We start from the raw sequence: 141,603 nt of genomic DNA, 5'->3' as shown, positions 1-141,603 counted from the left end.
CCCCCCCCCCCCCCCCCCCCCCCCCCCCCCCCCCCCCCCCCCCCCCCCCCCCCCCCCCCCCCCCCCCCCCCCCCCCCCCCCCCCCCCCCCCCCCCCCCCCCCCCCCCCCCCCCCCCCCCCCCCCCCCCCCCCCCCCCCCCCCCCCCCCCCCCCCCCCCCCCCCCCCCCCCCCCCCCCCCCCCCCCCCCCCCCCCCCCCCCCCCCCCCCCCCCCCCCCCCCCCCCCCCCCCCCCCCCCCCCCCCCCCCCCCCCCCCCCCCCCCCCCCCCCCCCCCCCCCCCCCCCCCCCCCCCCCCCCCCCCCCCCCCCCCCCCCCCCCCCCCCCCCCCCCCCCCCCCCCCCCCCCCCCCCCCCCCCCCCCCCCCCCCCCCCCCCCCCCCCCCCCCCCCCCCCCCCCCCCCCCCCCCCCCCCCCCCCCCCCCCCCCCCCCCCCCCCCCCCCCCCCCCCCCCCCCCCCCCCCCCCCCCCCCCCCCCCCCCCCCCCCCCCCCCCCCCCCCCCCCCCCCCCCCCCCCCCCCCCCCCCCCCCCCCCCCCCCCCCCCCCCCCCCCCCCCCCCCCCCCCCCCCCCCCCCCCCCCCCCCCCCCCCCCCCCCCCCCCCCCCCCCCCCCCCCCCCCCCCCCCCCCCCCCCCCCCCCCCCCCCCCCCCCCCCCCCCCCCCCCCCCCCCCCCCCCCCCCCCCCCCCCCCCCCCCCCCCCCCCCCCCCCCCCCCCCCCCCCCCCCCCCCCCCCCCCCCCCCCCCCCCCCCCCCCCCCCCCCCCCCCCCCCCCCCCCCCCCCCCCCCCCCCCCCCCCCCCCCCCCCCCCCCCCCCCCCCCCCCCCCCCCCCCCCCCCCCCCCCCCCCCCCCCCCCCCCCCCCCCCCCCCCCCCCCCCCCCCCCCCCCCCCCCCCCCCCCCCCCCCCCCCCCCCCCCCCCCCCCCCCCCCCCCCCCCCCCCCCCCCCCCCCCCCCCCCCCCCCCCCCCCCCCCCCCCCCCCCCCCCCCCCCCCCCCCCCCCCCCCCCCCCCCCCCCCCCCCCCCCCCCCCCCCCCCCCCCCCCCCCCCCCCCCCCCCCCCCCCCCCCCCCCCCCCCCCCCCCCCCCCCCCCCCCCCCCCCCCCCCCCCCCCCCCCCCCCCCCCCCCCCCCCCCCCCCCCCCCCCCCCCCCCCCCCCCCCCCCCCCCCCCCCCCCCCCCCCCCCCCCCCCCCCCCCCCCCCCCCCCCCCCCCCCCCCCCCCCCCCCCCCCCCCCCCCCCCCCCCCCCCCCCCCCCCCCCCCCCCCCCCCCCCCCCCCCCCCCCCCCCCCCCCCCCCCCCCCCCCCCCCCCCCCCCCCCCCCCCCCCCCCCCCCCCCCCCCCCCCCCCCCCCCCCCCCCCCCCCCCCCCCCCCCCCCCCCCCCCCCCCCCCCCCCCCCCCCCCCCCCCCCCCCCCCCCCCCCCCCCCCCCCCCCCCCCCCCCCCCCCCCCCCCCCCCCCCCCCCCCCCCCCCCCCCCCCCCCCCCCCCCCCCCCCCCCCCCCCCCCCCCCCCCCCCCCCCCCCCCCCCCCCCCCCCCCCCCCCCCCCCCCCCCCCCCCCCCCCCCCCCCCCCCCCCCCCCCCCCCCCCCCCCCCCCCCCCCCCTTATTTTATTCATTTTTTTAGAATAATTCAAGCGAAAACCGTCCAAATATATCATCTTTGTGTGTATTTATTCACCAACCTCTGATTTTTGTATCCAGTAATAATGCTAAAAGATTGCAAAGCTTCGTTGTCGGTTCTATAGCTAGAAAATCGCTGAAAACATGTATTCACATCTTTCCTATTAACATAATGTATTTCCAGTTTTGGACAAAACCATAGTTAATAAACTGAATCTATATATATATATATCTGAAAATGTCGAATAATCTCCGTATAAGATGCAAACATTAAATCAACTATACAGTATCAAAGTAATTACCTTTCCTAGACAAATATTAAAACTTCAAACAGTAATAACATAAGTAAATGATGGAACAACGCCAATCAAATTTTCTGTTTTCTTGTGTTAACAGTGAAGGTTAATTTTGCTGTTTTGCCATCAGGTGCAGTGATAGTCAACTAACGCGTGGTGATTAGGACGACGGCGGGAATCATTAGACAACCCGCGTTATGAAAATTCACATTTGATTTATTTCAACTAATATTGTTCAGAAGGTGATGATATGTGCAGTATTAACGATAAGCTATTAAACTTTTGTGACTCATTTTCCATTGCCATTTTAAAAATTGAAAGTCGTTTGGGAAAGGAAGTGGGCCTTTAGCACTTTCCTTTTCATATTCGTATAAATATACATTTTATATTCAATGATGCAGTACTAATGTATTAAATATTGAATATATATTCTTTTAGAATATGACAACTCGAGCTGAAGTTAATCGGACGATTGGCCATCCAGTGGATTCAGTTGACGAGTTCTGGCTGTAAGCATGTCGGATACCTATCAAGGATATGTACAGTTTAGCTATAAATACCGCTATACATCATGTTTATACAGGCATCTCAGTCTAATAAACATTTCAAAGTGAACAAACGTTAAAGAAATGGATGTCTATATATATTGATTTGAATTGGAACAACACTATATCCGGACCTTGTCCATGTATACATGTTTATCCGGACCTTGTCCATGTATACATGTTTATCCGGACCTTGTCCATGTATACATGTTTATCCGGACCTTGTCCATGTATACATGTTTATCCGGACCTTGTCCATGTATACATGTTTATCCGGACCTTGTCCATGTATACATGTTTATCCAGACCTTGTCCATGTATACATGTTTATCCAGACCTTGTCCATGTATACATGTTTATCCAGACCTTGTCCATGTATATATGTTTATCCAGACCTTGTCCATGTATACATGTTTATCCGGACCTTGTCCATGTATACATGTTTATCCAGACCTTGTCCATGTATACATGTTTATCCGGACCTTGTCCATGTATACATGTTTATCCGGACCTTGTCCATGTATACATGTTTATCCGGACCTTGTCCATGTATACATGTTTATCCGGACCTTGTCCATGTATACATGTTTATCCAGACCTTGTCCATGTATATATGTTTATCCAGACCTTGTCCATGTATATATGTTTATCCAGACCTTGTCCATGTATATATGTTTATCCAGACCTTGTCCATGTATATATGTTTATCCAGACCTTGTCCATGTATACATGTTTATCCAGACCTTGTCCATGTATATATGTTTATCCGACCTTGTCCATGTGTCCATGTATACATGTTTATCCGGACCTTGTCCATGTATACATGTTTATCCGGACCTTGTCCATGTATATATGTTTATCCGACCTTGTCCATGTATACATGTTTATCGGACCTTGTCCATGTATACATGTTTATCCAGACCTTGTCCATGTATACATGTTTATCCAGACCTTGTCCATGTATATATGTTTATCCAGGACCTTGTCCATGTATATATGTTTATCCGGACCTTGTCCATGTATATATGTTTATCCGGACCTTGTCCATGTATACATGTTTATCCGGACCTTGTCCATGTATACATGTTTATCCGGACCTTGTCCATGTATACATGTTTATCGATCCTTATAATGTTTACCTTGTCCATGTATACATGTTTATCCGGACCTTGTCCATGTATACATGTTTATCCGGACCTTGTCCATGTATACATGTTTATCCGGACCTTGTCCACGTATACATGTTTATCCAGACCTTGTCCATGTATATATGTTTATCCGGACCTTGTCCATGTATACATGTTATCCGGACCTTGTCCATGTATACATGTTTATCCGGACCTTGTCCATGTATACATGTTTATCCGGACCTTGTCCATGTATACATGTTTATCCGGACCTTGTCCATGTATACATGTTTATCGACCTTGTCCATGTATACATGTTTATCCGGACCTTGTCCATGTATACATGTTTATCCAGACCTTGTCCATGTATACATGTTTATCCAGACCTTGTCCATGTATACATGTTTATCCAGACCTTGTCCATGTATACATGTTTATCCGACACCTTGTCCATGTATAATGTTTATCCGGACCTTGTCCATGTATAATGTTTATCCGGACCTTGTCCATGTATACTTTGTCATCTTGTTTATCCGGACCTTGTCCAGTATAAAATATCGATTGTACAGTTGTTATCCGGACCTTGTCCATGTATACATGTTGATCCAGACCTTGTCCATGTATACATGTTTATCCAGACCTTGTCCATGTATACATGTTTATCCGGACCTTGTCCATGTATACATGTTTATCCGGACCTTGGTCCATGTATAATGTTTATCCGTGGGAAATTTATCCGGACCTTGTCCATGTATACATGTTTATCCGGACCTTGTCCATGTATACATGTTTATCCGGACCTTGTCCATGTATACATGTTTATCCGGACCTTGTCCATGTATACATGTTTTATCCACCTTGTAAATACTCAAAAAACTAATATATACCCGTTTAAAAAATTACCTTTGCAATACAGATAACTTTTGCCATGAGCCATGGAAAAAAAAAATCCGCCATACGAGATTTTGGATACCGTAATATTGTCGTATTCGAGTGAATGTGACGTCACGTTTTAGCGGGACTGAATGACATTTCATTCACCACAAGGTTCAAGTTCTGGGTCAAGTTAGAAAAAGTTCCGTCAGATATGGAACAAATTCACGTGATCGTATTGACGGATACAGCATTTCGTATTGACGGATAAAGTCCGTGTATACTTGCTTATCCGGACATTGTCCGTGTAAACATGTTTATCTGGACCTTGCTCACGTATACATGTTTATCCAGACATTGTCCATATATACATGTTTATCCGGACCTTGTCCATGTATACATGTTTATCCGGACCTTGTCCATGTATATATGTTTATCTGGACCTTGTCCACGTATACATGTTTATCCAGACCTTGTCCATGTATACATGTTTATCCAGACCTTGTCCATGTATACATGTTTATCCGGACCTTGTCCATGTATACATGTTTATCCGGACCTTGTCCATGTATACATGTTTATCCGGACCTTGTCCATATATACATGTTTATCCGGACCTTGTCCATGTTTACATGTTTATCCGGACCTTGTCCATGTTTACGTGTTTATCCAGACCTTGTCCTGTCCATGTTTACATGTTTATCCGGAACTTATCCGTGTATACATGTTTATCCGGACCTTATCCATGAATATTGAGGACCTGTCATGAGCTTTCCTTCATATTTGGTTGATGATGCGAGTTTTGAAATTTTTAAAAAATCGAAACGAGTGTCATAAATCTAACATGAATGGAAACTCATGATAGATGCTATATATCATATGACTAATATTTGCCTTTTCTTCTTCTCCTTTGAATTTTTCTGTCCGATTATCAATCAATCGATCAGTAAAGATTAGGACCGTATCACTAGAAAACAAAAGTCTGTCAATTACCAATTCACCGTAAAATATTGTGAGAAATAGCCAGTTTATTTAAAGTATTAGTAGTGTCATTATGTACTTCTTTATCAAACCGTTACATGTAAATTATTTGTAACTGAAGCGGCGAATTTAATGCAAGGGAAAATGTTGAAATTTATCAATTATAAAATGTAGCATATAAGCGACTATACAAGCAACATTTTTTTTTATATTGCGATGTTTTCGTGACGTCACATATTGATTTTGGCGTAAAAACACATTCCGGTTGTCGTCATGCAGAACTGCCGGACGCCGTTTTTCACCGCTTTGAACTTTTAATGTTTGATTAAGGAAATTTGAAAGATGTTTTCATCGATTTATCATGTTCAAATCGAAACAAGAAGGTGAGAATTGATACCGATTTTACGCACCGTTATGAATCTACCGATAAGTGCGGTGTCGTCCAATTCAGCATTTCGTAGCGGTGTCGTCCAATTCAGCAGTTCGTAGTAAAATATAAAATAACAAAAGTAGTGAAAAGAAGGTCGTTTTCCACGCGTAGATAATGAAATGGTTTTATTGAATTGGAAAAGACGGAAGTCACACATGTATAATAAACATGTTTGTGTGAGGTTCAAACACCTGTGAGCGCGCGCGCTACTCTATTAAAAAAGAATTAGAGCTAGGTAGGGTAAAAGGCCCATTTAACACACCTCCTTTTGAATCTTTTGTGTGCTCACCACTAGGTCTTATACCAAAATCTGTTCCTGGAAAATTTCGGCTTATACATGATTTGTCATATCCAGAAGGTAATTCAGTAAATGCCGGTATTTCAAAAGAAAATTCTAAAGTATCTTATGATACCATAGACCAGATCGTTTCTCTTGTCAAAAAGTTTGGGAAAGGGTGTTTATTAGCTAAGACAGACATAGAAGATGCTTTCCGTATCATTCCTATTCATCCAAGTAATTATCACCTCTTGGGCTTTTCATGGGAAAACAAATTCTACTTTGATTGTTGTTTGCCTATGGGTGCTAGTAGTTCTTGTCAAATTTTTGAAATGCTCAGCAGTGCCCTTCAATGGATTATGATTGAGAAATATAAGGCTTCAGGCATGTCTCACATTTTAGATGATTTTCTATTTGTCGGCCCCCCCAATTCGGCGAAATGCAAACATGATCTTAACACTTTCCTCGCCTTATGTAAAAGACTAGGGATTCCAATAAAATCTGAAAAAACTGAGGGCCCATCTACTACCCTTATTATCTATGGTTTTGAAATAGATTCTATTAAAATGGAATGTAGGCTACCCCTAGATAAGCTAGACAAAATGAGAAATGCACTTCGAGTCATGAAAAATAGGAAAAAAGTGACTCTACGGGAACTTCAGTCCTTAATAGGGCTATTAAACTTTGCATGTGCAGTGGTTTGCCCAGGTCGAGCTTTCTTGCGACGCCGAATTGACTTGTCTACTAAGGCTAGCAATCCAAATTACTTCATTAGATTGAATATGGAAGCCCGTGCGGATATGACGGCATGGGCGACTTTCTTAGAAAGCTTCAATGGAAAGTCTATGTTTTTGGATGACACCTGGCTTACTTCAAACCATTTGAAAATGTACACTGATGCATCAGGTAGTATAGGCTGTGCTGCCGTTTTAGGAAACGAGTGGTTTGCTATTCCTTGGACAAATGCTATGGCACCATTGCCTATAGCAATCAAGGAATTATTCCCCATTGTCTTAGCACTAGAGATCTGGGGAGAGATCTTGAGGAATAAAAAGATCATATTTATGTCAGACAATCAAGCAGTTGTTGAAATTATCAACAAACAGTCCTGTCGCGAACCTACTCTCATGAAATTGGTTCGTCGATTAGTTATTACAGCTTTGAACTTTAACATTTATTTTCGTTCTACTCATGTACCAGGAAAACATAATGTTATAGCCGATAGTCTCTCTCGTTTTAAATTCCAGGAAGCTCACAAACAAGCACCCTGGCTCAAGAAACATCCCACAGAAGTGCCTCTACGCCTCCAAAAGTTATAAATCTGTCCCAAGATGCACTGCAGTTGCTATCAGCGGCCACAACAGACAGAACTAAGACTTCTTACTTGCGCAGTTGGAAATTGCTCCAACAGTTTATGGGCTCCACTAATATTACATTACCTCTGTCTATTCAAGTGGTAGGAAATTTTGTTGCCCACTTGTTTAACAATAAATACAGCCCATCGAGCATAGCCACTCATGTGTCTGCTCTCAGTTTTGTGCATAAGATTCTAAATCTTGAGGACGTGACACACTCTTTCCTTATCAGGAAAATGTTAAAGGGATGTTTCAATATGACAGGCAAAAGTGATACTCGCTTGCCTATCACAAAAGAAATCCTATGTAAGATAGTTGATGCATTGGACTTTGTTGTAGATGACCTGAAACTTCGTATTTTGTTGCGCACAATTTTTCTTGTTGCGTTTGCCGCATTCATGCGTCTTGGCGAGCTAGTATGTAAGTCTAATTCAGATGCTGTAAAAGTGTTACAGAGGTCAGATGTGTCCGTGTCATCAGATTCCTCAGCACCATCTATAAAGATGGTTTTACGACACTATAAAACACAGGTAGATAATCATCCTGTTTCACTACAGCTGATTTCCAAGAATGTGTCATCTAGGTACTGTCCTGTTTTAGCAGTCAAACAGTACTTAAAAGTCTTTACCCATACAGAAGGCCCCCTTTTTCAAATGTCCAATGGACATCCTGTCATGTATACACTTGTATCCCAACGACTCAATCAAGCACTGACTTTTGCAGGCCTAGATCCAGGTCTGTATAAAGGTCATAGCTTTCGAATTGGAGCTGCCACAGAAGCTGCCAAATTGGGTCTTTCTGAAAGTGTTATACAGAGGTTGGGGCGTTGGAATTCTAATGCAGTCCAAAGATACATACGCATCAATGCTTTTCAGATATGAAGTATTTAATTTACAAGTTCATCACACTCATAGGTGGATATAGAGCTTGCACTAGTACTGCTGGCACATAATAATAGCAAATTATGAGAAGGCAGAGTTGTCGGCTCTTTATGATTCCTTGATACACACTTGTCAATTAAGAGAGGTCAGGATTTGCCTGCTCTCTGATTTATAAAATTACAAATGTTCTATATAAGTAAGAGGTCAGGATATGCCTGCTCTTTCTACTTATTTAAGAGGCCAGGGTTTGCCTGCTCTTATTAGGATTAGATACATACTGTACATATATCAATAGTAGGATAGTATCTGCCGGTCTTAATTAAGATTCAGGTAACCAAACACAAACAATTGGTATGTTTTTGTGGTTATTTAATTACTAACGGCACAATCTTTGATGTATAAGAGGTCAGGAGTTGCCTGCTCTATAATCAGAGAAAGATATATATATTTGTAATTATGTTCCTTACAAGAGGTCAGAAGTTGTCTGCTCTTAAGATTAATGTATGTATATTCATTAATTACTACATGATGAAGTAGACATGGTTTCAATACACTGAAAGCGGTCAGAATTTGCCTGCTCTCTCAGCTTTAACTTGAATATCATGTTATAAGAAATTGTGGAGGTCAGGGTTTGCCTGCTCTATACAAATATAGGTCCTACTTATATAATATCCTTATAAGAGGTCAGGATTTGCCTGCTCTAAGATAGTGAAATATACATATCCTTGTTCGTGTAAAGAGGTCAGGATTTGCCTGCTCTAAGATAGTGAAATATACATATCCTTGTTCGTGTAAAGAGGTCAGGATTTGCCTGCTCTAAGATAGTGAAATATACATATCCTTGTTCGTGTAAAGAGGTCAGGATTTGCCTGCTCTAAGATAGTGAAATATACATATCCTTGTTCGTGTAAAGAGGTCAGGATTTGCCTGCTCTAAGATAGTGAAATATACATATCCTTGTTCCGTGTAAAGAGGTCAGGGTTTGCCTGCTCTAAGATAGTGAAATATACATATCCTTGTTCGTGTAAAGAGGTCAGGGTTTGCCTGCTCTAAGATAGTGAAATATACATATCCTTGTTCGTGTAAAGAGGTCAGGATTTGCCTGCTCTAAGATAGTGAAATATACATATCCTTGTTCGTGTAAAGAGGTCAGGGTTTGCCTGCTCTAAGATAGTGAAATATACATATCCTTGTTCGTGTAAAGAGGTCAGGGTTTGCCTGCTCTAAGATAGTGAAATATACATATCCTTGTTCGTGTAAAGAGGTCAGGGTTTGCCTGCTCTAAGATAGTGAAATATACATATCCTTGTTCGTGTAAAGAGGTCAGGGTTTGCCTGCTCTTATGACAACTTATCAAATATAACTGTCTTATTCTTAAATGTTTGAATTGGTTTGCCCTAATATATTTTTCATATCATGATCATTCAAGAACTACTTAATGTTTGATGTTGCATTGATGTTAGAATGCCTTTATGGTGCATATAAAATTGAATCTTCAGCTTTATGCTATATAGATACAATGTATACATGGTAATTTGACATTATACTGTGTTGATAAAAGATGTTGGATTATAAGTCTCAGCTTAATTATATGTTCCATGTTCTTGTAAAAATATGCAACTACATTATGTTTATTATATACTGTATTTTGATGGTTTTTCTGTATTTCAATTTGTATAATTGGAGATGCTGCTCCAACAAACAATTTCATAACAACAACATTCAGACACGACTTTGGGTGGCGCGGGACTGAAATAACTGAAGCCATTGCAGTCCGGTGGCATGTTTTGATGCTCCACCTTTTTGGTTATATCAAAAGATTTACTTATGTTGTATATATGTTTATGCAGCATGGCTGACATTGTTGTTACCATGTCTGCCATGTTATTACTCGTCATTTAATAAAAATGACATTAACTGGACATTTTCATTCTCTGTTGTATTTTATATAATATACCCAAAAACTTAGCTTCAGTCGTGTCTTTTAGTCAGAGTGATGTAGATGTATAACATAAATACAATTTATACCGATAAATACATTTATGTTATATTTCGAAATTTTATGTAAATCGAGTTCACTTGAACCGATTTAGACATATGGCTATGTACCTTGAAAGATAAAGTAAATCGAGTTATCCCTATACCGATTTAGGTGATAAGCCAATCAGAACTGGTTATTCGGTCACGTGACAAAACAAAGAAAAAATTTTGCTTGGGAAGATCGGTGCTCGGAATTCTGATTTCCCACCATCCCACCCATTTTCACATGTTTCTTTCTCCTAACTATCATAATTTGTCATGTACTTTGGATAATAATCTTTTTCTATGATAATTTTTACAATTAATATTCTAACAAGAACTCGTATTATGTTTTATGTATATATAACTGTATGTTGATGAACTCATATATTATTGTTGTATGTATGTATGCAACTGTATGTTGATGGCATGGCATGTTTTGATGCTCCACCTTTTTGGTTATATCAAAAGATTTACTTATGTTGTATATATGTTTATGCAGCATGGCTGACATTGTTGTTACCATGTCTGCCATGTTATTACTCGTCATTTAATAAAAATGACATTAACTGGACATTTTCATTCTCTGTTGTATTTTATATAATATACCCAAAAACTTAGCTTCAGTCGTGTCTTTTAGTCAGAGTGATGTAGATGTATAACATAAAGTATTATCGTGTGAGCATGCGCGGGCATATCACCGCACAGGCCGCAACTCTTTAACCTGTCTTTCACTGCTGGTTGAATATCTGGCGTACAGGAACCTGGTAAGACAATTAATATTCATACTATAGTATGCTATCGTAATAGTATAAAGAAACATTCGTATATTGTTTACACTACTTATAATATTTACGGATATTTAGTGTGCTAATGTAGGTTTTGTGGAAATAAACCCAATTCACAACAGCCTGGTTGTACTAGTTATATTTTAACCCAGTATGTCAATCATTTATCACCTTTAATTCTATCTCCGAGTGGATTTAAGGCTTAGTCAGCTAGCAATCTATTTACAATGTGTGTCTATAAAGTTATTACAAGTGTAACATTTCATGTTTGGGATGGATATATTCACAAAGACTTTGTCACATCGTGAATAATTTTATTTGTTAAACAGTATCTTATCACAAAGCTATTTAACAACAGATAACACATTGACAACGTTCATCAAAAAGATACACAAAATGTAATTACATTTTAAAGGTGCTCCACTGCTGACAAATGGTAATTTTTTTCACTATCAAAAACAGGAGCAGACAATTTAGTATTTTCTTCAGTTACAAAAGTTACTTACTTTACACCATTACCAACATTGAAAAGTTTGAGCTTCTAATTTTATTTCAAGTTAAAATATAAAAAATATTAATTGCACTCCGAAAAAATTCCGAGGCATTATATCCTATATGGAATGAAGTGCTGATTGCGCATGTACCAAAGGCAAAACAAATATTCTATATTATGTTTGTGGTTAATAAGACATATACATACACGATTTTAGACCAATATTGTTCAAATGATGGAAATCATTTATGCTCTGTCGGCAAAAATCCGAAACTTGATGAAAACAATTAAGGTTAAAAGACAAGAATACAGGAATGTATCATATATATATATGTGTGTGTATTTCGGATTTATTAACATATAAACATTTCATTGAGTAATGCTAGGTTTACACTATGTTCCCGGCGGCCACGGCAGCCCCGTTTCGGGCCACCGTGGAAAAAACGTGGTGACCGCGAGACAACTTGAGACAACGCAGAAGGACGTGATAGACAAACGTGAGCGGTCGTGATTACCGTGGATGCCGTGCCAGATTTTTAAACTATCAAAAAATTTGCCACGGCAGTCACGGTACAGATGGTAAACGCCACAGGACGTCATAAAACGGGATTGACGTAACAAAACGTAACAATGCGTGCGAGGCCGTAACAAAACTTCTAGACGGCCCGTGATGGAACGGGCAGCAAGCACGTTTCCCGAAATCTAACGGTGATTTCAAGTTTTGTGACGTTCTGTTGCGTTTTTTCCACGTTTTGTCACGGTTGATGCAGATTGGCTGCACGTTTTGTGAAGGTTTGTCAAGGTTTTGACGGCAAGCCAAGGTGGATGATAACCGTTTCGATACGTTCTGTCAAGGCACATCACGGCTTGTAGCGATTGAAAGTCCGACGTAATACGGCTTGTTACGTCTTATTACGGTCTTACGTTGCAGCCAATATCTGATGAAGTATCATAGCCTGGCCTGGTACATATTTGCTACTTCATGGATTATTTGTATTATTAAATAGAAATAGTCATTATCAAACACATTAAAACCATCAAATTATACAAAAGCTATTATTGCAAAAGACAGATTAAGTGATTAACCATTACAGAAAAAAATGGCGTAAAAACACTTGGCTATAATAATTATATATTTATACCAAATATAATTTGTAATTAAATTGTGTTTGAAATGACATTTTCGGCAATAAATATTGTTTCATTTGCTTCAAAAAAAATCCCGGTATCAGACTTTCATCCCTAGTAAGCCTTGGCGGACCGTGAAAAACGTATCGGAGCTTGATCAAAACGTGTAAAACGTAGCAGACCTCATCAGATCGTAACAGGCCTGGTGAGAACGTAGAGGTATCCTTGATAGACCGTGCTAAAGCCGTAGTGTACCTTTAATCTCCCGGAACAGCACATTCCCGTATATCCACGGTCCATTACGTAATCCGTAAAAGACCGTGGCAAAACTTCACAAGACCTAGCTCAACTTGAATACAGAGACAAAAATAGCCAAAATTCCACGGCGCACCACGTTTCGGGCAAACGGGGCTACTAGTCCAGGTGCCAACCAGAAAACCCAAAAATATAGTTCGCATAAAATGTTTTTGCTGATTATGTTGCAGTAGGATGTGCTTAATCAGAATCCGAATGATGCCACCTTGGCATCTTTGGGGAATTGAAAATATTCAAGATGGCCGCCATGAACGTTCTCAAAAACGGTAATAGTCAAATAAATTAGAGTTAAATGTAACGTAATTGCAAAAGATAAGTTTTCTTTCTTAAATTTGCAAGATAGATGCATATTCTTTGATAGAAAATAAAATCCGATAAAAACTAATTTTAAGAATCAGTTATTTTACGTCATTATTTTGTCGAAAAATGAACAATATTACTTATATTGCGCAACGTTAAACATAATAGCATATTTTAGGACGATCATTCGGGAAAAAGATTTACCACATCACACAAACTGTTTACGAATGTCCTGCAGGTATAACACCAGAAGTGTACCTGTGCATGATCGTAAAAGGTGACTAAATTTAAGATATATATTTTTTTAAATTTTATCCTGGGTTATAGAATAGTAGCCAGAGCTTCCCCACAAGGGCGAGCGCTCAACGGCGCAAAGTGAGGTGATGTCAAGAGAGACATAAAGAGGAAAAGAAGCAGTTAGGAACATGAGGAAAGAAAATATCATAAATTTAGTCGCATTTTAAGATATCATGCAATAGAAGGCAGATGGTACAATTATATTGCACTACCTACAGGCCAAAAAACAACAGTGCGGCGGCGGAAATTACAGCAGCCAAAATAAACGAACAATATAAACCAATGTTAGCATATAGAAAGCATACAAGCATCATATCAATATTCTTTGCCCTATGCAATCACTATAAGGTATTATATTTTGAAATAAATTAGTTACGTACTTCTTTCTCAAACAGCTAGACATACAATTAATACCAATTTCAATGCTAAGTGACTAGTAACTTGTGTGTATCATGTATTGACCTAGACACAGATCTGTTTTCTATCTTCATGATCCTGGCTGTTAATAGAACGTTATAAACTAATACCCCCATCTCAATATGGTAAATGTTATTAAATTGCATGGGATAACAAAACACCCCCACCCTGTCACATTATACTAACAATGGACAAACCAGTGCTTTCACTTCCTGTATCAAAACGATGTTCAACTCCATTTATTAAATAAAACATTTTTTTAAAAGTTTAGAAAAATCTTAGTAATGCAATCAAACATCCCACAGAAAGATTTTTTTATGTTCGTTATATTGAAATGTTGTCATTTTGGACTCCCATATCAAATTAACTAAAACTTGTTTTCTAAGGTTGTTACATTCAAGCTAGTTAATACATGTATAACCAATAAATTATACAAAACCAGAATAAAAATATAAATATCATAAACCATTAAGAACAAAATATTCAGTTTGGCCTTCGAAAAATATCAAAATTAACATATAAGTATAACATTTTTATCTGGTAACTATTTTGGAAATGAATATATCATTAGTAAGCATTACCCTTTACAGTTACTACATGTATATTTTTCAACTGATATCGTTTTCAAGTATATTGTAAATCAAAATGGGTTAAGAAATGATTTTGTCGAAGTACTGAATCATATGTTTTATTGACATTTTGATGGTTCAATGTTTTATCGCCTCATAACATCTTTGTGCATATGAATTATATTCAAACTGGTTACGAAACAAAGGTATCCATTCTATATTAAATAATAATTGAATATCTGTCTTGAAAGTTTTTCCAGTTGCTCTGTATGTAGGGCATACTTATTGTACCTGCTGTCCCTTCATTATCGTAAAAGGCGACTAAATTTTGGTATCTTTTCTTTTTCTTCCCAACATCGCTGTTGAACTCTCGCACATTTGGGGAATACATCCCCTGGCCAAGCCTCACATTACTCTAAAATGTCGCAGTGTCTGGTCAGTACAAAGGGAATGGGGACGACTGTTTGCCCGTTGTCATTTTAATGTGACCGCGTGGGCTGTGATTAATAGAATCTTTCCCTACCTAGAGGTATGACAACGAAATCACAACCCGAGGGGTAATTCATGAACGTCTAACCCGAGGCTTGCCGAGGGTTGGACATTCAGGAATTGCCCCGAGGGTTGTGATTTCGTTGTCATACCCTCATAGGTAGGGAATGATTCTTTTTCTCCCATATACAAAAGAAAAAGAAGAGATAATATCCTAAAAAGAAGCATTTTCACCGCGATATGAACATGGTTCCGTTGTCTGCACGTCAATATTGATGACGTCGTTGACAATGCAAGCCACGGACACACCGCATGAAGTTATGACGTAACGTAATTGGCTTCAGGTTCAAAAGGTTAGCGCGAGATCTGTCATACCCTAGGGGTCGACAGAGAAATCTCCCACGCCTAAAACCGGTGAATGGTGGGAAAAATTTGGTATCTTTTGGCATTCTTCAGAAGTGCTATAAAAGGGCAAACGTAATTCACTAATACATATATAAGGAGACACAACAGCAGCCTCCCAAGGCATTCGGAGCACACACAACACATCGTATAGTGGAGGCCGTCCTCAAATGACTTTAACTGTTAATAGGATGTTTTCAATTTTCTAATCACGTTTGTCCAGTAAACGATTCAGCTTAATTTCTCTATCAATATGGTATATCTTGATAGACTTTTTGCTTGATTTTGAACTGTTTCTTACATATTGAAGCATGCAAAACATCGTTATTACATGTTATACCATCAAATAGTTAGGCAATACACTATGTTTATATTTAAATAAAAAGTTATTCTTGTTTTTTATAAAAATCAATTTCAAGAAGTGTGTATTTTCATTTTATGATAAAGATGTATTGCATAATAAACTAGTTTGTTTGTCGTGTTTTTTTTATTATAAATAAAGTAACGTCCTGTTAACAGGCAGGGTTATGTTGAGACGGCCTCTCATGTATCCGCTGTATTGCGTTAAGAAGTGCGGGAGTGTTTTGGGAGACTGGTGACATTTTGTGTTGTGTCTTCTTGTATAGTGGAAATTTTGGAACTCTTGCCCTCTCAGTCAAATTATACTGTCTACGGACGAACCAGTCGTCCCACTCCCGGTATGCTGAGCACTAAGCAGGAGCAGAAACTACCACTTTTACAGACTTTGGTGTGTCTCCGCCAAGGGACCAAACCCATAACCTTTCTCACAGGGACGAGTGCTCAACCGAAAGCCCAAAGTTAGGCGTTGTCAAGGGATACGTTAGAAGTCAGACGTCAGTTAGGAAGAAGATAAAAGATAAGATCATACACTTAGTCGCGTTTTACGATCATGAAATAGGTGCAGCAGGTACAATACTAAATACTAACACCCTACCTGCAGAACAAATTAACAAGGTACGACTGAACATGTCATCTTACCAATAATTATAATAAGATTAGTTATATTGCTAAAAATCACATGAGGTTATTCCTACATCTTTCAAAATGACTGCTGAATGGGTAATTCCATTTTGGGTAGACGAAAATCTGTAAACATTAAAAGTGGTGGTTGGTTGATTACGTATAATGCCCTTTTCATAGAAAATGTCATTTTAAGAACGGTCTACCTTACATATGTTGCTTTGTTGGATGCCTTTGGTTCGGGTGGCTGTGATATGATCAAGAGTGCCTTTTTTAATGGTGGAACATTTCAATGCATTCTCACTGAAACATGTTGCCAAATACACTGGGAGAACATCCCAGTCGGTCATATATACTGACATCGGCTACATGTATAGTAGTCGTCTCACTCTCTTTCTGTTGAATGCTAAGCAAGAGCAGAAACAATGTACATGTATATTCTGGAAAAAAACTTATTGTAGCGCAAGGCGAACATCTGTAAAGTATTATTTATCATCGCGGATATAAAATAACGCAGTTCGATGGTTCAATACCGCTAAAATAAGTACGTTTACAGTAAAGAGACGTGTCTCGTGCAAGTAATAGTTCCCAGAGCGTTAAGTTTCTAAACGGTCAACTCAAGGCGGCCAAAAGTGAGGTGGTGTCAAGGAAGACGTTAGGAAGAAAGGAATATATAAAGCCCCAAATGTCTCCTTTTATGATCATGTAATGGGCAAAAAGGTAGAATTAAAACGCTAAAGACACAGAAACCAGCGAAATGTAAAATATTTTCTTAATGAAAACCACACAAAATACCAATCTACATGTAATAACTAATGAATTAAAGCAAGTTTATCATACAATAACCGATTTGAAAATTATGTTAATTAAGTTATTAATTAAACATTAATTACAAGAGTTAACTTTATTATATTAAGAATTCTGTTCAATGACGGTATGACGAATATGTACACAAAATTTTATCGAAGAGCATAAAGTATTGATGATTTTATAGCAAGAATATCAAATTAGGATTGAAATATATCAATGTTGCAGTTTGTCAACCATCTTGTCCGCCATCTTGAATATTTCAATTTCCCCAATGATGCCACGGTGGCATCATCTAGTTTCTGATGGAGGACATGTTAAAGAACATTTCTGTGCAAAAACATTTTATGCGAACTATTTTTTTAGGTTGGGTGGAAAATCACCATTTGGCACCTGGACTATACCGTGATCGCCGGGAACATAGTGTAAACCTAGCATAACAGGAGACCTCTTACTGTTTGAAGTTTGAGGCTGACTGATGTGCCGGCAACTTTGTGATTATTTTATTTCATGATCTATACAAAACCATTATCCCGGCGCTAGGTACCCCCCACCAACTCTCTCTCTCTCTGGCCTTCGCATTTCATCTCACGTGGAGGAAGGTGGATTAATGTAGACGAGCCAACCCAACCGTCTGTTGTTTTAATAAATAATAACATTATGATGATATACGGTGTTCGCCACTATTACATAAGACACATGATATTGTGTTCGGAATATCCACACGCCGACTGTGTGTCCAAAAAATGTTCAGTTCAGGTTTACTTCATGCAGAAAGCGAAAATAAATAAAACAATAATTAATATAACTTTCGCAGCTGTTGCCTTATATAAGCAGTAAACAACCACCACACATCAGATATTAACTACTGAAGCCACAGGTGTATAGCAAAGAAATGGTGGATAGTTATTCGTAATTCGAATAACGAATAACTCAAACTTTACTTTGCTCAGGTGTGTTCATATCTTGGCTAATTGAGAGACAATCTTATACAGGTAAGATCCTGACCACATTTTAATTGATAATTTACATATACAAACACGTTCACATCAGAGGAGATGGTGGCAGTGACCTTTCAGGGTTTAGTAGCGGATACTGGGTAGTTAATGTGTCTACAAAAATTACCATCCGTGATGGATGTGGCAGAGTGGTTAAGGTGACCGACATTTTTTATTATTGTTGCGACCGAGCGATAAATACGTCGGAAATTTCACTTGTCGAGCACCTGTAGGATATGCATGGCTGGGACCTTTCCAAATAATATTCTTTATTCCTCAAAAATCCAAATTTGCTATGTCTTCCATTGGGCCTCGATTTTGAAACACATTTGGGCAGTTGTCTGGTTCTGACCGTAGATCTATTTTTTCGGGTAATCCAGTTTTATACACCACATAAATTCTGGATCGCATTTAAAAAAATCAACATGTGTGCTGTTTATTTTAAGAGCACGTTATTAAATTTTATGCATTTTCTACCATTTTGCCAAATAAGACACAAGTAATTATAATAAGTATACATTTTACAGAAAAGCATATTTATAACGAATTCAAGGTTATGATTTCTATTCCTAGTCGATATTCCCATAACATGTTTGTAATATATATACAGAAATATGTTTGTAGCAGGGCTTGTAAATAGTTTTGTGTTTCATGTGAATATATATCGTACCGTGGTCCTGTGCTAGCTGTAAGAGTGCGTGTGTATCTTGTACACGTGTAGCTGTCGTGAATAATATGTCATTGTATCGAGCGCCTGTGTTGTGTTCGTCTTCGTATTGGTCGATCGTGCATGTATTGTTATAGTCGGGTATATATAGGGGTGTTCTGTCCATTTCATTGCGGTGTACTGATGGATTGAGTTCCTGGACCTTATAGGTTTTAAATAGAGGTGGGTAATAGGTATAGGATGGTAGGGTTGTAGGTGGGGTATGGAGGTATGTAAATATATGTGTTAGTCTCATCGTTGTTGGGCCCTACGTCTTGTGTAATACATCGTTTAATATGTAATATGTAATATGTCGTTATTAATAAATATTGTTACGTGTTAAAAGTATTTGTCTCGTTTTCCTTCACCAGCAAAAATCAAACAAAACCCTACGAACCTGGGTTGAAACACACAGGCAGTGTAACGTTGAAAATGGACCTCCGTTGAAAATTGACCTCGGGTCATTTTTCAACGCTGAAAACGGACCCCGAATGCCGTTGAAAATTGAACATGCCGTTGAAAATTGACAGCGTCTAGGGTCAATTCTCAACGGCAGGTCTGTTGAAAAATGACCGTTGAAAAATGACCTTGGCAAACTCTCAACGGATGGTCTGTTGAAAATGACCTTAGTATATTCGCATATATAGCTGTTGCACAAACATACTTCTCGAGTTCTGTTATCGCAATTCCTAATAGAATAACAAAATAGGTTTTGCGCGTTCCGTTTCAACATGCGTGCAAGTAATTGTATCATCTCTTTCATGTAATTCTGACTGGAACACGTATGAACAAGTTGTTCCTGTGTAATCAGAATCCGAAGAAGGATCCCTTTCCTTTATCCGTTTCTTAAGGGGTATGGAACGAGTGTCGTTGGTACTATGATTTTTCTGTGTAGAGTTCAAATTCATTTCTACCACAATAGGCGGTGTCTAAGGGTATCAGCTGTTGATTAACAATTTGTTTATAGCACATGTGGTATAAACTTTGTGCGCATTCTGATTGGCTTACACGATGAACTGTGACCGAACTTCTTTTGCTTGGTGTCACGTCATCATTTGTCAACGTCATCAATAATCGAATGACGTCATACTATGTTGTGATCGCTGCTTGACGTCCAAACTGGTGTTGGAAAGCGTATGCGTCGTGATCGTTGTGTCAAAATACGTGACGTTTTCATACAGGTTAAATTGATCTTATGTACCAATAATACATCTTGACGGACATGAATTCCACTGAGGAGTTTCGTAGATTTAATGTCTATGAAACGAACTTTATCTTGATGGTAATGACATGATGATTATTTGGCGGGAAATAGACGATGCCGTGTCGTGCGAATGATTTTACATTTAAACATGTGGTCCGACATTGAATTTTTATTTTCTGGAAACAACTATAAAGATTTGAACTCAATAAGACGTTAGATGAGTATTATTTAATCCTAAAGATTTTCCCAATTAGATATCGATGGATTCTTTATCAAACGATGACTTTTGAATACTAATTAGTGTCTTTTTGCTGATGAAAATATTACTAACACAGTTACACCTTTTTTGCTTATTTCGGTAAATATACGTTACCGTATCCCCGCCGAATACACGCCGTATTTATATCGGCTAAAAACGAATATGATTGTGGTCGAAACAGGTCACACTACTCGTGGTTGTTGAATATTGAATTTATTCTACACTCGTAAGTTATTTTTTTAAAAGTTACAAAAGACACTCGCTTAAGCTCGTGTCTTTTGTAACTTTAAAAAAATAACTCACTATAAATTCAATATTCAACAACCACTCATTGTGTAACCTCTATTTATTCCCTGCAATACAAGAATACATGTATTATATACCTGCGTATGGATCGGTTATGTTGTGTTCTGCGTATGGTTGTGTTGTGTTCTGCGTATGGTTGTGTTGTGTTGCTTTGTGTTGTGTTGCGTTGTGTTGTACTGTTGTTTTGTGGTTATGTGTTGTGTGTTGTTGTTGTTGTTGTGTGTTATTGTGTGATGTTCTGTTGTTTTGTTGTGTGTTGTTTTGTGATGTGTTGATATGTGATGTTGTGTTGTGTTGTTGTTGGGTGGTGTTGTATTGTCGTTGCGTGGTTGTGTATTGTGGTGTTGTTGTGTTGTGTGATGTTTTGTTGTGATGTTGTGTTGTTGTGTGGTGTTGTGTGTTGTTGTGTTGTGTTGTGTTGTTAGTTGGTGTGATGCTGTGTTGTGTGATGCTGTGTGGTTGTGTGATGTTGTGGTGCCGTGTGTTGTGTTGTGTCGTTTTGTAAAAACGAGTTTTTTGGGGTCACATTTCAATGGGGTACATTTTCAACGGGTCGGTGTGAAAAGTGCGCTTAAAGTTCAGTTTTCAACGGTTTCGGGGTCATCTTTCAACGTTGGAAATTGACCCGAGGTCAGTTTTCAACGGGGGTCCATTTTCAACGTTACAACGTTACACCGGGTGTAGTTTGTAGTTATTAACAAACTGGGCCCGTCTCGCTCCTGTTACATGTTTATAATCAAGTGATTGTGTCGGTCACCAGATGTGTGATATAACAGTGGTTTACTGCACTTGACATGAACTAATGAGAGACATTGGTAATTACATAATATACTGTAATAGTAATATATAATGTAATAAAGATATAGTGAATGTCAGCCGTTATTAACTTACCTCTGGTGGTGAACGGCATATCACTGGTGCTTTACCTTTACTTACTACTCAGTGTAACGTGACAGGGGTAGACTTCAAATTCTTTTATTACTTTAGTCTTTACAGCCCATCTGTACAAAAGACAACATTTTTACAGAGCAGGCACTGCACTAAAGCAGTGTAGAGAGGACAGGTTACATGTACACATGTATAATAAATACACAGTGAATGGACAGGTTTTTTTCCAGGCAATAATTTCTCCTTATTTGGTTAGCCTCGTAAATGTATTTACTTAACATAGACAAATCTTTCAAATTAGTTAAGCTTAGTAATTGTATCATTTTTAACACCGATGGCTTTTTTCCAATAATATAGTTTAATTCGTTTTGAACGAATATCATGGAAAGTTGGACCAAACAAAAAATGGTATTCATCTTAAATATCACCAGAGTTACAGATTATGCAAAACCGCTCATTTCTAACAATATTTCTATATCTTCCTGATTCAATATTTAGCGAGTGAGCTGATAATCTCAACCTATTAAGGGCAATTATATTACCCTTTGAAATATATTTACTCAAATAAAACTGTTATGATAATCCATCAACCAAATGTCTGTACAGTTGATATTTCGGAGAGTTCTCTAGTAAAGAATACATACTTTGGAGCGCATTGTCAAAAATTCTTTGCTTATTATATGGTAAATCTACAGAAATATCTAAATTGTTTTGGTTTAACCATATATCATCAAGACCAAGTGAAAACAGTTTATCTTTCGCAAAAGTTACCCAATTAAAAACTCTTTTAAGTCTAGGCAAGAACATTAACTCCTGGTAAGCTGTACGTGGTAAACAATTACTATTATTCAGAAGTTAAAACCAGTACTTAATCACATAATAATACTGTGTATACACTAAAGGAAATCTACCTAATTCAAAATATATCATGGTATTACATGTAGAATTTTTAACACTTAAAATCTTTTTACAAAATTCCAGTTGTAATTTCTCAATCTCACTACCATTACTAGATCCCCCATACTTCAGATGAATAACAAAGTATGGCAATTTAAATTCATCTTTTTACACTTTGACAGTAAAGCAAAGACTGCCTTTCGGACTGCCTTTCGGCCTTGAGCATCAAGCTGTTTTAGTCCAATATTAAATTTAATATTATGTTTGAAAACAAAAACCCAGGTAGGTAAACTGTTCCACTACCTCTAACGCCTTTCCATCAAAAAACCACACTTCATCATTTCGGAGGTGACCTCCATTTCTAAACACAACAATTTTAGTTTTGTCAGTATTTACTGAGAGCTAAACATATTCAGCATATCTTGTAAATCTTTAACTGATTCAGCAGTTAGTACAAGATCATCTGCATACATTATTATGTACATCACGCTTTACTGAGCATTTCCACGCCCCACGCCGTAGTTATTACGAAGCTTGGCATTCTAACGAACTTTTATTCTATTACACTGAATTGACGTAGTGGATAAAATGTATGAAAGTCTACCAAAACCCGTATGTATGCGTAGAAAAATAGGGAAAATACACATTCCTGTCGAGTGCCCTGACCAGGAATCGAAACCGGGTCTCCGGCGTGGAAAGAAGCATGCTGAGTGACAGAGACCGTATTTAACACTATATAAGTCACACCGACCCGCTCCTTTTACATATTTATAAAACTATAATAGTATACAGAAGTTATGTTGATATTTATAACGCAACGTATACCGTCACTCTAACCAGAAAAAAATGTGTAAACATATAGTTTTTTGTTCGTATGAAAGTGACAGTGCATGCATAGTACTAGTTATCGAAAGGCCAAACATGAAACATTCACCTGTTGTGTAACACATATCAGTAACTATAAACCATATTTTCCAACTGAAGAAAATGTTCAGAAATAAATGTAAGAAATAATTAGGTAATTTATTATAAGGGAATATTAGAAGACTTGGTGCTTGTGATAAAAAAGATATATCAACTCTTTATTACAATGGTTGACTTGCTTGTCCTGATATTTAATGTATTTCTCAGAAAATAAATCAGCAAAGATATGAAGTATTATAATAGGAACATGTGCGTTGTATGCATCATCACATGGAGTGGCCCTATATCTACATCCAAGCACTGCATGAGTCCTACTGAACGGCATTTGACCTAATTTTATGTTATGTGTAGTGTCTTCTGACATAGTTTTTTACATTCCATATCATGCATAGTGTTTGGCACTGTCAGGTAATATGTACCCTTAATAAACCATACTGAATCGTGAACTGTACAAATGTAGAAACGTGTCTGTTTCATACAGGTGACTAGTTCAGGATAACTATTAGTTTTTAATGTATTACCTTACCTTTTTGCCCTAAGCTTTTGGGTATGACTACAAGTGGTCGCGTTGTATGGTATATGTACATATATTAAGTTTTGGGAAACGTTTGTAATTGTATATGGGTCCATAGTAATATACTCAATATTATAAAATTGAATATTTCATTAAACAGGTGTGAACATTCAACATGAAGGAAACAAACGCTGCGGACGTAAAGTGGAGCTCTCGTGTCGAATTTGTTGTGGCTTTATTGGGATATTCCATCGGTTTGCCGGAATTCTGGAGGGTTCCGTACCTAGCATACAGAAATGGAGGAGGTATGTATTAGGGATAATTCTGGAGGGTTCCGTACCTAACATAGAAATGGAGGAGGTATGTATTAGGGATACTTCTGGAGGGTTCCGTACCTAACATACAGAAATGGAGGAGGTATGTATTAGGGATAATTCTGGAGGGTTCCGTATCTAACATACAGAAATGGAGGAAGTCTGTGTTGTTCAATAATAACACAGCTCCGAGCTCAGATCAGCGTAAACAAATATATCAGCCTCGTACTAAACGATTGGACGGTATGGCCATCAAAATTAATTAGTTTTCTATAGAAAGTATTTTGTTTAATCACATTTATCTTTGTAATTTGATTTAGTGTACAAGGAATCCTTTTCTGCCAAAAAAGTTCATACTTCGTCTTCCTTTGCAATGTTGGGATGAAAGTTGCATATCCGCAAAACGCAATTATGCCGCCTTGGATTTTTTCATAAATATGGACGCAAAATCTTAGCGCGCGAATGCACGAAGTTTTGTACAGATCGATCATATAATTTGATGGTCCAATCATACATTTTCATTCCACACATTGACTGAATAAAGTAGGATATTTTTTCTTGTGGATTTTCACGTTAACCTTACACTTTGATAATTAGAAAATATATCCCTTTTTCTGAGATATGTATAGAATGAAGTATCTATGTATTATTCCAGGTCCTTTTATTATCGCCTACATCCTGCTGATGTTGGTGTGCGGACTACCACTGTACTTCCTAGAGCTGGCACTGTCGCAATACTCAGGGAAAGGACCGTGGAGGTTCTGGGATATCTGTCCGCTACTGAGAGGTATTGTATTACTTAAACAACATTGTAAATGTGGGACTGCAGAACTAAATGGTTATACATATAATGTTAACGTTTGTCCGGGTTAAATAGATTTGCCATCTTGTGAACATTCATATTGGAGCTGCCATCTTGTATTGGATTCAAAACATGATTAAATTAAAAACAAATTACACTCTAGATTATCTCCCTTGATAAAACAGACATCAAAAAAGAAGAAAAGTGAATTTCACATGTTAATGTATTAATCCGTATCACACGTTTGAAGTAGCTGCTACCTATATGGACCAATTGCATGTCTACAAAGCATAGTGTATATATAATATGCCTTGCCTTGCATATTGGTTATATTAAAATTATACTCATTAACTTGAAATTGATCTAGTTCAAGGTAAGAGAGAGATAAAAACCTGTGATTATATATACATGTAATTGTGATTAAGTTTACATTATACATGTACATGTATTCAGAGTCATCAATTCTAGCTGTGTACATGCAAATAATATCAAAACATGTTACTTTAAACTAGAGTGGTTTGAACTCGATTGGAATATACCTAACTGTATATAAATTTCGTCCGTAAGGATTTTTCTTTAAATTTATCATATAAATATATATAAATATATTACATGCCTATTAAGAAGGTACATAATGTGTAAATATTGGTAGAGTGAACACATCTAAGATATACCATATCCAAGTTCTTTATGAAGGTATTGATTTTCTTAACATGATATTGACTAACATAAGCAATTTGAATTAGAATATATTGTATTTAAATGATGTATAAAAACATAAAAGCAGGTCAATTACATTATATTATATTGTGCTACATTCTAAAATTTGATTTGAACTCAACGAAAATTCTATCTATTTCGGGAAAAAGCCATGCAGGATCTTGAATATTCGACCTTGAATTAGTTTACAAGCCTGTAAAATCAGAAACATGTATTATATACGAGATTGATATATCTAGTAAATGTATTATTTAAAAGAGTATAATTAATATTTCTATAAGCTAAGCAACAATCTTGTCTAAATGTCCATATTTATTTAAAAAAATTAGCATATCTTTGACACACGAATTCATTTAAAGTGGATCCAGTGGTATCCATATTTTAATGAACCAAAACAATATGGCGGACACGATCGTGCAATTCGTCTATACCCATCAGACTCAGAGCTATTTACCTCTTCATGAAATTTTCAACGCAAAACGATATTCTCAGAAATCACAGTTTTAGGTTTAGTTCTGCGCTTTTATTAGCCCTTTTTGCGAGGTAATATCTTTATTGAATATCTGTATCATAAAAATAATAGTTACAGAGATATTACATTTAAAGCCGAATATTAGTCGCATCTGTTTCCCACTCTGTGATTCGAGGGACCTGAAACACTGCCCGCGATGTATTAAAAGTTATTGAGATAAGGACGACACATACCTTTACCGTATTGTTTGACCCATAGTCAATTATAAATCGATTCGATGCCTTATCATCTGTGATGTTTCCACGAACTTCACAACTACATTAATCAGTCGTCGTTATTGTACTTAACAAGGTACTCAGGTTAATAACTCACCGTATCCACCTGAAAATAGGTCGATAATTGTATAATTCCTACTTATCGGCATGGTTATTAAAGTGATGTAACACACTTGTCTAATATACAGGGATTGGTATCGCCATAGCAGTCATCAATGCCATCAGCGCCATCAACACAGCTATCATGGAGGCATGGGCCTTGGAGTACTTCGTCAACTCCTTTAAGTCCGTGCTGCCATGGACTAACTGTGACAATGAGTGGAACACGGAGGCTTGTTACAGGGAGGGTATCACTCCGGACAATACGTCTCTGTTTAACAGCAGTTTGGCCAACTATAGCATTACAGTAAGTTGTTTGTTCCATAGTACTACAATGTAACCGGGGAGGAGAAAATGTCCCATCCGCTACCCCCGAAAATTTAGCGACCAGACCGAGGCTCCCACCCACTACCCCCGAAAATGTAGCGATCAGACCGGGGCTCCCATCCGCTACCCCCGAAAATGTAGCGATCAGACCGAGGCTCCCATCCGCTACCCCCGAAAATGTAGCGATCAGACCGGGGCTCCCATCCGCTACCCCCGAAAATGTAGCGATCAGACCGGGGCTCCCATCCGCTACCCCCGAAAATGTAGCGATCAACGAGGCTCCTCCTACCCGTGTAGCGATCAGACAGGGGCTCCCGTCCGCTACCCCCGAAAATGTAGCGATCAGACCGGGGCTCCTATCCGCTAACCCCGAAAATGTAGCGATCAGAGAGGGACTGCCATCCGCTAACCCCGAAAATGTAGCGATCAGACCGAGGCTCCCATCCGCTACCCCCGAAAATGTAGCGATCAGACCGAGGCTCTCATCCGCTTCCCCCGAAAATGTAGCGATCGGACCGGGGCTCTCATCCGCTTCCCCCGAAAATGTAGCGATCAGACCGGGGCTCCCACCCACTACTCCCGAAAATGTGGCGATCAGATCGAGGCTCCCATCCGCTACCCACGAAAATGTAGCGATCAGACCGGGGCCCCCACGCGATACCCCCGAAAATGTAGCGATCAGACCGGGGCTCCCATCCGCTACCCCCGAAAATGTAGCGATCAGACCGGGGCTCCTATCCGCTAACCCCGAAAATGTAGCGATCAGACCAGGGCTCCCACCCGCTACCCCCGAAAATGTTGAGATCAGACTGGGGCTCCCACCCGATACCCCCGAAAATGTAGCGATCAGACCGGCGCTCCCATCCGCTATCCCCGAAAATGTAGCGATCAGACTGGGGCTCCCACCCGATATCTCCGAAAATGTAGCGATCAGACCGGCGCTCCCATCCGCTATCCCCGAAAATGTAGCGATCAGACTGGGGCTCCCACCCGATACCCCGAAAATGTAACGATCAGACCGGGGCTCACACCCGCTACCCCCGAAAATGTAGCGATCAGACAGGGGCTCCCACCCGATACCCCCGAAAATGTAACGATCAGACCGGGGCTCCCAGCCGCTACCCCCGAAAATGTAGCGATCAGACCGGGGCTCCAACTCGCTACCTCCGAATACTAACTGTATGTTCTACCTATAGATCTATATGGTCAGTCAGTCTAGTCAATAGTTCTAGCTATCTTATTTTATTCATTTTTTTAGAATAATTCAAGCGAAAACCGTCCAAATATATCATCTTTGTGTGTATTTATTCACCAACCTCTGATTTTTGTATCCAGTAATAATGCTAAAAGATTGCAAAGCTTCGTTGTCGGTTCTATAGCTAGAAAATCGCTGAAAACATGTATTCACATCTTTCCTATTAACATAATGTATTTCCAGTTTTGGACAAAACCATAGTTAATAAACTGAATCTATATATATATATATCTGAAAATGTCGAATAATCTCCGTATAAGATGCAAACATTAAATCAACTATACAGTATCAAAGTAATTACCTTTCCTAGACAAATATTAAAACTTCAAACAGTAATAACATAAGTAAATGATGGAACAACGCCAATCAAATTTTCTGTTTTCTTGTGTTAACAGTGAAGGTTAATTTTGCTGTTTTGCCATCAGGTGCAGTGATAGTCAACTAACGCGTGGTGATTAGGACGACGGCGGGAATCATTAGACAACCCGCGTTATGAAAATTCACATTTGATTTATTTCAACTAATATTGTTCAGAAGGTGATGATATGTGCAGTATTAACGATAAGCTATTAAACTTTTGTGACTCATTTTCCATTGCCATTTTAAAAATTGAAAGTCGTTTGGGAAAGGAAGTGGGCCTTTAGCACTTTCCTTTTCATATTCGTATAAATATACATTTTATATTCAATGATGCAGTACTAATGTATTAAATATTGAATATATATTCTTTTAGAATATGACAACTCGAGCTGAAGTTAATCGGACGATTGGCCATCCAGTGGATTCAGTTGACGAGTTCTGGCTGTAAGCATGTCGGATACCTATCAAGGATATGTACAGTTTAGCTATAAATACCGCTATACATCATGTTTATACAGGCATCTCAGTCTAATAAACATTTCAAAGTGAACAAACGTTAAAGAAATGGATGTCTATATATATTGATTTGAATTGGAACAACACTACTTTTGAGGCTAGTTAGTAGTTAGATACACATTTACATCACGTAACTCAATTTTGATTTAGTTTTATATTCCCTTAGTACAAATAGAGTAACACACTCGACCATTAAGAATACATATATGCTTAACTACAGAGAAGAAGTCCTTTCAAGTCTTTGCGAATCGGGGTAATTTGATGACTGAATTGAAATGCATTCTTTATAATAAATATTAAATGCCATTTTGTAAGGTTGTTTTATTTGACAGTTATCGAATCCTGAGGATATCAGACGGAATCAGTGACCTTGGAACCATCAGTGTTGTTTTCGTTGTTTACCTGTTCGCTATGAGATTTGTGGCAGCTGTCAGTATTGTTAAAAGTGTCGAAAGCATGGGAAAGGTAGACAAACTTTGTAATCTTTGATGGACAATCAAGTGTCAGTCTGCAAATTATAATGCATTTATAATAATGAATAGATATATTCATTAATAAATAAAAAAATCCATTCATTAATAAATAAAAAAATCCATAGTGATATTCTTTGATAGACAGTCAGGGCCCGGTTGTATATTTGATAGACAGTCAGGGCCCGGTTGTTCAAAAAGTGGTTAGCATAATCACATTATTAGTGAAATTTCCATTTCTAATTTTCTGTAAGAACTGTGATTATATACCTTCTCTAAAATTGGCAAGTAGGTAAAATATGATATATTGCAGATAAAACTGACATTTTGTCAAATTAACTTTAGCAGAAATGATTTTATCTTTATTTAAAAATTGTTGTTAAACTAACTGTGGTTAGCCTAGTCATCTTTTGAACAACTTGGCTCAGGTGTCAGTCTGTAGATTAAAAAAAATATATATGAAATATTGAACAAATTAATAATGAATAAAAGATAAACTCGCAATACTAGAACAAAAGATAGGCAAACGTTACACAATTTGATGGGCAGATACATATATGTAGGTGTCTAAACTGTAATTAAAAAATTAAAATAACGAATAAATAACTTAATGAATAAATAAAAAAATCGCAAAAATGGGAAATAAGAGTAGGTACTAATAAGTTTCAAACTAATGGGAAAATACACTAGTATTATATCTCTATTGAAAAAGCCTTATCAACAACTTAGAGTTTGGTGGCCAGTCAAGCTGTTATGTTACATATATTAAATATACCTGGTCTGGCGACGTTCCAGGTCCTGTTTGTTACAGCCCTCCTACCTGTAGCCCTCGTGGTGATGATCTGGGTTCGAGCCTTGACATTACCTGGGGCTACCAAAGGCATGCTGTATTTTATGTCGGCGGACTTCGGAAGGTTTGCCGATTCTCAAGTAAGTGATTCACATTCATAATGTTGGCCGCACTGTTACATTTATTTACTGTCTAAATGAAAGATCCAATGTGTTTTAATGGCAAACGGAAACCATTTCGTACAGGAGACTAAGAACTTAATAGCTTCAAATATATTTTTCTCATTTTTATTGTCAGTGTTAAAAATTCACTTATGAAATTCTGTATTTCCCACCCTGAGAATATAGACAGTACTTGAATGATGGTAATTAACGTTATTTGTGTGATATTACAATTTAGCTGTGGATAGAAGCCTCGTTCCAGACGTTCATTACTCTAGGGCCGGGTTGGGGAGGACTTATGATGATGGGCGCGCACAATAAGTTCCGGACAAACTGTTTCCAGTAAGGTTTTAGTTTAAGAACATAAATTACCAAAATATTACCTAATGTGAAATACAAAAAGGTCATTAATTCATTAAATTAAGTTATTTATATTTTAATGAATAATACAGAAAAAAAACAAAAGCTGAGCTCTGGGCACAAACAAAAATAACTAATAAAAACATGTGTAACGTGACGCTACCCAAAATGGAACCCTTTAGAATTGTGTGATACAGAATTTTCAGTTTACAATCTAAACTAACAATGACTGTCCTGAACAAAAAATTGCTGACTTAATAACTGTGACAATTTTAATGTGTCATTTTCTTTCCAGTTGCCTATTATCTGTATTTAAAAATGAAAATAATGAAATTTTGAAAAACTCCGGGAAACGACGTCGTGCGACAACCCTAAAAACACCATATATTTTGAAATAAGAAAAACAATTGCTGAATGGAATATTTTTGAAAGACATTTGACTTGAATAAACTAAAAAATGTTTGAACTTTCTTTAAATGAATTCAAACATTTTTATCATACCTTGTTATTTATCAATCAAACTTTATTTTGGAGGTGTTCCATTTTTGGTACTAAAACCTGCTGAAACATAGGGCTGGACTGGGCATGCTTTCAAGCTCTGTATTTATAAATATATGCACTGCTGACAAGTAAACAAATCATGAAATTTAAACTAAATGCATCTATTTGTGGAATATTTAGAAAAAAATCTGGATTCAAGCACAAGTAAGAATTTTTTTTACAATTATCTTCAAAAAGTGTTCCAATTTGGGTAGCGTCACGTTAGCTATTGCTCTGCCATAGTTATACATCTAGATATTTTGACTTTCTTATTCTCTTTTTTTCAACATTAAAAAACAACATTGAACTGTGACTTCAAATTTGAATTACAGTTGTACTCTCCGTGAATAAAATAAACAAAAGTTGGTAAAAGTTAAAGGCAGCTAAAGATACATAGCATAACCGTTTGATATGTTACAGGTCAGCTGTCATATCGACAACGGCGACCTTGACCTTTGGACTTCTCAATGGCCTCGTGGTGTTTTCCGTCCTTGGTGTCATGTCTGATGAAATAGGAGTCCCTATATCTGACGTTATGACCTCAGGTCAGTATTAATTCTCTTTAAGACATTTAAGAGTTGTAAAATAAGTTATGAATTTTAATTATTGCAAGTCAAAAACAAACTTACTATTTTTATAAGATGGTACAAGGTCGACAAAATGATACAGCATGAACCTGAATTGAATTCACTTACCGATTTGATTAATTAATTTGAACTCGAAGTTCAGTATTCACTTTTGTCATCATTAGGTGGCTTTTCCATTGGCTTCATCGCTTATCCCAAGGCCACTGAGTTATTTCCCTTTACCCAACTATTGTGCGTCATAATTTTACCTCGTGATTTTATACTTCCGGGGGTTAGAATGCAATGGTAGAGTGCTTCGAAACTTTACGCCATGATAATGTAAATCAAGTTGTTAATCATCTTTCGTAAAGTATAATGAAACAATTTAACGGTGGAGCCTCTTACTCCAGAAAACTGCATATGGTTTGTTTTAAATAGGCAAAGTAAATGTACTCCTATAAATTACTCCTATATTTTTATGTAATGATAGTACTCATATTGTAATAGAGCAAGTGAAACTTTTACGTGAGACGTTTCGGATGATTAGTACGATATGCGTACTGCCTGGCCGCCTTCAATGTCTGGATGTAGGTGGGCGGCCGGCGTATATACATTATACTAGTTACCGCGTTGTGTAACTATTTGAATATAATAAACCATACTTTCCACCTTGCAGTAAATATTTCTTAAAATAATTATGTATGTCCTGAATTAAATCTGCTATTGTACAGAGAGTCACGCAATGTTTCTCTACATTCACTTCACATTAAAACTCACTTTTCCAGGCGATCCTGACAGAACCGTTCCTAATGATCCTGGAGGAAATGTTTCCCAAAGTTCTCAACAATCGCCGGATTCCACTACTAGCTGTCGTCAGTATTGTGATGTTCCTTGTGGGTTTACCATATGCTACACAGGTAAGTTTTACTGCCATTAACCAGGCGATTTGACATGACCAGCATGAGATACATCTATTCGTTGATGCTGTCAGATTTGATAATTCGTTTGATAAATTGAAAGTTAACACGACGCTTTAATTTTTTAAAATATTTTATGCAATATGAAATTAAATGAGTTAATTCGATTCTTATATCTCGTTGTCTGATTTATTTGAGTTAATGACTTCACATATAGAATGTAAAATCAATCGACGCACCTTTTTTCAAACTTTTAAGGTTCATAAATCTCTTTTTAATTTTGACTTTTCGACTGTTTGATTGGACTAAATCTTTATAATGACTACATATTATTTTACAGTTTTCAAATAAAAAGTGCAATGCTTGCATAGTTATTAATATCGACCATGCTTTGATACACGATTTACACTTTGTCTTTCTCCCCTTCCATATTTTACGTTAACAAAGGCGGGCGTCTACATTTTCCTGCTGGTCGATTGGTATACGGGGACTTGGAGTGTTATGTTGATGTGTATGGCCGAGTGTGTCGTGTTCGCCTGGATTTATGGTAAAATTATAATAATTTATGGTACAGAATAAAGACGATTCTACATGTTGTATGAACATATGTAATATATTTCTAATAGTCATCTTCTCGCTGTTGACGCATTTGCTTCTTTAAAGACGCTTTAAAGTGCGAAGAAGAACAGGGAAAATACACATGATTCCTGTCAAGTGCCCGACCAGAAATCGAATCCAGGTCTGCGATGTGAAAAACTACGGCTCTACCGACTGAGCCAAAGAAGCATGCTCCGTCCTCCTTTTTATTTTACACTCACACAATCTTTAACTAGGTGCCTAAGCTACTATCTTGTTATACACCCTCATTAATTGACAATATGAAATTTAAATCCACAGCATAATTATAAATATACTACATGGATTGTGATTATATATACTATAATACATTCGCTCTACACTAATAAAATACACTCTAAATTTAACTCAGCCCCGCGCTCCACAAATAAACACGGCTAACATAACTACTCTACTTGACATGGGTGCAACAGGTACCCCTCTTCCTGTTTTCCTTGCGGGAATATTCAAATATCCTATCTAGATGAATCTATATTCTATGGGGACTTTTGCAGGGCTACTATGCCAGTCTATCACTATTGGGTTCGGCTTTACTTTCTTCCACTCTCCCTTTGATAGTCTTTGGTGGCTTAAGCAAGGCTTACCATCCTGCATACCTTTAAAGTGGTATCCTATCGACCCATTCTTCAAACATGGAACATTAATGCTACGTCTTATCCTCAGCATGGCACTTACATTATTTTCTATTTCTACAACGCAAAGTATCACAGTATTTATTAATATTTTCACGTTTAATCACCGCCCACCTCCTTTATAATAATATAAATCTATTTAGTTATAGTGACCGTATTCATTCTAATCCTACCTATTCAACCTTCTTTACAATCGCCATGAGGGTCTTGCAGTTTAGTTTTATAATTTTTTTATCGCGAAGTTTAAATCCTATTAAACGTTCTCAACTCTCTTACCTTATATTGCTCTATTATGTACATACAACATACATTGCAAATGATGCTTGGAGTTTTAAACTTATAAAACAATCTCTCTAATATTTTTCATGCACAATTAAAAGTATTATTTGCAGTCCACAGTCTCTTTGGTCACATAGCTTCTTAAAAATTGTCCTGTAAATTATAATTTCCACCAGTTTCGTATCCTTGTAGCTTCAACCCCTATTTCAACAGTCAACTGGATCATTGTAGTGCGAAACTTATTTTTTCTCAGTCAATTCCATTTGTTAGTTCGATACATATTTAAACAGTCAAATACGGTACAGGTTACCCATGGTAACTACGTCGTTTGAAACTTCAGTTTAAATTGATTCTAGCACTGTCACGTCCCATTTTAGTTAGAACCTATTCAACAGTCACACAATTCACATCTGGTTACTATCATCGAGTTAAAATCATTTCGGAAATAAATATGTGGTGCTAATATATTAAAATTCCACAGTTTATCTCCACAGTTGCTGCATAATTTTAAATTATATCACAGGGCTTCTTTATGTTCTTAGGTCCGTCATCCACCCCGGATTCTTGAAGAGTTCACATTTATGTTCTTAATCCGCACTAAGACATTTGTGACTTTTTTTTTTAAATTGTTTAAAGATAATTTCCAGGACAAGAGATGGTCATGGTAAAACACCAAGAAGTTTCCGTTTTGGTCTTGTATTTACCGAGACATTATAATGTCATTTCTTTGTCCTCTCGTAAGTATCTTTAATCATATATGACGTTTTAAAATATAACGGCATATTGTATTTCTCCGGGTGAGTATCTTAATCCGTATCCCATATTTAGACTCTGTCTTGTTACGAACCAAGTAGGTATACTTTATTTCTGTCCTAAGGAAGTACTTGAGCTCTTTCCTTAAAGTTCCTGGTGTTATATTACACCTCTTCTCGTACTTCGGGTTCGCTTGTTGGCAGTCTTGTTAATAACCCTATTTCAAATCTCATCCTCTTTCCTGATGGGGACAATGTTTTCATCTGCATCGGCCAGAGGTCATAACGCCCCTCAGGGTTAATTCTCCTGATCATCAGTGTACAGGTTTTTTCTGTATTTTCTTGTTCCTGGTGGATGAGTTCCTTGATGTATGTGGTCATCAAATCTTCTAAGGCTCGTCATGTCTTCTGTGGATTGGTTACTTTTGTGTCTTTGCATTGGGTCTTGAGGCTTGCGAAGCCACTCGACTCTGACTTTCCCCTTTTCACTGACCATTTACCTAACCATACATTTCCTGATCATTTATCCCGCAATTCTCCTCACGGGGACATAAATTATATCACTATAACAACAACTACTACCACACCTACTATCGACAAGTAGGTCGAGAGGGGCAAATCAGATTCCATGGGTTCAAGATCAAAATGAATTGTCAAGTTCATTTATCAAACGCATCATCAATGGGGAATTTCCTTTATAGGACTTTAAGTTTAATGGTGCTATCATTATTGTTTTTTTTTACACTTTGGTTGCTACTTTGGGTCATTGTTTCACAGCGAGTTCAACAAGAGCTCTACACATAATAATTTGATAATCACCTGTTTGAAAAATGATCAGATTAGGTTATATTTAATTCTCTGGAATGATAATATGAGGGCTATAGGCTCTATATTTACAATTATGATGCCAGAAAAACCTTCCGACAATGGATATTAAGGTGTACAATAGGGTATATGGTTCACACACAGTACAAGATTGGGTTCTTCTATAGGGCATTTCAGTGTATAAGGTACAAAAGATCATATCGTGGAACTACAATAATAATCCATTGGCCATTGGTTCATAAAATTACTGGGCCAAAGGGGAAGTGTTTGTATTTTTAAACTACTGTAGCTACAATTAATTTACTTAAAATATTGGGTCCAAATTCATAAAAAAGAGATTAACAATACATTTCTTATTTCACATTATTGTATAACTTTGGACTACTAAAACCTGGCAGAGATTTTTTTAAACGCTATTTACACATTGATTCATCTCTTCAATTGTCATTGTAAACCATTTGTTGTTTCCGCTTCATAGATTGCAAGTGCTTCTGCTTCTTAATATTTATAAGTCTGCCATAATATTATGCGTTGAATCCGATCCAAGTTACGGAAAGAGGGAAGGATAATGTGCTCGTAACATACAGGCAAACAAGCCACTCATGTCTATTAATGGAATGGATATAACGACAATAAGGCTCATCAGTACTAATATAGTATTCGAACAGGGTCCACTGTTCGTATTACAATTACCAACTAGGTCAAGTTCCGGGTCATATATGAACTCTAACTCCTGGGTCCAAGTTTGCTTTCATACTTATATAAGGATTTCGTTAAAAGTCTTGGGGTGGAATGACTGAAGGGCTTAAATGTCCTAGAGATAGCATATTGATCTGAAGTTTCAAATGATTAAGATAATCTCTAGCTAATCCAACTAATTCCTTTGCTTCACTAAGGGCCCTGTCGATCTTAGTGTATGTACCTAAATATTCATCAATATCTTAGATTAAGAACAAAAGCTTGTATTTCGTTTTCTGAAACGATAAGAAACGATTCACTAATGAATCTCGTTATTGATCTCGAAGAAAATATTTCAGACACTTTTTAAATAGCTCCGGATCACGAAGAAAATATCTCAGGCATTTTCTTGATAATGCTAAATTTTTCTCAGAGTCTTTTGATATGTTTCCCTTAACTTCCTCTGTCTGATTCTTAGAATCTACATCTTTTCTATTGTGGAGCCCGTCATCTTGATATGTTTTATCTACTGCAGTGGAGATTTGGGGCGTAACTTCATTTGCTAATTTATTTACCGCATCAATCTCCATGTCATCAGCAGTACAACCTGTCTCAGACGCATCATCAACATCGTCAACACCATCTGTCTGAGTGTCAGCGTTATTGTTTTCATTTAACTTACCTTTCAATTGTGATAAAGGTATAAGTTCATCATCTGAATCAATAGGACTAGCTTTGTCCAATTCTCGAGTCCGGAGCCTTTGTCTTAGCTCCATTAACGGAATATCATCCTCAGAGTCCGAATCTGACCTTTCTTGTCTTCTATATCTTATGACTCTTTTTAAGGATGTTTCCTCCTCAGGACTCCTCTGAACTGCTCTCAGGGGAAACTACATATGTCGATTTCCTTAAAGGTCGACCTATATTATCTTTGGGCAACTCCCATTCATCAACATTTGCTAATCGTAAATGCCTCGCGTGTGTCTTCGTGACTTCACCTGTAAGCTGGTTTCTTACCTTAAAACTTACTGGTCCAGTTTGCTCAATAATCCTATAGTAAGGTGTCCATTTATTGTCCAGTTTTGAGGTACGCTTAATGGTTTTCTTATGTAAAAACCGATCTCCTGTCTTAAGATTCTCGTCTTTACAGTTCCTATCAGCGAGTTTCTTCTGTTTCTTCTTCGCTTGCTTCATGTGTCTATGCACTAGAACAAAGGACTTATGTTGCTGCTCTAAGGCGATCTTGTGTAACTCTTCACCGGCATACCGCCGTCTTGGCTTTAAGATTGTGTCCAAGGGGAGTACTACATCGCGGTTATAAAGCAGAAAGAAAGGCGAAGCCTTTGTTACCTCACTGGTATGAAATCTTACTGCGGCCAATACTTGGTTCAAGAAAAGATCCCACGTGTTAACGTTTTCTTTGATCTTCTTGGCCAAAATGTCTACCATCGTTCTATGAAATCTCTCCACCTTTCCATTTGACTGGGGGCAATAATAAGAAGTGGTAACATGGTGGATATTCAATGCTTCTAGTGTCTCCTTTACTGATCTAGCGATATTCTCTGAACCGTTATCTGTAACCAGTTCTAATACGCTACCATATCTTGGGAATAGTTCTTCCAAGATAAGATGTACAATGTTTGCTGCTGATTTGTCAGGGACTGGAAATGCTTCCGGAAAGCCAGAGTAAACATCTATGAACGACACGATGTATTTGTTTCCTGATAATGTCTGGGGGTAAGGGCCTGACAAATCCATTGCTACCTTAGCAAAAGGGTATGGGGGTATCTGGCTGTCTTGAAGAGGAGGATGAGGGTTACTGTGACTTCTTGTCTGACAAGTCACACACTTTTTCAATGTGTTGGTGAACCTTCTTGTATAACAAAGGAAAATAATAACTTCTTTCTTATTACGTCATATGTTTTGTCAACTGCCATATGACCTAGGAAATCATGATACTGTCTTATCATCATTCCTTCAAGTTCCTTCGGAATGTAAAGTCTCAAGACCGGGTCATCTGATTCCGCGTTTGACAGATAATACACTAAGTTATCTACAACCAAGAAGCGCTCCTCCTCACTCTTGGTTGCTTGTCCATCACAAAGTCTAAGTCTCAGCTTTGATATGTCTTCGTCATTGTCTTGAGTTTTTCTTATGTCTATGTCTTTAGGGAGATCCATATGAGGTTTAACAATATCGTCTGGTGTATCAACTGTACTACTGACAAAGTCTCTTGGCTTAAACTTGTTAGAGTTGAGAGCTCCAATCTCTAAGGCTCTGTCATCTACGTCCAAGACATCATGAATGTCTTTAGTTTCCTGTGTTTCTCCTTGCTTATCCTCAGCTTCTTCCGCTGTATCTGTTGGTAGTCGCGATAGTAAGTCCGCGCAACAATTAAATCTACCTTCAATATATTCTACCTTACAATTATAGGACGCTACAGTAAGGGACCATAAGGAGAGTTTCTTATTCAATGTCTTCTTGTCTGAGAATATGTAAGAAAGTGGGCGATGGTCCGTTCTTATTACAAAGGAACTGTTGTGTAAGTAGTTATCAAGCTTCTGAAGAGCATATACCACAGCAAAAGCTTCCTTCTCTATCACAGACCACCTACGCTGTGTTGGGCTAAGCTTATGTGACAAGTAATAAAGTGGCATTTCTTCACCTTCCTTTGTCTTCTGTGTAAGACAAGCTCCTATGCATGTGTCTGATGCATCTGTATAAAGCACATATGGTAGGTTTGGGTCTGGGTATGCTAGTAGAGGGACTACTGTAAGACTTTCTTTAAGATAGTCAAATGACTTCTGACATTCCTCAGTCCATTTGAACCTAGCATACTTCTTGGTTAGTTCTGTAAGACATTCCGCTATTTTTGAGAAGTTGGGGATGTGCTTCCTGTAGTAAACGCACATTCCAATGAATGCTCTTACATCTCTTACGCAAGTAGGGGTTGGTAAGGCCCTAATAGCTTCAACTTTCTTTTGGTCAGGCTTTACACCTTTGTCCGTAATCATAAAGCCAAGATATTCCGTCTCTTTCTTGAAGAAAGTGCATTTCTTAAGCTTTAGTTTGAGTCCATGTTGTCTTAATTTGTTGAAGACTATCTGTAAGTGTTTCAGGTGTTCTTCGGCTGTCCTACTGTAAATTATGACATCATCAAGGTAAGCTGTGGCGAATTGTTCACATCCTTGTAAGACAATATTCATCAATTCTTGGAAGACAGCAGGGGCGTTACTTAGTCCGAAAGGCATTCTGTTGAACTGGAATAGTCCTTTGTGACAGGCAAAAGCTGTCTTTTGTTTACTTTCCTCGTCGAGTTCTACTTGCCAATATCCACTTTTCAAATCTAATGTAGTGAAATGTTTTGAGTGTCCTAGGAGGGTCAAAATGTCATCTATCAAAGGAAGAGGTACTGACATCGGGGTAACGATCTTATTTAAACTCCTAAAATCTACACACATTCTCTTACTTCCATCTTTCTTATCAACTACCACTAAGCCAAAACTCCAGGGACTTCTAGACCTATCTATGACCTTTGCCTCTAACATCTCGTCAATAGCTTCGTCCACTACTTGACGTTTCTTCAGAGGTGTCCTGTAAGGTCGGTTCTTAATTGGTTTGTGATCTCCTGTTTCTATATGCATCTTAACTGTTTTTGTATGTCCAAGCTGAGAATCCTTTTTGGCGAATAGATCCTTGTTTCTTCTTAATATCTTTACTGTTTCAGCACTGTACTCGTCTGGTACATCTACCTCCTTAAAATTTTTCTTCGTCTTTGTCATCGTCTTTTGTCGCAGTTATACTTGAAATGTCTTTGTCTTCTAAGGCCTGTGCTTTGCCTACTACACTTCCTCGTTTTAGGTTAATCGTCCTGTTTGTTTGGTTAAGTATCAAGATAGGTATCTTGCGAGGGTTCGTGACCTTTGTTACACCGTTTTGTAAGGTCAAACCAGGTTCATCATATATACAAGTGTCATTTGCTGATATCTCTAAGAGCTTTGATCCTGGTATCTTAAAAGTTCTTGGGAGTCTTACCTGACATATCGTTGCCGTTTGCGGTCTTAACAATGTCTTGTGGGTGGTCCTTATTATTGAGGCAATATGTATGTCTTCCTCTAATTGAAAATAGGTCTTACCTATACGCATACATGCAAGGTCAAAATACATTCTAACGCCATTTTGTTTAAGAAAATCTAAACCAAGGATGCAGTTTCTGTTCATGCCATCAACAACATAAAATTTATGTCTTAAGGTCAAATGTCTTATTTGAAATGAAATGTCTGCTGAACCTATTACCTTGAGCGGTGTACTGCTGACGGATTGGAGAGTCATGCTTTCTTTTCTTAGTCGTGGTTTATTCGGTAACATCTTAAAAATTCTATTGCTGATTATGGAAACCTCAGCACCTGTGTCTAAGAGAGCTCTTAATTTTTGTTTACCTATTTTTATCACAGTTGTACTTGGGTTACCTGATATTTCTATTTTCTTAGACACATGCTTCTTATTTCTTTTCAACCTCGCCCCATCGGTTTCCTTATGAAGCGAGGTCTTTAGTTTAACGGCCTACCTTTTCTATTTAATTGGGGGCAGTTCTTTCTTATGTGACCTTCTTCATTACATTGAAAACATCTGAATTGTGATCTTTGTTTATTTCGACCTAATGACTGCACTTGTGGGGGTTCTGAGTTTGCACTCTGTTACCTGTACTATACGACCTATTTTGAGTTTGGTTATGATATCTGCTATTGTCTGAATACCTATTTCTAGGGGCTCTATTAAGGGGTGTCTGTCTCTGTGTTTCCCTAAAAACTATTTCTGTCTTGTACTGGGCGTGGTCTATGTCTTATGATATTGTTTTGTTTACATTTATAACACTGTCTCTGTCTGGTGTGGTCAATGTCCATTGGTACTTCTCGCCTCGTGTTAGTTTCGTTATGTCTAAGGTTAAAGTAGGTGTCTTGCGTAGGGGCTACCTGAAGGTCATATACATGTTCCTGTCTTGGCCTTAAGACTATGTCATTGTCATCATTCATGTCTTGTCTTAGATTGAACCTTTTCCTAAGGTTCTGTTCGCGCATAGCTATATGTACCGCCCTCTCTAATGTGTCTGGGTCCTCGCGCATAACCTTCATCTTAACATAGTCGAAATGCAACCCATCACAAAAGGCGTTAACTAATTGTCTTTGAACAATGCCCTTTTCACATTCCTGGGCATCAGGATACGCGTCTTCTGCTACTTGCAGGAGTCGTTCAGCGTATATCTGGACGCTTTCGTCCCGTTTCTGTATCGTTTTACGTAATAAGGCCATAGCTTGATGCGAATCTGTTATGTCAGCGAATCTTTGTTTGAGGAGTTTCTTAAGGTCCTCCCAAGACAGATCTCCCTCTAAATCGTCTAAATATCGTTTGATAAAATCCCCTACTGAACCTACACTTGTTTGATACGCTATTTTAGGGATTTCCTTGTCATCTAGCCCTACTAATTTCGCGTATTTTTCTATTTCTTTTATCCAGGTCTTGAATTGAGTGGGGGTCACCCTCAAATGACCTAACGACCTGGAAAACTCCCTGTGCTGTCATAGCTGCAGAGAAGTTCTTAAAATGTTGTGCCATGTTTCTGAACACTACCTCACTATCGTCCTGAGCAATATTCTGATCTGGGGGCATATTTTGATTTTGTTCTGTCTGTGTTAGACCTGCCATACGCTCAGTTAATTGGGCCATGTCTACATCTAAATTGAGAGACATTTTTTTTTTTTAAATATTGCCAAAAATATATGTATACTGACAGTACCTGGTTTCTAACTAACCAAATTATACCACTAAATACCTAATACAACATTAAAAATGGTCAGCTACTAGAGGTACTAATCAAAGTAGAGAAAGTTCGCTTACCTTTAGCCGTCTGTTTCTTCGTCTTCAGGTTCTTTCTTTTCTTCTTTATATTGAAGATCCTGGTCACAGCACCAAATAACATAACCCCTTACCCCACCTTGTCGTCCTATGGCTGGCTGTGTGGTCGAAATCACGACAAGGAGTAGGGTAGAAGCTTGTTGACGGCTTTTATTCAAAGTGTAGACAAGAGTTCTCACTTTCTCTCTCTCATGAGTGTGGCCCTAGAGGAGGCGGTGACGTAGGTGTATGTGAGGCGGAAGTACCCAGTCTCAGTCTTATTCCCGTCTAATGTCCGTCTAGTTTCAGTCTAAGTTCAGTCTTCAGTCTTCAGTCTGCGTCTGGGGCCTATTGCGGCCCTCTATTTATAATGATTGGGTACGTGACTGGTACACGTGCCGTTGGGACAATGCTTGCCCAAAAGGTTACCCAGCTCATCATAAACTGTCAAAATTTACTAATTTTAATTCAGAATACAGCCTTACCGACGCCTGATGCAGGCTTAACAAAATAGAAATGTTTTGATTTTCTGACTGGACTTGGTTGAGGCTGGACAGAACCGCCTGTAATATGCACATTTTGAACAAACTATACTGCGCAGTTAAACAGGTGTGTGGACTACGCGATGTCCTGTCATTCCTTCCAGAACATTCCACGTAGTCCCTACCATATCCATACCTATTCGGTAACAATTAATTAATAAGTTGGTCACCTAGTTTAACACGTGCATAGACCGTGCAATGTCCTGCCATGCTTTCCAGAACATCCCACGTAGTCGCTACAAAGTAGGTGCCGTAACAATTTACTGATATTTCGGTCACCTAGTTTGGCCATGCCTTAAAACAACAACCTAACTCTGGCTGCAAACATGAGTAAACAATCCCGTGTTACTGACCTTTAAATATACTACACATCAATACTAGGTCTAAGCAACACTATATACACCACAATAATGCACTATGAAATTAAACACAGCCTAATAAATATATACATGGTTGTTATTAAATAACTAATACTTGTACTCTTATAAAAATACACTATAATTTAACTCAGCCCCGCGATCCACAATTATACACGGCTAACATAACAACTTCTGTCAAGGTTCAACAGGTACCCCACTTCCTGTTTACCTAGCGGGAATATTCAAATATCATATCTATTAATCATATTCATGGGGACTTTAGCAGGGCTACTAGCCTGTCTATCTCTATAGGGTTACAATCATCTATCACCAATGATATTATTTGGGCTTAAGCAAGGCTACCAGCCTGCCTACCTCTATAGGGTTACACATGAAAATGGACCAATTTGTGTACTATTTTTAGAATTAAATTCATTAGACGTAATATTTAACGTGTAAGCTATCTTAATTTTGTAGTAGACTAGAAATGGGTATACTAGTTTATCCCATAATGCGCTTGATATACAGTAACCTTGTTCGTGTCATATTTTTGCATACATCGGCTACTTTAATTTAAAAAAAGCATATCAAATAGCACGCACAAGGACTTAAAAATATACTTATAAATACTTGGTGCGAATTAGCACACCATAATAGAAATATATACATATACATGTACATGATGTATATCATATGACTGTGTTTTAACATATATCCGCGCCATGATAGATATGCGAGAACAACCAATTTATGTCACACACCAATGCATGTCAAAATATGACAACGAATGCTTAATTACACTAGTGAAAATCACTAGTCGTTCCAGTTATAAAGGAAAAAAAGCTAAAGTTTAATAATAAAACGCGTTCGTTTATACGTCTGTATAGAGTAAGAATACTATTTGATAAACAGTTGATGATTTTGGGGGAATTTCTTCTGGTGTGTTGTAATCAGCAACCGATTAAACAATGACAGTATCTGACTGCCGATAAACCAAATATACAAAGATATATATACTTCTTCAATTTTAAGAATACATTGATATTATTCAACGAATTCTCACATTGACTTAAACTCAGTGTTTATGTGACCTCTTGAACTCTGAAGAAATAATTAGCACACCAAAATCTACATGTAACTGCCAATGTTAATAATGAGAATTATCATACATTGGGTTTAATAGCCATACATACAATGTAGGTACTGTACATATGTACAGTGACAATATAAATATCGGCTATTAACGGGCACGAAATTCAATCTGACGTCATTTCAAAAACGATGAAGGGACATCAAGAAACCAGGACGTTACGCCCACCAAAGTCTGATAATGAGATAAAGTTTGTATCAATGTACACCCAAAACAGTGCCCATGGACCATTTTATACGATTTTAAAAGCAAAAAGTATCGTTCTTTCCAACGGCAGTAATCTGTTTCTTAAGACTTCCTAAAAGTATGATTTTTGGCCGCTAAAGCGCAGGCGTGGTAGATTTTTCTTCGATTTTTTTGTGTTGAGGAGCTTTCCACCTTTAGCAATATATACGTACTTTGTAGAATGTGAGTTAACCGATTTTTATCTAGACCCCTCAAACGTGTAAACATGGTCAATGGGCTCTTTGGGTCCATATTGAAATGAACTAAAGCTTATTCTCAGATCCTTGTGGTTACGCTAGGATTCGAGGACGGCGGGACAAGCAAGTTAAGATGTCCGACTCTATTGCATATTTACAGCAAATTTTGCCGTTAAAATTCTCCCAAAATAGTTTTTGTAGGTATTTGATAAAAAGTTTCATAAATTCAAAAGTGTTCAAAAGTAAAAACTCCTTAGTCCCACATCAAAGGATTTGAGAGATCTTATAGGCATTGTAATGATGGGCATAAAAACGATATACGAAATCATGTACATATCAAATGCAGGTACACACATCTCACTCGTATAATGAAAATGTGCCTAATTAGTAATAGTATATATGCATTGGTCAGTGTGACCGAGGTGGACAGCGACAAACTATTATTTTAAAGGTGAACTAGACAAATGCAATTAATGCCATAGCTATCTGATAATTATTTACAGTTTATATATTTATGTACATTAATTACAATGAATCGTGGACCCACAAGAGTACCCAAAGACCATTTTAGACGTTTTAGGGGTCTAAATAAAAAAATCGGGAAACATCCTATTCTACATTGTACTATGTGTGTTTAATGTAGAATAGGATTTTTACTGATTTCTTTTTTTATCTAGGTCCCTAAAACGTCTAAAAATAGTCTATGGGCACTCTGGCGGGTCCATAATTATATAAACTGTAACTAATTCTCAGATCCCTGTGCTTAATACGTTACGGTTGGATTATATTACGCATGGAAATGCCATCATATAAATAATACCAAACCGTTGCAATCTCAAACTCCAAACCGTACACTTTTTCGCAATATCATCGATCAAAACCGTTGCGCAAAGACTGACACAACGATGTGAACAATGGGTCAAACACTCTTTATTCTTCATCAAATATAGCAAAGCGCATATCAAATTGATACATATGAATCTAATAATTTGTATCTCAGTCATATTTTGTGAATATCTTGGATAATAAGCAAGTTTCAGATGAAAACTTGAAGTTTTTGCTAGGAACTCGCATCAAGCTGTATGTAGGTGTCACAATTGTATGATAAACAGGAGTACTTTTCGTGAAATCACGATCTTAATACAAGGTAGGATATCTAATTAACACTTGAGCTGAATATCGGTCTGTAACACCATGCGCAATTGTATTTAAACTCTACAAGTTGGAACCTACCTGCTCGGTACTCGTATATCGAAGCGATACCGGAAACGGATCAAAACATCGTTGCCGTACTAGTTGCACTACAGTGATACCTAAACCGAAATGGATAATAACTTTCAAAATTTAAATGCAAAATGAGCTTGATAATTTTATAGAGTCACAAAAGTTATTAGCTTACTGTTAATACTACGCTTAGATTATCACTTCGTAAACAATTAAAAAATATATTTATAAATTAAATATTAATTCCTATAATGCAGCTGGTCGTCTTTTAGTTGACTACCACTACGCCAGAAGGCAAAACAGCAAAGTGAACCTACGTTATTTACTTATAAGTAGTTTTCACAGTTATTAATTTCTCTGGTGCTATTACTTTATCTTATGATATCGATATATATACAAAGAAGCATGCTCCGTCAGCTGAGTGACGGAGACCGTATTTAACACTATGTACAAACCACACCGACCCGCTCCCTTTACAAGTATAATACTGACTGATATCCTAGGGGAAAACAGTAAAATTGAAGTTATATGTAGTTCCTATATCGTACATTGTAGTCTGTAAGGGTTCAGACCATTGGTTTACTCACTGTTAGTATTACATATAAGTGCACCAATTCCGTGTATGCTGTAGAATGCTTAATTAGGTTGCAACTTCATATATCAACTAATTCGCATATGTTGATAAGGTCGATGTACTTTCAATATGAATGCAGGGTATCTTTTTTTTCTGACAATATTTCTGGAGTCTTTGTATTTCTAGATTCTAGTATTTTGACTCTTATAAACGCGTTTCTTGCCATTTTAGGTATTTTAAACTGGTATGAAATAATTTGAACTATTAATGTCTTATTTGAATTCCCATACTATATATGAACAGTGTCAGTATGACGTCAGGTAGATTGATATGTTTATTTACCGTTTACAGGCGCCCATAGAATTGACCGAGACGTTCGTCTAATGCTGAACAGACCACTGCCCACCATTATACGTATAAGTACAGCATTCATCATGCCCATATTTCTTACGGTATGTATGTTATGTAAGCTATAATAATTATTATTTCGAAGAGATGTGTGCAGATGTGTTACTTATTTGAAATACTCATAGTCAATATTTCATTGAAGAACTTTAATACTTTATAATTAATTTGTCGAGTTCATAAGGTGTATCAGTGACATTACAGGTTCATCGATTTCTTTTCGCAAGTGATATGATGAGGTGGAAGAAGCGACATTTGGATACCACAAATGGTGGCGTATTTCGGCAATGTCGCACGGTCACGTTGGCCACCCGCTATTCAAAGAGCAACACTGCACAAAGAGACAAAGGCATTGTCGCTCTTTGTTTGGCACAGTGTCGTTCTTCCTTCTCGTGGTGCATTGTTGCCCATCGTTTTGAGCTTTGTCGTACTGTCGCTTCTCTCATAGCGTATCGTTGCTCTTCGTTCAGCTCATTGTCGCAATGTCGTTCTCCTCATGGTGCACTATCGTTCTGGGCATAGCGTGGTCGCAAGTGCGACATGGACAATATTTACAAACAGTGCCAATGTTCGATGTTTTTTCTACCGAAAATTATGAATTTGCTGCGTATTAATGGTTTGTATTTATATTCCGACAGTTTCTCCTTATCATCAGTATATTTACCTACAAACCGCCGTCCTTTGGAGAGTACACCTACCCCGTGTATGCCCGGGCGTTAGGCTGGTGTTTTACGCTCTCGTCCATACTACCAGCTCTAGGCTATTGTGGTTGGATTGTAGCGAAAGCAGACGGGACAGTTACAAAGGTATAGTATTAACATATAAAGGGTGGTAGCAAATGCGGAGGAAACAGTTATAAATGTATAGTATTTATATATAAGGACTATATTTAAAAATCATATAGCGACAGTGATATAAGGAACTGTTTAACTGTCGCATTTTACAAACATATAACGTTAACCCAGTATCGCTATTTTTACTACATAGGGGTATAAAGCTTTAATATCAGCTGAAAGCAAAACATAGCCAGAATCATCCAAAAAGGTCATTGCAACATAATCGTGAAAAAAGTATACGATAAAAGGACTGGAAAACTTTGAGCGAGGAAAATATGGTGTTCTTATTGGCGTATGGAAACAATGTACATCTCTGTTACCGTACGATAACGATGACATTTCTCTCTCTATTAATGGTTACATAACTGGTTAGGCAATACGAAATAAAGCTGTATCATTGCACTTTAAAGGGCCACTACCTTTCCGAAACGGCTTTTAATTTTTAAAATAGGAATGTAAAACGAGATCAATAATTTTGTAGAGTCGCAGAAGTTATTAACTATACGTTTACTAGCACACTTATCATCACCTTCAGAACTGTTTAATTAGAATAAATAAAATGTTAATTTTCATAACGCGGGTCGTTTTATGTTTCCCGCCGTCGTCCTAAATGCCGCGCGGTAGTTGACTATCACTGCGCCACACGGCAAAACAGCGAAATGAATCTCCACTGTTATCGTACATTAGACAGGAAATCTTGCATATGTTTGGTGTTGTAACCTCATCTTAAGCCATCGATATATATTTTCTTTTGGTATTAATGTTTTTAAGAAACCTTTAAATTTTGCTCCGGAAAGGTAGTGGGCCTTTAAAGCTATATACCGATATCTTTATGTCGTTATTTTACAGAAAATTATCTTATTACGCGTTATTATATTTTCGTTTTAGCGGATCAAACGCCTAGCGCGACATACCACACAATGGGTTTCAGCCAATGAGAGGGCAGAGGAGATCTACAGGGACTCGGAACTTTCCGCGGAATTTACCTGGAGACAATTATTCTTGTTTAATCTGACTGGACGTGATGGTATTGTTATAAAAGAGAGTGGAGACTCTGTACCGATGATTTAGATAATCTAATAAAAACTTAATGTTATAGAGGAGAGCGAAGATTACGTACCTATGTTGAAGATAATCCACACGGAATATTATTATACCCCCACCCCGTAGCGAAGTTAGGAGTTATACTGGAATCAGCTTGTCTGTCCATCTGTCTGTTCGTAGAAACTCCTAAACTGCTGGACGGATTTCAATGAAACTTGGCAGTTTTGTTGGGGACCATGTGTAGATGTGCATGCAGGTTTCGGTTGTCAAGATTTTGGTTTCAATGGTAACCAGGTCACTATACACAGGTTTCAAAATTTGTCTGGACACTCCACTCACACTTCTTGATCGAATTTAATGCAATTTGCAGTATTGCTGAGAACCATGTCAGGATGTGCATGCAGGTTTGCTTTTGTCGAAACTTTGATTGCCATGGTAACTAGGTCACCATACACTGGTTTCAAAGTTTATCTCAACAACTCCACATAAACTACTGGATCAGTTTCAATGACAGTATTTTTGGGATTATTTTGGAATGGACATGCAGATTTCCGTTAGTCAAAATTCTACTAGTCATGATAACCAGTCCAATATCTACAGCTTCAAATTTGTCCCGACAACTTGTAAATTTCCTGTAATGATTGTATTAGTCAGCCATCGGCTTACAGTTCTAGTTAGTAATTGTTGATATTGGTATTTTAAGGGCAGAAAATGAAAGGATAAATGAGAGTTTTATACAGGTATATATTGTTATTCTATTTCTGACTAAATGTTTGTAATTTGGTTAAAATGATACGACACTCTCTAGTATCGGACGGCTACATACCTTATATTAGTTTTGATATCGGGTTTCTGCGGGAGATTTCTGAAGGTGACGTCACGGTGACCTCACAAACATAGGGACGGGGAAAGGATGAGAAGACACTGTCATGAGATGTAACCACACATCAATTTATAGTACATTTGAGCGAAAAGGTCTCAGTGTCATATTTTTGCAAGACCTTAAAATATAAAATTATTTCAAGCTGGAATGAAAATGAAACGGTGGGACAAAACAGAGTTATATCTTCCTGTTATCCTTTTAAAGGTGTACAATATAATCAGCCAGGGTCATTTACGGACGGCCTCACGTGTGTGATATGTGTGACGGTGTGTGGATGTCTGTATGTTTGATCATCGTCGATACTCCAAGAGTTACAAACACTGACGCCATGTCCACACCTGGACTATCTCATAGTAAAACTGGTGGCAGTTCAGGAGAAAAACTAGTCAATTACAGGCCTGCAGATACTTCCTTTGAAGATTATAGAGATTGACGCCCAATTTCAAATTCACAAAGTCAACCACAGCGTTTCTTTGTAAAATTCATTTGATTGTACATCAGAGGATCAAATTAGCCGTGTCTTCCGCTGTCACCGGTTGTAGTATGAGATAGCCCAGGGGTGGATATAACGTCAGTGATAGTAATCCCCTGGAGTGTCGAGATAGTTTTGGTAGGCTGCGGTATAGTCATGTTGTGACTTCTTGTACTTCTTGACCTGGTCAAGTGATATATCATGTAACCAGGGTATGACGAGATAACGCTCACACATTCAAAACACCTGTTTCTGTTTACCTGGCACATATTTTTTATAGAAATTTCGAGATAATTATCTAATCTGCATTTTGTACTCGGTCATTGATGAAAAAATCATTCTGGGTGTTCTAGCATATGTATGATACACCTCAAATATATATATGAAAACCAATGTTAATATTAACGTTTAATTTTTGTTTTTGTAAAAAAGAAAATTGACAAAAAAACATGAAAGATGAAAAAAAAAATTACACGTCTCCAGTGAAAAATAACAAAAAGTTAAATCATATATATTGTAGAGTTCAATCGTTTACCCCGGTATACAACTAAAAATACAACACTTCAACTTATTTCAAATATTTTCATTACAATATATTAATATTTTCATATTTATCAATTTTAGACAATATTATAACACCCTTTTGTAAAATCGTGACCTCTTGAACTCTGATGAAGGCATTACTACGTCAGAGCCTAAATGGCATTGTAAATACTGGAAGTTATCATACATTGGGTTTACTAGTAATGCTAGGTCTACACTATGTTCCCGGCGGCCACGCGTACGGCAGCCCCGTTTCAAGCCACCGTGGACAAAACGTGGTGACCGCGAGACAACGTGAGACAACGCAGAAGGACGTCATAGACAAACGTGAGCGGTCGTGATTACCGAGGATGCCGTGCCAGATTTTTAAACTATCAAAAAATTTGCCACGGCAGTCACGGTACAGATAGTGAACGCCACAGGACGTAATAAAACGGGATTGACGTAACAAAACGTAACAGTGCGTACGAGGCCGTAACAAAACTTCAAGACGGTCCGTGGTGGAACGGGCAGCAAGCACGTTCCCCAGAACCTCACGGTGATTTCAAGTTTTGTGACGTTCGGTTGCGTTTTTTCCACGTTTTATCACGGTTGATGCAGATTGGCTACACGTTTTGTGCCGTTTGTCCAGGTTTGTAAAGGTTTTTACGGCAAGCCAAGGTGGATGAAAACCGTTTTGATGCGTTCTGTCAAGGCATCTCACGCTTGTAGCGGTTGAAAGTCCGACGTAATACGGCTTGTTACGTCTTATTACGGTCTTACGTTGCAAGCAAAATATGATTGAGTATCATTGCCTGGCCTGGTACATATTTGCTACTTCATTGAATTATTTGTATAAATAGATAGAAATAGTCATTATCAAACACATCTAAACCCTCAAATTATACCAAAGCTATTATTGCAAAAGGCAGATTAAATTAGCACAGAAAAAAAATATTTGCGTAGAAACACTTGGCTATAATAATTTATTATTACAATATATATATTTATACCAAATATGCAGTTTAACAATTAAAACGTGTGTGAAATGACATTTTCGGCAATAAATATTGTCGTTTCAGTTCAAGTTAAAGAAAGCCCGCAAAACTTTCATCCCGGTAAGCCTTGGCGGACCGTGAAAAAAGTATTGGAGTTCGATCAAAAACGTGTAAAACGTAGCAGACCTCATCAGATCGTAACAGGACTAGAGAGAACGTAGTGGTATCCTTGATAAACCGTGGTAAAGGGAACAGTACTTTCCCGTATATCCACGGTCAACCACGTAATCCGTAAAAGACTGTGGCAAAACTTCACAAGACCTAGCTCAACTTGAATACAGATCAAAAATAGCCAAAATTCCACGGCTCACCACGTTTCGGGCAAACGGGGCTACCGTGGTCGACGAAAACATAGTGTAAACCTAGCATTAAATAAATAAGTTTAAATAAATGTAATGTTCAGCACGGTCAATATAAATATAAAAAAATGTTGTATTCTGTCGTATAACATCGATGAACAACATGAAAAGTGTTTAAATCATTTTTTATTAATTTGAAAAACTTTAATTTAAAATGCACTTTCATTCAGATTGAATTTCAGCTAAATTGGAGCCATATAAAGATTGCCTGATCTTCTAAATATAAGCCTACATGTACAAGTATACCATTGGTTTGTAAATGACCTTCAATACCTCGTATAGACAATTTGATATCTTAATTCGATGATATGAATATATCATCTCGTCGAATGGATTTTCTGTTTGAATGCTACAGTGGTATAAACAGAAAAAATAAAACCTGTAAAAATACATCCTATCATCTGTTCATTCTATTTTACTACTGACAGAAATGCAACATTTGTCGGCGTGAGCATGCCGCTGACAACAACGTCGATGTTGTGAACTTATGTATCATAAAGTGATTGTATTGATTTTTGTTATTCAGTCTATGCTTATTGCAGTCTTTCTGTTTTTGTTCCAAAGTATTCATCAAAATCTTTGAATGTATTATATGACGATGCGTAGACAACAAGAGTCACAATGGGTACTTAATGTCTCCCCGAGACCTATTCTCTCAATATGTTATCATCTTCCTGTTGTTATCACTATCATTTTTCATTATTATCTAATCAAATGTGAGAGGGTAGTGACGAGATAGTACAACCGACAACAGTTTAATTTATTTTGGATAAGCTAATTGTTCTATACAACTCACTATTCCTATTAATACACAGACACAGCTTCTACGGTCAGTCATGGTTGTGAAGAACAGATCATTTGTAAATCATACCATTAACGATCTTAAATGTAATTACTTCTTTCAAATATGAAAATGCGCTGTTTGACTTATGATTTTAAGGTAGCATAAGAGAACAACAAAGGGGAAATGGAAAAATGAATGATGTAATGTGCTGAAATAATTTTCATTCAATGGACAGGTATGAAGTACAATATATTGTAGCGACATTATAAACATGCATAGCTTCTAAAAGGTAATCGAAACCCAAATCCAATTGCCCCCTTCTCCAGGACGGGGTGTAATATGTGTAACAATGTGTATATATATATCTCCTGTTCCCTTAACAACGGAAAAGGATTTCAACATTAATGAAATGACTGTATATACATTATTTTAAGCAACCGGAAGTCCATAGTACGCGTTAGGAGTACACAATGTCATTGTTTGAAGAAACTTTAATACATCTCCACAAGCTAGTCTTAGCTTACCAACGATGTCAACTGAGCGAATACTGAGCGAATACTAAACGGAATCAAATTTGTCATGGATGACGGTAAATTCAAAATGGACCATAGTTACCGTAAACAATAATTAGTGATAGAGTTTGGTAAATTAACATATATTCCATAAAATTAGTGTATCTTTATTCTTGCATTTTCCCCTAACAGCACAAAAAAAGTCTAACAACTAGATATGCTCTTTGGTGAAACAAATGGTTTCTCTTTTAATATCTGAAATTAAATGATAATTAGAGAGATATGTATTTTCTTTCGTAAAATCAAATTCAAAAGATACAAAGTAAGATTATCTTGAACGTTCATAAATTACCCCTCGGGTTGTGATTTTGTTGTCACACACTCATAGGTAGGGAATGATTCTTTTTCTTCCACATACAAAAGAAAAAGAGGAGATAATAGCCTAAACAGAAGCATTTTCACCGCGACATGAACATGGTTCCATCGTCTGCATGTCAATATTGATGACGTCAACGACAATGCACGCCATTGTCACACCGCATGAAGTCATGACGTCACGTAATTGTCTTCGGGTTCAAAAGGTTAGCGCGCGCAATCTATCATACCCTAGAGGTTGACAGAAATCTCCCATGGCTAAAACCGGTGACAAATCAGTGAATGTTGGGAGCAAAAAATATTTGAAATTAAATTTATGTTGATTCAAACAGAAACAGAATTACATTTAATTTTCACATATAGCAATCTAATATGTTTAAACTAAAAATAATACCAACAACACAAAGGCTTCAATCTTGATTTTAACCAATCATGCCCTTTATTTTGTTACCGTGACGATAAAGTGTTTCAATATTGTTACTATCGTATTCGGCATACCTCATAACCCATATGTACCAATTTTCACTTATATCTGACAATATCTAAATTTTAACCAATCAGGGACCATTTTGTTACAATGGCAACCAATTATATTGAAATTGATACCATGATATTCAGCATACATGTACATCATAATCTGTACCAATTTTCACTTCAATCTGACTTTATCTAAATTTCAGCCAATCAGAAGCATCCATTTTGTTACTACATGTATGGCAATTAATATTTTCGAAAATGTCACCAATTTTAGACAAACAATGTCCTGAGAGTTTTTATTATGCATGGCAAAATTGTGGATACCTCCTGTTATAGGATGACATAAGATGACAAAGAGCAATTATTCGTTTACCATTTTTGCCAAGAGTGTTATTTTTTTGTTAATATATATATTTTTTAAATACAAAATTTTCCGATCAAAATCTGAAAAAAAAATAAAAAAAGTATACGATATACTTAAATGATTTATGCATAAAAAATGTAGAACAATTAACAAAGGATGACAAATTATGACATATTTGAGCCTTTTTAAAATCATAAAAGTAAACTGTTGTCTTATTTTAATAGGGCAGCTAGTAGTACTAGTGTTTATCTAAGAAATAAAGATCAATTTCAAAGGGATATACATGTATTTGGGACTTATTGTATTTATTAGCCCGAGATACTCTGGTCCTGACACCAGACTTAGACATTATAACAGATTTATGTCTGGTGTAGGGCCAGAGCGCTATATAAATCAAAGTACTCAAAGTACTGCAAATACAACGCAACAGATACAGAAAAATTAGAATGAAATTAAATGAATTTGGTGAATTCAGTGCTGCCATCAAGTCCTGTTGATTATATGACATATGATACACCACTCTGGTTTTGTGAAAAAAAATTAATTCTAAATGATGAATATTTGACCAATCCATATAAAAACATCAAGCTGTTAGGCAGATCGATGCCCCATTCTCCAGAAAACAGATACTGTAGGTCCTGGAAAATTAAGTTTAATTGAAGGCTTTGCATATCTATCAGCAGTCTAATGTCTGGTGGTCGGGTGACCGACTTTGATATCAATGATTTCAAGAATATTCAACTAATTTATATAATTTGTTTGATATTCTTCTTAATTAAAATTCCTACATAAATTAAACAATTTCAAAATATGAAGAAAGCATTTAAGTCTTATATTCATTAAAATGAGTTTTTGTCCTACACTCTTGACTCTTGTGTTGCACAGTAATGTATGTATAGTGAAACCATGCACACATGAGGGCAGCCTTATCAATAATCATTTTAAAACAGAACTATAATGTACACAGAAAGAAACTCAGATAAGTTTATTTTTAACTCTAAGATCTGTAAGCCTTAAATTAAGTAATTCCAATTTGTATTGTCATTAACAGTGTTAATGTAAGTTGGACAGAGGAGTGTGTACACAAGTAGAGTAGGTGTGTGTATATTCTACACAGAGGCTGTGTGAATTCCACCAATCAGAAAGCAGGCTTCCCATGACTGCATACACACAAATACAGTAATGGGAATGTCACATTTTGATTGTTCCTAAAGGAATATTGTTTGACATTCTTTTTAAAGATGCTCCACCGCTGACAGCGCATAAATGATATTCATTATATGAACAATAATTGGTGTTTAATCGTGTATATATATGTCTAATTAACACAAAAAATAATACAAAATAATTTGTTTTGCTTTAGATACATGCGTAATCAGTACTTCATTCCATATAGGATATAGTGCCAAGGCATTTTTTCGGGATGCAATTAATTCTTTTTTCATATTTTTAACTTGAAGAAAAAATTAGAAGCTCAAACTTTTCCATGGTGGTAATGGTGTAAAGTAAGTAATTTTTGTAACTGAAGAAAAATACAAAATCGCCTGCTCTTGTTTTTGATAGTGAAAAAAGACCATTTGTCAGCGGTGGAGCATCTTTAATGAAAAACGAAAAAAGATTTTTTGTCCTACACTCTTGACTCGTGTTGCACACCTATGATGTAGGTAAAACCATGCACACATGTGAGCAGCCTTAGAAAGTAGCTCTGAACTGTTTACTTTTTAACTCTGAGGTCTATAAGTCTTATATAGTAATTCCAATTTGTATTATCATTAACAGTTTATGTAAGTTGGACAGAGGAGTTACAACCAGATGTAGATTGTATGTACATGTATACACATGTAGACACAGTTAGGGAGTATGTGTGTGTATATTCTACAGAGGCTGTGTGAATTCCACCAATCATAAGGCAAGCTTCCCATGACAGCATACTGCAGTAAAGGGAATGCAACATTTTGATTGGTCAAAAGGAATATTGTTCAACAAATAGGGATTTTATGAATGAAATGGTTTAAGAGGTCACCACTTGATGTCATTGTGGGGCAAGTCCTACACATTATGGTAAACCGAATAGCATTAATACACACGCTAGTCGCGTTGTATTAAAAAGTGGAACTCGCCGACACCGTTTGGTATTGGGCCACAGTATATGTAAGTATTTTTAAGGTCGACAGTATATGTAAGTATTTTTAAGGTCGAGATAAATGTGTTTTTTTCTATATGTAGCAAATGTTTTTAATATTCGTTGTTAGCGTTTCAGATATGGAACTGGTATTTTCAGAAACATGTATACATTGTATATTTAAATTTGTATATGTTTCTAGTATTTCCAACATTTAAATAACTAATTTTCTTTAAAAAAAAAATATATATAGACATATGAATTCATGTCCACAAGTACCTTAGTCTTCTAAACCTGCCTATATCATAAGTCTTTTTAAATAAAAAAAAGGTAAAAGAAGAGCCTAATAACATAGGCAGGTTTAATTTTAGCGGAATACAAGTACATTTGTACCTGTACGTACTGATTTACATTAGTACGTACATGTAGGAAGGCTGGAAGGGTGCGACAAAATGGCCATTGGTTAATTTTTTAATTGTAAGATTTATTCATGATACATATATATAAATATTTATATTAATGTTTCAGCACATATCCATTCATTTTCCTATTATCTAATAATATTCAAACAACAAAATATAATTCCGGATATTTTGTTAAATTCTATTTTAATTCTATAGTCTCATCGATCTCGATCAGAAAGACGCTTGTAAAAACTGCAATGGCTAACACATGGCCAGAAGTTCAGCAGGCGGCATCTGAAAAGCGTCGAGAACTCACTCTTCATGGCCAGGACATCAGTCAACGGATCAAAGAAAGTGGATTTGATGAATGCCTTTTCGATTTAACTTTGTTAAATTTTCTAGACATCTCTAAAACATGTCTTTCCGATGTCGGAAGTGGTATCGGTCGTTTGACAAATCTTACAGATTTGGTATTGCACAACAACAGTTTGACGTCTGTTCCAAAGGAAATCACCAACCTCACTTTATTGAAACTTTTAGATGTTTCAAACAACCAAATCACGTCTTTCCCTGGTGATATTTCTACGCTGACAAACCTGCAAACGCTAAATGTATCCATGAATAAGTTATCCGAGTTTCCAGCTGTTGGGTCCCTTGGTGCTTTACACATTTTCAACTTTTCACATAATCAGCTAGATGGACTCCCTGAAGGAGTGTTCTCCTCAAGTCTTGTACACTTGAGCAAGGTTGTAGGAAACGATAATGCTATCTCAGAGATTTCGGCAGATGTAGTGGATTTACCCCATTTAAACACATTCGACTTATCAAATAACAAACTGCTTGAGGTCCCCTCTGAGATGAGTGAATGTGCAAAACTGAAGGAACTAAATCTAAAAGGTAATAAATTCAAGGACAGAAGATTTGGTAAAATGGTCGATCAATGTGGTACCAAATCAGTCTTGGATTACTTAGCGACACAACTAAAGAAGGAACGAGAACAAGCAGGAAAGAAAGGGAAAGGGAAGAAAAAGAAAAGTGGAAAGAAGGAGCCTACAGAGGTGGAAGATATCATCAAGAACATGATAAACGTTTTACACTTCGCTGGTGCAGCTGAATCGGGGTGTACTATACAGTTGAAGCCAGCAGTTCTGTCTGTAAGACAGTACATTGTGTGCTGTATTGTCCGAGAACTCGACTTTCAGCAGTCTGTGAACATGTTTAAAAACTTCATTACTTTACAGGTATATGAATTAAAGCTTTTAATGAATAGTTTTTTTCATCCATTATAATCATGTTTTTAGCTCACCTAGCCCGAAGGGCGGGTGAGCTTATGTCATGGCGCGGTGTCCGTCGTCCATCCGTCTGTCCGTCTGTCAACATTTCGTTTAAATCGCTACTTGTTATAGAGTTCTGCATGGAATGTAACCATGCAAATTTGGCCAGAAACATCCTTGAGGGAAGGGGAACAGAGTTAGTAAATTTTGGCTCTAAACCCGGGGGCAGGAGGGGAAGGCCTAATATGGGAAATAGAGGTAAATCCTTTAAATCTAATAGTCATAGAGTTATGCATTGAATGTAACCAAATTTGGCCAGATATATCTTAGAAGGAAGGCACAGGAAGAGAGTTTGTATAAATTCTGGCTTTGACACCCCCCCCCCCCCCACCCCCCTGCATCCCCGGAGGGGGGGGGGGGGCAATAAGGAAAATAGAGGTAATCGGTAATCTTTTAAATCACTGCTTGTCATAGAATTCAGCCCCGAGGCCAGGAGGGGCGGAGCGCGGCTTAATAGGGGAAATCAAGATAAATCCTTTAAATCGCTACTTGTCAAAGAGTTCTGCATGGAATGTAACCAAATTTGGCCAGAAATATCTTTGGAGGAAGGGGAACATAGCTTGTATACATTTCAGCTCTGACCCCCCGGAAATAATGCGGAAATAGAAGTAAATTCTTTCAATTGCTACTAATCATAGAGTTCTGCATAGAATTTAACCAGAGTTTATATAAATTTTGACCCCCTGGAGTGGAAATTAGAGGTAAATCGTTAAATTCCTTCATAAAAAAACCAATGATCCTGTATTCAGAACATTACTTGGCATTACGATAACTAGGTGAGTGATACAGGCCTTCTGGGCCTCTTGTTAAAATTTCAAATTCTGATACTTAGATTACTAGAATAACCATTCCAGCACAAGATTGATATTAGAATTTCACAGAAGGTTTTTGGCAAATGATAATTATAAAATTATGACCTATAAATATCTTATTAAGTGTTAATCATGCCCATTTTCTTCAAAGGTGGAGCAGGATGTAAGTTGGCCCCCTGTACAGTAATTAGAGCCCCTCCACCTATAAGCGCCCCTCCCCATTTCTGGAGAAGAGTTGAAATTGTATAAATGCCCTCATTCCATAGATTTAACAATGTTTTACAACATGCGATGCCTCTGACATCAGCATTGCAACAGATTAAGGTATCATGAGTACAGATTAATTTAAAATATGACTAACTTTTACATTTACATTTTCTTACATGTTGGTTCAACAATAAGCCCCCCCCCACCCCCACTTTTTTTTACAATTATATAAGTGCCCTGGGCACTACATATGGCTAATACAGTGTTACAATTTGGTACATGTACTTGAATCCTGTAAGATTGATAGCTCATGTAATGTTTTAAGTGTTCAGGAGGCGTACAATCACAATATCAGTTAAATGATTATGTTACATGTGACAATATTTTTCCAATTAATGATTTTAGACAAAACTTCACGACGGAGTGTGTCAGAAGCGACAGGCTGCCACTATTGCTACACATGATCTAAAAAGTGTCAAGCGACCCCTCACCTACGAAGCTATGTTCCCACATGAGTTGAAGGTTTGCAATTTTAATACATTTTTATTGAACTTCATAAGATGCATATGTACCACCATGTTTTCTCTCATACCTACACATGTAATACTGGCAGGTCTCTCATACCTACACATGTAATACTGGCAGGTCTCTCATACCTACACATGTAATACTGGCAGGTCTCTCATACCTACACATGTAATACTGGCAGGTCTCTCATACCTACACATGTAATACTGGCAGGTCTCTCATACCTACACATGTAATACTGGCAGGTCTCTCATACCTACACATGTAATACTGGCAGGTCTCTCATACCTACACATGTAATACTGGCAGGTCTCTCATACCTACACATGTAATACTGGCAGGTCTCTCATACCTACACATGTAATACTGGCAGGTCTCTCATACCTACACATGTAATACTGGCAGGTCTCTCATACCTACACATGTAATACTGGCAGGTCTCTCTCATACCTACACATGTAATACTGGCAGGTCTCTCATACCTACACATGTAATACTGGCAGGTCTCTCATACCTACACATGTAATACTGGCAGGTCTCTCATACCTACACATGTAATACTGGCAGGTCTCTCATACCTACACATGTAATACTGGCAGGTCTCTCTCATACCTACACATGTAATACTGGCAGGTCTCTCATACCTACACACATGTAATACTGGCAGGTCTCTCATACCTACACATGTAATACTGGCAGGTCTCTCATACCTACACATGTAATACTGGCAGGTCTCTCATACCTACACATGTAATACTGGCAGGTCTCTCATACCTACACATGTAATACTGGCAGGTCTCTCATACCTACACATGTAATACTGGCAGGTCTCTCATACCTACACATGTAATACTGGCAGGTCTCTCATACCTACACATGTATACTGGCGGTCTCTCATACCTACACATGTAATACTGGCAGGTCTCTCATACCTACACATGTAATACTGGCAGGTCTCTCATACCTACACATGTAATACTGGCAGGTCTCTCATACCTACACATGTAATACTGGCAGGTCTCTCATACCTACACATGTAATACTGGCAGGTCTCTCATACCTACACATGTAATACTGGCAGGTCTCTCATACCTACACATGTAATACTGGCAGGTCTCTCATACCTACACATGTAATACTGGCAGGTCTCTCATACCTACACATGTAATACTGGCAGGTCTCTCATACCTACACATGTAATACTGGCAGGTCTCTCATACCTACACATGTAATACTGGCAGGTCTCTCATACCTACACATGTAATACTGGCAGGTCTCTCATACCTACATGTAATACTGGGGTCTCATACACACACATGTAATACTGGCAGGTCTCTCATACCTACACATGTAATACTGGCAGGTCTCTCATACCTACACATGTAATACTGGCAGGTCTCTCATACCTACACATGTAATACTGGCAGGTCTCTCATACCTACACATGTAATACTGGCAGGTCTCTCATACCTACACATGTAATACTGGCAGGTCTCTCATACCTACACATGTAATACTGGCAGGTCTCTCATACCTACACATGTAATACTGGCAGGTCTCTCATACCTACACATGTAATACTGGCAGGTCTCTCATACCTACACATGTATACTGGCAGGTCTCTCAATACACATGTACACTGGCAGTGTTCATGCTGAACAGGGCCCGACATTAACTTTTTTAATTTAATGAAAAATGATAAAATTTCTCTATTTTTTATGATTAATTTATCATTCCTTTTAATTTTCTTAATTTTTGTGTTTTCTATATATTGAAGAATTAATGATGTCTGTAGTAATTATAGCAACATTAAAGTTTATAAAAAAAAATGTCCTGTTCAGATAAGTTGTTCCTACTGACCAGTTGGCCAAGTGATAATCATCAGAACCTTCCAGACCTAATAACTTCCCTGACACTACCAATCTGCATTGATTTTGTCGACACGGTATCGGTGATTATTTACGAGATGAACAGGTGTCTTAGATAATAATATTCTACAAGCAAAAACTGTGAAATTACCGGTAGTAAAAGATTGATTAATGAGCAGACTAGGTTGTGTATAGCCGGCATGGTGAACAGAACTTATAAATTTCTTAATTTTCAGTCAAAAGCTGGTCATGCATGATTAATCTTGCACATAATGATAAATTTTTGATTTCCACCATTGCCATACAGTTGCTTTGTTATCAATCTCTGCCATGGTTTCTGTCAAATTTTATTATGACTGTGTCATCAAAGCGCTTGAATTATCACATCGTGTATGTACTACATGGGTGTACAAACATCTGTTTGACCATGACTAATTATACCAATAATTCTGTGTAGACAGCTCTTGTTGCATGACCCCTAATTTTATCTTAAATGACTGGGATATAAACTCCACATCAGCCCAAACAAGTATCAATGGCACTAAAATATCCATCTGCACAGTTGGGCAAGTCACAAACGTAACTGATCTGCCCAACAGGAGGTCTGACCTGCCCTGGGCAGTCGGGCAATCCAATGGTTAATGTCGAGCCCTGTTGAAGCTGTATTGCATGGCTTCCTATACAATAAAGCCTCGTGACGTCACAGCGTCAACAAAATTACTATTTGGATTTTTTTAATACAATTTTAACAAGTTTTTTTTCTTCAGAAACTAGACTGGTTTTATTTTTAAAGATACAAACGGGATCGCCGTTGACAGTTTTAATGTATGGAGAATTGACTTGCAGTCGTGTTTTTTTTTTTTTTTAATTTTCTAATTTATTTCAAAATTGTGGAAAATGATAGTAGTAAAATTGTAATAAAACATCGAGGTATGAGAGAATTATACTCTTTCGTACGTTGATATGAAATATAGGGATATTCTACCCTAGGGATCACAAAAGGTTGTAAAACTCAAGGCAAGTCTCAGGTTTTACACCATTTTGTGACCTATCCTTCATATCCACATAAGAAAAAGTCTTATAACCTTTTCTATGAATATGTGTCAATAATGTCTTGAGGATCTCTCATCTGGTTGTCTATGATCATAGAAATAATAATCAGTAAGACAGATATTGATTCTATCACTTAGTTTGTATGAATTTTCGGCATCCATGTCCATTTTTACACCCACACCTGGAAATGTGGGATACATAATAATTATATTGACAGATTGACATCTGTTCTGTCCCAATTTCATATAGACCTTAGCATTTCTGTTGTATCATTCAAATTCTGATCAATCAAAGTTATTTCCTTTTGTTGCTGACAGAGTGAAATGAAGGGAAATAACTCATAGATCAGAATGTGTTGTATAAATATTTCTAGGTTTATGAGATTGCTTCAAATAATTATTTTTCTTTAGAATTATTAATGTATGTATCTAAGGACATTATTTTGTGTTGTTAGATTGTGCCCCTGTTTAAGAAAAAGGAGGTGACAGGAGAGAAGCTTGTGGCCGACCTTCGTAAGGAGGCCGAGGATTACAGGAGAGAGAAGAAACGGAATACTCTGTCTGGCATTCATCAGTAAGTCAGCAATAAATATTTAATCTAATATACCTCAAATCTTAAAACATCCTCCACCGCTGACAAATGGTATTTTTTCACTATCAAAAACAGGAGCAGACGATTTAGTATTTTTCTTCTTCAGTTACAAAAGTTACTTACTTTACACCATTACCACCATTGAAAAGTTTGAGCTTCTAATTTTACTTCAAGTTAAAAATATGACAAATAATTAATTGCATCCCGAAAAAATCTGTGTCACTATATCCTAATATGGAACGAAGTACTGATTGCGCATGCACCAAAGGCGAAATAAATTATTTTATATTATTTTTTTGTGTTAATTAGACATATATATACACGATCAAACACCAATTATTGTTCAACTGAGAAATATCATTTATGCTCTGTCGGAGGTGGAGCATCTTTAAAACATCCACTAGCTTTCCAAAACAAAAATTAAAGTTTCTTAAATATAATTATAACATCTTTGAAGTTATATCCATGGCCTAAGATGAGGGAATACTTTGTCTTACTCTTCAAATTTCAAATTTTATGGATCTATATGGATGAGGGTAGATAATTCATATTTTGTCAAGATGAAGATACAAGTAGAAGGGGAGATAATTCATACTTTCACAAGATTAATTCTCTTTATTTGCAATAATTTATTGAAAGACCATTATATGGTTGCCATTCAAAATTAAACTAATCGCCTTGTCAATTTAACTATTCCTGATTGTAAGATTTTTTGTTGTGTTAATAATTTTAAAAAAAATCCAGGTGTGCAATACAGAACCCCTGGGCCTCTTAAGCTTGTTGATGACTATTTTGCTAGTGATCAGAATTTGCATGTTTCAGTGAAATAGCGAGTATAATGAAAATATTCCACCAGCCAAATCTAATGGCTTTGTATGAGCTATGTATATGGTGTTAATTTCTTCCTTTTGATTTTAGTTGTAAATTTACTTGTAATAACCTCAAAACTTTGCAATAAAAATTTTTTTATCAATGAATATTAGAGAATCAGCAAATTTTAGAAATTTCAGAACAAAAAATACAGATTGATACGTTTGTGTTTAATATGTTTGGTATTTTTCAGGTATTTGGATTTATTGAAGGATAAAGTGCAGTATCCATGCCTGTTAGACGGAGATGGGGAGGTGATCTCATTTCCACCTATAACTAACAGCGAGAAGACCAAGGTAAACATCTCTGTACTTTTGTCATTGAATTCTGAATAATTTTTCATTAATACATGTAGAATCATTAAATAATGCTCATTTCATGTGAGATCATGATACAAGTCTTTAATAGAAGTCTTTATTTTTGAAGGCAAAAAGTTAAAAAAAAAAACCATCAAGACAATTTTAGTGAAATCTTATTTGCAAAGAATACAAACTCTAATCAGACGCTTTTTAATCTTTAAAACACTTTTAATCACATAAGTACAATTTTTTACATTGTGAAGGACTTTAAAGTCAACTCTGAAACAAAAACTCCAACCAAGACATATTTTATTCACATCAATCTATATCTTTCTTTGTTAATGGTGCTTGAAATACTGATAATTTGTTCATATATTGAAAATAAAAAAAAAAAAATAAAAAAATGATCTCAACTGAATGAAATTAAACAAACTAGAATTTTCTCTTTGTGTAGATCTCCAAGGAGACAACAGAGTTGTTTATTGAGGTGACCAGCTCCACAAGTTTGGACGTGTGTAAGAAGGCAATGGACGAGCTGTTACTGAAGATGCTGGAGATGGGATGTGGGTCTAGTAAAGGGGATGAGGCTAGTGCTGGGCCTGACAGTTCTCCCCAACGGCTAGTGGTTGAACAGGTCCGCGTGTTGGACTTTGATACAACCATGAAAGTTGTATACCCATCGCGTACAGACCTTCCATTTGATTCTGTTGATGTGATAAGGAGTTACGATGACTGATATCTAAAACATGTTGTCAGTGGAATATTTCTATCACATTCATCAAAACTTAATGCATGGAATTAAAAACTTGTGGTAAGAAATCTGATGATTACAAACATTAAAATAATGAGAAGAAATTTTGGATTGTAATCAATTAGATATTGTCTTGCTGTTCAGTATTGTTTGCTTATCAACACTTGGTTAGTGTTTAAAGTGCTGGACTAGTCTTACAATCCTGGCAATTAGGAGAACTCTCTCAAAGATATATGGACATAGGTGGTTCGTAGGTCATCTGTCGAAGGTTCAGGATGACCTATAGTCATCATGCTTCGTCCGTTGTCGTCCACCGTGTGCTTTCCATAAACTTTTCTTTCAAACAACTTCTTCTCAATAATCATAAGGCCCAGGGTACTCATATTTGGCCTGCAGCATGCTGGGATGAAGGGCTAACAAGTTTAATCAAATAAATGACCTTGACCATCATTCAAGGTAACGGGGGGTCAAAAAGACTAAAATCTTTAAATGATTTCTTCTCAAAAACCAAAAGGCCTAGGGTAATCATATTGGACCTGTAGCAAGCTGGGATAAAGTGCTACCAAGCTTGTTCAAATTAATGACCTTAGCCTTCATTCAAGGTCACAGGGGTCAAAAAGGCTAAAATCTTTAAACAACTTCTTCTCAATTACCAAAAGGCCCAGGGTACAGTACTACTCTTATTGGGCCATTGGCATGCTGGGATGAAGGGCTACCAAATTGTTCAAATGAATAACATTGACCTTTCTTCAATGTCACAGGAGTCAAAAATGCTACAATGCTACATCTTATTGTGTATTTCATTTCTCCTATATATTGTATCAACAGTCAGATGACCGTTAAGGCCTTGGGGCCTCTTGTTTGTTGTCACATGTATATCTGCTCATAATAAAGACATGGCAATGGAGTGGAAAATGATGCATTAATGGATGAGTCTAATATTTTCATATTTAATCACTTGTAGGAAAGTCATCTTTTTAATTCAATAACAAACGATGAACAATGCTCCAAAGATAAAATTTTACTATGTCTGATATTTTCAAAATATTTGAGTAACAACTGTTAGATATCAACATTTATTACTTTTGATGCATTGTTTTGTAGAGTTAATTGTGAAATAATTTGATTTCTATTGCAGAAAGGAAAAGGAATATTTGCACAAACTCCTAATAATTTTATTTTCCATTGGCTTAAAAACTTACTTTTGATATAATTGCTTCTAAAAGGCAATGGCATAATTTATTATTTCATTGAAAAAAAGTGTCCCAAAATGAATTCAGAATTCTGAAAATTATCTTGAGTAAATTGAATTATAAATAAGGATTAATATAAAAATATTTTTTATGTTAAGTTGATATAACACAAAAATCTGAGTTTGCTCTCATCAGATATAACAGTGAACACAAAAACCTTAGTTTTCTCTCATCAGATATAACACAAAACTTCTTAGTTTACTGTCATCAACCATTTCGCCGTCTACATTGGTATTTAGAGTATACCGTCTACATTGGTATTTAGAGTATACCCAGATTTTTGTGTTGTATCTCTATAGCAGAAAATCTATTCAAGTTAACCTTTAATAAGTCATACTTATTGAGAACTGAAGACTAAATACTGAGGATTTTCAAATACGCTCCAAAAACTTAGAAACCTTTTCTTTATATAATCAACATCATGGGAAGTAATTATATAGATATAATTAACAATGCATTTCTATCAAAACGAGAACACCATCATGTACTCTATTTGGGCTCATTTTTATCAATATTTCTGAATTTTAAGGAATCCCTTAACTTCAAATTCCCCATAGGAAAGCATTACAGAATTTTAGGAAAGCTTCCTGAGCTAAGAGTTATTCCTTGATTTTTGTAATGCTTTTCTGTGATGAAATTTAGGAAATTCCTTAAAGTTAAGGAATGTTTATGAAACTGAGCCTTAAGTAAGTAGGAAGTTTTCTTCAAACATGTTGTATGTGTAGGTATTTTATTTTGATACAAAATGTAAAAGATAAGAATAAAGCAATGTGCCTAGAAAAACCACATTTGGGAACTATTTGGAACATTAGAATTTCTTTTATTTGATATACACATTTCGAATTACATGTAGGTCCAACCTATCTACTGCTGCTAAACTGTAAAACTGAATTAATGTTTACAAAGTCTCTTCCATTAAACTTTTTAAACTACCTCTGGATTCTAGTTTTGTTTAAGGGAATCACTCTTACAAGTGGCAGAAAGAAATTCCTACCATAGGCGTAATGTACAAATAATATTCTGATGGAATAATATGGCAGATATTTTAAAGATGCTCCACCGCCAACAGAGCATTAGGGATATTCATCATTTGAACATTAATTGGTGTTTAATCGTGTATATTTGTGTCTAATTAACAAAAAAAAAAAATATTAAATAATTTATTTTGCATTTGATGCATGCGCTATCATTACTTCATTCCATATAGGACATAGTGCCACAGATTTTTTTCGGGATGCAATTAATAATATTTTCAACTTGAAGTAAAATTAGAAGCTTAAACTTTTTAATGGTGATATTTGTGTAAAGTAAGTAACTTTTGTAACTGAAAAAAAATGCTAAATCGTCTGCTCCAATTTTTGATAGTGAAAAGGTACCATGTCAGTGGTAGAGCATTTTTAATGGAATATTATAGCAGATATTTTGATGGAATAATTATAATCATTTGAGGTTGTTACATGAAATAAGTGCTAATACATGCTATACCCATCATGTCCACTATACAATATGCTGTTTCTGTATGTTGTTGATTTATTTTGTATGTTCCTGATGTATTCTATCCACTAATCTGTTTACTTAGAAACCAAAATGTTAAGTATTTTTTGGAAAGGATTTTATGATTTCTTTTGTGAATTAAGATTATTAATTGGTGCATTAATTGTCATATTTATTTTATGTGTTCATGAAAATGCAATTGGCATCATAGCTTAATAAATATTTTCAAAATAGATAATAAAATATCATGTTCGTTGTGTTAATAAGATAACTGTGTGCCTAAAACTCAAAGGTAGACGGAACAAGGAGAAATATGAATGAGATTTCATGGATACATCTGTATGGAAACCTGTGGAGAGAACCAAGGGCTCCACAAGAATGAGCATTCTCTGATTCATTGCTAAAAAAAACAATTACAACTGTGCTAAACAGTTAACTTTGAGTTTAGTTTGACTTCTACTTGTTTGTTTTACTGAACATATGTATACTATCCAAGAAGGACTAGACACCTATTTATTTCATATCACATTCATTTAGTGTACAGTCCAGAATTACAAGTACAGTCAAAGGACTCGTCACCTCTACTTCTCACTTTCAGTAAGAGTGAAACAACAGCAAAAGTAATCTAAAAGTTAAAATGTCATGACCACAATTAATACATCTCAGATTCTTCAATACTCCATGAGTAAAGATGATACGAGAAAATCGACGAGAATTATCTTTATACATATATAGTCTATGTAGTAGTCTCATTATACCGGGGACAAGTGTCATCAACATTCCTAAAGTTTGAAGAATTCATTAACTTAACATTATCCATAGGAAAACATTACAGAAGTTAACTTCTGTAATACTTTCAGGTTAAGGAAATCTTTAAAGTTCGGGAACGTTTTCATCTAGATGTCTTATGAATGAATTAATCATTAAGAATGTGTTTGATTTCATCTGAATGTCTTAAGGTCTTCATTATTTTATTCCCAGTTTACATCCAGGATTTCCATATGGATATCGGAAGATGTGAAAATAATTTTGAAAATGTTAGATTTTATCTGAATGTGGTGAGATGTGTCCACAATATGCTGAGAAGCCTTTGGTGCAAGTTTGTCTTCTTCAGCATGCACAAGATTTCAGTTGGATACCATGGGATATAGGTTTATCTTCGGTACCCCCAGATTTCATCTGACACTCTTAATATACTCAGTATGCTGGTGATTTCATTTGGATGTCATTGCTGCTGTCCTGTCTGCGCAGCCGTATCTCGACCACAGCTACCAGTACCATGGACAACGTCACGAAAGCGGCAGCGTTGTACAGCTTGATGTACTCACATAGATGTATGCTGTAAAGGTAAGCTATGGTGAAACCCATTGCCTGGAACAGTCTGAGGTTAGCGAAGGCAGGCTCCTGTCTATCTTTGAAGGCGACACCCACCAGAGCTAAGAAAAGAGATTCAGTATAGCTTTTGCTATTCAAACATTTTATAAAACTACAACAATAACAGCATGAAAAAGCAAAACGAAAAATAAAAGTTTTTGAAAAGTGACTCGACATAAATCAATAAAAAAAAAATAAAGAAAAAGTGGTTTGCTTTTTCTTACTGCGTCTTCTGTTTCATTAATGTTATATGAAATTAGTATCTCGTAAAGAATCTGAACTTGTTATTACAACTCATAGCTGTCAAGGGTATGTAGAACTCAGCATGTCGGCTATTTCAATAATTTTGACGCAACAGCATCTTGTTTGAGACTGTCAATTTTCACTTTTATTATTTTATTATCGGGATAAAGTAATGGTTGTGGAATATACTCTTTAAAATGACAAATATTGGAACTCACTTGCACTTTGAGTTTGCCAAATAGAATCTGCCAGTCCCCATAAACCAGGAAACACGAAAAACAAGAGTAAGTGCTTGACAGAAGGATTTTCGGGAACTTCCCAGAATCTGAGTCCAGCCAGTACGCCAAGGTTCAGCAGGAGGGCGAACAGCAACAGAGAACCCCGGCCCACGTATTTGGCTAAGATTCCACTGAGAGGTGAGCCCAACGTATTGAACACTCCGAAACAGATCATGGTGTAGCCCACCCACTCAACTCCCAGGCGACACGCGACAAATGACTGAAAGACAGAGAGGAATTAGGGTTCACCTGTGTATAGAAGAACCTTGTAAGGTACGCTTTATGACAGAGTACCAAGAAAACGTGGTATCCGGAAACACCATATTCATAGTTTTGTCGTTTACTGCTAAAATTAAATTTCGTCCGTGGATATATATCGCGGATTAATTCAGTAAAATTTTGATTTCATAACCTTTATAAGTCGGAACATATGACAAGTATTTGATTGCTTTACGGTTGTTAAGTGATTTTAAAATACTGGTCATGTCAGATTTTGTTCCATAAACCATTATACAATGTGTTCTTTCTGCCTGTTTTTGTCAGATATATTTTGTTACTGTATGTTCTAGATGTGTTCTATCAGGGTAATCTGTTTCATTAGTTATCAAAATGTTAAGGTTTTTTTTTGTTTTGTTTTTTTTTTCAAAAGGATTTATGATTTCATTTGTGAATTAATATAACAACATTGTGTTAATCAAAATGCAATCGTCATCGAAGATGTGTGGATATGTATCATGGATTAGTCCAGTAAACATTTTGATTTCATAACATTTGTAAGTCAGAACATGCATGTGATCATTTAATGAAAATAAGATTCTTTGGAACCACAGTGGCGGGATCAAATCCAATGCTTGAAAACTTTATATATTTATCAATTTAGTCAATTTACCGACTTATCCAGTCATCTGCTTGAAACGATCTCAAGAACATGGATGGAGTTACATAAACTAAAACAGCTTCACTCAGGATATCATGCTCTAGACCACCTTTTTTTCGCGGATACTACATTTCGCGATTTCACCGTAAAATAACGAGTTAGCAAAGAAAACCTTTTCCACCTAAAACACTCATCATTAATCTTCATTTCAACTATGATACGTCTGTTCTGTCATTTGGTCGATGGGATACCTGTAGCACATTTTTCAAATTACTTTTTGTCCATGGTCCGTCGTCCGTCCTTTCGTTCGTCCGTCTGTCCATCCTTCCGTCCGTTAACAATTTTTGTTATTGCGATTCCTCAGAAAGTGCTGAAGAGATATTTCTCAAATTTCATATACAATTATTCCCGTAGGGCTCTAGTTACGCATATTGTATTTTGGGGACTGATCGGTCAACAAGACGGCCGCAAGGCAGCCATCTTGGATTTATGTTGTTAGAGATTGTTATCCTTATCTCTCAGAAATTTTATGAGGGATCGCTCTCAAATTTTTTGTGTAGGTTCCCTTCAGTCCCTTGTTGTGCATGTTGTATTTTTGGACTAATCGGTGAACAAGATGACCGCCAGGCAGCCATCTTGAAATTTGATATTTAAAGTTTGTTACCGCTATTTCTCAGAAAGTACTGATGATATCATTCTCAAATTGCACATGCAGGTTCTCTAGGGTCTTAGTTGAGCATATTGTATTTTGGGATCGATCGGTGACAGGATGCATCTTGGATTTTGATAATTGAAGTTTGTTACCGCTATTTCTCATAAAGTAATGAAGGGATCTATATCATATTGCATGTGCAGGTTTCCCTAGGGGTCTAATTGTGCGTATTACATATTGGGATCGATAGGTGAACAAGATGGCCGACAGGACGCCATCTTGGATTTTGATAATAAAGGTTTGTTACCGCTATTTCTCATAAAGTACTGAAGAGATCTGTATCATATTGCATGTGCAGGTTTCACTATGTCCTAAGCTTTGCATATTGCATTTTCGGACCAATCGGTGAACAAGATGGCCGACAGGATGCCATCTTGGATTTTGGTAACTGAAGTTAGTTGCCGCTATTTCTCCGAAAGAACTGAACGGATCTGTGTCAAATTGCATGTGCAGGTTTCCCAAGCATTTTAGACCGATCTGTCATGAAGATAACGGGCAGGCCGCCATCTTGGATTTTAATTATTGAAAATTGTTTCCACTATTTCTCAGAACCTATTGAAACGATCTGTCTGAAATTTCACATACAGGTTCCCCTAGGACCTTAGTTGTGCATATTTTGGGACCGATCGGTCAACAAGATGGCCGACAGGTAGCTATCCCAGTGTTGTGATAATTATTTGTTACTGCTATATATCACAGAAAGTACTGAAAGGATATTTTTTTTCAAATTTTACATGTAGGATATAGTAAAAGTTTGAGTGAAAATCCATCTTTCCATTGTCAGACATAGACCTTTCTTTGGTGGACGCCAATATCCCTCAGGGATCTCTTGTCACTCCTGTCTGGAGCTCAGTAAATGACTGCTTTGCCACATGTATAATTTGACGGACAATGACGACTATTTCACAGTTCTCAAACCATAAGTACAATAACAAATGGTTTCAACTCCGTATTGCATGTACAATAAATATGTTTTCATGGTGCATACTTATAGATGATAAGTTATTGAAGTAATTGTAAGCGTTAAAAGTTAGTAGATAAACAATATAACAACCATTGAGGGTTTTGTTACCTTTGTGTACTCGGCATACATGATGACCTGCTCTAGCCCCGTGTACAGACTGAAAGGTACCAACAGTGCCATGTTGATGTCAGTGCCGAGTAGTTTCACAGTCGACAGCAGTAACTTCCCAACACTCTCCTGGTCTATTTTCTTCTTCAGTGGTTTCAGTAGAAACACCGTGATAAGCAGACCAATGAGGGTCAGTCCCATGTAGATACTGATGAGGATGTATATGATAGTAGTCTCTGGTAAGGCGGGTATGGACATGCTTTCTGGACACTCCTCAGCTCCACACACTAGAGTTGTGTTGGGTAATGGAGGAGGCTTGTGGCCGTACTGGAGTACAGCGGACGAAATGAGATTCCCCCAGATTTGAGTACTCTGAAACGCCATGCAAAATATTCCAAAGAATCTGCTAAGTATACTATCGAAGGACTCTCCTGTAATTTCGGAAAACTCCATAGCTATGTTTGCAACATAAATGCCCTGAGCAGTCCACATAATCCCGGTAGATAGGCCCTCTATCGCCGCGGCCGGGATCAAAATGTAGTTTTTAGGGTAGTAATTTCCACCTATGAAAACACACAGGCTTAGCCATGATATTATCAGAGCCCCTTTGGGGCCGATGAAGTTTAATATAGCAGGTGCGAGTAAGCATGATACAAGTCCACCACCAGTCAAAGCAGCTAACGAGTAAGTACCCACTCCCGGGTTTAAACTACTCTCGAGGTTCTGGAGTCCCGAGTACGCTGTGAAGGTAAATATCCACACAATACTTATAACAGCCAACACCTTGTAACATTCCCTCTTAGATGTAATCTTCTCTTCTTCGTCCAGATCCACAAGGCCTTCTTTGTCACTCGTCGTCATCGTCATTCGGTCGAGATTGACATCACTCATGGTAACGATTTATTTCGTAATAAAGTCCATGTAGAATGATTGTATACAGATTTATAAAACTATGACCAGTGGTCATTGATTGGTCATCTGAAAACAATACGGACATCAGCTGATATGACCGATAACATTCTCGGCCATATGTAAACACACCAATCATAATAACAATATGTACCGTATCAACTCTTATTTTTGTCTTTCTATAGCAGCCTAATTATTATATTTGTTATATTAATAATATTTCAAGCTATGGTTGAACCTTTACATCGTGTTTCGACCACATGAAGAAGTATCATCAGTCGAGTCCTATATGTGAAGATTGATTTTGATATGTTTATGTATGCTAATACATTATATGGCAATAGTTTTTTTTTAATCTTTTCAACTTTGAGAAAAAAAGTCGTTTTAATATATATCAATTTGTAAATGTTATTGATTGTACAGACAGCTTTCCTATGATTTTCTAATTGAACATAACAATAGGTTGATAGTGGTCAACGGGTACATAAAACCTCCTGATAACCTGGACAACATGACAATGACCACTCAGCGCGTGTTTGATGTGACAGGACGACAGATAGTATCGGTCTAGATAACGAGTCCATTGGACACTTGTTAAAAAATCACACCCCATTATGTAAGGTTTTTCTAGAGTGATTTCTAACTAATACTGTTAAACAGCAAAATATTCTAGTAGTAATACACACATACATGTAAATGTATTCTAATTACGTATTTTGAATGCTGGTTTTTACTTAACCTTGATATACCGTAGTTGTTGACTAAATCTGAATGACGAGGGAAAAACTCTAGAAAATCGAAACATGTAATGTTCAATGTCGGGAAGCAGGGTTTATTTCAATTTTGAATGTCGAATGTTGTATCCCGAGTTGAAAAACATAAGTGTGGAATATCGAAAGGAAGTTGTTCAATATGTAGGAATAATTCATAATAAGATTTCTTACTATATATTGATAATTGCTCTTTATAATAATGCATGTACCAAAATGTATCGTACAACAAAATTACATGTTATATTTATGTTTTATTTTATTTAACAAGAATAATTTAGAACCATATACATGCATTTGCATATTACAGAGTTATCTGCACTTGCGGGTATGTACTAATTGTGACGTCATTTTTTACGAGCGTATCGTCATACTTTTCGGAGAAAACGATGTGAATTGAACTCACAAAATAATGACGTCATAATGTATACCAAGGGAGCTAACTCTATAATATGCAATGACGTAATAAATGCTTTCCTTGACCAAGCATTACTTTGATGGAAACCAAACAGAAGTATATCCAAGAATTTAAACTATAACACGTGACGTCGGGCACAATGTTCGGTCACTTATATTTGAACAAAAACGTAATTTTTATTCTGAATAGATAACATAATTTCTAATATAAAGTCATTTTTCAACGTCGTGAACTTGCGTGACAGAACAGGCAATCTAAAAATTTCATTTTGTGTCATTTTTGCAAGTCAAAAGTTTTGTTCGATATAAAAGTAGAACGACGTCGCTGTCTATATTTTTTGACATCTTATTAAGGTAGAAGAATTATGTATTTTTTTATGTAAATTACATGTTATATTTTTGTTTTATTTATTAATTTATTTAACAAGAATAACTTAGAACCATATACATGCATTTGCATATTACAGAGTTATCTGCACTTGCGGGTATGTACTATTTGTGACGTCATTTTTTACGAGCGTATCGTCATACTTTTCGGAGAAAACGATGTGAATTGAACTCACAAAATAATGACGTCATAATGTATACCAAGGGAGCTAACTCTATAATATGCAATGACGTAATAAATGCTCTCCTTGATCAAGCATTACTTTGACGGAAACCAAACAGAAGTATATCCAAGATTTTAAACTATAACACGTGACGTCGCACACAATGTTCGGTCACTTTTATGTGACGTCATTGAATGTAAAAGACGTCATTATTCTATATCATGACGAGGGCAATTGACGTCATTTCCGACATTCGGCAAACCTGCAAGACAAAGAAAAAACGCAATTTTTCTAATACTTTTATGAATTTCCAATAGAGATTTTGCACACGTATATTTGAACAAAAACGTAATTTTTGTTCTGAATAGAAAACATAATTCCTAATATAAAGTCATTTTTCAACGTCGTGAACTTGCGTGACAGAACAGGCAATCTAAAAATTTCATTTTGTGTCATTTTTGCAAGACAAAAGTTTTGTTCGATATAAAAGTAGAACGACGTCGCTGTCTATATTTTTTGACATGTTATTAAGGTAGAAGAATAATGTATTTTTTTAATAACAATCCATGTCTCTATGTCATGAATTAGTACCGTTGTGTACTGTATAACAACTTACCTGTGGGTGATGATGGAGCCACTAGACTCACCTGGAGATACAGAACAACTTATCAACACAAAAACTTAAGTTTTGATAAACATAGTTAAAGCTAGTAGAATTTATTAGATAACGAATGTCTATCTTCTTTTCCCCTCCATTTATCTCTCTCTTTTTAACCCTTTATTCATTATTTTATTTACTATTTTTCATATATGAATGATGATTGATGGTGATGATGATGATTGATGATGATAGTGATGATGACGAGGATGAATTAAAATTGAGGCATTCTTTGAACAAATTGAATTAAAAGGAAAAGAATTGATACGGCACCGCCTAATAGAACGCGTTTGAACGTTTCAAATTTTGCAGCACCTTATGAAAGATACGCTTCGAATCTAAAAACTAACTATTTTCTATCTTAATCGTAAATCGGATATGAAAGCGATACCTAAAGAGTTTCGAAAGGGTATAGGGATATATAATACACTAAATTTCGAACGCAATATAAACCTATTACGTCTTGGTTTCAAAAATCAGGAAATTCCGAAACAAATGAAATACATCGGGTGTTCCATCTTGGATACAAGATACAACTTGTACGAATCTGCAAATGAAACGCTTGGTGAATCTGCGACTAATAGGACAATAGTCTGCTATCTGCTTGACATTAGGTGTATCAGATCTACCGGTAAAACACTTAAAATCCGTTTGTTTAGGGAAACAAATATCAGAGGGAAAATAATTACACCAACAAAATAATTAATAATGACTTTGTATTGAGTGATGTTTTAATAGGCCAGCTATTGTTCACAAAAAGTTAATTTGTCACAAAAACACAGACTTGACTATATCATCGTGTTTGCGTTGCTAATTAATTTACAATTTGATATTCTCTATGGTATAGTCGCCTTCAAATACTCAATTTTATAATCGTCATATTTTTGTCATAAATATTATACATGCACCATAATCATTCATAATATATTTGTATTTATAACTGACACTACAACATAGGTTCAGATTCCTTATTTTCACTGATCACTAAGCCGTTTTTTCCTGTCAAGTTAAACCAAAACAGCTCCTTCCAAGTGAAATCTGCTGATTTCTCTGTGTCTATGTATACGTCTCCAACACTGCCGTGCGCAGGTTTCCATCTCTCTGTATGTCGCGAGACACGTTTTAGCCGCTGTAGTATAAGAAATACACAAATGAAAAAATTGACAAAACCTTAGGCAGAACTCCACAGTTTTCTGAAATACGGAGTATTTTGACAGATGTCTATATGTAAACCTACTTTTACCCTTATTTTCACTAATTATCAATCTGTCTCAATTCAACGTGTTCGCTTCTTTAAACCCCTTTCTTCAAAATTATACATAATAAGGCATTACGTTATGTAGATACAGTCAAACCTGGCTATAAAGACCTCAAAAAGAACAAAGATAAATAGTTTTTATATCCAGGTGGTCTTCATATAAAGATCAAACTGAGATGAAAACCTTCTGAGACTGTGAAAAAATGGTCTTCATACAGAGATCAAATTGAGATAAAAACCTTTTGGGACCTTGAGAAAGTGAAATTGAGATAAAAACCTTTTGTGACCTTGAGAAAGTGGTCTTCATGCAGAGATCAAACATAGATGAAGTGAATACCTTTTGGGACCTTGAGATAGTGGTCTTCATACAGAGATCAAACTGTTATGATAACCTTCTGGGACCTTGAGAAAGTGTTGATAACCTTCTGGGACCCTGAGAAAGTGTTCTTCATTCAAAGATAAAACTGAGATGAAAAACCTCTTAGGCCTTGAGAAAGTGGTCTTCATACAGATATCAAACTGAGATGAAAACCTGGGACTTTGAGAAAGTGGTCTTCTTACAGAGATCAAACTGAGATGAAAACCTTCTGGGATTTTAAGAAAGTGGTCCTCTTACAGAGATCAAACTGTTATGATAACCTTCTGGAACCTTGAGAAAGTGTTCTTCATTCAAAAATCAAACTGGGATGAAAAACCTCTTAGGCCTTGAGAAAGTGGTCTTCATACAGAGATCAAACTCAGATCAAAACTTTGTGGGACTTTAAGAAAGTGGTCTTCTTACAGAGATCAAACTGAGATGAAAACCTTCTGGGACTTTAAGAAAGTGGTCCTCTTACAGAGATTAAATTGTTATGATAACCTTCCGGGACCTTGAGAAAGTGTTCTTCATTCAAAAATTAAACTGAGAAGGAAAACCTCTTAGGCCTTGAGAAAGGGGTCTTCATACAGATATCAAACTGAGATGAAAACCTTCTTGTAATTTTAGAAATTTTCTTCTCTAAAGTTGCTGGTGTTGGTACAGATGTGATCACTAAGACAGGTTGGACTTATTTTGCTCGGATAACTACATCAACGTCAGTGCTAAAAGGTCATGATTTATAAATGTCGTTTTTTTAATTTTAGTAGATACATGTATATTAGTAATATAAGCTTGGAAAAGTGATTATTTCTTGTTTTGTTGTTCTTGGTTAGAAATGGCGACTGTAGCTATAGTCTGTGTGTGCTATTACATTTTTTACGATACATATATTTTGTTTTAACTTAAAACTGTTTCGCACAACGTAACTATTAGACAAAAAATGTGTCTATAGTTTCATCAAAGATAATTAAATTCCCTGGCTGTTACTAGAATGTTCACTCAGAAACACTTAAATGACACTGACTATTATAGAATGTTCAAACAGATATCCTTAATTACCCTGACTGTTATAGAATGTTCAAAAAAACATCCTAAAATGACCCTGAATGTTATAGAATGTTCAAACAGATATCTTTAATGACCCTGAATGTGAATAGAATGTTCAAACAGATATCTCTAATGACCATGTGTAAATAGAATGTCCAAACAGATATCCTAAAATGACAATGACTGTTATAGAATGTTCAAACAAATATCTTTAATGACCCTGACTGTTATAGAATGTTCAAACAGATATCTTTAATGACCCTGAATGTTATAGAATGTTCAAACAGATATCTTTAATGACCCTGAATGTTATAGAATGTTCAAACAGATATCTTTAATGACCCTGAATGTGAATAGAATGTTCAAACAGATATCTCTAATGACCATGTGTAAATAGAATGTCCAAACAGATATCCTAAAATGACAATGACTGTTATAGAATGTTCAAACAAATATCTTTAATGACCCTGAATGTTAATAGAAGGTCCAAACAGATATCATTAAATGACCCTGACTGTTATAGAATGTTCAAACAGATATCTTTAATGACCCTGAATGTTAATAGAATGTTCAAACAGATATCTTTAATGACCCTGAATGTTAATAGAATGTTCAAACAGATATCTTTAATGACCCTGAATGTTAATCGAATATTCAAACAGATATCTTTAATGACCCTGAATGTTAATAGAATGTTCAAACAGATATCTTTAATGACCATGTGTAAATAGAATGTCCAAACAGATATCCTAAAATGACAATGACTGTTATAAAATGTTCAAACAAATATCTTTAATGACCCTGAATGTTAATAGAAGGTCCAAACAGATATCCTTAAATGACCCTGACTGTTATAGAATGTTCAAACAAATATCTTTAATGACCCTGAATGTTAATAGAATGTTCAAACAGACATCCTTAAATGACCCTGCATGCTAATAAAAAGTCCAAATAGATATCCTTAATGACCCTGACTGTTATAGAATGATAAAAAAGATATCTTTAATGACGCTGAATGTTAATAAAATGTCCACACAGATATCTTTAATGACCCTGAATGTTAATAAAAAGTCCAAATAGATATCCTTAATGACCCTGACTGTTAACAGATTGTCAAAACAGACATCCTAAAAAGACACTGACTGTTAATAGAATGTCCAAACAGATATCTTTAATGACCCTGAATGTTAATAGAATGTTCAAAAAGACATCCTGAAATGACCCTTAATGTTAAAAGAATGTCCAAACATATATCCTTAAATGACCGTGACTCTTATAGAATGTTCAATCAGATATCCTTAGATTACCCTAACAGTTAATAGAATGTACAATCAGATATCCTTAAATTACCCTGACTGTTATACAACGTTCAAACAGGTATCATTAAATGACCCTGAATGTTAATACAACGTTCAAACAGGTATAATTAAATTACCCTGACTGTTAATACAACGTTCAAACAGGTATCATTAAATTACCCTGACTGTAAATACAACGTTCAAACAGGAATCATTAAATTATCCTGACTGTTAATACAACGTTTAAACAGGAATCATTTAATTACCATGACTGCTAATACAACGTTCAAACAGGAATCATTAAATTATCCTGACTGTTAATACAACGCTCAAACAGGAATCATTAAATTACCCTGACTGTTAATACAACGTTCAAACAGGTATCATTAAATTACCCTGACTGTTAATACAACGTTCAAACAGGAATCATTAAATTATCCTGACTGTTAATACAACGTTCAAACAGGAATCATTAAATTACCCTGACTGTTTATACAACGTTCAAACAGGTATCATTAAATTATCCTGACTGTTAATACAACGTTCAAACAGGTATCATTAAATTACCCTGACTGTTAATACAACGTTCAAACAGGTATCATTTTAAATTATCCTGACTGTTAATACAACGTTCAAACAGGTATTATTAAATTATCCTGACTGTTAATAGAATGATCACACAGATATACTAAAATGTTTATGACTGTAATAGAACGTTCAACCAGACATCCTTAAATAACCCTGGCCGTTTATAGAACGTTCAATCAAATATCCTTAAGTTACCGTGACTGTTATAGAATGTTCAACCAGACAAACCGAACCAGCAGCATAAATCAAACGCTAAAATTAATGAATTGTGAAATACATGAATTGAAATTATTGATTTCTATGGCTTAAATTATTTAGTCATAAGAAGACTAAATACATAAATTAATAAAACTGATTTTTGTGTCTTCCTTTTTTGGATCATAAATCTGTTACATACATATCTGAATTAATAAAATTGATTACTATGGCTTCATTTATTTAATCATAAAAAGGTCGAAAACATTAGATAATAAAATTGATTTTTTGTGTCTTTCATTTATTTGATCATAAAAACGTTGAATACATAGAATAATAAAAAAAACTATTTTTGTCTTCCATTTATCGGATCATAGGAATTGATAAAATTGATAATTATGGCTTCATTTATTGGATCATAGAAGATTCAGAGAATACATTTCGTATCTTAATTACCTCAAAAATGTTTCCGTCTTCTTTCCTTATGATCCATACACAGAATATTACAATCGGCAATACGGCAGCGAGGATGAATCCCCAACCTATGACACGTGCATACAGAGGATACTGATATTCCCCGAACGACGGTGGTGTGTAGGTAAATATGCTGATGAAGAGAAGACACTGAAAAGTGGAAATTATAACAAGCGTCATTCTGGTTTGTTTATTTTCTAACATCATTGAATGACAGAAACTGTTCTAAAATTACTTCCAATTTATTTGAAAGTTACTATATTGGATGCGTAGAAATCATCATCATGTAGGCACGAAGATGGATCTTAAAATTCACCATCACGTGAACAGATAAGTGTTTTTGGTTCAATATTTTCAATAGATTGTATATTAGTCAAAATGTAATTAACTATTTTGTATGACACATAGGAAGCCGAGATCCTCAAAAGACGTGAGAGACCTACAATTTAACGATTAGTCCTACCTTCCAGTGCTTGTGACGCCATCTTTTGACGAGTTTTTTGGACGTTATAACCAATGGAAAGTAGGACTAATCGACTGCAAATCGTACTATACACACGTCGTGTCGCGATCACGAACCTCCTGTATTGCATGTATTGATACTTAGACAGCCATACAAACAACCAAGCCTAACAGTAAAATATAATAAATATGAATGAACCATTTACAATTCCAAGGACACGTTATTAGTCTTATTTTATTTTTCGCCTTTTTTCGGGTTTTATTGTCCCCGTTCTCTTCCCTTATATTAGTTGTGGATATAATCGCCTTCAATTACATTGTACTAATAGTTGTGATGAGGTTAGGACTTAAATACGTTATTATTACTTGTTGCCATTCCGTTTGTTTATGTATTGAAATATGTTTAAATCAACGCATTGCTCAAGAAAAATAAGCTAATGTCAAAAATACTAAATTCTGTATAGTACTGTATAACATATTATGAAAATCTTACTAAATTTTAAAAAAGCATGTCTGTTTCTTCTTACCGTTATAAAAACAGGCATGATAAAGGCTGAGCTGAAGCGGACGATGGCAGGTAGTGGTCGGTTCAGCATCAAACGAATGTCACGGTCGACTCTATGGTTACCTGACGAATAAAATGATAATATTAATTACAACGATATAAACGTCGGCCAACTATCATTTCAGAATATAGGTTTATTTCTTACACGTTTAGATCAGAATTTGCGTACTAACGTAAACTTACAATTTGTTCTTAAAACGTATTTGTATTAAGTTCATAACAATATTTATCACATATATTAATCCGCCTCACATTCAGCGATGCATATTTCAAGGATCAAATGTAAGGAACACATACCGTAAATCCAGGCGAAGATAACACATTCCGCAAGACAGATTAGGGTGACACTCCATGTACCCGTATACCAGTTCACCAGCAAGAAGATATACACGCCTCCCTGTATAAGACAACATATATGATCTTCAATGAGCTTGAAGCAATCTTCTGTATATTTAAATGTGAAATCATTCAAAGTATATAATTGGTATGGTAATTGAAAAAAAATGTATTATTTATTTGAATTATGGTTACTGTATCATAACTTATTTTATTAATAGTATATTTTTGACATTTACTAATTTACCTGTGTTGCCAGTGGTAGGCTAAGAAGAAACATGATACCACTAACAACTGCCAACAAAGGAATTCTTCTATTTCTGAGAGCCTTCGGAAACATTTCCTCCAGAACCATCAGCAATGGTTCTGTATCAACCACCTGATAACATTTATACAATTATTAAAAACCATTATTTTACAATTTGTTTTGTAGGGACCGCAGAATCAAAACCAAAAATAGATTCCTGGAAATCCTCTTGTGAGCACACGAGTGGTATATAACGATGATATTTCTTGAGGGCGAAGTACTTATATAAAATCGCTGTATACATACCGAGAATCATTAATATGTATGTTTTATATTCATAATCAAATAATACAATTTAGTTTAGATCAATTTGCAAAGGTGTAATTATATTTTAACAAAAGATAAATAAAGTGCACAAATCTTTAGAATTTAAAACAATTAATAATCAATCAGTTTCGTAATTTTATATTGTGCATTGCTAGCCTATATATAGAAGAACCTATACTTTAATTATAGCACTGTTAAAGGTAGATCCTAAAACATTAACATTGTGGTCTATAGGAAATCCTTTAATTGGATGGTCTCTATCAGAATTTCTGCTCTTTACAGATATAAAATCGTCAGTCTAAAGTGCATGTTTATAGCAGTGAATTTTAAGACACAGATGTTGTAAACGAGGCACGCTGCATTAATTGTGATTTATTTTGACTTGGGTTCACAATGGTTATAGTCAATATAACAGCGTCTTTAAGCTAAGTATACTAAAATGAATGAAAACAGTTATGTTTAATGCTTTTACCTGAAACCGATTTTGATATTTTCGAATTTTCAGCACGAAATTCACCACTAGATGCTTGGCAAATGAATTACGGTTTCTCTAAGATAATAAGCTTTCTTTTGTGACATATATATATATATATACATGGTAGCTCGGTTTCACACAATAACGTCAATAAACAATTACCAAAACATCCAATCCCGGCAGTAGAATGACCAAATAGAAAATAACGCACCATACTTGTGGTAAGGGGAAATAACTGAGGGCCTTTGGATATGCGATAAACCCAATGGAGAATCCGCCTGCAGACAGAAAGACAGACACACCTGATACTTTGCCGCAAAGTAATATTTCATATTATTTTTGTTAATAATGTTTTTATAAACCAGGTAGATTTCTTTTCATATTTAATCAACTTATTCTACCAGGATTGTTTTCGTTTTACCTGATGATAACATTCATTTTCATAAAGCTTACCTGACGTCATCATGTCTTTTATAGGAACACCAATCTCCTCAGACATCACGCCCAGAACAGAGAACACCACGAGGCCGTTAAATAGACCAAAGGTCAAGGTCGCTATCGTCGATATCATAGATGCCCTATTAAGATATCAAGATGTTTTAGTACGGGGTTTGTTAAATATTTTATATTTTAAATTCAATTTAAACTATATGGATAAATATTATCATCATACTATTTGATGTTTTAAAGAGACCAATAACTTTCTAAATTGTTTAGATAAACAAAACAGCATTTCCGCTCAAACTAGGAGAGTGAATACCCTATTATTTATTAAAATTGTATAATGGTTGATTTCAACTACACCTGAAACAGTTTGTCCTGAACTTGTTGTGTGCTCCAATCATCATCAGCCCACCCCAGCCAGGTCCGAGTGTCATAAAGGCCTGGAAAGCAGCCTCAGTCCACAGCTAAAATCAACAAAAACAGCCTCAGTCCACAGTTAAAATCAACAAAAACAGCCTCAGTCAACAGCTAAAATCAACAAAAACAGCCTCAGTCCACAGCTAAAATCAACAATAACAGCTTCAGTCCACAGCTAAAATCAACAAAAACAGCCTCAGTCCACATTTAAAATCAACAAAAAAAGCCTCAGTCCACAGCTAAAACCAACAAAAACAGCATCAGTCCACAGTTAAAATCAACAAAAAAAGCCTCAGTCCACAGTTAAAATCAACAAAAACAGCCTCAGTTCACAGTTAAAATCAACACAAACAGCCTCAGTTCACAGTTAAAATCAACAAAAACAGCATCAGTCCACAGCTAAAATCAACAAAAACAGCCTCAGTCCACAGCTAAAATAAAAAACCCAGCTTTAGTCAAAAGCTAAAATCAACAAAAACAGCCTAAGTCAACAGCTAAAATCAACAAAAACAGCCCCAGTCCACAACTGAAATCAACAAAAAATGCCTCAGTCCACAGCTAAAATCAACAAAACAGCCTCAATCCACAGTTAAAATCAACAAAAACAGCCTCAGACCACAGCTAAAATCAACAAAAAAAGCCTCAGTCCACAGCTAAAATTAACAAAAACAGCCTCAGTCCACAGCTGAAATCAACAAAAACAGCATCAGTCCACAGTAAAAACCAACAAAAACAGCCTCAGTCCACAGCTAAAATCAACAGAAACAGCCTCAGTCCATAGCTGAAATCAACATTGGTTGTAATCGTTTTTATTATTATTTTTTTTCCTATAACAATTGAAAGTCACAATTTTGATCTTTAGATAATTTACACGCATTTTTCCCCTCATTTCCACCAAAAATGTATTATGACGGGAGAAAAAGCATTTATTTTAAAAGCATTTTCTTCAAAAGTGTAACAGTAAATGCATAACAATACACTTTACTTTACAGAAGAAGTATAACGAATACTGAAAGACAAGAATGTGTTTGGGAACCTTTAATCAACAGTTGTTGAAAAATTAAAATAGTTTATCCAACAGCAAAATTGAACATTGGTTGTTATTGGGAATAATAAAAAAATTCTAAGAACAATTGTTCGCTTCACGCCCTATCATATTGTCCTTCCGGGACAATAATTTGACCACTGATTCATTAGATGTTCCCAGTACCTTATCATCTGCCTATATAGTACACTTCAGCTTCAAGTTTGCGAGATTTGTTTCATAATCCGATGAACTTAAAAAACAGTCACATCAAAGATTATGATAAATATTTCAGGCTACATGATAACAGAAAATAGGATTAAACGTACTATTCCATTGATTTTTCAATTGATTACATCTAATTCAAAACGCAACGTCGATGTCTCTATTGTGATGTCATGAAAACGACGAGTTTTCGCGCCATTTTCGGGTTGTGTTTTCATAGTACTGTAGTATGAAGAAAAGGTATTTGATAATCAGAAAGTTGGATTCGGTATAAAAACTATTACATATTACATATAATTATATTATTGTGAGTAGAAAAACAATGAACATTTGCTTAGTCTAGTTTTCATAAGGAAGGTATATTAGAAGATGTTGTTTTTTAACATAACTACACGATATCTTCCCAATATTGGTAAGGGTCTATTTGTTTTGATTTTATCCACAAAAACATGTCGCTGATACAAAAAATGTTAACTAGTAAGCCTAGATATGCTTACCTGTGTGTCTGCTAATTTGGTGAAGTCAGTGGTCACGAAATAGAGGATCCCAGCAGAAGCACCAGGTAATGTTAGGGCACGTATCCATATCACCAGAATTAGGACAATAGGTAGCAACGCTGTTACATACATCATCTGTACCACAAAGTTTGGGGGAGTAAACAGATGATACATGCGAAAAATAACTTTGTTCGAATAAAAATATGAATTAAATACTATTGTTTTTCTTGGTCCAGTTATCAGTGTTTAAAACCACAATTGACACATCAACGATATAGAGTATTTTTATATCGATTAACACCTCATCGATTGTTTATTTATATCTGGAATATAGAACTGTGGGGACGTATGTCACTTACAGCAATGGAAGGGTTAAAAATAACCATTTAATGCTGGTAAAATATCAGTTTTGTCTCCCCTTTATATTGTAGTTTAATATGGACCATGTGGTAGGAGAGATATATTTATCAAACCACGAGGATTTCTATTCGTCTCTTAGGAAACAAGACACTTTATACCATCAAATTAAAGCAAGCTAATGGGGATAAAATATATTGTGAAAAAATATTTATCCACATTTGTCTATATAATGCTTTGTTATATTTGATACTGTCTCGTCAGAATGTCAGCAATAATGTGGTTCTCTCTGTGCCGTACATATGTAAATATCACATACGCCATGCTATACCTTGCCTATGGTTGTGACACTCTTCACCATACTTAAGGCTCCTAGTATCCTTATAACAAGTAGATAAACCACACACATCACACTGATGGTTCCGATGTACTCAAATCCTCCAGATATACGTAGGATCCGATACCTGATCAGAGAAAATTGAAGGAAATTAACAAACAAAAAGCAGAGAATGTTTTACATACAATAATCTGCCGAAGACGACAATTACCGAATAAAATTGATCCTGGTGATAAAATAACCTGGTATATTTGGTTATTCTGGTAGATATAATCAATGAACTGTTTTAACGAGTTAAACAATAAATATCGATGGTGAGATTGTTTATTACTAAGTCATCCTTACAACTTAAAAATGGAGCTGTCTAAGATACCGACGTACCTATTATGTACTGTCGATAAGTCCCATCATCATGTGATTATGACGTCATCATTTGACGTGCGTTTTGTGACGTCATAATCCCGGAAACGTGGAACTAATCGACGGTAAAATGTACTTTACCCACGTCGTTTTGGGATCTCACAACCCACTTATTGCGATCCGTGGTATCTAACTCATGACATGCAGACGGAAGTTTAAATTGCAATTTACACCTGTGTACACTTTAAATAGAAGGCCGCCATTGCCAATATTTGTATTTGATCTGATAATGTGTTTTTAGTATTTTATCATTGTTTGATATCCGTCACATTGTTGGTTGGTTGGTTAATTGGTTGGTTAGTTGGTTGAACGTCCTATTTTACAGCTAAGGTCTTGTATATAATCATAATGTATGTGAATGTTTATTTGTAAATATAACGACATTATAAATTAATTGTGTCGGGAATGATCGTATTAGGTAGTCTGGCTACGTATGTGACTCCAACAATATTCTATATTATATCATACCTACAGGTATAATACATGCTGGTCTCGGGCAAAACCCTAAGGCTAACCGCTACAGCCTCATGACATCTTAGCGTTAACAAAATTATGACTTATTCGGTACAATGTTAACTTTTTCAGAAACCAGACTGAATTTACTTCAAAAGAAGCAAACAAAGGGGTGTGCGTTGAAAACATCACACGATTTTATATAAAGAGAGTTGACTTGTAGTCTCGTTTTTTTAATTTATTTCAAAATGGTGAATAATCATTGTTGTAAAATTGCGATAAAACGTCGAGGTATGAGAGAAATACTAAAGCCTCAGATTTTACAACATCGGGTAGAATATACTTATCCTTCTTATCCAAATAGGAACGAGTCTTACTGTTTAATATATGCTAAAGGACAATAACTTACAGCCAAAATTCATTGACGGAGTCGACTGGTTGGTGAGCTGCGCTGGTATTGGATATCGCTGAGGGTGTTAATGTAGCTCTTGTATCATTCTGAAATAATAACGTATATATTTTAATGTATATTGTAAACAACAGTAAGGAGTTTTACGAGGCAGTAGATCCATAAACAAGTAAAAATGTCGTTCTTTTTTCTTGTTTAAACTTTAAAACCCCATTTTATGAACGATTATCATAATACGTTAAGTTAATGGATAAATTATTCATGAATATATTTTGTCAGGCTGAAAATGATTTTAAAATGCAGAATTCACGATAGGATTGAAATCTGAAATATGCAGTCGCTTACACATGATGCACTGGTTAATATTTCCTGCTGCTTGGTCTTGTTAACCGCGCTTTGCAAATAGAATTTAATAATCGTTAAGTACTTTATATAGACAGCGTGTAAAAGGCAATATGTTGTACATTTTATATTGAAAGTATTAAGAAAGATATAAAGACATATTATAATTCTGAAAGGTTTCCCTCCTTGTGCAATGGCAAACTAAATGTGTATAATCTTGTGTATAAAAGTGGGGTTTTCCATCGAATCCGGCTGAAGATCAATAACATGCGAATATAAATACTACTATTCGCATAGAGAAATTTTATACAAATGCATTATAGATGCACTACAAATGTAATTCAGTTTGTGTATTTTCATTACAAAAATGTAATATTTAAAAAAAATCTAAAACTTCAATGTCTACTGGGGACTAAAACCAAGGCATTTAACATATACTAAACATTATGAATGGAAAAAAAATGAGAGTGAAAGAGATGTTTCTTTTGTATTTGTCTTATTAAAGCTAATAAAAAATTAAGCGAAAAATATTTCCTGCTGCAACATTTTCAGATTTTATAATCAATTGAATTTGTATCACTACTCACTTTTGTAGTCATATTTATCTTGACGACCATAAACGTATGTATCCCATGAGTTGAAACATAATATCTTTCTTATCCACTTTTTTTTCTTACTCTGAAATGGTATGCTAGTTTGTTTGTGAGGCTGAGTAAGTATTTTTTCTCACTAAATATAACACCGTAAATAAAACAGCATAGTGTCCTCTCCCAGTAAAGATAATTCAAGCGAGCATCTGATAAATGTGCACACATGTATGCCCGATTAGGACTACGTATAAAAATAAAAAGTGACAAACAAGGCCTCCATTTAACAAGTATGATACACATGTGAAACATTACTGATCAAAATAGCATTATTAAGATAGTGTTACTATAATCATGCTAAATTGCCGATTATTGTACCGTTAAATTGATCTACCTGTTTATATAGACCAAGCTAAATATATCATATACACGAAATATTTTCAAAATACCTTATAGTCACGATTCATACATTTAGAATGTTAATGGCACTTTATGTTAAACATCTTTATACTTCATTATAATAAATATTGGTCACCTAGGCATGAAACGGAATAGACCATCACATGATTCTCAATATCATCTATATTATAGAGTTTTTACTTAGCTACCAAATCTACATGAGGCTGCCTAAATTGCTGGACTGTCCTAGCTTGAAATGATAGAGACCAGCGCTACAAAGTACAGGTACCTTAGGCATTGATTGTGACGTCATGTGTTTGCGAGCGTAACGTCATACGTTTTAGAGAAATCGACGTGAATTGTGCTCACAAAATAATGACGTAACAATCGATACCTACCAGCAAGGGAGCTAACTCTGTAATATTCAAAGACGGAATAAAGTAATTATATTTATCATCACAAACGCATGGCCACTTGTTTGAGAGCCACACACCTAGGCTATATAACTTATGATTATTACCACGATGTCGTAGCTGCTGGCGTTATGATACGAGGCGATGGTTTGAGTCGAGTCTTCGTTGTAACAGGCGGGAGTATTCCAGTCGTTGTCACAGTTAGTCCATGGTAGGACGGCTTTAAACGAATTTACGAAATACTCAAACGCCCAGACTTCGAGGATGGCTGCATTGATGCCGCTTAAACCATTGATAACGGCGATTGCGATGCTTACTCCTGTCAAAAAAATACATCAATATTTGAAATGTTGTGAAAGTAAAACAAAGTATGGAGAAGATTTATATAGGTTTAGCCTGTTGTCAAGTGTAATTAAAAAAAATTGGCCTACTTTTTAAAATGAACTCTAGTCCAGTAAAGATAAGGTGTTACCCCAAAATAATTGCAACAATTTTTTTCTATGTTTTTCATACATATCTGACTTTGTCGCCACAAATACAAATTTGGGAAAGCGTTTTTCTTTACCCTCAAAAACATTTGCTTAATTGGCCAACTTTGAAGCCAAATATCAACTTAAATGGTTATCGTGAGATGAAAAATACTGTATGGCAAGAACATTATAAGGACGGCACAGATTGCCAAAAACATTAGTTGAAATCAACAAGAAAATTCCATAATTATGTCCTTGTTACAGCCAAATAAGCTTTTGTTGGATTGATAAGATAAGAAATTGTAATTATCAACAATACCATTGATACTTTTTTTGGTCGAATAATTGAAATAAAGGAGTAGATATGATAGGACCAGTATTTGGCCTTAATTTTTCAGGCCGAAAAAAATTATCTCTGATCCCCATCAATTTCATATCAATAAATACTCTCATACTTGCCATTCATCAAAACATAATTTTTATAACCATGTACACGATGTGTCCCACCTATGACGTCATCAAATTGATGATTTTCCTCTTCTCGCCAAATTTTGCTAGAAATTCATCATCTTTAGGTTAGAAAAGGCTTGAAATGGATTTGGCCGCCACCTTGGAGCAACTTTATATTTTGCATGGATATGCGTAAATACACGATACACAACGTGTGAAAATCTCTTTCTGCTCCACGAAGGCGGCCACATTCATTTTTAGAGAAAACCACTCAAAAAGTATGATTTTTCAAGGATTTTTGTGAAAAATGGCGGGAAACTGCATGTTGATGACGTCATAGTGAACATAATTGGCACATGCGGGATATTTTGGAGATGTAATGTGTTAGCAAATGTAATTAGCTGTTATATGGCAAAATATGTTGTTCTTTACTGGAGAATTAATTTTGAGGCCATATTCGAGTCTTAACGTACCTTCTCCTTTGTTAATTAAAGGCTTTAAAGTAAAACATTTAATGTCACTAGCTGAGATAATATGATTGCTCAAAGTTGGTATGTTGGCCTTTTTTCAAGGCTGTTTTGAAATCCAAATTGAATAATATGTCTTTTTATTGAATAATTATTCAGTGGATACCGTCGCAACTGCTAACAAAGTTATTAATTCATTTTTTGTATAGGCTAATCTCAGCTAAAAGATACAACTATATCAAGATATCTCCAAATATAAAAGACATGAGGCCGATCAAATCCTCATTAAGTGCCAATTTAAAAAAAATCCCAAATTGGCTAAGTCCCTAAAGATTAAAACATATTTGGAAACATTTGCTTTTCTCTTTTTCCGAAATATAAGCTACCAAAATGAGTGTTTTGTCCAAAACCTAGATATAAAAATACTTCAAGTTGCAAGATCAGTCAATTTGACAGGTTGATATGTAGTTTTTTTCTGGCCAATGTGATATCGGTCATGCATTAATATCAAAGAAAAAGTAATCCTTTAAGACATAAAACATAAACCGATATTGTTCAGAGTAAGATTTTATAAATGTTTGAATCGAAAAAGAGCAAAATTTTAACGCTGTCAAAATTCAAAAAGTTTTGGGCCGTTTTCATCCTTCATTATTTCTTGAATTGACTGGAAATATTGTATAATTTCAACATATTTGAACTAACCTAAAGTTTGTCTTAGTATATACCCGATTTCATATTTCGAGTATTGCAAAAATAGCAGATAATATACTTTAAAAGCGGTCAGAAGTGCGATTTCTTTATATTTTCTGATTTATTTCGGGTTTGAAAAAACGGCTTTCCGAACATATGATTTTTGGCAACTTTTTTCATGTTAAATACTTAGATTATCAATCCAAAAAAAGCAAAAACTAATACGGTTGCAATTATTTGGAGGTCAGGCCTCTATTTTTCGTATTTTTACTGGACTGCTTGAAGGTAGATAGGTAATGTATGTATAATTAACTTGTATGGGTAAATTTATACATATACATGTGCAATTATATTTCTTTTTTTTTCTCTATTTAAATGAAAGGGGTGCTTTAATTAGTGACATATAGTCAGTCACAGCTTATAATTACCATTTTTGCTCAATGAAATGTTGATGCATCCATCCTTTGTTGAATGTTTTCACATCTGTGATTTCATTAAATCATGAGAAGCCTATATATCGCCACACAGCATTTTACTTACCTCTCAGTAGCGGACAGATATCCCAGAACCTCCACGGTCCTTTCCCGGAGTATTGCGACAGTGCCAGCTCTAGGAAGTACAGTGGGAGTCCGCATACCAACATCAGTAGGATGTAGGCGATGATAAAGGAACCTAAATAACAAGAGGGGGTAGCAAGTATAAAATATATAATCCATTTCTATTAAAGACAATAAGTGTAACGTGTCACTTATCAACAGTGGGCTTTCGCAACGCCCTGGCAGAAGTGAAAAGGAATCGAAATCTTGATCTTATTCCGAAATTTAAGATATAAGTAGACGTTGGGTTTGGTTTTATTTGTTATTGTTCATACATATTTCAAGTTGTGTAGTTTACCTGTCGCGGAAAACGTTATTTTACCTGGATAATTGTATATTTGCATCCTTAAATTATTCATAAACACAAGGATATATACATTATAAGAACCTTAACTTTGACATAAACTTGACACCGTGAACCACATGTGCTGCACATTTAAAATTACGATATCGTTTTGCTTCCTGACTTTCTCGTTTAAATGACCATTCCATTTCAAGTGGGTCATATATAGGCTATTGACATGTAACTATATGCTAGAGTATCTTTCAAAATAACCTTTTTTGTGATTTGATGAAGTTTTTTATCAGGTGACCCCTCACCCTACTTCTTGTTCTTCATTTTTCTGTTATTTCCATCAGAATGACTTCGATTTCAGAAAAAAAAACCATTATATTCTTTGTCGTTCGACAAATTTCTAGTGCTCATTTTTTTCTCAATCATCATGTCCATTTTTTCTCTCTTTATTTCCTAACATCTCTGACATTGTATAGGCATCAATGTAACCTCAATATTTATCATTCAAGGTTAACATCAACCCAATTGTTTACTGACAGATTTAAACATGATATTTAAAATATAAATATTTTCTTATTCATACACACATTTGTACGTTGCCTTATCAAACATTTCACTTTTATCTAGGTTAGACATTTAAAGTTTTCTTTGTACATAAGTGAATTAGGTAATATTTTCCTTTTAAAAGTTTTCTTTGTACGTAAGTGTATTAGCTAATGTTTTCCTTTTGAAAGTATTCTTTGTACGTAAGCGTATTATTTAATGTTTTCCTTTTGCAAGTTTTAGTTGTGCATAAGTGTATTAGATAATATTTTCATTTTTTAAGTTATAGTTGTACATAAGTGTATAAGGTAATACTTTCCTTTTTAAAGTTTTAGTTGTACATAAGTGTATTTGGTAATATTTTCTCTTTAAATTTTTTAGCTGTACATGAGTGTATAAGGTAATATTTTCCTTTTGAAAATTTTAGTTGTACAAAAGTGTATAAGGTAATATTTCCCCTTTTAATGGTTTAGCTGTATATAAGTGTGTAATGTAATATTTTCCTTTGGAAAGTTTTCATTTGTATATAAGCGTATAAGGTAATGTTTTCATTTTAAAAATTTTAGTTGTACATAAGTGTATTAGGTAATATTTTCCTTTTGAATTTTTTTTGTACATATTAAGTATTTATGTACATATTTATTTATTACTTGTTTTGTAATATGAACTGCCGCTGTTGGCCTTAGAAATAAATACATACAAATATAATAACGGACCTTTGCATTAGCATACATTTTTTGTATAGTAGAAAGTAATATTGCAGAACAAGCATTTTTGCAACATTTTGTTGCGACTTTAAAAAGTCACATTGTCGCAATTAAAACGGCTGTCCTCGTTCCTCTAAGTCACGTTACAGACCATATAGACAACACGTGTTGGAATAATGAGCTTATTAAATAATACATCCCCGTGACAGGTTTTAAATGGAATTGGAACCCTGATCGTATTCCCATGTTTAGAAAGCACATAGACGTTTGATACTTTGCTTTTCTTTGTTATCACACAAGTTATTTAAATTATTTTTTAAACTTAATTTGCTTTGCTATGATATTATCTTGATAAGTTTAAACATGCATCCTTAAACTTAAAACTATTATATCAAACTTAATAGAAACTTCAGCGTGACTTAAAACTTCTTGCTACGCACTGGAGACACACACAATACAATTGAATCTTCTCTTTCTTATGTTATCCAGGTGGTAATTTATAATATATATCCTATTATAATGGAAGTATTTGTAAAACACATATTAGAATGTAAAACATTGTCATTATGATTTTGTTGAATATGTTTATAGCTGTCTTTATTTGCCAATGTGTCTGACATCATAATGACAACATTTTACCTATGGGTTTGGGCCAGGCTCTGTCAGGCGAGGTATATGTCTGTAAATCACATTTACTAGTGCGTCAAAACATCGTGAAATACATTATAAATAATATGCCATAACACGCAGTATATGAGTAAGACCTACATTTAACAACTCTATTATTTACTGATATATTTAAACAGGACATCTAAAATATAGATATTTTATTATTCATACACAAGTAATCTGCTGCATTATAAACAACGGTATTTTTCATATTACTTTATGTTCATTGTTTAAATCAACGAACAAACGAATCATGACATAACTGACATTAATCTAAAATTGTGTTTCTAACAACAATATTCATAAATTAAAAACAGATTTAATACATGGATTTCAGGATTCCAAAATGACGTGTGTTGGGTCCAAATTATGTCAAGAAATATCACGCCAAAATATAACGTCACAATCACCAGAAGGTGAGTCTAATCGTAATACATCAACGTCGATTGGTATCTCAGAGCCGATGTGTTGACGTATTTCGAATGGAGCAGATTTATGCATAAGTCATTAACAAAAAATGACTTGACGATTTTATCTCAAAAGACGTGTTATAAGATGTTGAGGCTTATATGCAAAACATAAAACGATAAATAACTTGTAACCGATAAAATGCTACTTTCTAACAAACTAAACTTAATCATATGCGGACATTTGTCAATTGACGGGTACCGTGTTAACTAAAATGATATAGTATTATGATAAACCTACCCCCGCCGTTACGGTATGTCAGATACGGGACTCTCCAGATCTCGGGCATACCAATGGAATAACCAAGAAGAGCAACAACATATTCCAGTTTGGACGTCCATTTCACATTAGAAGCGCTATTAGAATTCTCCATTCTAGGACGCACGTAAAATCTTCGAGAATCCAAAATAACAGTATGTGTTCACAAAAGAATCAGATAAAGAACTAAGTGACTTTCATTGACGAACCCGTCAACAAATTGTAGTAAGATGTAGTTAGATGTAGGGTCAATGTAGCTTGCTGTTTTATCACATGATCGTCACGGTCGTGGATTTTGTGTAGTTGATATCAAAGTACTGAGAGTACGTTGGTTGATACTGTCTCTCTCTCTGTCACGTCACAACATCTAATGAGAATATATTGTCAACTTCGCAATCATACGACAGGTGGTGTTTTACTCAGAAATCGATATTACCCAGGAAGATTATTAAAGTTATATGTGACGTATTTTTCATATTCGTCAATCAACAAGTGCTTTTAAAAACCAAAAGTAATCAACATTTTGAGAAATACATTATTTACAATGAAAAGGGTTTAATTTTGTACAGACAAATAAGAGCTCAAACTGAATTTTAGTAGTACTGATATATACGTCTGCAATGCAGTAAATGAGTACAGAGGGTCAGTTCATGAACTAAGCTGTGGTCTACAATATCATTGCACATTCTTACTTTATTATTAGTGTGAGTGCGCTGGTGAGTGGTGAGTGGGTGTGCACGTGTGGTCTGTGCGACACGTGCACTACACATATATTTAAACAGACGAAAGGCGTGGTGATTCAAATGATGTAAAAGACATCTGACTACATGTATATGATTAGATGCATTTTTATCGGTGCCTTTGAATGATTTTCAAAGCTTAATTCATCAAAGCTTATGGTTTTTAATAGAATTTTGAGGAAATAATAGCAAGTCAAAATGTTCGCCCGGTTACGGCACATATAACTTATATATAACTATATATCAGTGTTTTCCTAAAACGTTTTCATTTCTGACCACTATAGTAATGTTATAAATGGATGGGGGATTAAATCTAACTCAGAAATAAATAACTACCATTATAAATAAATGTAGAAAATATAACATACATCTTTGCCAACATGTAATCAAAGAAACCTTTACAAAATACTAAAGTCACATTTAGAAACAGTCATATCATTGACATTCCAATCATATCGTACATGTTATTAATATGTCGGTATGAAATAGGATGTATATCATTGTCCGATATTTATGTAGTAAAGTCACTTGTTATGTGTGAGCATTAAAGGTGTTAACTTGATAAGGACATTACACTTGTGTTAAGATATAGACTAAACTCAATGTAAAAGCTAAACAATGCGTATATGAAAGTGTATCATTGTCATTGATAACATTGCAGGCTGGCGATAATACTACAAATAATATTTAAAGAGAACATTATGAACAAACTACCCGAATATTGTATATACTACAAGAGTTACACATTATATGAACACATACTATCCAGTGGCGTAGGAAGATGAAACGTAATGGGGGGCAAAGGTCCTCAATATTTCGTATAACCCCCCCCCCCCTTCGCGAGCCCCACACTCACAGAATTTATACTTGATATACGTTTTTCATATATCATTACATATAATCCCTGCACACATCTATAGACAATGGCGTCGTTAACAGAAAATTAATGGCGTGCGAGGTTTGGGGTTCCCGGTCCCTGGAAAAATATTTCGATTTAGAATGACGGAGATGAGTTTGACGATGCATTTTGTTGCAATTGCGAGGGCCGCAGGCGCGAGATTTTTTTTGAATTGGGGGTCCGGGGGTCTCCACCGGGAAAAAATTTACTATTAAGAATTGCTGAGGTGAGTTTTACGATGTATTTTGTTGGAATTTGCGATGGCCGCAGGCGCGAGATTTTTTTGAATTGGGGGTCCGGGGGTCTCCACCGGGAAAAAAATTACTATTTAGAATTGCTGAGGTGAGTTTTACGATGTATTTTGTTGAAATTGCGAGGGCCGCAGGCGCGAGATTTTTTTGAATTGGGGGTCCGGGGGTCTCCACCGGGAAACAATTTACTATTTAGAATTGCTGAGGTGAGTTTTACGATGTATTTTGATGGATTTGCGAGCACTGAAGGCGTGAGGTTTTATTGTTTTGGGTGTCGTCGGTTCTCTCCGGGAAACCATTACAATTTAGAATGGCTGAGATGAGTTTTACGATATATTTTGATGAATTTGCAAGCGCCGAAGGCGCGAGATTTTGTTGTTTGGGGGGTCCGGGGGTTCCCCTCGAGAAAAAAAATATTACGATTTGGAATGCTTGAAATGAGTTTTACAATGTATTTTGATAGTTTTAAAGCGTTCTTAACACGGTAATTTTTCGATTTAAAGTTACCTGCATTTAGAAGTGATAATTGTGAGTTTCGTCATACCATTATGCAACCCAGCTCGATCTGAACATACCGGATTCACACCATCGGCACATTATATTTATTGTGTAATTCAAAATAATAATGAATTGATTGTCTTGCTAAGACACGTAAACAAAATAATCTTTTAAAAAACATTTTTTGAAATAATATAGTCCCTTGATGGGCATTTTTAGTTTAGTTCGTGTGTATTGAATTTTCATTATTAAAGATTTGAACGCGCCGCGCAACGAAAATTTTTCTAAAATGAAGTAAAAAAAATGTGCAGGAGGACCTTTTTTCTTTCAAATGAGTATTTTTAGAACATTTCATTCGGCGAAAATGGGAGGGGGGGGGGGGGAGAAATTTGTCGCCCCCACCGCTTCCTACGCCCCTTCTATCATTTGAATGGAGTATACATGAGTGTTCTCTATCATCATGAAACTTAGAGTATACAAGCAGCAAACAGTCTAACTTTAATTACAATGTCATTATTTTTTTCAATTTCAACAATATTTTATCGATATTATGTACACCAATAGGATCGAACATCAGGCTACGCCTATTTAAGTCCTCTCCAGATCATATTTTAAAGTACAAACATAAATTCATTCTGCAATTCATTAATACATATATTTATATATACAAATAAACTGAATTAGTTACAGTACAGTGATAATAATATCAATAATTACTAATTAAAGGGGGATAACTCCAATTTTAATTTTAATAGAAAATATTTCAGAACAAGTTTAGTTATTTGGAATTCACATTCCTAATGATTGTGGTTTTTGGATAGGGATAAGAATCATGCTCATTTATTGACCGACTAACATACATACACTCCATGAGATATTAGGCCAAAAAATCCATGTGCTTATGCACAGTGACCCATCCCCTTGGAATATGTATGAGAGTCTGACAACAAATGAACATTTTGTCTCCAGTTGAATATGAAAAAAAATTGGTAGGAGATTGAATGCAATTTTTTTTTATAATTGGAGTTAACCAACATTTATAGTTCTAATATGTACATAGTTTGATTATTCAATTAGATAATTATTACAGTATAAAAGATTCTCAATATTCGATAATCAGTATTCAGTATCCATTCAGCCAGGAGTTTAGAGTAAAATAGAAATAAATATTAACATATACAATAGTTTTATTGTTTAATTGCACTGCTAAGTAGTATTTTGACTATTAAGTAATTAGGTATGGGTACTTGTTACTTGTTATTTGCTTATATGTGCAGAGGCTATGATACATGTATATAAAATATATGTTTATCAAATCTTTTAGTATGGCGGATATATTCTATCACGCATTGTAAAATATCTTTATTAATATCATTATTGCAAAATTTACACCCATATAATAGTGTTTCAATGTTTAGATGATTACGATTATCTGGTAAACCTAAGTTCTGTATTCCCTGTATAAGAACTGCTCTCTGTTCATAGAAGTGCCTACAGTCCAAGAAAAAGTGATATGAATTTGCCTTGGTATAATAACAGGAACAGGCTGGAGATTTTCTTAAATGATCGTGATAAAGATCAGAGTTTAAATTACTTGCTTGGTTTCATAGCTGGCACAGAATAATGTTATATTTACGGTCGCCAAGATATTTAAAGATATTAGAAATTTCTGTAGTAGGAATATCATTATCTATTTTGATACTTTTTTTTTTAAATTGTTCTAATAATAATAATTAAATATGAGTTCTATATCTGTTTTATTAAATTCTCTTAGCATTGAGGGAATAAAGCTGTTGGAGTATAATTCAGTTCTACAGAGGGGGGATTAAACAGTCGATTATTCCTTAAACCTGACAATCCAAGTTAAAAATAATTAAAATGTGTAAGGAGTATATTATTATCATTAAAGAATGGTTCAATCAAATTAGTAAGATATCTAGGGGATTCATTATTAACAATTTTAAACATCAATATTGATTTATGGAGTTTCCGTCTGAATTCAAGTGCATCAAGTCCAACTTCAGCATAAAGTTTATTATGCGATGTTCCTCTTCTCAGGCCTGTTATAATTCTTATTGCTTCTATCTGTATAGATTCTAATAAGTCTTTTTCTTGTTTTGTACAATGTCATTATGTAATAGCTTCCATTTATAATGATATATATTATGAATTACAAATGCCTACTGGAAGCCATGCATACTGATTGTTATAATACAACCTTACAGTGTTCAATAAGATACAATGGGATTTCGTAAACAATAAGTATGTGTCTTATTTCTTTACTTCTCTTAGTAAAAGACCGGTAGTAGGCACAGAAAATTGGAACATTATAGGTAAATTCTTTTTGAAAAATTAGACAGCAAGTATGCCCAAAACTATTGTTTATGTTCATGTTCAGACTTAAAAGGAATCGATATTACTAGAATAGTAAATTTTACTCTGATAGTCTAAAAGCATGGACGAAGATTTTATCATATTCTGCTATTTATTGACAATTGTCCGGCCCTCCACGTATCGATAGACTGAAATCTGTAAAACTCGTGTTCTTTCCGCCCAACACTACGTTAAATGAACCGGGGTATCATCAATATTGTAAAAATAAACTATAGAAAGTACATCGTCGATTAAAAACTTCACTGTTTAGACAGCTCGGTAGACTTCAATGTAAATTTGAGAATTTCCATCGATTGGATAAACAAAGGCATGGTACAACGTGACTCCACGAAGGCGGAGATAGACCAAGTTGACAGCTGTACCATGCCAAAGGCTCTGGGTTCTGTCCCCTGGCCGAGACATACCAAAGTCTATAAAAGTGGTAGTTTCTGCTCAGCATTAGGGGAGGAGGGCAACTACATTGTACTTCGCTCGTTGTCAGTATAATGTGACCGGGTAGGACAAGGTCGAGGTCGAGTCCAATGCCCAAAATGAAACGATGCCATTAGCGAAGCTTAGGAAAATCTGGGTACAGAACAACATATATTTCTGTGGAGGATTACGGGTCTATGGATGATAATGTCATCAAAATGGCAACGTTATCAGATGACGCCATTGTATGATCCGTTAAGTATACTAACGTCGACATTGACGAGGGTGTCGACGATAATATTAGATAATATTAAAGAAATTGAAAACGTGATGCTGAGACACGAAACTGCATCGTCAATCTAACAAGGTACATTATTTGCTTTTCTTTTTATCACTCAAGTTATGTAAATGAATTTTTAAAATTATTTTGCTTTGTTACCACCATGTTATCTTAGCTTGATGATTTTAAATAAGAAATAAGGGACTTTCATAGACAAGCCCTGTCGACAAATTGTAGTTAGATGTAGTTAAATGATCATATGATCTTCACGGACGTGAATTTAGTGTAATTGACATCAAAGTACTGAGAGTACGTATTGGATACCACGGCACACTGAGATATAGTTTAGATCTTTCCTCTGTTACGTCACAATCTCTAACGAGCATATGCTGTCAACATCGACAGGAGTTCCTTTACTTAGAAATCGATATTTCCCGGAAAGATGGTTAAATTTATATGTGACGTAATTTTCATATTCGCCAATCAACAATTGCTTTTAATATGTTACTAATATTACGAGAATTACAATACTTACAATATATCGGTTTCAATTTAATACACACAAATAAAAGCTCAAAATTAATGTTGGCTGTATTGCAAACATTATTATAATTGCGTAAACAGTGCAGTGAAATGACTACATATGGTCAAATCATAAACCAAATTCTGGTCTACAATTTCATTGCACATGTTTACAGTTATTAGTAATTGTAAAGCGACATCTGCAGATAATATTCATCTAAACATACCTATTTAACGCATAAATGCTTGCTAAGATATCAACTTATTTGATACTTGTAATTCATAGCAAGCTTTATCGTTATGCTTTGTATTATTATTAAAATTTTAAGCTCTCACTGTTCTATTTTTTGATAGGTTTCAATTAATAAATGAAATACTATCGAGTTTTTAAAGCGATTTAGCACGTACCCCTCTCATTTTTGGGGGTACTATTTATTTTTCCGTAAGTAGATACAAAACTTTATCTATTTGTTAATATTTTCTTAAAATTTCTGGCCACCATAACATCACTATAAATGGATGGGGAATTAAATGTAACTCAGAATTAAATAACTGTCATTCTAAATAAATGTAGGAAATACAACACACATCATTTGCCAACATTTAATCAAAGAAACCAAAATACTAAAGTCACATTTAATGAAATCTTTATCATTAAACCAATACTATTACAAAAATGGGACACTGAACACTAGCTCGAGATCAAGAATACATTTATAATGAGATCAAGAATACATTCCGTAATATTCGAAGCTAATAAACTTGAAAAATTAAGCAAAACATTATTATTGACATTTCAATCGTATCACGCATGTTATCAATTTGTCTTTATTATATAGAATGTATCTCAAAATCCGATACTTACGTGGTAAATTTATGCAGTGTGGCAATTTAAAATGAGAAACTTTTTCGAAGATACGCACGTTTATATTGTGGGATTGATATTGTCCCGGCCTATATTGGAAAATATTGATAATATTATTTTAGAAACTATCACTGAAAATTGCACTACCACTGTCTATTGAAGACGAATGGTAACGTTTATCTTTTAAAACACGAACAGGAGATTTTTTTCCAGTAACAACGAATAAATACTATAAAATATTAGTAAATGGAAATCATTCAAAAGTTTGCAGCCCGAAAATGCAATCATGTATAATGCCCTATCTTGAAAGGATACCGACTGCGCAGACAACAAAAATAAACTATATATTATTATATATTATTTCATATGCATTTTTCGGGTTAATTAGACATATACATGATTAAACATCAAGTCTTATCCGAATGATACATTTTTTTTGTCGGCAATGTGGCATCTTTAAATTCAATTTTGACTTAGCCAATCAGAGGTAATGTTACAAACAGCATATAATGTATATAGCATTTATACATTTATATTATGGCACCAGATGAACTTTATTCTTAAATAATTGACATTTTACAAAATTAGGTCACTGTGACATATTTTTTGACACTAAGTTATATTTTCCGAAATCTTTAAATTTTACCATATGAATGCATTATAATTCATAAAAAAATAATTCAAATATATAATTTGGTTCAAACAAAACTTGACAAAACAGAAAAATGCCCCTCCTGTTTAACGCCCATAACTCACAAGGAACTCCGACCTAACCTTAATAATATGTCATATCATGATGTCCTAATCCACGGGTATCTGTAAACAAAAATATTGCTTATCGGGCATGGCCACCAGAGGGCCCAAATTGACACTCCTCCTTTGTACTTTACAATTGACGTTGATTTCTGCCTCGATATAGGGGCTTGGGATTGTTTAAGTTTCAAAATCATAACTCAGCTCAGAAAACACCTTTGTCAGGTATTTTATTTAGGGTTTGGATTATTGGTTTGTTAGTGGTTCGTGTAGATGTGTGTTATGGGATTTGAAATGTACGTCAAGTATTCCAAACTATGTATAGTAATCGTACATCTAATATATCTATCCTACCACTGTCTCACATACTTACCGATAACTACTACTAGATAAATTTGTGCTTCATCCTTCCATACGAAATGCTTTATACGTCAATACGATCACGTGAATTTTTTCTACAACTGAATGAACTTTTTCTTACTTGACCCAGAAATTGAACCTTCCGATGAATGAAAGGTCATTCAGTCCCGATAAAACATGACGTCACATTCACCATTTTTACGATATCGAACATCTCGTACGTCGGTGTCGTCTTTTTCATTGCGAAAATATCAATTGTAAAGAAATCCTTAAATGGGTAATTATTGTTTTTTTTTAGTATTTTCATTTGTTGAAGCGATATTGCACACCGGATAGAATTACTGGTACTGTTTGCGAATGCGCTCATATATTTCCGACGGTACTAAAGAGAAGTACACTCTCATTTGGTTTAGTGAATGATACATTTTCTCTGTCTCGCTTCGAGCGAAACCAAGTAAATAATTAACAATTTGATTTATTCTGAATGTTATAACGGTTGCAGGATAAACAGAAAACATGATTAATATCTTACAATACAAGTTTTATTTCGGTGCTCGTCATCTTGGCTTTCCTACATGTATGTCTCGCACCAAAATAACCATATATTCTCTATATATCCATGGATAGGTTGTAAAGTCTGGCTCTGTTTGCAAATTTTGCCTTTAGGTTACCTTTCCTGTGGACACCATAGTTGCCGGTATGACAATACAGGGACGGTACAGAGATTTTTACCAATGGGTAAAGTCGTACAATGTACTACACAGCATGGACGAGTTCACGTGGACAACAACACAAATCCTCGAGAGTATGTTCCATTCATAGATTGTGTTTGATACTTAAAAGTAGTTTTAGACGATAAAACATATTTTTCTCAAACAAAAAAAACTGATTGGACACGAGAATAATTTATTTGTAACAGATGTTTTCACTTTAATAAAAAAAACTAGACTATCTGTCCTTGGAAATCGCCGATTGAAAACTTGTCTCAAGCCGACGTGTATTACAAAATAGTTATGTCGATTTTATGATTCTCGCAGTTTGGACGAGTGATCAGTTAACGTAAGTCTGTTTTCGGGAAAACATTTTTCACTGTTTTCACTCCCTCCTTCCTTTGTTCTCTGTCATTCCTGAGTTGGGATGGTTGTTGGTACATGTGCTTCCTGGTTACTTTAACCGGAGGTGTTCGCATACTGTCACTGGCATTGGAAAGGCTGGCATATGGTCTGGCATATGGTCCACGCCAATGCATGCTTACTTTTGTCCATTTCAATGTTAGAGAAACACTGTCTGTGCTCTTGCTCCGTTTTCATCATCGCGCGTTTTCATGATGTTCAAAACTTAGACCGGAATCATTGTGGTGTGTTCAATAAAAAGTACAATTGTATGTCGAATGAAATTTATGATGGTAATGATATCGATATACGTAACAGACAGGTATATTTCAATTGAAGTTATCACATTTAATATCAGAATTAGATAAAAAAAATTAAGAAATGACAAATCTTCAATTAGATAGTAATTAGAAATCTGTACTGTTGAGGGTTTTATTACTTTCAACCATTTGGTCCATAAGTGGTGCAAATATATTGTATATACGGTACAGTGCACGCAACACACTCACACCTTACGTAGTGTATAGAGACATATGACATGACTACTATGATTTTTTAATAAATTTAAATACATATATATCAAATGCTATATCTATTGTCTATTTTCATTCTCGAATCAAAATATTCTCACCACATTATCACATCGCATTCATCTAACATTCGAAGTCATTAAACTATCATTCTCGTTCTGTATATTCTTGATATTTAGACAAAGTATATTATATATTCATTACAGTACTAGATTAAGACATACATCTGAAAAAAGCATTTTATATATAAACTTATTTTAAAATTATATAAAAATTCTTTCAACCTGTACACTGTTCTCACATAATAATTTTCGTATATTTTGCCGTTCATTCCTTTATCTCATATAAATATCTTCTTTAAACACGTGACTCATTCTGTTATTATCATATCAATATGATTATATTATTACGATATCAGTACGTTAATATAAATTACATAGATACCATATTCTGATAACTTATTACATTTGCATATCTGTCATTACTAATCACAATTCCATCAACGTTTACTAATGATAACTACATGTAGTAAAAAATTGTAAACCTAATCTTTTATTAGTCGTTCGCATTGTATTTTTACCAAACATTCAATAATACGTTGATATTCATACTCAACGCCAACACATCGGCATGATATAAATATTCAACTCATGTGATGACAAATGCGACTGTGTTATTACTTTTATTTTTTGGAAGCCTAAAGATATTCCTAGATATGACTGTAAGCTAATGTGTTAATATGTTTGTATAACAAACATTTCGTAGATAATCAAACTTTTCAATACAGTCTTATTAAAAATATCCAAAAATTCCAGTTTGATAACGTTAGTATCTTTTAGCTAACATTATCACTTTACCATAAATACCCTAGCCGAATACTAAATAATTCATTTTATACATCGGCAGACCACCCACTTCTCTTCTCAAGCATTTCACGATAAGAAAAATTGCAGATACAATTTTCAGAATACCTAACTTTAATGCAATATTTGAAGATTTTCAATTTCCTGACTCTATTTATAGGTTATTGTTATAAACACGACTCGTATACCAGTTCAGGTCCTACTAAAGTCATTTATTCAAGGTAAACTAGGCGCTTGTACATGGTAACAACGTGGGTATATGAATAAACCGTTTCACAGATCTTGATGACGAGGTCATATTAAATAACCACTAGGATAGCTAGAATTAGCAAATACATAACATCCCTCTTTTCTAATAAAAGTTGAAATGTCTAGTAAAAAATATTAACTTTTATCAAAATACTTATTTTACAGATAGAAGGTCGTCGTATTTGTGCATCATGCAATAGCGGGGATATCGAGGATGAATATCATTTTATTATTAAATGTGGCTAAGTGCTAAAGGTAGGTTTCGCCCAATGAAATATAAAATTTACGAATTGAAATTCACGGCATTTTTTTTTAGTTAAAAAAATCCAACAACAATCAACAAAATCGAAGTACAAATGGATTGTTTATACCCTACATGTCATATAATATATTACACTTCAAGTTTTACTGATAGGGACCCAACAGAATCCGGGGGCGAGTTCCGTTTGGAGATGTGGCTTCTGTTTCTTCTATTGCTACATGCTGAGTTTGAGTTTTCATTCCCTAGAGATATCCTAGGATGCTACTGTACTGGCGAAATATTATCGTGAAGAACATATTATCGTAATTTTGATTGGCGCGGTAGGTAAGACTACCCACGAATGAGATTTTCAACGGTCTTCGTATTTAGAAAGATGACACGTATCACGTGTATAGACCGGAAAATTTATTTTTCCACATAAAAATACCATATTTCCAGTAAAATTCTTACTCTCACCAAAATTACAACTATTAGTCAGGGGGGGATGCATGATATCGGCCTTTATTTCTAGGGATAAATAGTCCCGACTTCATATATCGCCCTGCTTCCTTGATCACAGACAAACAGCTCGTTTCATAAAAAAACGAAAGTTGTAAGGAAAGGTAATTATTTCAATCTTAGAAACGATACGGCTTGATCGGCGGTCTCTCAGAGGCGCTGTGGACCAGACGACCAAAATTACAATGTAGTAAACTATGTCGATTTGATCAGAGGATTTTAAATAAGTAATTATATTTAAATCTCTGAGTTTGATTTGTTATTTCATTTTTTTACTAGAAATAATCCACCACGGAATATCATTTCAATTATCTTTAATATTTTATTCTGAATGCTAATAGTTTATTACAAACATGTGAGAAAATATTCGTCATTTTGCCAGAGAAATAGATCGGTAAAATGGCGACCTCATCATTTCCCCTGTAATCACGTGTGTCTAACGATTTGTGAGGTCAATAAACAATACACGTTTTCTCTCTTTACAAAGGAATTTGTTCATTTTTTTTAAATAGTTCAAATGTTTATCTATATGTTGATACCCAAAATTTGATTTTTAATTTTTTTTTTTTTTTGAAAATAATCACGATACTATGTTCAGTGAAATGACACGAACACCTTTTTTGACTGACCTTAAAGGGCTGTTTATATTCGTAAAATATTCTATAAGATTCACTTAAACCTTATTAATTTGAAGTATTGTGGACTAAAGATTATTTACAAACTCTAAAAATCTAAATGTTGAATTACAACGTTTTGAAAAAAAAAAATCCGAGAAAAAAATCGTCATTTTTTCACGATAAATATGTCCGCCAGCCAGTACCCGATGCCATTCTAATTTCCTAATCTTTGGATGCCGATTCTGATACATGTTTTTTTCTCACACCACTTTCGTCCAGCCATTTGTGTGACTCTAAGTGCGTTAACAATGTGCTATGCGCGAAACTTCGACAACACAATCCATTCGTGGCTTCATTTGCATACAATCCTGTCAGCTTGGACGATCGTAATAAATCAAGGATTTCCTTCCAATTTTGTATTCAAGACACATTTGTACAATCTCATACGCATTAAGAAATTAAATTGAGGTATTTAGATATGTTTTTCACCTTTTCTTCCGTTTATCGGATTTATACAAAAAAAATATTTTTGGTTGGGCGAAACCTACCTTTAAAGATAGAAGAAGTAAGTGTATCAAAGACGCTATTGTTTTTCACACTCCTAGTTTGGTTAAAAATGGTTGCAATTAATGAAAACAGATATTAGACATAAGATTAGGTCAAATTTAACCCAAAGTTTTCAGAACTGAGCAACAAATAAAGAGAGGAACTATTAGCATAAATTAGTAGCATCTCATAAAAAAAATTTTAATATTAATGTATACGCTGTACTATACAATATTTAAATATGATGGTGATATTGGAATGAATTAATAAGTAATGATGATGTATTGTTGCAGTTTTATGTGATAAAAATACTTATACTGTAATCTTGAGTAACTCCTAAACAAGATCTTGTCTACGTAATTGTAACGTATTATAATACCGTCGATAAAAAAAAAATCATATACATGTAATGTGCTTAGTTAACGTTCTAATGATCATTAATGTTAATAGTTAATATAATATGTAACGTATCAATGTATAAAATGTGCGCTGGTTAATGAAGTAAGATGAGTAATGTGTAGATGTAATGTAAGAAACATTGTTTGGATATAAATGGATTAACGTTCAAATGTATTATAGGATTAATAAATTAATGTATTGTGAATTTAAAAAAGATCATAATATGAGAACATAATAAGTCTTCATGTAATATAAGAGTGTTAAAACGTGTTGTGTGTCATAGATACATAATGTGGCAAATAACCATATACATGGTATATGTTATTAATTGATGAAAATATAATATGAAAGTAAAAATAATTTGACTAATCAAAATGTATCATAAATGTAAGATGTCTCTCTAAACAGCATGTACGTATACAATGGACGCTGCGAGTGTGTTTGTGTGTGTATGTACATTGTAGTGGTTTTCCTGTCTGCACTGTATAAATATGCTCTGTACTGATAAACCAAATGGTTTAAAAAGTAATAAAGAACTGAAAACTGGAACATGTTAATAGGCATCGTTCCAATGGCTAAGATAGAAAAGAAACAGGAAAGAGATCCCTTCAGGTTTCAGGCGGGCCCGAGTGTGGGATAACAGCCCCTAACGTAAGTTATCTCCGATGTGCTGAAAACTAAGGAATGTTTCAGTAGGCTGCAAAGCACACAAGACGGCAACCTGTGATAATTGTAAGATCTCTTCCAGATAGTTGTCGTGTGTGTTTATCGTGTAGGCCAAGCCCAATGACTTGCATGTTTACTATAGCAAGGGAGGTAACAATTTTTACTTTTCATTTATATTTTTCTTGAATTCTACTCCCCCTTAGCTTTAGTTTGTCTTTATATTTCTTATATTTTTTACTGTTATATTATGTGCCCTTTGATTGATCAATTTTGTTAGAACCGATTTGTCTCCAAAATGCAATACGAACAATAAGGGGCCCAGGGAAACTTGCACTTGAAATTTGAAGATAAATCCCTTCATTGCTCTCTGAGAATAGTGTTACCAAACTTCAATTGTGAAAATGCAAGATGACGTCCTGTCAGCCATCTTGTTCACCGATCGGTCAATAGGAAAATGAAAAATCAATTCAATAAATAGTATTTTACTGAAACACAATATGGTACTGAGTATTCATTTGTTATGGCCTGGTTTAGAGGGCACTATTGTCTGATAGTTTTGTCGAGGAAATTAGCCTTCTGCTCGTTCACTATCCCATCACGAGGCAATACTATGAGGGAATAGTGCCCTTTCAACCAGCCCATAATGGGTTAAGTACATTTTTACTTTCGTTATAATAGAAACACCTCAAAGGACACTTCGCAACGCATTCTTCATTTTACACAATGATGTTGAATTATAAACACACCATAAAACTTTCGCAGAGCTCTGTATTTCTTCAAACGAAGTTAAGTTTCATGACGATAGTGAGCTGTTTTCTGTAGAAAAGCAACATTTATTTCCTTCCCTGTACACCACAGCCTGCCCTCCATCTTGACGACTTGATCGAGCACACGTCAGGTAATATTGACGTCACAATAGATTCGCGTTCAATTTCGCGCAACTTCGCCGCTTCCTCGGACAATATTGCAAAAAGTACCTCCATGTGTGTAGTAAATCTCTTCAAGGATGCATAACGGCCCCGACATGTGAATGTGGGGACCGCAATAAACTCTGGGAGATATTGGTGTGTAGTCAATCAGGATTCTTACATTTTGTCACGTGGTGTAGTATTGATTCAGTGTATGCAGAATGACAGGTAGGATAAACGTTAGTGCTTAAGTTAGAACACCGTTTCGATAAATTCATAATTAGAACGAACATCCATTTGATATCATATTTTATAAAGTCTACATGAATTATGAAAGTCTTGGCGGATAACAAGCAAAGAATTACATCGAGACGAGTTTTACAAAAATGAACAGGAACTTATGTTTATCACATAACTACAACAGTCAAAACGTCAAATTGTTCTGTAACTGGTCCATCTCCGGCTAATGTGGTGAGAGTCAAATGACTGATCAACCACTGCATTCGACTGCTACCTTCTCGAAAACTAATACATGTACCCACAAATCGAGAAAAGTTGTTCCTGGCAATCCACACTGGCCAAACCTCTCTCTGTCAACATGACGCAGTGACCTTGACCTGGGTTACCAGGAGACCAGAGGTCACTGTCGATAACATCTCCTTTATCTCCTGTGTAACTCCAAACCGATGATGTGTAAGTTCCGGCGACGAAGAATCGGAAATCTTGTACTGGCAAAAAATAATGAGTTTCGAACTATAGTTTCCACTTATAACAAAATCAGACATTAATTGATGCAATAGACTTTAATATTGTAAGTCTGTTAGTTTTATTGTTTATATTTGGCGATGCAAGTTTGAAATAGGCCTGATATTGAGAAGATAACTACATTATTTAAAATTAGAAAGCACTTGTTACCAACAATACCCAGTTTCATGGCTAACTGAAATACTGAAAATATGTGTTTTGAAATGTATTTTTGAATGTATTTTGATTTTTTACAAACGTAATAGACTTGCCAACCCATCTATCTTTTCTATGTCTAACTGGAGAAAGTAAAGAAATGACTAAACAAAATCATGTGTGAATCTTTTTATATAACATCGTTATGTGAGTTAAATCTACCATCAATCATTTTATAAATCTATTTTACTTACTCAGTACATAATACTTGGCGATGATCCTGTTCAGACCTTCCATCCTGGTTAACGTGTCGACAACCATCAGACGTGTGTACATTGAGGTACAAGTCTTTGCTGCACTCCCCTGATCCTGTCTTACCTCTACGATGTTATACAAGATGGCGGCTTCCTGATCCACTTTGTAGTCATACGTCTCTAGTATATCTTAAGGAAGATATGGTATTATATACTTATTTTCAAAGATACACACACAAACCTATATATATATCAGTTAGATAGGAACATGCAACTTACGTCTTAAATCATCCAATGAAATGATGCTCCACATATATATAAGGATGTAAAGGTATCTCTGCCCATTGTGATATGATGAAACAACAGCACGGTCTAGACACTTGACAGAACTTGATGTTTTACCGATAATTTATACATTAATCTTTACAATACGATGATTGAATTATACGAAAAATCACATAATAACCACCATTTACATCTCATTATCTGCTTTAAGGATGTACTCATCTGAGAGGTCAAAATTTTCTTGTATTAATTTTTTTTCTTATATAGATTTTTGGAAAGTGGAGTTCATATCATAAAAGAAAATGGAAGAAAAAACCATATCTGTGTACTCGTTTTTGAGGTATTGTCACTCAAAGATACCCAGTTGAAAAAATATCGGATTTTATGGGAATTTTGCCGTTTTGACTATATACACAAGATATTAAGGCCATAATTTCCTAATGAGGTGTTTGATATGTATTAATGTTTGTAGAATTTATTTTCCAGTAATCTTCTTTAAAAATATACCAGTTTTGATTAATAAGACTAATACTTTTTCTCAGAATAACATCATATGCTACCCCTACCCCTTAATTTTGAGCTACAAAATACACTGTTTTTAGCCATTTTTGCCAAATTTAACCCTTTATAGAAAAAGGTCTGGTATTAAACTTTTGTTAATATTTTGCATATCAACAGGGAAAGTTTTTTTTTTCTAAATCAGGCAGAAAAATGGGGGCCCGTGTGCTTATTTTTGCCCCATTTGAATATTTGTTATTTTTCAGTATTTTAGAGTAAAAAATAAAAGTGCTCAAATTACCATTAAATGTACGAATAGTGTGACAAAAATGATTCATTTCACACATTAATGCTCAATATTTTAATTTCCACGAACCCAGTAAAGATTTACAGCAAAAATTATCTCGATACAGCTAAAAATACTTGCGCAGTGATAATTTAAGAAAAATCAATTTCAGTAAAATTGGTAAAACGGTGGCTCTACTCAAAGCGAAAAAATACACAATTTCAAAATGGCCGCCAAATGGACTATTTCTTAAAATCCCTGTATAAAAAATCTATTAAAAATAGAAATGTAATTTTTTGACAAAATTTGCAACTGGCAACTTGCTGCAGATATTGATATATTTTATTTAAAAATCTAATAACCTCTTTGATCTATGTCGAAACGAGTCTTAAACGGGACTGAAACTTCAGAAGAATACATTCTTAATTGCATGTTTCTAATACTGTAAGTCAACCACGTCTAAATACTGAAATATATAAGAAAGAAACGGCTGCTATGTATATATTTCAACACCCTGATTATTACGAGAGACATTTTATTTATCACACCTTTGTTAATGTACACTTCCATGCCGAGCGAGCTTGTTTCATACATGGCGATCCTTGCGTCATATCCAGTACACGTCGGCACCCCATTGAGGGCGTTGGAGGCGAACGACATACACATGATGTGGCCATGACATTTCGAGGCACAATCCCCTATGAAACGGCTTGACATTGGACCGAAGACTGTATGATTTCCCATTTCCTCAGAAAGTGTTACATACCTCCGTTCATACTTACTTAGTCCTCCTGTCCAACAATCAATATTTAATATAATAATAATCAAATACCTTCCTTTTACATTACCTGTAACTTTATGTGAATGCGAGAGACAATTTTGAAAGAAACATGGTAAATGTGTTAAGCGAAAACGATGATTTTTTTATACGTTACGGTAATGGAAAAGGAGAAACTATACATTTGTAGCAATACGAAAAAATGACCTTGGCTATCCATTGAAATGCAATGAGACTGCACATAAATCTTTTGATGGTTAAAGCTGACAATGCAAGTTCAAAACCTCTGTCAGCTTTAAGTAAATAGGAAAGACCATTCGTTCGCGACCGACCGATAAACATAGCTACCATAACCTTGTTCCTTGTTGGAAGATATTTAGATATTGTCTGATCGCAATTACAGCTGGTATTTTGAATGTCGACATGGTAACGAAATAGAGCCTGCTGATTGGACAATATTGATATTTCGGAATAAAAATGGTACACATGATTTTGAGGGATACCGAATGACATTTGTGGGACGGGGCACGGATTTCTGTGATGGTCACTCATTACAATTACCAATCATTAATATTGTAGCATGACATATGAGCATGGTGCACAAAAATAAAGAGAACAACAAATGGCTAAAAACCAAACAAAACGAAAAAGTCAGTTTATCCAGCCTTTCTATGGACGTAAATGTTTTGTAGGTAAGCTGGTTTTGTAAACAAGATCAACATAGATTACATTTAAGTATAGGAGAAACACCTCAAACTGTGGAATAGTCAAGATAATGAATTGTCTTGACTATTCCACAGTTTGAGGTGTTTCTCATACTTAAAACATGGCACCGAATGTCACTGGTACTCTCCACTATTACACTGGGTATTGTTTAACTATTCCACAGCCCCAGGTAAACCCCTTACTGTCTACAAGACCTTGAGATCTATTCATGTTGCGTTTCAATATCTCAGTAAGAGAGCATGCATCATGATTTGCATGAACGTTTTGAGAGATCCATGCACAGGTACTATATAGAACTCACACTGAAACATTTACTCAGTTTAGTTTTCACTCTTCAACATGGAGGACCATACATATGTAGCTCTGTATGCAGATTTGAACACAGTAGTGATGCTTTTTGGATATAAAGGTTAAATGATTTGGTCCAAACAATTTTAAATGCAGCACAGAGAGCTGATCAAGATCATGTGACACAAGAATATGGGTTTCATGAAAGCAATCCCGGGAATGTAAATGCATTAAATAGATGCCATTTTTACAGAATATGAAGTGATTTGGATAAAAATATATGAAAAAATAGAAAAGTGGATATAAAAGATAAAACTTCAAGCATCTGTAATTTCTTTTCGAATATTTTCAGAAAATTGAGCTGTTGCCTCATAGGATTCCATCTAAACCTCTCTTTTCTGGATTCATAAAAGTGAAGCCATTTATAAACTATTATAGATAAAGTGGTTGTGTAGGAAATGATGGATTTTATTTTTGAATGAAGTGATGAAAATTGCTTACATATAGATATAAGTGTACAAATTTATCATGGCAGGAACCTGAGATTTATCTTAAATAAAACATGATTGTTGTAGCTTGGAATTCTGGATTTGTTTGTCACTTTCATATAACTATTGTTTCATCTCCCTGGATTTAAGGAATGCGAATTCCCAGAAGGAATAAGGTTATAACGTTGACTATGTGCTTAGTCATTTTCACCTTTTACCGTAGAATAGTTCACAAACTGTTCCACAGGAAAAGGTAACTATTCCCAGTAATAGGTGACAATAGTCGACTTTGTCTCAACTAAACCTCAAGCTATAACAATAGATAACATCACAGCCATGTTTTAATATAGAAATAAGTAATCTTTGTTTGCTTGAAAAACATAATACCTAGTCCGCTAAACCTACCCATATTATTAGGCTTATTATTAACAACTCTGAGTGGCTAGCATTTTGTTTACCTTTCAACTACACATGGGTTTTTTCTTGTTAATTTTTTGTGAGTTGATATATTTTATTGTATTATTTTGTTATCTAATTCTTCCATACAAAATGTAACTTCACTTCGAATTTACCTATCTGCTGTTGAATTTGACAGCCGCTGACATCAAACCGCATAGTCGGGTACCATTCCCAGGTCTGTGGGTTGATCCGTAAATGCCGAACTGTGATATTCGGTGTTAATGATGACGTCACTGGTGTGTTCATGTCTGTGTTCCCATTGAACAACTTAAACGGAAATGCCTTAATTATCATGCAGCAAAGCTTTTTTCTAATGATTATACATATGTAAATATATTTCTCCATTATCGCCAAATGATGGTTCATTTACACTCGAGATCTTTTCTCATAACATGTGATTGACAATATGGATTTATATTTTTCCGTCTTAAAATGGGCTAAGTTGTCATGCAGCAAAGATACTTTAAATTATAAAAGTGTTACACATTGTTTTAAGTATTGCAAATGTATTTCCCCCTATACCGTCATAATGATGGTTCATTGATTCCCTCTCGTCCCAACTGAATATAATGATGTTATATATACTGACTAGTAAAATCGCTATATTGTAAACAATGATTAGAATATGTGCAAGTGATATGTAGAGTGATACATAAGGTTAGAGGACCTGAACATGTTGGAAGGTGTGCCCACTACAACCTCGATCCGTTAATAAAGGATGGGAAGGTGATAATCGGGAGAGGGGCAAAGCCGCGGTCAGATGGCAAAGGGCAGACTCAAAAGTTGGCTGCTTCACTCCAGTCCATTGAGAAAAGTTTCTCAGAGTATATGTTGGAGCAAATCGATGATTTGAAAAAAGAGTTGTCGAAGAAAGATAGTTTTTTTTTCACAGAGAGATAGAGGATTACAGCGAATTAGGGATTCATGGATTAAAACCGGTACCATGTAGCAGGTGCTGGATAGGATAGACCAAATGACGCCTAATGGGGTTTATGGAAAGGCAATGGTAAACGACCAAGGGGTCGTTGATTGGGCGTAATTAAAATAGAGTCGGCCAATGATACTGGGGATATTAGAGGGGGACACCAAAGTCGGTCACGATCTCTGGGTCGTGTCTGAAGCGGTGCTCATGAACGTGGTGATTATTACTAGGTTAAAGTATTGACATATGACGGCAAAACTGAGTGGGCCCCTTCCTGTCTTTAGTTCAAACACATCGCGGATAGACATGGTTGGGGAAATCAACAGAAAACAGACCGTTTCATTGAAAGCCTTCGCGATAAGGCATTAAAATACTGTAGTTCTCAGCCTTCATCTGTTCGAATCTATTTTATATTATTATGCCAGAATATGGAGCTGAGGTTTGGTAAAAGAGTTTAACGCATATTGTCAGTAGGAAACTACAAGACCTCTCTCAGTGCCGAAAGGAAGAGTTGGATGAATTCGCTGAGCGTACTCAAGAGATGGAAACAGACGGTTTCCCTAATTCACCAGAAGACGTTGTCCAGATGATGGCATTCCTCAGGGGTGCTGTGACAGCAATGGATAAATCTCCGGTCACGCTATGATGATGCTTGTCACGGTTCATTATTCGCGATAAGTATAAATACGTTACGCCGGATATTTTTTACATCCTGTTCTGGGTGTTAGAGGCACCGGGTAAGTAACGACACACACCGTGCGTTCCATTTGCAGATTCGTACCAGTTGTATCGATACGAATCTGCTGTATCTAAAATGGAACGCGCCGTACCAGCAGAACTGTACCGGTACAAGTAGTTCGTTTTCAGATGCGTACGAGATTTTTCGTTTGTCACCGGGATGTTTTCTTTGTTTAAAACAAGGCAGGTTAGAAGCTATGTATTTGTTATTTTGTTATGTCACTATTATCATCTATCTTCGTATATTATTCTTTGTTTGAGGTGATTCAGTGTATTAAGCCTGGTCTCTATGACATACCCGTATGTGAGGATACGGCTACTGAGTGGATAAGACAGCCAATTCGACATATGAGATTTGGTTCCGCGGACTGATGAGAGACTCGCCTGACCGCCTACAAATGGAATGCTCCTAATTGTGCTGGTAGGGGTCAGAGTCGCCTTTAGGACGCTAAAATCTTCAGCTGCGGCTTCAGCATCCTATGTTAAGTATCTGGGTGACACATAAGAGCCAAAGAGAGAGAGTGTTCGCGGGTCCTGAACGAGACCGCGGAAACAACTGAACAACTGTTTACGTCTGGGTGACGTCATCGTTGTCCTGACCATCACATGAGAGACCCCGACTATCATAGAGGATAGTGATCGTGTGCAGAGACAGTATATGACATTTGCAACCGTTCCTGTATATATGTATATTTAGGCTTAGTGAGCGAGACTGAATGAATCTGTGTGAGCAAGATGGGAAGATTTGTATATCAATGTAAAAATATCTATGTAAATAAATTGTTAATATTGTAGTTGATTGTCTCCATGGTTTGTGCATCATCATCACCGTTCTCTTAAACTAGAATGTTCTAGTGATGGTAAAAACAGCAGTGACTAATTAAAGATAAATATTGGGGGCAAAACAAAAAAATTGAGGTGAACGAGTGGCATTTGCTGATGATGAGTGTGATCCATGCATTCATGATGTTCCTGTGTTAGGTCAGTTGCTAGGTCCGATAGGTTCGAGGACCGGGTACAGAAGCTTCCGAATGAAATGGCGGGTATGAAGTTGGAAACATACAAGATGGCACAGGCAGTCAAGTCGGAAACCCGTTCCCGATCGCCTACCAGAGTGGATAGTAAGACCCCAACTTTGCGAGGGAGTGTAAACAGCTAAATGGTGAAATGTCAATGTCCCCTCAAAGATCACGGTCGCTTTCGCCAGTGAGGCCATCGGGTAATATAAACGTCAAAGGGTTGAGGAAATAGGCCACCCCTCAACCCGAGGTATGCAGGCTTGCATTACAGATGGGCCGTCATTGGATCTCCGAGCTCAGGAAGTGACTTTTCATAAGAGGCGATAGAATATGTTAGCGAGAACTCTCTATCTACCTGTTAGGATTGGTGAAAATGTTGTTGATGCGGTAATAGACACTGTAACTCAAGTATCCTTTATAAGCAACGAGTGCTTTAATACACTAGGACTTGACGAAATACCTGCGCGGCAGATATGGCTAACAGGAGTGGGGAAAGACTCCAAATTTCCAGCCAAAATTTGATGACAATATAGATATTGAGATAGGGTCAATTAACAACAAGGTCACTTTCGTGGTTGCAGATATTAGGGATGCTGTTATCGTTGACATTGATTTTCTTGAGAGGCACAAAGCGTACATTGATTTCTCTAACTATAAAATATTGCTGGACATCTATCTTTTGCCTGAAAAAGGCTCGAATATTTGTCTTGATTGCACAGAAGAAAGGTTGCCTCCGGAGACCAATTTTTTGCTTGGGGCTTTTCGCTAGAAAAAACTTAAAGGGGTTGCTTTCACCGGTTAGTCTTGTCAGATCAGTTGGTTAGGGTATGTTATTGCTTAATCTTTCAAAGATATTTTTTACGCAGAAGAAATATCAGGAAGTGGAAGCCCATGGCCTAATGGAAGTGGACCGAATTATCACGGAGGACGAAGAAGGGGAGGGCAATGAGATAGGTAATGATTTCCGATGTGTGTAGAGGAAGTGATGCGTGAGGTTCTCGAACATTTAACAGACATTTGGCAACGGGCTACAGCAGAATTAAGTTCAAGTAAAGCTACTAAAGTTATAAAGCTGCTAACCCAATTCAGCGATGTTTTTGCTAAGAATGACATGGACCTGTGGTTATTTGCTGGAGACATTAAGTACCGTATAGACACAGTAGATCCTGCGCCGGTCCGAGAGAAGATGTGGAGGAGGAACACAACACGCAGATGTTACATTGCGTTATTGCATAGACTACAGGACACTTAATAAGGTGACTGTGAAGGACTCATTTTCTCTTCCGATAATCGAGAGCTATTTGGATGCGCTAGAAGGTAATCAATTCGTGAGTACATTGGATATTGCCGTCGAATACTGGCAAGTTCTAGGCACGACCTTTCATGGTCATTTAAAGAAAACTTGAGCTGAAGTTCTTTAGCCATTGCTTACCCGAACCCGGAAGACGCCTTTATTATTGATACGGATGCGTCTGACCGGTCGATAGGGGCAGACATATCTCAGGTTCAGAAGAGACGGAAGCAAACTATTGCATTCGCAAGCAAAGTCCTGACATCATGCCAGGGGAAGTATTGTTCCACTCGGAAGGGACTCCTTGCGGTCTTCACATTCAACAGGCAATTCCGCTTTTATTTGCTCTGCAGACCATTTATTATAAGAACAGACCATAGCAGCTTGCTATGGCTTCTGAATTTCAAAAAAATATTGAGGGCCAGTTGGCGCGATGGATTGAAGAGTTGTCCGCGTACGCGATGATTATTCAGCATCGGCCGAGAAGAGTACACGTCAATGAGGATTGTCTCTTTCGTGTGCCGGAGAGAATAACGAGTTGAGACAATTACAGTTACAATGTCCCGCTAGATGCCTTGCTTCGCGGTGGTTGTAAGTACTGTTCAAGGGCTCGGGAACAGTGGAAAACATTTGAAAGGATGTCGACTACGTGGTCCCGTTAACTCTCAATCGGATTGCGGTTCCTCCTGAACCCAACTGCTCTGAGGTTTTGAAGGCAGACGATCATCGGGAACAGCAGTTGCATCACCCGGATTTGGCGGTGCTCATTATTTGGTTAAAGTCAGACATGATTCCGGAACAGCACGAGATTCGCCTTGACAGGCCAGCAACCCCGCATTGGTGGTCATGTCGTACGCAACTGCAGTGTAAAGATAGGGTATGGAACTATGTATGGGAGGACCCATTCGAATCAACACTGTTGTTTTTGCTCCCAAAATTAATTTTTATAGAGAAAGCACACAATCTGCCATCATCAGGTCATTTCGGACAGACAAAAACCAATTGAAAAGATCATACGTACAGTGATTTGGTACGGGATCTCTGACAATTTGTAGCTTCTTTTACAATCTGTAACCATAATAAGCGTCCTTGGACCCTGAATTGTGTCGAGAGAAGGGAATAAGTATATTCTTGTTCTTGTGGATCAGTTTATCATATGGCTTGAATGTTATTCCATGTCATGTCAAAGCTGAAACAGTAGCAAGAACAGTTGTTTATGGATTCTTTATATGGCTTGGTTGTCCGACCAAACTCCATACTTATCAGGGAAAGAATATGGACGGGACTGTCGTGTTAGCAATCTACGAGCTGCTGTAGATTTCGAAAACCCGCACTACCCCATACCATCCAGCCTCCAATGGTCAGGTGGAGAGGTGTAATTGAACCATTCTTCAGGTCATACGCTGTTTCCTTAAGGGTTAACAAAGTAATTGGGACCTTCACTTGCAGCAACTGGCTGGGGCTATTCGACACCCCCCGAATCGTATGATGTTGGAAAGAGAAGTGTGCCAACCAATGGATATTTTCCTTGGTACTATGTCTCTGAATAAGAAACGTAAGGAGCCAGCCGAGTATGTGTAATATCTGCAGGACAAATTACAAGAAGTTCATCAAATAGCCCGTGAGAACCTCTCTGCAACACAGGTCCGACGAGCTTCCTAATAAAAAACTTTATAATGTCGGGGTTATTATTATATTAAGAGTATACTCAGCAACCAAGGTTGGACAAAGCCCAAAGTTTAAATCACCAAGGAAAGGCCCCTACCTCACCACAGCTGTAAAGTCACCAGTTCTATACCGGGTTGCGGACAAGAAAAAGAGTCTGCTGTTCACCAGATCGGTTCAAACTGTCAGTGCTGTTGAGCATCTTGGCACCACTGATAGCGAGGGTGAGGTCGACACGCAGCTGTTGACCATGAAACCAAATCGGAATCCTCATCTTGCGCGAAACTGAAGCACGCAGCAGACTATCAGCTTAATGTTGGATGAGGATCCAGAGCAAAAGAGTTTTTTTTCGAATTTTTCAGACATTCTTCTTTTCTTGGATACAGGAACGTAGAGAGGAGGAATGCAGTGAAATGGGATATGCCTGTATAACGCTATAGTTATGTAGTGAATGTAGTGAAGTAGGACCCCTGTAAAACGCTAAGACAACTCGTCCCATAAATACATTAGTCAATTCGGCAACGTATAAACGTGACGAGTTTCCTTTGTTCGTCAGCGCTTCAGTGAGTACACGGTTTTTTTATAGCTCCGTTCACTGCCGCGTTTGTAGACCATTATACAATGTATAGGATTTAACAATCTTGTTCATTAACGTTACGATTTGCATTCGATTCTTGCTGCGTTATAGACAAAGGTCAAAATGTAGGATCGCGCCGGTCAGATGTCAGCGCATGACCAAGCATCTTCTTTGAGAATTAAAATGATTTGAGTTTACTAGTTTCATTGAAGCGGAACGAAGAGAAAGTGTAAATAATAATAATATCAGTAATATATTTTGTCGTCTATCAAACACATAGTTTTAGTCCAATGTTACCTTTCTCCGCGGATTCTATAGAACCTCAATCATACCATCAAACTTCTGTGCCATACGCGATCGAACACTTTTAAAATATCACAAAAAATCATGCAGGCAAGTATCTTCAACTGGAGGGCTGAAGTTGGTTGCAAGTTCTTAATTTTGGGTTCCGTTTAACTTAAAAGCAAGCAACTTCAACCCACCTTTTCAACAATTATGATAAATAACAAAAAGTGGATAAATAGTGGAACGCGCATGCTTAAAACTAAACTGGTGTCTGTAGCATACATGTACACAATGCATAATAAAATCTCTAACAGATACAAAGAATTTGAGATGTATTTGCATCATAAGATGACATATTCTGGTAACACTCTATCAAGCCTCAATTGTTGTCATACATTCTTTAGCGGACCTCATCACTTTGAACACAGATAGAATGCGTTAGTATAATTCGTGTGTCTTCCTCTTTTGTAATTTACGGATTACTGTTTTTCTTTCATACTTCAAAGGGATATCCCATGACTGTAAGGAAATTTTTTTATCTATCTATCGATATTTGCAACGGACCGTAAACCTTTAGCATAACGTCCGTACTATTAACATGCAAAGATAAATAGTAATACATACTAAGAGAGATCCGTTTGATGTCACCGTTGTCCATGTGACGTTATCCATGCTATGTAGTACATAGTACGACTTTACCCATTGGTTATAATCTTTGTACCGTCCCTGTATTGTCACACCGGTAACTATTGTGTCCACAGGAAAGCTTACCTAAAGGCAGAATTTATAGACTTTATCACATAGCCACATCATATGTATAATAAGGTTCCAATTATTACACATAAATATATCTCCAAATACGAAGCACTGCCGAACCATTACTCACTTCAATGAGTATCTAATTATATTGTATTCTTAGAAACCTAATTGTAATTCATGATACCACGGGATCCTTACAAATGTATGTAGGATACGAATTACTTCAAATAGTATAATGGTAATTAGTAAAGAAGCAATCCTAACTGTGTAGACAAATAGATTGGCGGATTTCCAAGACCACACATAAAACAAAAGCAGTCAGTCAAATGATATAACAATAGCAATAGGAGATACAAGAAGACAAAATAAATAGGCAATAAACCATTCAATGAGCGGAGGCCGAAGGTGACATATACCGAAATTTGTTCACGATCCGCAAAAGAATTTCAACCGTTTATACGACAATATATTAAACCATACCGCGACTGAATCGTGTTCTTAGTATATACCATTAATGTACCTGTATATATTGGTCTGTGTCGTATACATTACTTATCCAACCACCAAGTCTTTCTCTTGGTAAGGAATCATCTCCAGGATAGAATAGTCTCCCGTTTCTAGGACCGCAGTCAACGGGATGATTGTGTACAGAGGCAGCGGTTAGAGCTTCGTCCTCTACTCCGTGAGATCCAGAAATCAGGTATTCAGAACAAAGCAGGATATCTGATAAAATGTAAAATAACCTTTGAAAACAAGCAACCAAACATGACCTGACAAACATAAAGTGACGGTACAATGTCATGATTTTTTTTTAATTTCAAAAATATTTTATTAACAATACAAACATTCATAAATACAGAGTAAATATATACATTATATTGTCAAAAGAATAAGACAACAAGCATATTGCCTATATTCTTCTGTTACTTCCGGTTAGGCTTGAAAGAAATATGGAATGTTTCAATTTATTACAAATATATGGCATTACGTGTTTTGTATCGAATTCAAGAATAATGGATTTATGATCATCGTGTAATTTAATGGACTATACATTATAATTAAAAGGATAATTTCTTCTCAAAAAATTTCATTCATTCCTGCATTCATACTTGAATGTTATATATAAATGTATTATACAACAATAATGACTTAATTGCTATGATATCATAAGTATATGTAACTGAATTACTACTACTTAATATTGCATATAATTCAAATTATTTGTTCATAGAAAAACGTTTTTAGGATTTAATCTATAAATTTACATGATAAAGAATAAATGCATTTAATTGATCAGGTACATTACGGATGCCACACAGCAGGCATTGTAGATTTACATAACCTAAAACTTGTAGATGGATAAAATGTGGTGCCTTGAATGATTATACAATGGATATTGAAAGAAAAAATGAGCTAAATCTTACTGGGAACACCACATACACAGGATGAGTTATCAGTCAGGTGATCAGAATGTTTATCAAAATTAAAGTCACTTTTAAAATTTCTAAGTTGGCAAAGGATTATGTTAAGTTGTGTTGGAGAGGAATCCATGAAGACTTCTGAAACTATTATATCATGAGCAATTTTCAATTTACATTTAAAAGAAGAAATTGAAATAGAGTCTCACATGGAACTGTCAAGTGAGTTCCACATATCCATGGTTGACGGAAAAAAAACTTTTCTTAAAGCTATAATTCTTGACTGTGGAATATTAAAAAATCTGTTATTTCTATAATTATATACATTGTTTAGATTTAAATATGGTTGTATGATATTATGAAGATACATTGAAGTATAATTATTTATAATTTTAAACATTAGTTTAAGTTTGTGATTCTGTCTTCTTTTACTTAATGGTTCTAGTCGAGTTTCGTTATATAAAATATGGTGAGCTGTACCTCTTTTAAGTCCTGTTATTAATCTCATAGCTTCCAGTTGAATGGATTCAAGAAGATCAGCTTCAGCTTGTTTACAATTGCCCCAGACTACATCAACATATTCTAATATTGGTCTTATGTAGGAAGTATATAAAGTTTTCAAAGTTTTCCTATCAACTAAATTGTTCAATACACAAAGTAGACTTAATCTAGCGTTAGCTTTTTGATATATGTTAGAAATATTAGAAATATGGTCTGACCATGTTCCTTTACTATTGAAGGTAAGCCCTAGGTGGTTATGAAATTCATTTTGTGCAATTATATTATAATTAAATAAAAGATGTGGATAATCGATATTTTGTCGACTGAGGTTCATAGCTAATGTTTTATTAGGGTTGAAGAAAATTTGCCATTTAAGTGCCCATTCCGAGTTAGATGCTAAGTCATTATTAAGCAGTGAAGATGGTGTATCTAAATCATTATTATTTTGTATTATTACATAAAGAGAAGTGTCATCTGCAAATAATTGTAAATTGCTGTTTATGTCATTAGTAATATCATTAACGAAGAGTAAAAACAAAAATGGACCAAGGACAGATCCTTGAGGGACTTCTGCCGAAATAGGTTTAGTGCTAGATTGATACCCTTCAAATATCATGCATTTAATGACATACCGTGGGTAAACTAGGCGTCGATGTCTCCTGTCATGTCAGGGCAATCAATTGTTTATTATACCGAAAAAAATATTTTTTTCTCGCGCTAGAATACAAGTCTAACGCAATGACTAGAATTTAAGTTGTTTGTTCAAACACTGTTGTGCTAACGTTACAGTTAGGCCCTACATGTTAAATCATAAGTTAGACCTACGGTATCTTTCAGCCCAAATCAACTCCCTTTAGCATGTTACATCATATAAACATTACATCGAGTGTAATTGTGCTATCTGTATCTATTATCAAACAATATTACTAATTTTCTCGGTCAAAGGCAGACGGAAGCGTTTTCTGTCATCCATTATGTTTGTTATCGGAATACCTCGGAGAGGTCCGTTACACGAACGACAACTCTTGCTAAACGTACAAGGGGATCCGCATGGGGGAAACATGATTTTTGAACATGACGTTCAGCGGGATACACGATGTTTTGTCGCCCTCACACGTGACGTTTCTCGACCAATCAGCGACTCTGACTCATCGGTGAGGTATAATAATACCCTTTGTTTTCTGTCAGATAAGTAAGCATTGAACCAATTAAATAACTTACCTTTAATACCAATAAATTAATGTCATGATATTCATTTTCAACAATGTATACCATGATAACGACATGCTGCTTGTAACAAGGATTATCTTTAGTTATGTTATTATCTCATACCGAAAACAATTGTCACCGTTTGTAACGTCACCTCTGATTGGCTGAGACAACGGCCTAAACATTTCATACAAAACAAACCGGTATTCCTGATTAATCAATACATTCTACAGAAATTTCTCACTTTGCGTCACATGATCTAAAATAACTGCATGTTAATTAAATAAAAGAGTTATCTATTCCAGAGTAACCGCGGGATACCGGGAAGACTAGTACTGAAGTTTATGTACTTTTATTAAATTGTCTATGGTTCAGCATTGATTTTTCTATTAAAAGAGACAATATCATAACTGAAAATTCATGCAAATGATTATTTAAAACAACAGCATTATTTGTTACAGGAGTGACATGCTCAAAGTAAATTACTTAGTAATATAAAAACATTGTTATGGTAATCAAAGACAACATTTGTTTTTAAAATACTCTGACTGGACATACAGAGCTGTATCATATGGTTATGATAAAAAGGGACACGTTGAAATTAGAGGTAAACGTTATAATACAAGGGGACATGTTAACAGACACGTTAAAATATGAATTATTGTCAAGGGCGCGTTACAATATATAGGGACACAGTTCATAGAGAAACGTTACAAAACAATGTTACAATACAAAAATGTATGTTACAATACAAAAATGCATGTTACAATACAAAAATGTATGTTACAATACAAAAATGCATGTTTCAATATGAATTATTCAGATAAAATCATTTAAAATATCTTACCTGTCCTTACGTATGGAGCAACACAGCTTAGTACTAAAATGACCAGTTTCATCTTATACATATTCGTCCTGCTGTATCTACAATCAACATATTAATAACAAATATATCAATTCCTTGTCACAACCACATCTTAAATGTACAAGTCTTTTTAAAAGTATCTCTTTGAGGTTCCTGCTTATATGGAGGATAACAATGAATAGTCGGGCAAAGAAAACTAGAATAAATGCGTCCATTGGCCTTCCAAACGTCCTTAAATATCAATACCTCTGTCATTTTCTGTTTCTGTCTTTTCAATTTTTACCGATGAAGTTATGGAAAAGTCCCGTGTAAATTTAGAGCAGTTCTAAAAATAAATTGACCTAACTCTTTGAAAGCGAGGCTGCGTAAAATGTCTACATGGACATCGCCAGCCGTGAGGGCGTTTCGGATTTTTTTTATGATACACATTGATTTCCTTGAATGCGGTGGGATTTTGACGGGAAACTTTTTTATTTCATAAGAAATTATACTTGATATATATGACCATTGTACCGACTTCCGTTACCCGACTATTCACTTTAAGTATATCAACAAAGGAAATAACAATGATAAATTATATTTTTCACTTTTTATACAAAATTAATGATTAAGTGTGTACAGTTTCTATTTCATAGATATTTATAAGCACAAATTGACCAAATCTTCAATAACAACAACATTATTACTGCAAATTGTGCTGAATATCATCAAGAAAATTTGCAATGAGAATAGGACCAAACATCTGATCGCAAATTCACTCAGCAATTTTACTTCGACATGGTAATTTATTTTGAAATCACAATAGTGTGGTATGCTACAAATGTTTATTAACATGTAAATTGCGATGGTCGTATCAATTCTCCGCATATATGTAAGGAATCCAAAATGAAGACAAATCCAAGACATATCCAATACATTTACCATAAAAGACACATTCCTACACGATATAAACATTGGATCCATATACTTTTGGCAAGAATTTTCCTTGTATCACATGATTCCTTTGTATATTTGTGCATAATCCAAGAAATATTGATAATATTAATCCTTTCTGTACATTGCACACCATTGTGTATACAATCAGTAGTGAAATGGTTTCACAATTTTTGATTGCATTACACTAGCTATTTGATTTGTTTACTGATATAAATAAAGTCTGTATTTTAATCACAGTAAATCCATATTAATGTGGAAATTAAATCTTATTCCATTACTGTAGTGCTGAATATTCATCCTCTCCCACTAGTGGCTTTTTGTGAAATGAAACTAAAATGACCTCGGTCATAATCATTAAGTCTTCTTTTCAATATACATATGTATAATGTTAACATATCATCAGTTATGTTCAAAATATGAACACATTGATAGCAAAATGGCAAAACTATATAAAAGATAGACAATTAGTTATACAACTCTATTTAAGGATATAAATGTTCTTGTGTCACTTTTTCTTGCATAGGATTTTGAAAACGTATGTTGATACAGTTGTAGTAATTGACAAAAAAAAGTATATCCCTTTGTGTTTGTTTATGCGCTTTTGTCAATAAATTATCCTCTTTTAATAAATTATACACATCGACGAAACTTGACCGCAATACTATTTGCCTATTCAGTACTTATAGATACTCCACCGCTGACAGAGCATAAATGATACTCATCATTTGAACAACAATTGGTGTTTAATCGTGTATATATATGCCTAATTAAAACAACAAATAACATAAAATGATTTATTATGCTTTTGGTGCATGCTCAGTCAGAACTTCATTATATATAGAACATAGTGTCACGGAACTTTTTCGGGATGCAATTAATTATTTCTTATATTTTTATCTTGAATTAAAATTAGAAGCTCAAACTTTCCAATGGTGGTAATGGTGTAAAGTAAGTAACTTTTGTAGCTGAAGAAAAATGCTAAATCGTCTGATCCTGTTTTTGATAGTGAAAACATACCATTTGTCAGCGGTGGAGCATCTTTAAATATTTATTGTTACATAATTCTTGTCGCAGACTACCATTTTAAATATGCGTTCTATTTTAAATTCATGTTTTAAAAATATCCTACCAAATAACCATTCGGTAGTCATTTTGAAACATTACAGTTTTGATAGTCAGTAGCTAAAACTTTTTTTTTATTTCATTGGTATTTTAATTTTTATTTAGTCTCGTTGAAGTCTCGTTTCAGCATTAATCAAAGAGTATTTTTATTTTCAAAAATCCAAAGCCTATCTATTTTGCCTTTGGTGCATGCGCAATCAGTAGTTCACTCCATATAGGAGATGGTGCCTCGGAATTTTTTGGGGTTGCAATTAATTTTTTTTAAACATTTTTATCTTGAAATAAAAATGTTAGAAGCTCAAAGTTTTCAAAGGTGATAATGGTGTAAGTAAGTAACTTTTGCAACCGTATAAAAATACTAAAGTGTCTGTTCCTGTTTTTGATAGAGAAAAAATATCATTTGTCAGCGGTAGAGTATCTTTAGCTATATCAATTCATATTTACTGTGATTTTTTTCAATGTTCACCGTGACAAAGACAAAATCTAAGATATTGATGTGTGTAGTTATAACCTATCGCTTTTGAATCTTTACATTTAGTGTACGTAAAGTAATTTGATAAACAAATTGTGTCATGTAATTGGACCCAGGCAGAATGCAACCTCTTGGAGTCAATCCAACTTGAAGCAATACGTATAATTACTGGCTTGAAGTGGTAGTCTCACGTTTCCCAAAAGTCGCCGTGGTTCCATATTCTTTTTCGCGTCAATGTCTTTTCTAAATTGTCATCTAAATAATGTATATATAGTTTAAATGATGTGATATATATAAATACTCAAAATTTGTGTAAAAAGTACCAAATTGATATGCAAAATAACGACCATAATAGCCTCTGGGGTCCCCAGGCACTGATGATAGAGGTAGACGTATCAAAGAGTCTATTGATAAAAACAGCTTATGTCTTTATAACACCAATGTCCCAACATATTTACCCTGCCTCTGGCTCGCTTACCCACATTGATGTTTAAATTTTGATTCCTCCAATACTGAAAGTTATAATAGGCTTCCGAAGCCCGGGAAGGATGCTACTGGTACAAATTACTATCGTCATATTTCACTGACGAGTTGTATTTGTAAAACTCTAGAACGTATGATAAATACTAGATTAGTTTGGTTCCTGGAATCAAATAATAGTTTAAGCTCTCTGTAAAGCGGCTTTAAAAACTACAGAGGAACGGTATACCACTTAAACTAGAAACATTTATACGAGAAGCATTTGTTAAGATCTTGTGGCCGTATTCTTTGACCCTGAAAATGCATACGATACAACTTGGCAATATGGAATCATGAACGATCTCCATGATATCGGTATACGTAGTTATTTGCAAAATTTTATTTCAAATTTTATATCTGACAGGCATTTCATAGAACGGGTTCAACTTATTCAGAAACAGAAAAACAGGAAATGGATGTCCCTCAGGGTGGTATCACACCCTTTATGGCTTAAAAATTAACATCATTACCAAATAGCTTTGCCAATCCGCAGAAGGGTCTCTATTTGTGGGTGATTTCTTAATATGTTACAGATCAAAAAACATGCACACTATAGAACGACAACTACAACAATGTTTAGGCAAATAACAAAATTGGGCTGACGTAAATGGCTTAAGATTTTCAAGACCAAAGACTGTCTGCATGCAATTCTGTCAAAAACGAAAACAACACAACGATTCAGACGCCACACTCAATGGAATTAAAATTCCAACAGTTGAACAAACTGAATTTCTTGGAATAATTTCACTCGAAACTGTCCTTCGTTCCACAAATCAAACATCTGAATGATAAGTGCTCGATGGCGTTGAACATTCCACGTGTTCTTTTTCCATTATGATTGGGGTGCAGACCGTGATATGCTTCTGCGTATCTACCGGGCACTTATTAGATCAAAACTTGACTTCGGCTCGATTGTCTATAGATAGGCTCGCAGCTCCTACATTGTATCTACAGATGCTTGACACTATCCAGAATATGGGACTGCGTCTCGTACTTAGAGCTTCTCGAACAACAAATGTGAGTCTCCAGGTGGAAGCTATTGAGCCATTTCTAGACGATCGACGAAAGAAATTATCCTTACAGAATGCTCCTCAACTGAAATCAAATCCCAAAATTCCCGCAATTTATCTTGTATTTTTTCCACAACACCAAGACATATTCACACAAAACCAAAAACTCATACCAACATTTGGCATCAGAATTTCAAAAAAAATTGCAGGAACTAAATATACATTTCGACACCATTGACGAGTACACCGTATCGGGTGTACCACCCTGGCTCATTCAAACACCTGATATCAATTTATCTCTACATGAGAGGGCAAAACCCAGTGCATTACCCGAAAAACACAAATCCTCCTTTCGGGAGTGGATTAGGACATTCCCTGATCATGTTCAGATCTACACTGGCGGCTCAAAAATGGTGATAATGTTGTAGCAGCATGCTGTACATCTAATCACTGTTCCTCTTTCAGACTTCCAGATGTTGCCTCTATTTGCTTTGTGGAAGCATGCATTATCGGTCTGGCGCTTGACCACATTGAAGAACACAGCATTGAAAAGTCAATCATCTGTTCCGACTATCTTTCGGCTCTTCAGGCTTTGAAATCAAGAATCACTAGAAATACTCTTATTCAAATCTTTTAATCCGAACATTTCGATTATCTTCTAAAACACAAATTACTTATCTCTGAATTCCCACTTACGTATGTATAAAGGGGAATGAAAAGGCCGATAAAGCTGCTAAGACTCGTCCTCCCTATCATAAACAGATTTGAAACTACCTTACACCGACATCGAACAACCATAAAATACCATTGACAACAAAGGTGGTCTACCGAAACAAACTATAAACTGTTTAAAATACAACCTACATGTACACTAAATCCTGAACTGTCCGGTCGGAAAGACTGCAGAGAGGAAGTTGTTCTATCTCGACTCCGAACTGGACACACATATTTTACACATTCCTATCTATTGAGAGGGGAGGATCCTCCTACATGCCATGCATGTGATTTTACTCTCACAGTAGATCGTTTCTTAGTACATTGTATTGATTTTAAATATTTAAGAGATACGGATCACAATGTCACCGACGTGTACCCTTTATTCCATGTCGTGAGACATAATCATATTTTTGATTATCTCAAGGAAATCGGTATTTTTAACATGATTCCGTATTGTGTAAACTACGTGGTCAAACCTTTTGTATATTTAAGCATTATTCTCAATATCTTTTGGGGTTATGAAGTCATTGACAAAAAACGGAAGGATATTCTCTATAGACTTATGCATTATAGTATAGAATAAAACATACAACACCGTACTTACGCAACTTCAGGCAATGAGCGTAACAAGAAGCGACGTGACAAACGTACACACCATTTGTTTTGTCAAAAGTCAATATTTCTAAGTACCAGGCTTATCTCCCAAGCGGATACCACCGTATTACTTAACATTACCGGTCGATTTATTTACCTTCGAACGAAACTATTCAATTATACATTGTAACAAAGCACACAGAACGTACTAAATCTTTAAATAGTAAGGTTTTACGCCAAGAAGTTAATTATCTGCTGCATTAGATATATAACAACGTTAACACAGGTTTCCTGACTGAAGTCGATTGGAGTATGAGAGAGTGATGGTGTATTACCTAATTATGATCTGTTCCTTCAGGCTAGATGATGTTATACTATTCCAATAGTGTTTTACACAAACTTTAATTATTGATACAGATCAAGTAATTAAGAATCTCAGGGACTTGGCACAACTTTATACCACAGTATATATTAGTGTATAAAATGGATATATACCAGTGTCTCTTTGTAGTTGTGTGCAATATTGTTGTAATATGATTTAGTATTGTTATATACCCTGAAAATACTTCGTACAAGTAACGCCTCGATGACTAGTATAATATGTACACTGTAACCTTCATCATACACGTACAAATGTACACTGTAACCTTCACCACACACTTACGATATATACATTGTCACCTTCATCACACACTTACGATATATACACTTGTCACCTTCACACACTTCATGTCACCTTCACACACACTACGATATATACTTACACACTGTCACCTTCATCACACACTTACGATATATACACTGTCACCTTCATCACACACATATATACACGATATCATACACTGTCACTGTCACTTCATCACACAATCATACAATATAATATACATTGTCACATTCATCACGAACATATGATATGTTCACTGTCACCTTCATCACACACTTACGATATATACACTGTCACCTTCATCACACACTTACGATATATACATTGTCACCTTCATCACACACTTACGATATATACACTGTCACCTTCATCACACACTTACAATATGTACACTGTCACCTTCATCACACACGATATGTACACTGTCACCTTCATCACACACGATATGTACACTGTCACCTTTATCACACATTTATGATATAAACACTGTCACCTTCATCACACACGATATGTACACTGTCACCTTCATCATACACTTACGATATATACATTGTCACCTTCATCACACACTTACGATATGTTCACTGTCACCTTCATCACACACTTACGATATATACATTGTCACCTTCATCACACACGATATGTACATTGTCACTTTCATCATACACTTACGATATATACATTGTCACCTTCATCACACACGATATGTACATTGTCACCTTCATCACACACGATATATAAATTGTCACCTTCATCATACACTTACATATATATACACTGTCGCCTTCATAACACACGATATGTACATTGCCACCTTCATCACACACGATATATACATTGTCACCTTCATCACACGATATATACATTGTCACCTTCATCACACACGATATATACATTGTCACCTTCATCACACACGATATGTACATTGTCACCTTCATCATACACTTACGATATATACATTGTCACCTTCATCACACACGATATGTACATTGTCACCTTCATCACACACGATATATAAATTGTCACCTTCATCATACACTTACAATATATACACTGTCGCCTTCATAACACACGATATGTACATTGCCACCTTCATCACACACGATATATACATTGTCACCTTCATCACACACGATATATACATTGTCACCTTCATCACACACGATATGTACATTGTCACCTTCATAACACACTTACGATATGTACATTGTCACTTTCATCACACACTTACAATATATACACTGTCACCTTCATTACACACTTACAATATGTACACTGTCACCTTCATTACACACTTACAATATGTATACTGTCACCTTCATCACACACTTACAATATGTACACTGTCACCTTCATTACACACTTACAATATGTATACTGTCACCTTCATTACACACTTACAATATGTATACTGTCACCTTCATCACACACTTACAATATGTATACTGTCACCTTCATTACACACTTACAATATGTATACTGTCACCTTCATCACACACTTACAATATGTATACTGTCACCTCCATTACACACTTACATATGTTACCATTACTGTCACCTCCATTACACACTATGTATACTGTCACCTCATACACACCATTACACACCTCCATTACACACTTACAATATGTATACTGTCACCTCATTACTGTATGTATACTGTCACCTCCATTACACACTTACAATATGTATACTGTCACCTCCATTACACACTTACAATATGTATACTGTCACCTCCATTACACACTTACAATATGTATACTGTCACCTTCATCACACACTTACTATATGTATACTGTCACCTCCATTACACACTTACAATATATACACTGTCACTTTCATCACACACTTCCGATACATACACTGTCATCTTCATCACGAACATATGATATGCTCACTTTCACCTTCATCACACACTTACAATATGTATACTGTCACCTTCATCACACACTTACAATATGTATACTGTCACCTCCATTACACACTTACGATATATACATTGTCACCTTCATCACACACGATATATACATTGTCGCATTCATCACGAACATACGATATATACATTGTCACCTTCATCACACACGATATATACATTGTCGCATTCATCACGAACATATGATATGTTCACTGTCACCTTCATCACACACTTACGATATAAACACTGTCACCTTCATCATACACTTACAATATGTACACTGTCACCTTCATCACACATGATATATACATTGTCACATTCATCACACACGATATATACATTGTCGCATTCATCACGAACATATGATATGTTCACTGTCACCTTCATCACACACTTACGATATAAACATTGTCACCTTCATCATACACTTACAATATGTACACTGTCACCTTCATCATACACTTACAATATGTACACTGTCACCTTCATCACACACGATATGTACATTGTCACCTTCATCACACACTTACGATATGTACACTGTCACCTTCATCACACACTTACGATATGTACACTGTCACCTTCATCACACACGATATGTACACTGTCGCCTTCATCACACACTTGTTGATTTAATTGTTCATACGGTGCGTAACTTTTATAAACCAGATAATTATACTTAGATCACTGCCTCTGCTCTATCTCTCTTAATCCAGTTATATTAGATATCGATATTGAGAAACTTCTAATTGGCAATACCGAGATCTAATGCCCATCCCCTATATGAGTCTTCGCAAGTTCCACCCTCCAACTAGGGCGTAAGTTTGACGCTTAATTACGAAGTGAAAAACTTACCAGAATGTCAAAAAACCATGTATAGCGTGAATTATTTTATAGGTGACCCATAGCAATTATGTGCAGTGCTGTATAATCTAGGTTAAATCCTATTCAAATTTTCGTCACTTCCGGTTTATCAAGTTATAGCACGGTGTATCAAGTGGAAAGATAATATTAACAGTGGTAACCAAGGTTGTTTATATGCAAAGAAACAAGTATTTTTATCAGTTCTGATTAATTTTGGAAATATTAAAATAAATTAATTAGTTGAACTACTGCAAGATATTTTGTAGATAATGATATTTTTACTTTCCGTCACCATTCCGTAATTTGTAACTACCAAGTAAAACTGGAGACCGGGTAGACTTACAAATAGTGGTGGGGTAAAGAAATGTCTAAATTCGGTATAAAAGTGCAATAGTGACATTTTTGTATTTTGGATTCAACTTGATTTGGGATAATTCTTTCCGGATGTGAAAGGTCAGTGTAAACACAACTTGAAATTTTGAATTTATATCGAGCTCATTTCTGCGTCGTGTGAATCCTGCCTCGATTGTTGGAGGTTAGACACGATGTTATGATCAAAAGTGGCTCGTCGTGTTTTACCTCTAACATTGTTGGAGTATATATCTCTGTCTCTTGAGATAATGCAATCACTAATTTGTCACGGCGCTGATAATAAATCTATTGTTATAATCCATCCAGTATGTCAAGGCTTGTCAGCAATTATACAAAGGAAAAGATCTCATTTTCTAATTGAGTACAATGTACGTTTTCAGCCGTTAATCTCCTTGATGCTGTGTCGTCATGGTAACAACTACCTGCACTCTTTCAACCAGCTCTGTCCTCACTTATCTATCCTAAAATCTATAATAGCATTCCATAATCGACAAAATATTCTCGATGTTTGGTGTTGTTGTTTTGTTGTTGTTTTCCTTTTTTTGCTTTTATTTTAATTTTATTGTTTTTACTTCTTTATTTGTTTAATTTTAGTATTTGTGCTCTGAAACATATTTTAGTTGCTTATACTTCTCTTTTGTGCTGTGCAATAGCTATGCTTTATTATTTATTTATTGGCAACATAGGTTTCTTCAATGTGTAAAATAGTCTTTAGAAACGGTCAAGAACATAGAGTAATGAACCGGATCTTCAATGCCGAGAAATGAAAAATATTGTAATTATATGTTTAACTCCCTTTGATCTATTTGTTATGATATGTTTTAAAACGTTAGACACAATTGACCTGAAAAGGGCTTGACCTGAAATTTACCTTTAAATTAAAATTTAGGTCAATTTCACTGGAAGACAACTTCAAATTCAGGTTCTTTAATGGGGTTTTTTCATGTATATTTAGACCTGAAAATTTTACATGAAATTGACCTACATTTACATGGTGATTGTTTACATTTGTAATGATTGTAACCTTCGTGTTTATATCGATTGTATCAAACATTACCGCACACTAACTTAATTTAGCTGAGATGCATTATCTCGTTTCATGGCCAACTACTGTATTGAGGATTTTTTTTACTTTGAGTCCTGGTACTGAAGTAGGTACTTTTCATATAAATATAATTTAAGAAAGACATTATGAATTAATCGTGCAATCGCTTTTATCTCCTTTATATTACGTCATCATATCTCCACAAACACATAATAATGACTTAAAGAAATAATTTCCAGGATGTTAACTTTATCAATATTGTCGTGGAAGTTACTCGCAACATAAGAATGAAAAAAACCGCTATTTTTATTCATAATTTGTTCAGGTAAATCTTATTTTAGACATGATAATGTACTAATATTGAACCATCTTTTCGTGACAACACACTCATAAGTCGATAGGCAGTCGATAGAACACTGTCCTGAGAGTTCATATAAAAGACATAGAACATTTATAAAGATTTCTAAGAATCAATGATAAGATAGCAATTTACTTTAACTTCCGTCTGATAACATTTGGCAAGCCTTAGATGACAGAGATAGATTAAGGCCATGAATGTCTCGACTGTAGCCTTCGATTGTCACGTTCTATTTCGATAGCTTTGTTATTGTACTGAAGGAAACTAAACCAGTTCAAATCGATAAATCTTGTAGTCGACCAGAATATCAGTATCCGTAACCTAAGCTTATGTTTACGTCTTAAAACTTGTCTGATCAAAATGAACACACCTGGTTGAAATATATTAAATCAAATAAGTGGTCAGTATTGTTAAAGTACTTGTACGAAAAAAAGTGTCATGAAAAGTGTATCGGAAATTTTTATTTATCCAATTATAATGCTATGGACAACAGACTGCATTGTGAATTATGATTAAAATTATCGAGGAAGGTATACATAATCCAACAATAAAAAACAACATTTAGTACAGTGTTTAACGATGAAGACCTACGACTAAAGAAAATGTTATAAAATCTCCGAAATCATTGAATGCTTTAATCGGTAATTATAATCCTTAAGGCAAGAACACAAATGTAGACAGCAGGTTACGTTATAACGAAATAACAAACGTCCAATTAATTTTGATTTGGAATCTCACCTCCTACCTTTGTTATGTAGATTGCCTCATTTGTATTAGTTTTGGTCATCGTTCGTTAAGAAGTGTGGTCCTATTGGTGTTGTCATTGTCAGAACTCGATGTCTTCAACGATATGATTCATTGGTATTACGCTATAAAATAGACAAAAGTTTTCCACTGGAACATAAAAACAATACTAATGTTCGCACAAAACCTAGGAGAACCATAAACCGTATGATGCGTATTAAACGAAATTATATTCATTATTTAAATTGAATAAAATCTCCAGACTTATATTTTTTTACTTTTATTATTAAATTTTCATCATATTTATCAAAACAAAATAGACCTACCGACATACCAAAATAGTTAAGTTGAAATCAAACCAGTAATCTTATATAATATTCAAGTAATAATAGTATTTGAGTATAAAGTCAAGTATTATAAGTACTATTGTAATCAATAGTAGAAGTGTAACTTTCATTCATTACCATAGTAATTAGTTATGAAATAGCTACATATGAGATTTGCGAAAGACACTACAACGTTTTACACAAATTTGTATCTCCACTTAAGTTAAGTTAGATATTTGTCTACTTATCGCCTCGAAAATTTGAAAATATTTTTTATCCGCACAGTTGGAATTACTTCCTTGTCCCATATCTCCAGTTTACCTACACACACATGTATAAATGGATATCTCACGTGAAGAACAGTTAATCAAACATTCGTTTTGTACAACAGGTAGCCAATTCCATTGACGAATGACAATATGTTTGTACGCTTTTACAATAATATCACACATATAAGACAATTTATGATCATATTCATAATATTGCCTTCCTATTAGATTTGTTGTGCCACGGAAAAGAAAAATATCAATGCACAGGTTGTCGTCATCCTTGTTAAAGATGCCAACACTTGACTGTGAATGAGTCATTCACCATTTTTTGTGTGAGTGTTTTCTTATTTTTTTTTAAATAAAATAAATAAAATAAATTAATTATATGGTTTGTTTCATTCTTTTCAAATCAAGACAATTCAAACACGCGACTCGTTGATGTTTACACACCGGTGCAAGTGTTAGGAGATCATTGGTTTTATGTGTTCTGAGATATTGATTCAAATCACCCCGAGAAAAGATCCACTGTCTCCTACAGTCCTTACGGAGAACAGTGGTGCCGACAATAGCGTCAGGGCCAGGAATATTACAGATAGATTTCGAATAGGTGTGGATGGATAGCATAGTAATGGTGAATTACAGTTTTTATATTTCGGTAAGTGAAATTTTCTTTAAACATAGTGTATCACTTTGATCCCCTGCAGTGGTGAATGTATGTAAAAGTTTGCTTTAGCAATTTTACCATGAAGAGAACAAAAGGGTACATTGTGAAAAGACTTCACATTTTGGCCTCCTTTTTCCGGCAAATCATTTAAATATTGAATTTTAAATATGAAGTATATCATGATACAATATTAAGTATGTATAATTCCAGCTGTTATGATAACTATTGTTGTAACTGGTATTTTTAGCTTGAATTTGAATGAAGGTGACAATGAGTAATAGCTAACTTGTTACTTTATTTCCACTTGTATACAATATTAGTACATAACGTGACTTTTTCTCGCGTTTTCATTGGCTCAGGCCCCGGAGATATTTAGCCATAGTCCCGGGACTATGGTTTGGTGCGCTTTTTGTTACAAATGTCATATTGACGAAAATGACGTCACTGTCGCTATCTGCGCTATTCACTGACAAACAAGCTGTGTGCGGACGACGTTTTGCAAAACATAAATGTCGCGGTTTGGAAACTTGAATGTTGACGAGTTTACAAAAGAACAAAATAGCAAATTGAACTGAGCAGGCAACGAAATATGCAGTGAGTGTTTTCAAAGATTTCTGTCTGGAAAAATGTATTTAGACTCCTCCGACCATGACATTTCTAAACGTTAGACGTGGCCACACTCGCTTAAATAAATTGTTATTGGTGATCGTGTATAATTGTTTGTCCTATCATCGGTTTGTACTAAAAAACATTATTGCCTTCTTTTCAGGGCACTATGGTCTCATAGTGTTGTCTTGTGATGGCATAATACCCTCGCCTCCGGCTCGGGTACTATATCATTCCTCGACAACACTATGAGACCATAGTGCCCTCGAAAGAAGGCAATGATATATAATACAGTATAATTTAATTTTGCTTGTTACGAGAATTTTTATTGGCTTAAAAAAATACCTTATTATCTTCAGTAAATTAAATTATATGAATTAATTTGAATATATTTTTTATGTTATAGAGATATAACACAAAAATCTATTCAATTTAATCCTTAAATAAACGCTTAAAGAATTTTAAGGGAAATCGCAGGACATTAAGTATGATATATCTACAGGATATGAACAAAACATGATGCATTTTATCATAATTGTCAAACGGGTAAATCGACCTCACAGACGCCGAAATCGGGTGGAAAATTATGGTGTCTTCGTTGTGACGACGTTCATTTCTTTCTGATTAATGAATGTCGAGACAATAGAAATTAAAAAAAAACAAAAACAAAAAACATTAAAGGATCTTTTACAATAAATCCATAAGCAAATTCTTTAAATGACGCTAACAACAAAGCTAATAGACTATCAGAGACTTAGTCTCTTTGTGAACCAATATTACTGCTAACACCAAATTAAGTAATATTTTAAGAAAGACAGGAAAAGAGCGACTTGTTGGTTACAGAAACATCATGTTGAGATTATAATTGAAACATTCCTTACGACACTTTGCATCATGCCATCAAATATGCCGTTTGATGATGAAATGAACTGAAATAAAATCAAGTACTAACTTTAGTTACAGACGCCCCCATACAACCTTGCCGTTTTTTAGTATCCCCCCAAAACATACACACCAATTTCAATCTATACCTCGACCATTCACAAGCCCTCAATCAATTGTCATGTCATCGATAGATTTCGACAGTGTTACCATTGTGTCCGACATGCCTTAAAACACCTATATACCATTTGCCACAGAAAGTCGGCAATTACTTATATTTTTGGACAAAATTGTGGGGAAGAATAATTATTATGCAGCCGTAAAAGTAGCGCAAAATAGATTATAACGCGTCTTAAAGATGAGTATGTAAATTGACATTGTAAACATCATTTTATAAAACTGTTTTCGACTTAAACCGCATTTTCAGGTTAGTCTGTCTGTGTTTTACAGTGTATGTATGGACACTATTTTAAGATCACATTTAAAATGTATAGCGTGTATATATTGTTGTACACATTCACCAATGTCAATGCAATTTGTGTAAAAAAAAAGAAAAATATTAAGATTTGGGAAAAAAAATGTTGGAGATCAATTAAGT

General features: G+C 36.0%; 5 protein-coding genes across 5 annotated transcripts; 2 read left to right on the top strand and 3 right to left on the bottom strand.

Annotated features, from left to right (window-relative positions):
- Window positions 1-24,253: 24,253 nt before the first annotated feature.
- LOC138332106 (sodium- and chloride-dependent glycine transporter 1-like) lies at window positions 24,254-52,113 on the top strand. Its single transcript, XM_069280069.1, has 14 exons — window positions 24,254-24,384; window positions 25,049-25,180; window positions 26,851-27,068; window positions 29,077-29,147; window positions 29,552-29,684; window positions 30,485-30,619; window positions 30,879-30,982; window positions 31,961-32,085; window positions 32,292-32,398; window positions 32,892-33,023; window positions 33,471-33,570; window positions 47,340-47,440; window positions 48,032-48,199; window positions 49,118-52,113. The coding sequence occupies exons 1-14, from the start codon at window positions 24,255-24,257 to the stop codon at window positions 49,298-49,300; spliced, it is 1,839 nt and encodes a 612-aa protein (XP_069136170.1). The 5' UTR covers window position 24,254; the 3' UTR covers window positions 49,301-52,113.
- Window positions 52,114-57,827: 5,714 nt separating this feature from the next.
- Window positions 57,828-67,412, top strand: LOC138332104 (leucine-rich repeat-containing protein 47-like). The gene is made up of 5 exons (XM_069280066.1): window positions 57,828-58,846; window positions 60,364-60,480; window positions 63,862-63,980; window positions 65,062-65,164; window positions 65,622-67,412. Exons 1-5 carry the CDS (start codon window positions 57,863-57,865, stop codon window positions 65,901-65,903), a joined length of 1,605 nt encoding a protein of 534 aa, XP_069136167.1. The 5' UTR covers window positions 57,828-57,862; the 3' UTR covers window positions 65,904-67,412.
- Window positions 67,413-67,970: 558 nt separating this feature from the next.
- Window positions 67,971-74,141, bottom strand: LOC138332105 (protein unc-93 homolog A-like). The gene is made up of 3 exons (XM_069280067.1): window positions 73,222-74,141; window positions 70,501-70,780; window positions 67,971-70,101 (listed from the first exon to the last, which is right to left on the bottom strand). Exons 1-3 carry the CDS (start codon window positions 74,110-74,112, stop codon window positions 69,863-69,865), a joined length of 1,410 nt encoding a protein of 469 aa, XP_069136168.1. The 5' UTR covers window positions 74,113-74,141; the 3' UTR covers window positions 67,971-69,862.
- Window positions 74,142-77,035: 2,894 nt separating this feature from the next.
- On the bottom strand, window positions 77,036-96,399 carry LOC138330945 (sodium- and chloride-dependent glycine transporter 2-like). Its single transcript, XM_069278419.1, has 14 exons — window positions 96,076-96,399; window positions 93,098-93,229; window positions 90,588-90,799; window positions 88,740-88,828; window positions 87,452-87,584; window positions 86,764-86,898; window positions 84,961-85,064; window positions 84,610-84,734; window positions 84,319-84,434; window positions 83,355-83,486; window positions 83,069-83,168; window positions 82,734-82,834; window positions 81,727-81,894; window positions 77,036-77,655 (listed from the first exon to the last, which is right to left on the bottom strand). The coding sequence occupies exons 1-14, from the start codon at window positions 96,206-96,208 to the stop codon at window positions 77,473-77,475; spliced, it is 1,863 nt and encodes a 620-aa protein (XP_069134520.1). The 5' UTR covers window positions 96,209-96,399; the 3' UTR covers window positions 77,036-77,472.
- A 14,061-nt stretch (window positions 96,400-110,460) lies between these two features.
- On the bottom strand, window positions 110,461-116,333 carry LOC138330944 (uncharacterized). Its single transcript, XM_069278418.1, has 4 exons — window positions 115,791-116,333; window positions 113,487-113,729; window positions 111,870-112,058; window positions 110,461-111,443 (listed from the first exon to the last, which is right to left on the bottom strand). Exons 1-4 carry the CDS (start codon window positions 116,041-116,043, stop codon window positions 111,241-111,243), a joined length of 888 nt encoding a protein of 295 aa, XP_069134519.1. The 5' UTR covers window positions 116,044-116,333; the 3' UTR covers window positions 110,461-111,240.
- Between the last annotated feature and the right edge of the window lie 25,270 nt (window positions 116,334-141,603).

The sequence above is a fragment of the Argopecten irradians genome, chromosome 9 (assembly GCF_041381155.1).
Source record: "Argopecten irradians isolate NY chromosome 9, Ai_NY, whole genome shotgun sequence".
In the NCBI taxonomy this organism is placed as follows: Eukaryota; Metazoa; Mollusca; class Bivalvia; order Pectinida; family Pectinidae; genus Argopecten; species Argopecten irradians.
Note: the sequence above shows the minus strand (reverse complement) of the source record. Positions and strands in the feature narration are given on the sequence as shown.

Bases quoted from the DNA above. Each gene is read 5' to 3' on its own strand.
- LOC138332106 (XM_069280069.1), top strand. From the start codon at position 24,255: ATGAAGGAAACAAACGCTGCGGACGTAAAGTGGAGCTCTCGTGTCGAA. The intron at 33,024-33,470 runs GTAAGTTTTACT...ACGTTAACAAAG, and splicing joins GTTTACCATATGCTACACAG to GCGGGCGTCTACATTTTCCT. The intron at 33,571-47,339 runs GTAAAATTATAA...TACCGTTTACAG, and splicing joins CGTGTTCGCCTGGATTTATG to GCGCCCATAGAATTGACCGA.
- LOC138332104 (XM_069280066.1), top strand. From the start codon at position 57,863: ATGGCTAACACATGGCCAGAAGTTCAGCAGGCGGCATCTGAAAAGCGT. The intron at 58,847-60,363 runs GTATATGAATTA...TAATGATTTTAG, and splicing joins AAAACTTCATTACTTTACAG to ACAAAACTTCACGACGGAGT. The intron at 63,981-65,061 runs GTAAGTCAGCAA...GGTATTTTTCAG, and splicing joins ACTCTGTCTGGCATTCATCA to GTATTTGGATTTATTGAAGG.
- LOC138332105 (XM_069280067.1), bottom strand. From the start codon at position 74,112: ATGAGTGATGTCAATCTCGACCGAATGACGATGACGACGAGTGACAAA. The intron at 70,781-73,221 runs GTAACAAAACCC...TCTGTCTTTCAG, and splicing joins TGTATGCCGAGTACACAAAG to TCATTTGTCGCGTGTCGCCT. The intron at 70,102-70,500 runs GTGAGTTCCAAT...CTCTTTTCTTAG, and splicing joins TTGGCAAACTCAAAGTGCAA to CTCTGGTGGGTGTCGCCTTC.
- LOC138330945 (XM_069278419.1), bottom strand. From the start codon at position 96,208: ATGGAGAATTCTAATAGCGCTTCTAATGTGAAATGGACGTCCAAACTG. The intron at 88,829-90,587 runs GTAATAATCATA...TTATTATTTCAG, and splicing joins CCAGCAGCTACGACATCGTG to AATGATACAAGAGCTACATT. The intron at 84,435-84,609 runs GTAAGCTTTATG...TTCTGTCTGCAG, and splicing joins AAAAGACATGATGACGTCAG to GCGGATTCTCCATTGGGTTT.
- LOC138330944 (XM_069278418.1), bottom strand. From the start codon at position 116,043: ATGAACCATCATTTGGCGATAATGGAGAAATATATTTACATATGTATA. The intron at 112,059-113,486 runs GTGTGATAAATA...ATCTTCCTTAAG, and splicing joins GGAAGTGTACATTAACAAAG to ATATACTAGAGACGTATGAC. The intron at 111,444-111,869 runs GTAAGTAAAATA...ATTTTTTGCCAG, and splicing joins CGCCAAGTATTATGTACTGA to TACAAGATTTCCGATTCTTC.